This window comes from Rhinopithecus roxellana, chromosome 2 (assembly GCF_007565055.1).
Source record: "Rhinopithecus roxellana isolate Shanxi Qingling chromosome 2, ASM756505v1, whole genome shotgun sequence".
NCBI lineage: Eukaryota > Metazoa > Chordata > Mammalia > Primates > Cercopithecidae > Rhinopithecus > Rhinopithecus roxellana.
The window spans coordinates 15,724,121-15,868,299 of record NC_044550.1 but is presented as its reverse complement, the minus strand read 5'-3'; the positions used below and the strand labels follow the sequence as shown (position 1 = coordinate 15,868,299).

The 144,179-nt window shown below is 36.0% G+C and overlaps 1 protein-coding gene across 1 annotated transcript; it reads left to right on the top strand.

Moving 5' to 3' along the window:
* Nucleotides 1–22,935: 22,935 nt before the first annotated feature.
* On the top strand, nucleotides 22,936–143,229 carry TACR3 (tachykinin receptor 3). Its single transcript, XM_030924269.1, has 5 exons — nucleotides 22,936–23,559; nucleotides 76,687–76,875; nucleotides 78,723–78,873; nucleotides 141,032–141,228; nucleotides 142,740–143,229. Exons 1-5 carry the CDS (start codon nucleotides 23,012–23,014, stop codon nucleotides 143,044–143,046), a joined length of 1,392 nt encoding a protein of 463 aa, XP_030780129.1. The 5' UTR covers nucleotides 22,936–23,011; the 3' UTR covers nucleotides 143,047–143,229.
* Nucleotides 143,230–144,179: the final 950 nt, after the last annotated feature.

Genomic DNA, 144,179 nt, shown 5'->3' with positions numbered 1-144,179 from the left:
CAAGCTTGATTGCATTCTGGCATTTTGAAGCACAAAGGAAGCCTGTTCTGCTCAAAGCTCCATTCAAAATTATTGCTTTTCCTGGTAACTTTATAAATACAGGCTGGTAACATTCCCAGATGTGATGTGTTTTCTCCAGAAACTAAAAAACAAAATCACTCTCTCTGCCTTTTGTTTTATTTTGGCATCTGTCAGAGACAATAACTTATTTTTTGTTGTCTGAAGAACATCTCCAGTTGTTCCTGTGCAAGTGGGGCCTAGGATATCTTCTATTTGCTATAAGCATTGTACTTTAGTCAGGTTGATCATCCTCTGGCGGTCATATGATTATCAAACATTTGTAATTCCTTCCTAGCATGGTCTCAAATTGAGATAGCAACATGGCATCAATATAATGGATAACAGGATAACAGGGTTTTTTTATTTCAACTGAATCAATTCTAAGTCTCTTCTTTACAGATTTTGGTATAAGTAGAAGAATTTGTATATTCTTGTGGAGCATAATAAATGTGCACTAGAGGCCATTCCACATGAATAAAAATTGAATTTGCCTTCTTTTTAAAATGTAGATGGAAAGGAAAGCATTACCTGAATCAATAATCAAATACCAATTTTCTGTACCTTGCTGCACAAACATGAATTGTTGATATCCTATTGTGCACAGCTAATGCTATGTGAAACATCACTACAGTTTTCTATAAACTATAAACTCCAGAATCCATCAACTTTTCTTACCATTCATATTGAACAAGGAATTAGTGAGTACTGATATCTGCATCAAATAGACAGACCTTCAATTAAAATGAAATTGCTGTATGCCCTCCATGTATTCTATATTGTTTTAAATGAACCACTGAGTGGGCTTAGGTAATTGTAAAGATTTCAATCTAGCATGCCCAATTAAAACAGGATGAAAAAAAGATGTGCACATTCTTTTTCCAAAACTTTGGGCAAGGGAAGCTTTTTTCCATTTGGATATCACATTTATTTCAATAATATATTCTAGTAAGCATGAGGCAATGACCATAACTTTCATTCACAAATTTCTACCTTGAGCCATACATTTACCTGAAAGCTGTAATACAATCAAATTGCCACAGCCTGCCGATTCTATTACATAACTTTTTAACTTTTTCTTAGCGATTTTAGGTATGACAGTACATTGAGCACCTGTGTCCAGCAGTGCTATTTAAGTGTCTTCACTAATCCCAGGCCATTTTACCTATACAAATGCAAATGACTCCATGTCAGTTCTTAATGACTCTATTGCTCTGTTTCTGAGAAATATGGATTAAGTGATCTTTACAGTTTCTCCAAAAAGGAGACTTCTGCATACTTTGAGCTAACTTTTTCTCTCCATTAATTTTATTTCTTCAGCCATCCAAAGAAATGATTTATGCAGATGAAGCAATTAGTTTCTTCTAAGCTCAGGGAGACCAATAGAGTCTATAAACCATTGTCTGAAGCATTAGCTCTATAAATAAACTGCATCTTTTTATCAGTTTTCTCTCTAAGATTTCAGAAAGACAGTCTTGTTTACAGGACAGCAGATGATATTTTTTAATGGTCAGGTAACAAAATGTAGCAACCAAGAAAGAGCCAGTGGTAAACATTGGAAAGACTAGGATCAGAAATTTTTATTTTAATAATGATTTATTCAAGATTTTTTTCTCCAAAATAGTTTTACTTGCCCTCCCCTAACATAGCAATAAAAAATCAATAAGTCTATTAGTCTAGTACTTCCAGCGGAATAATTTTAAACCTCTGAATAAAGGATTAATACCTGCTAGATGGAGTAAAAGACACTGAACTTGGATGAAGAGTCTACCATGTAAAGTGGAAATTGTAGGCATGATTGTCCAAGGTAATATATAGTTAGTATATACAAAATGAAACCTCACTTGTGTCACCACCACTGGAACTCAGAAAGATGGTACAAACAAGAGTAGATGCAGTTTTGTGTCACCCCAGCATCCTTGTAGTCCTGGTAATTGATGCCAACAGGGGAAAATCTGCTAGGGACAGAAAGCAACATGCCCACCTTCTCTGTGGTTGGGGAACGGTGGTAGCAGTAGCAGAAAGGAAACGGGACAGTGAAGCACAGCGTAAAGATCTTTTATAACAGTTCGCCAGTGCAAATATCAATGTGTGTACACACATACATGCATATATGGTTATTACGGTATAAATTATACATTTGTTCTACTTTACTAATATATCATGTAAATTTTTAAGATATGCGCCAGTAATATAGAACATGTAGAAGATAATAAAAATAATGAAAGAGTTCCAATATGTTCTTCCACATCCTAGTGACTCCTCTCCAGCACTACATGGAGTAAATGTACGTCACTGGAGACCAGCGTTATAAAGAGGAGAGGCTAAGGTTAGACTCACTTATATTCAATTAGATGAAATAATTCCCAGCTTTTAAAAGCTTTATAAATGTAACTATCCATGTAGACTTTTAACATTTTATTTTTTCAGCATTTTCAAATTTTCATATGGTTTTATTTTACATAAACCATTTTTGAAGCCCTACAATAATTTTAAATCTAGAGGTTCAACTAACCTGGGAATTTAGTTTTTCCACAGAAAACCTCAAAAATAATGAGGTCATGAGGGCTGTTTCAAAATTAATACAATTCTCTCATACCTCATTACTAAATGAAAACCAATTTACTCTATAGATTGGAAAACAGATTTTTCTTAAAATAAACCTATTAAATTAAGACTGCAATTTCTGTTGAGAGGGAGATGGAGGAGAAGGGAGAAAGAAGAGAAAGAGATTTCTTGCCCTTGATCACATAATTATGTAAACCCTAGACTATATTACCGTTAGGTATTTGGCTATAGTTTACCAGAAATCTTTCATCTTTTTCTGTTAAGCAATTTGATTCCTATTAGAAATCTGATTTTCGGGTTACTAAGGAAGCCATCAAAGGAAATACCCTCATAGGTGTTTTGTTTATAATGTGGAACATAAGAACCCATTTCCTCACAATCAGTGATGATATTCAAAATACCTAATTAGTATGGAATATAAATTAAATATACATTGAAATAGAAATAATTTTTTAAAGTATTATCTTTTATTTTCCATTTTGTTGACATTTTAGAAACTGTTGGTGTTTTGTTTGTTTCATCCTGTTTTACCCTGTGTGATGATTCAACATAGAAAAACCACATTGGCCTCTTCCAGTGAATTCTCAATTAAACTGAGGCCAGTGAGCATGGTGTTTAAGACTATGGCCCCTGCTGTTGAAATACCTAAATTTTAATCCTGGCTCTGCCAATTAAGGTTCAAATTACTTCTGTGTTATTCAGTTTTCTCATTCACAAAAAAGAAATATTAGTAATAATTATGCACAGGCATTTCTAATATGTCATTATAAATTTTTCTGAAAGACTTCCATCCCAGAAAAGAAATTACATTTTAAAAAACGGGGCATATAGGGAAAATAGGATTAAGGACACCTCTCAAAATGTATGCAACTTAGTGATAAAAGCACTGACAATAATTATGATTAGTACTTGGGGAGATGTTTAGCATGATTGGAGACAGCCTCAGCAGATAATAAAAATGCACCACCTTCCCAGTAAAAAGGTCATCATTCCCTAATTTCCAATCACAGGCGCACTAGCACCTATAGGTGCTTCAGTATCAGATGTTATCTTTTTAGTTGTTGTGACACTGAGAAGCTCCAAAGTTTCCCAGGGAAGAGGATGGGACTTCAAAAGAAAGAAACAGAAACATTTCAATCAGTTGAGAAATGTATCAATACCATAAGTATTAGTGCAGCCATTTCCACACACCTTATGACTCTCAGCTGTAGAGGCAGCCATGGAAATACAGAAGTTGCTAATAACTTGCTTATAGAGATTGTGTGACAGAAATGTTTATGCAATATCATTAATATAATTTTAAATTAAATTTTGAATAATGGAAGTAAGAAGAACTTTCATATTCATTTTCAAAGCTATTTTATGTAAATGAAGATTACATGCTAAAATCTTACATGTGCTTTAAAAATATTTTCTATGGTCTCATCGTTACCTTCTATGTTTGAATATTGTAAACATACATAATATATTACTGCAATCATACATGTATATAACTTCTATATAAAGGTACATATTGACAGTGTATGCTATTTTAGTTCTCAATCAATAACTTTGTAGAATACTACACTAGCCAGTGTAAAATAGTACAAAGATTAAAATGCAATTAATACTTTGGAGAGTTAGCTATATTTGAATTTCTAATCCAAACCATGTTGGCAATCTATAATCAAAATGGAGGTTGATTATAGATTATGGTCTTAGAAATGCTCTTCGATACTAAGAACATTTTGGAATAAATGTATACCCAGAAAATTTTGTGTATCATTATTAGCAAATTTTACCCATTTTCTTTCCTTCTTTCTTTCTTTCTTTCTTTCTTTCTTTCTTTCTTTCTTTCTTTCTTTCTTTCTTTCTTTCTTTCTTTCTTTCTTTCTTTCTTTCTTTCCTTTTCTTTTCTTTCTTTTTTTGAGACGGAGTCTTGCGCTGTCGTCCAGGCTAGAGTGCAGTGGTGCAATCTTGGCTCACCGCAACCTCCAACTCCTGGGCTCAAGCAATTCTCCCACCTCAGCCTCTTGAGTAACTGAGATTACAGGCGCAAGCCACCAAGCCCAGCTAACATATATATACACACCTTTTTATTTTATTTTTAGTAGAGATGGAGTTTCACCATGTTGGCCACGTTGGTCTTGAACTCACCCACCTCAGCCTCCCAAAGTGTTGGGATTACAGGCGTGAGCTATTGCACCCAGCTTAAATTTTATCTATTTTCTATTTAACATAATGTTACTCTTCTAGAACTTATGCAATGATCATAATATTTAAATGAAAAAATATACCAACCACAAATGAGTCATATGTAAGTAAAGATATCAGCACCTTCAGTGCACACTAATTTCTAATTATTGTTTCAAATGGTAGCAAATTAATACGTAGCACAGAAAGTATATACCAATCATAGAATCCTACAATTTTAGGGATTAACTTGATTTAATTAGCATCTGAGGAGCTCTTATTTCAAGGAATGAAAACAAACTGAATAATTCCACCATTCCCCAACCTCCCCCTACATAAACCAGCAGTTCTTACATTTGGTATTATATACTCTAATGAGTTTTGAAAAATTAATTTTTCTTTCAATTACATCATCTGTACCTATTGAATCAATAAGGAAAATCCTATTGTTTGCATATAATCAACAGATACCTTTCCTACCACTCTATAGTTACTTGAACCGAATTGTGTCTTATGAAAAAAGAAAAAAAAAATCCTAGTTACTGGAATTATCTTCTTTTTTGGCTACTTCATATAAATATGTTTTTATTTCTTTGCAAAACTATCTCCGAATTATTTTGAAGGTAAAAATGCAGATGGCAAAATAATCATCAACCTCACTCTACGATTCTGCATAACACACATACTTAATTTTCTTAAATTTCAGTGAATATACTTGAGAAACAAGGAAAGAAAAGAGTTGAGAGATCGAAAGAAAAGGAAGACAGGAGGGAGATAAATAAATTACATTGTACAGATAATATCCTTCTCATTTCCCTTCTCATTACCTTGATTTGTCCTAGAGAGGAGGAAATTGGAGACAAAACTCTCAATTGGTCATTCATAGTGTAAAGATTATTATAAAGTAAGCTTTGCATCTATTTACTATTTATCCCTCAATTACATGGTAAAATTGGATAGTTAAAAATAGAAGAACACATAAATATAGAAATCGTTGGCTTTATGTCTGGAAACCTTTATCCTAAGATGTTTAGAAATACACTTAAAAACAAAAAACAAAAAAAAAAACCCAAAACTGTATTTGTGATAAGTTGTCTTAATTTTGGTAATGGGGTGTTTAATTTTTAAAACCTGAGGTCAATAAATTAAATTCTGTCATTTCATGTTTTGGTGTTGCAGTTCCATTCTCAGTATAAGGGATATTGATCTAATAATCATACTCTACTCCTCCAAATATCTAGTCATTTTATGTCGCCACAAACTCATTCATTATAAAACCCATAAAATTATTCCCTGTGGTGCCTATAAAAAAGGAACAAACTGAACAATAAAAAGGAACAATGTACATTTTTATTACGTTTTAATGATATCCCCATTGCCAGTGCATGCACAACCAAGTGGAAACATTTTAGCCACTGGCATTTCCAGAGATCCACTCTCTGCCACTCTGCAATACAAATTAACGGGTGAAAACGTCCATTAACAGAAAAGTTAAAAGGCAATATCTATCTATTATAAATAAACAGTATGTTTATGAGTTAATTCTTCTGAGGTCACTACATGAAAGCCAGGCACAGTCATTGTTACAGGTATTTCTCTTCCTGCTGCATAAAATTCTGATTGAAATTTTATAGGGTTTCAAAAATCATAAGTAGACTAAGTGTATAGGCAGAAAATTGTGTCTCTAAATTAGCTAGAATCAGAAAATATGATTAATATAAATGTAATAAAACTCATTTATTGGTTACTCTTATAAGTATAAGCTTACCTGACCCCATATATTGTTAAGTATATTTTTTTTATTCAACAAATATACGTTCTAGTCCTTTCTAGCCATGGTTTCAAAACACTTGATCATATATCCCTATAGTAAAATTTTAACTGTGGCACACACTTTGAATAAATATATACTTAAGAATTTATAAATTATATACAAGTATTAATAAAGGAATAATTATGTTCATTATAAAATGTATATGGGAAACATAAATTTTAAAATAATAAGATATGTTTACAATAAACATTTTTAAAGTATGCTCCCAAAAAAAAAAAGATATTTACATTCTTGTAGTGTAAAGATTTTTCATAAATAAGCATGATTCTAGTGTTTTAAATGTGCATTTTTATACAAGCTGAACTCAAAATACAATATAATCTTTATCTTGAGTTGAGTTGCAGAAGCAGCAATATATTCCAAAGTTTTAAGACCAGCTATTTCATTCTTTAGGAAATATGCCATGTGCACAAACTATATTTTGTGGTGGATATAAAGGACTTTCAAGGGAAACTTTTGTGATATGATATGCTCTTGCACAGAGGCTATACGAAATACTCCCCATGTAATCTGTGACTATGTTGTGTGTTGGTGTTTAGAACAATGTGGTCAGGATGTCAATCAATCACCTTGGAGTCAGCACAGTGGCTCATACCTAGCTCTGGCTCATGGGCTCCATCTTTAAATTACAGCTTCTCCAGTCCTCCCTTTGTTGGCTGGGTTTTAATTCCAAAGAAATTATCTGACGTTTGTTTGTTTGTTTGCTTGTTGGAGTATTTTTTTATTGTCTTCTAGGAAACATTCATCACTGCTGTAAGACCTGATTCCTTGCATATTTGAAGATGTCGTTCTGTTATCTTTATATTTGAACACAAGATTAATCAATGGATAAAAAGTCCTTGCAACACGTTATTTCCCTAAGAAGTTTGAAGAATTTCTCAACTGTCTTCCAACGGATATTGTTGTTTTACAAAACCAAGGCCATATTGATTTATTAAACTTATGAATAATTTGATATTTTTAATCTGTTACTTATAAAATTATTTCCTTCTCCAAATACCTACTAATCTTGTTTGAATATATATTGACTTTATTCTTCTGAGTAAATTTTTATTGTGATTATTAATCTTCAGAAAGATTAGTAATCTTTCTGAATCTAGATTTAGTTTTTCTTTTATAGGAACAGTTTCTTTTCATTCATATATCGCCATTGAGCTGGGGAGTAGGGGATAGGGCCATGGTATTTTAATATATTGAAAGTCAGCTGTGTTTTTAATTAAGTATTGTTCTGGTTGCTGTAAGCTTTTTCTTAGTTTCCAGAATTCTAAAAGCTGATTCTGATAATTTTTGTCAGTTTATTGCTTTTGTGAAGGTATAGAATTTTGGAATTCCCTACTCCATTTTTGATGACATGACTCTCTTATATTGTATTTTTGTGTAATTTTTCTCATCCCATTTATTTGATTGTTTTTAGAAACTCTATGAATGTGTTGGATCACTTATTCTATGGCTATAATTTCCTTTATAATCTTGTTAAGTTATTTCATTTTTTGTTTGATTCCTTTCAGACTTATCCTTCATGTTCTGTTTCATGTAATAGAAATTTTTTATTTCTGCATCTAATATGGTTTTATTTTTATAATATTTTTTATTCTTTGGGTTTCATGTAATTGACTATTTCTTTAAATTTCTTTAGTTTTCATTCACTAATTTTATTGGCATTTTAAAGTACTTATTATTTTTCTGACATTTCTTTATCATGTCTCTTTTCATTTTTCTTTTGTATAAAATCTTCACATAGGTTTTAGTGATTTTTTAAATTGATTTTTGTTTATCTTTGAATGTGTGTGGATGCAAGTTGTTCTTTCTGGCCAGCTATTTCCCAAAACAAAAGCCTAAGTTTTGGTCTTGGTGATAGGAGTCTGGGTATAGTTCTGTTGTTCTGTTACCACTGAACACTTTCTGATGAATGTCTCCTCTGGCGTGTGAACTTCTCATGCCTTATAATGAAGCTCCCACCTTTTAATTTTTATGTAATAAGTTGTCTCTCAAATTTCTTTGGCTCTCTAGATCAGCAACTGCAAAACTGACAACTAAATTTTACCTTTACTCTAAATCATCACAGAATCTATTCTGGTGAAATGGCTTCAATTCCAATGTCTTCATTTAATTTTACTTCTCTTGCCACCTTTTGCTGTTACGTAGGACTCACGAATGTTCACACAGTCCTTTGGAGCAATCATATAATTAGAGTCTAAGTGCTATGGTTTGAGTTTGTCTTTACCAAAACTCAGATTGAAATTTGATCCCAAATGCAGTGATATTGGGAGATAGTACCTAGAGGGAGGTGTTTGGGTGAGGGGGATGGGTATCTTATGAATGGTTTGGTAGTGAGTTGGTTCTTGCTGTCCAAAACTGGATTAGTTCTCATAGGAGTGTTCCTGCAAAGAGTGGTTATTCTACAGCTAGGGCTTTAGCCCCTAGGATTTTCTTTCTCTGCATGTTTCCACTTCCCCTTTTACCTTCTCTGCCAAGTTATGACACAGCACAAACTTGCCAGAAACCAGGGCTATGCCCTTGAAGTTTTAGCCTGGAGAATTGTGAGCTAAATAAATCTCTTTTCTTTATAAATTAGTCTAGGGCATTCTGTTAGGGCAACATAAAATAGACTAAGACACTTAGCAGAAAATGATTGATTCAACTCCTTTGAGTATCCCATTTATTAGGAAAACTATGAACTCTACCAATTTATTCCCACTTGGCAGCTATCCCCCTTGGCATTAATTCAATTTGATTGGACGAGCCAATGCTGCTCTGTTTATTGTAATCTGGAGTTGAAATTACCCACAGGTTCCACTGAAGTTTTCTTTTGTATTTGTACATATTTTTATTGTTTTGTGTTTATTTGTTTGTTTCAGACAGAAAAGCAGAATGATGACATCTTTGAACCATCAATTTTAACTAGACAATGTTCATGCTTTATTATTTGACAGTTTTTTGGTTTGCTCCATTTGTTTTGTTTTGTTTTGTTTTTCTCTTGAAGATGAGCTGATTAGGGGTAGAGCTATTTGTGAAAAGAATGTATTAAATTGTATTTAGTTGTAGTTCTAACTTTTTATGTGATTTGTTTGCCAACCTTTACATGGTTTGTTTGCTTGTTTTCTTAGAAAGATTGTTTGATAGTGTGACTAAGATCCTAGACTCTGGTACCAGATTCTGGGTACAACTGTGCCTTCCACTATTTCCTAGATATTACGTATGACTTCAGATAACTTCTTTAATCTCTTTTGCCTCATTTCCTAATCCAAAAATGAGAATAATAATATCATTTGTTTAGGACACTTAGGACATATAAATAGGTTAATTAATGTAAAGAACATGCTTGGAAGTCTAGAACATACAAGTTGCTTTATGAATGTTAACTATTATTTTTATAAAATCATTTTCTATACTTAGGGACTAAAACTAATATAGAAATTATAAATTCCGTTCCCATTTAGTAAACATTTTATACAAAAGATATGTGGTTAAATATAAATATCACAATTTTACTGAGGATGAAATGGAGCCTAAGAGAAGATAGGATCAGTAAATTAAAAAGAGTGAGAGTTTCCAGTAAACCTTAATCAATCAGTTTCCAAAGCTTGTGCTCTTCACTGTTTCCCAGGAACAGTCAAAAATAAATAATAAAAGATGAGATGTTTATTGGTTGATTCACTTCCTCAAAGCCACAACTTACTAAACTGTAGAACACTAATTTGATAATTAGTATGTAATATCTGATTTTGTTAAAATGTCTTTTGATATTTTTGGAGCTATTACAGTAATATCATTTATATGTCATCAGATTCAATTAGCTAGTCAGTTTACTAGCTGACTAATAATCAGTTAGTAAACAATACCAAAGCATTATAAATCTTCATGTGTGATTTTTGTTTAGTAGATCACATCTTCTCAACCATAGTAAAAAGGATATTTCTTTCAACTAGCCGTTCAGATTCAAAAAACATTTTCCATTTGTCCCCTTTTTTCTCACCACCAAGGAGTTTCTAAGCCAGGTCATTTTTCTTTTTACAATTTTTTTTTTTTTTGTATTTCACTTTAAAAGATTTATAAACAATATAAATGTAGAAACACAGAAATATGTACAGATAAAAAATCAAAGTCATGAACACAGTGGTAACACTGATATATATCAATGGAGTTAAATATCTTTAAATTATGTTTTCTGTCTGTAAACATAAGAGTAATTTATTTGTTATGCAATTGAGGCCAGGGTGAAACCTCCACAGACCCAGAGGACAAAGCATCAAGCCACCAATGATAATTCTCAGGCCCTGCTATTAATAATTTTTTCCTCATGGGTTGCAAACTTGCTTTAGACCAGTGATTCCTTAATTCCTTTCATTATCTCCCTTTTGGAATAGGAATGTCTATCTTGTGCCTGTTCCATCACTTATTTTGGCAAAAGATAACTTGTTTCCTAGTTTCAGAGGCCTGTGCATAAAGAGCAATTTTGCCCAAGGATGGACAATACCCAGAGTCTCATGCATATCTCATTTAGATGATGAGACTGGGGAATTTTTCAGTGGATATTTAAATAAAATTTTGGACCTAGGTTTGTAGTGGAGAATGGGTTAAGATTTTGGGGGATGTTGGATGGTGTGAATATACTTTGCACATGGGAAAGACATGAATTTTGAGGAGCCAGAGGGTGGACAGTTGTGGGAAGAATTGTGTTCCCCCTACCCCCAAAATTATGTTCTAATACTAACACCCAGTACCTGTGAATGTGACCATATTTGGAAATAGGATTTTGAACAAGAAATCAAGTTGAAATTAGATTTGGAGTTGTCCCTAATCACATGTCTGCTGTCCTTAAAAGAAGAAGAAATGTACACACAGAGAAATATACAGGAATGATAATGTGAAGGACACAGGGAAAACACCATGTAATAACAGAGGTAGAGATTGGAGTGATGCATCTATAAACTAAGGAACCCCAAAGATTGCCAGTAACCAACAGAAGCTAGGAGAAGGGAATAGAACATTTCCTCCCTCAGAGACTCCACAAGGACTAACCTTGCCCATGACTTGATTTCAGACTTCTAGCCTCACAAACGGTGACAAATAAATTCCTGTTGTTTTAAAATACTTGGTTTGTAGTATTTTGTTATGATACATCTGGGAAAGTAAGGCAAATGTCAAACTATACTGCTACAGAAAGATCAAGAAAGTTAAGGAGGGGAAGTGACTATCTGGTTTAGCATGCAGGTAATTGATAGGAGAGTACATTAACTGAAGAGTATAACATTTAATACCTAAAAATTTCATTTTGAGTAAAGGAAAGACAATATTGAATTTACATATGTCATTAAAGTAGCTCATCTAGGAAAGTAATAGGAGGTAAAAGTGGTAATTATAAGGGAATGTTGTCAAGAAAGGCTCTTTTAATGTAGATTCTTAGATATGTTTCATTTCTAAAGAAAAAGAGAAAAAAGAATGAGATGTTGAAGAGAGGGAAAAAGAGGAATGACTGAAAGAAAAAGTAACACAGATCAAAGAACAGGTTTTAGGATGAGAAAACCCACTGTAATTGAGACAATAACAAACAATGAAAAGACAGCTAAAATTCACAGAAACGTCAAAATTCTTGGCTGATGATTTCTAATTTTGCAGATACATTGGAGACAACATCATTTGCTGAGTATGAGAAGGAAGGTGTAGAAGAAAGAGATTTGAAGACATGATGGGAATATTGAAAATAGGAAGTGATTTCAACTCCACATGCAAAGAGTGTCTGGTGAAGTACAAGAATTTTTAAGGAGGACCTGTCAGCATAATTAAGTGGAGATACATTGTGTGATTGGTTGCCAGCAATGCTCAGTAACTTGATTGTAGGACCTCAAAACTCAAAGAGTGAACTGACTGAATAAAATTGCAAAACTAAACTGATGAAATAACAAAGGAAAGAAGTATAATACAAGGGTAAAAGGGCTAGACTATGATGATCTGAAATCGGCAAGGAAGAAAAAAGTATCACAACATGGTAGGAAACAATGAACATACTAACACTAAAAATGTGAGAGAACTGTCAAGTAGAAGATTGCTGTCAGAGACAGAAATCTGGAATTTTGACAAGCTCTTCTTCCCCAAAATAACTCCTCCACTGGCCAGCAACACAACTGAAATTTTACCCTATTATGCTTATCTTTGGGAGGCCTGTTATAATAAAAATTCAAGTATGAAATATACCACACTAAGTGCCCTGGAGAGAGAAAAAAATAATCAACACATGACAGGTATCCATTCTCTTTATAATAGTTAACAAATAACTAAGGCATATTGCCAGTAGGTATTCTAAGCAAAATATGGGGAAGAAATAAGGTTTAGAAGAAATATATATTTTCTAAATATAATACTTCATAATGAAATAGACAAACTTATTGATCATTAGGAATAAATAGTAAGCAATAGTCAGCATTAGGAATAAATAGTAATAGTAAGCATACAAATGATCATAATTTATATTATACTTATGTAGTTATCTAAAACCTGTTAACATCTTCTATCAAGTTATATATCATGCTTGACTCATACATCCTCATACATTTGCATAAGTGCATGCTCATACCCACTACCAAGTTTTAAATGCCAGAATGTAGGGTACTACTCTAACAGTCATTTTCTGATGTTCTACCATTTCTTTTGCCCTCTCTGCTCCTTCCCTCAGTACTCTAAGGCTAAGATTTTGGATATCTTATAGTAAGAGAAAAAGCATGAGGAATAATTAGGAAATCAACTGAATAGGTTCAGATAAAAGCAGGATTCAGAACCTAGGCTACAACAAGCAGATATTCCACCAAATTGTCTTAGTCAGAAAATCTCATCTTCAGGTATGATCTCCTCAACCTTCTCATTCTCCAAGGTGTACACTTTTGCTAAGTCTTTCTTTTTGAAATTTCATTCCATTTTCACACACAATTTTTTTAAATTGGATACTGGGGATGACTGTACTTTTACTTTTTATTTATTTAAAATATTTTCAAAATTTTATTTTTTATTAACAAATAACAATTTTATATATTCATAGGGCACATATTTTGCTATGTACATAGTTTGATACATACAATGTATAGTGATCAGATAAGGGTAATTAGCATGTCCATCTCAAACATTTACAAGAGAAGTTGGCACAATCCAGAATCCAGTGGGCACCACATTCTCTTACACAGTTAAACACTCCCATTTTTCTTTGTACCTTCCTATTTCTGTTTCTGTACCTACCTTAATGTGAAAAAATAACTGCTAGACTCTAGGCTTCATGAGAATAGAATTCATATATAACTGCTTCATTGCTATACTCCCAGTACCTGGCATAGCACCTGGAAAGAAGTACACTAATACATAGCTAAGAAATGATAGACAATGAATAATCACTGATCCCTCTTGGGGTCAAGGAAGATTCTCCGTAGATAAGGCAGACTGAGAAGGAAAGACATGCCCTGAATCCCCCCCTTCCTCTGAAAGTAATAAATTTTTAAACTTCTTTCATTATATCTATTTCTAATTCCATCATTATCCTTTTTTTTCTTGTAATATCCCGTTTACTTTGTACAAACCCAATGAAGGCAAAACTGAAAAATTAAAATGTTAGTTGTAAGTATTATAAGGAAAGCAATAGTAAAATGAGTGTATTTCTACACAACTAAGTAATTTTTCAACTTTAAAAATCTGATCAAAACATGCTTAATTACCAAATCACCACATAACCTATTTTGTAATCTTGAGTAAGCAGGTGTGTCATACAGAGATATATTTTTTAATGTCTTTTTAATTGCATTGGGAAAGGAAGAGGCTTTCATTTGTAATTCAAGTAATTTCCAGATGATAAATTAGAACGAAGAAATAATCTTTCAAAATAAAATGGTTAAACAACTGGAATGAGTAAGCAGAAACTGCTAATCTTATTGACTTTGCCTATGATTTATCACATATTTTCACAGGCCTCTCAGAAGAAAAGGGAAATAACATTTGATAATCATCACAGTCAGCATGCATTTATTTTGAAGCAGGATTGTGTCGAGGCTGTGATAATAATTATCAGGTTGCTTAAAATTATTTTTATACGCTAGACACTTAGTCATAATAACTGTAAGAAGGAAAACCTTATTCATCACTAGGTACCTTAAGTCCATTTGTCCAATCGTCACAGCAGGTTCTTTGAAGAGTATATTTTAAACTAGAAAACTAAAGAATGCAGAAGGGCCAGGTGCAGTGGCTCATGCCTGTAATCCCAGCCTTTTTGGAGGTCCAGCCCTTTGGGAGGCTGAGCTGGGAAGATTGCTTAAGGCCAGGAGTTGGAGACCAGGCTAAGCAATATGGAGAGACCATGTCGCAACAACAACAACAAAAAATTTAAATTAGCTGGGTGTGGTGGCACTGGTGGCACATGCTTGTAGTCCTAGATACCTAGTTACTCAGGAAGCTGAGGAGGGGAAGGATCGCTTGACCCAGGAGTTGAAGGCTGCAGTGAGCCTTGAATGCACCACTGCATTCCAGCCTGGGTGACAGAACTGGGGGAAGAAAAAGAAAAGAAAGGAAAAGAAAAAAGCAGAAAATGTACAAACCACAAGTTACCCTCTCTTGTTAAACTTGTTGATTAAATCCCTTTCACCTAAACATGTTTAGATGTAATACACAATGATAACTAGAGCAAGGGGTTTTCCTCTGGCCTGCTGTTGTTGAGGGAAGTCTGTAGAAACTATCCTGTAATTATACTGTAAGTGAGATTTCTTTAAAAACTCATTTTCAGGTGGGGCGGAGCAAGATGGCCGAATAGGAACAGCTCCAGTCTCCAACTCCCAGCACGTGCGACACAGAAGACCGGTGATTTCTGCATTTTCAACTGAGGTACTGGGGTCATCTCACTAGGGAGTGCCGGACAATCCGTGCTGGTCAGCTGCTGCAGACCGACCAGCCTGAGCTGAAGCAGGGCGAGGCATCGCCTCACCTGGGAAGCACAAGGGGGAAGAGAATCCCTTTTCCTAGCCAGGGGAACTGAGACACACAACACCTGGAAAATCGGGTAACTGCCACCCCAATACTGTGCTTTCAGCAAACGGGCACACCAGGAGATTATATCCCACACCTGGCGAGGAGGGTCCCAAGCCCACGGAGCCTCCCTCATTGCTAGCACAGCAGTCTGCGATCTAACCGCAAGGCAGCAGCGAGGCTGGCGGAGGGGCGCCCGCCATTGCTGAGGCTTAAGTGGGTAAACAAAGCCGCTGGGAAGCTCAAACTCAGTGGAGCTCACAGCAGCTCAAGGAAACCTGCCTGTCTCTGTAGACTCCACCTCTGGGGACAGGGCACAGCTAAACAACAACAACAAAAAAAGCAGGAGAAACCTCTGCAGATGCAAACGACTCTGTCTGACAGCTTTGAAGAGAGCAGTGGATCTCCCAACATGGAGGTTGAGATCTGAGAAGAGACAGACTGCCTGCTCAAGTGGGTCCCTGACCCCTGAGTAGCCTAACTGGGAGACATCCCCCACTAGGGGCAGACTGACACCCCACACCTCACAGGGTGGAGTACACCCCTGAGAGGGAGCTTCCAAAGTAAGAATCAGACAGGTACACTCGCTGTTCAGCAATATTCCATCTTCTGCAACCTCTGCTGCTGATACCCAGGCAAACAGGGTCTGGAGTGGACCTCAAGCAATCTCCAACAGACCTGCAGCTGAGGGTCCTGACTGTTGGAAGGAAAACTATCAAACAGGAAGGACACCTATACCAAAACCCCATCAGTACGTCACCATCATCAAAGACCAGAGACAGATAAAACCACAAAGATGGGGAAAAAGCAGGGCAGAAAAGCTGGAAATTCAAAAAATAAGAGCGCATCTCTCCCTGCAACGGAACGCAGCTCATCGCCGGCAACGGATCAAAGCTGGTCAGAGAATGACTTTGACGAGATGAGAGAAGAAGGCTTCACTCCATCGAACTTCTCAGAGCTAAAGGAGGAATTATGTACCCAGCGCAAAGAAACTAAAAATCTTGAAAAAAGAGTGGAAGAATTGATAGCTAGAATAATTAATGCAGAGAAAGTCATAAACGAAATGACAGAGATGAAAACCATGACATGAGAAATACGTGACAAATGCACAAGCTTCAGTAACCGACTCGATCAACTGGAAGAAAGACTATCAGCGATTGAGGATCAAATGAATGAAATGAAGCGAGAAGAGAAACCAAAAGAAAAAAGAAGAAAAAGAAATGAACAAAGTCTGCAAGAAGTATAGGATTATGTAAAAAGACCAAATCTATGTCTGATTGGGGTGCCTGAAAGTGAGGGGGAAAATGGAACCAAGTTGGAAAACACTCTTCAGGATATCATCCAGGAGAACTTCCCCAACCTAGTAGGGCAGGCCAACATTCAAATTCAGGAAATACAGAGAACGCCACAAAGATACTCCTCCAGAAGAGCAACTCCAAGACACATCATTGTCAGATTCACCAAAGTTGAAATGAAGGAAAAAATCTTAAGGGCAGCCAGAGAGAAAGGTCGGGTAACCCACAAAGGGAAGCCCATCAGACTAACAGCAGATCTCTCGGCAGAAACTCTCCAAGCCAGAAGAGAGTGGGGGCCAATATTCAACATTCTTAAAGAAAAGAATTTTAAACCCAGAATTTCATATCCAGCCAAACTAAGTTTCATAAGTGAAGGAGAAATAAAATCCTTTACAGATAAGCAAATGCTTAGAGATTTTGTCACCACCAGGCCTGCCTTACAAGAGACCCTGAAGGAAGCACTAAACATGGAAAGGAACAACTGGTACCAGCCATTGCAAAAACATGCCAAAATGTAAAGACCATCGAGGCTAGGAAGAAACTGCATCAACTAACGAGCAAAATAACCAGTTAACATCATAATGGCAGGACCAAGTTCACACATAACAATATTAACCTTAAATGTAAATGGACTAAATGCTCCAATTAAAAGACACAGACTGGCAAACTGGATAAAGAGTCAAGACCCATCAGTCTGCTGTATTCAGGAGACCCATCTCACATGCAGAGACATACATAGGCTCAAAATAAAGGGATGGAGGAAGATCTACCAAGCAAATGGAGAACAAAAAAAGCAAGGTTTGCAATACTAGTCTCTGATAAAACAGACTTTAAACCATCAAAGATCAAAAGAGATAAAGAAGGCCATCACATAATGGTAAAGGGATCAATTCAACAGGAAGAGCTAACTATCCTCAATATATATGCACCCAATACAGGAGCACCCAGATTCATAAAGCAAGTCCTTACAGATTTACAAAGAGACTTAGACTCCCATACAATAATAATGGGAGATTTCAACACTCCACTGTCAACATTAGACAGATCAACGAGACAGAAAGTTAACAAGGATATCCAGGAATTGAACTCATCTCTGCACCAAGCGGACCTAATAGACATCTAGAGAACTCTCTACCCCAAATCAACAGAATATACATTATTCTCAGCACCACATCGCACTTATTCCAAAATTGACCACATAATTGGAAGTAAAGCACTCCTCAGCAAATGTAAAAGAACAGAAATTATAACAAACTGTCTCTCAGACCACAGTGTAATCAAACTAGAAAACAGGACTAAGAAACTCAATCAAAACCGCTCAACTACATGGAAACTGAACAACCTGCTCCTGAATGACTACTGGGTACATAAAAAAATGAAGGCAGAAAGAAAGATGTTCTTTGAAAGCAATGAGAACAAAGATACAACATACCAGAATCTCTGGGACACATTTAAAGCAGTGTGTAGAGGGAAATTTATAGCACTAAATGCCTACAAGAGAAATCTGGAAAGATCTAAAATTGACACTCTAACATCACAATTAAAGAACTAGAGAGGCAAGAGCAAACACATTCAAAAGCTAGCAGAAGGCAAGAAATAACTAAGATCAGAGCAGAACTGAAGGAGATAGAGACACAAAAAACCCTCCAAAACATCAATGAATCCAGGAGTTGGTTTTTTGAAAAGATCAACAAAATTGACAGACCGCTAGCAAGACTAATAAAGAAGAAAAGAGAGAAGAATCAAATAGACACAATAAAAAATGATAAAGGGGATATCACCACCGACCCCACAGAAATACAAACTGCCATCAGAGAATACTATAAACACCTCTACGCAAATCAACTAGAAAATCTAGAAGAAATGGATAATTTCCTGGACACTTATACTCTTCCAAGACTAAACCAGGAAGAAGTTGAATCCCTGAATAGACCAATAGCAGGCTCTGAAATTGAGGCAATAATTAGTAGCCTACCAACCAAAAAAAGTCCAGGACCAGATGGATTCACAGCTGAATTCTACCAGAGGTACAAGGAGGAGCTGGTACCATTCCTTCTGAAACTATTCCAATCAATAGAAAAAGAGGGAATCCTCCCTAACTCATTTTATGAGGCCAACATCATCCTGATACCAAAGCCTGGCAGAGACACAACAAAAAAAGAAAATTTTAGACCAATATCCCTGATGAACATCGATGCAAAAATCCTCAATAAAATACTGGCAAACCGGATTCAGCAGCACATCAAAAAGTTTATCCACCATGATCAAGTGGGCTTCCTCCCTGGGATGCAAGGCTGGTTCAACATTCGCAAATCAATAAACGTAATCCAGCATATAAACAGAACCAAAGTCAAGAACCACATGATTATCTCAATAGATGCAGAAAAGGCTTTTGACAAAATTCAACAGCCCTTCATGCTAAAAACGCTCAATGAATTCGGTATTGATGGAACGTACCTAAAAAAAATAATAAGAACTATTTATGACAAACCCACAGCCAATATCATACTGAATGGGCAAAAACTGGAAAAATTCCCTTTGAAAACTGGCACAAGACAGAGATGCCCTCTCTCACCATGCCTATTCAACATAGTGTTGGAAGTTCTGGCTAGGGCAATCAGGCAAGAGAAAGAAATCAAGGGTATTCAGTTAAGAAAAGAAGTCAAATTGTCCCTGTTTGCAGATGACATGATTGTATATTTAGAAAACCCCATTGCCTCAGCCCAAAATCTCCTTAAGCTGGTAAGAAACTTCAGCAAAATCTCAGGATACAAAATTAATGTGCAAAAATCACAAGCATTCTTATACACCAGTAACAGACAAACAGAGAGCCAAATCAGGAATGAACTTCCATTCACAATTGCTTCAAAGAGAATAAAATACCTAGGAATCCAACTTACAAGGGATGTCAAGGACCTCTTCAAGGAGAACTACAAACCACTGCTCAGTGAAATCAAAGAGGACACAAACAAATGGAAGAACATACCATGCTCATGGATAGGAAGAATCAATATCGTGAAAATGGCCACACTGCCCAAGGTTATTTATAGATTCAATGCCATCCCCATCAAGCTACCAATGAGTTTCTTCACAGAATTGGAAAAAACTGCTTTAAAGTTCATATGGAACCAAAAAAGAGCCCACATTGCCAAGACAATCCTAAGTCAAAAGAACAAAGCTGGAGGCATCACGCTACCTGACTTCAAACTATACTACAAGGCTACAGTAACCAAAACAGCATGGTACTGGTACCAAAACAGAGATATAGACCAATGGAACAGAATAGAGTCCTCAGAAATAATACCACACATCTACAGCCATCTGATCTTTGACAAACCTGAGAGAAACAGGAAATGGGGAAAGGATTCCCTATATAATAAATGGTGCTGGGAAAATTGGCTAGCCATAAGTAGAAAGCTGAAACTGGATCCTTTCCTTACTCCTTATATGAAAATTAATTCAAGATGGATTAGAGACTTAAATGTTAGACCTAATACCATAAAAACCCTAGAAGAAAACCGAGGTAGTACCATTCAGGACATAGGCATGGGCGAGGGCTTCATGTCTAAAACACCAAAAGCAATGGCAGCAAAAGCCAAAATTGACAAATGGGATCTCATTAAACTAAAGAGCTTCTGCACAGCAAAAGAAACTACCATCAGAGTGAACAGGCAACCTACAGAATGGGAGAAAATTTTTGCAATCTACTCATCTGAGAAAGGGCTAATATCCAGAATCTACAAAGAACTCAAACAAATATACAAGAAAAAAACAAACAACCCCATCAAAAAGTGGGCAAAGGATATGAACAGATATTTCTCAAAAGAAGACATTCATATAGCCAACAGACACATGAAAAAATGCTCATCATCACTCGCCATCAGAGAAATGCAAATCAAAACCACAATGAGATACCATCTCACACCAGTTAGAATGGCAATCATTAAAAAGTCAGGAAACAACAGGTGCTGGAGAGGATGTGGAGAAATAACAACACTTTTACACTGTTGGTGGGATTGTAAACTAGTTCAACCATTATGGAAAACAGTATGGCAATTCCTCAAGGATCTAGAACTATATGTACCATATGACCCAGCCATCCCACTACTGGGTATATACCCAAAGGATTATAAATCATGCTGCTATAAAGACACATGCACACGTATGTTTATTGCAGCACTATTCACAATAGCAAAGACTTGGAATCAACCCAAATGTCCATCAGTGACAGACTGGATTAAGAAAATGTGGCACATATACACCATGGAATACTATGCAGCCATAAAAATGGATGAGTTTGCATCCTTTGTAGGGACATGGATGCAGCTGGAAACCATCATTCTCAGCAAACTATCACAAGAAGAGAAAACCAAACACCGCATATTCTCACTCATAGGTGGGAATTTAACAATGAGATCACTTGGACTTGGGAAGGGGAACATCACACACCGGGGCCTATCATGGGGAGGGGAGAGGGGGGAGGGATTGCATTGGGAGTTATACCTGATATAAATGACGAATTGATGGGTGCTGACGAGTTGACGGGTGCAGCACACCAACATGGCACAAGTATACATATGTAACAAACCTGCACGTTATGTACATGTACCCTAGAACTTAAAGTATAATAATAAAATGAAAAAAAGAAAAAAAACTCATTTTTAAACGACAAGAGAGAAGTTCAAACAGTTTAAGTATATTCAGTAGGTTGCTAAATGTATGTTTAACCCTAAATTTATACACAAGCCCCCAGGATGCTAAAAAAGGAGTTTCGACTCTGCAACCTCTTGATAAATTTCCTGAGATTGGTCAAAGCACAAACTATGTCCTTCCAGCTTGCACTCCACAGAGCACTTTAGCTCACTTATTCTCAAGCAAAGCTCAGAAATCAGGTCCTGCCCGTCTTTCCGGAAAACCCAGATATTTATTCAGTTACGGTATTCTCATCAGTGTGTTCTCATGGTCAAGCCCTGAAAACTAAGCTTAGCACCATATGTCCAGAACCCTGTAACCAAGAGCGTGTATTCACAGTGCTTATTGGATACCTTCAACCCAGGGAAATGTAGAGATCTGTCTCTTTGTCGTGTTTCAAGAAAATGTACTCTTTGGGATTTGTGATTTACCCTCAGTGTGCTATGACATTCCAACCTGAGCAGAATCCTCCAGGAGAATCCGGAGTCTCCAACTGCCTGCTGGGAACGGGGTCAAAGGGACAGATTTCTAGTGACAGAGATACAGGAAGAGGGAAAATGGGTGGATATGGAAAGTGGGAGCGAGATGAAAAGGGATCTGAGACGAGAGAATATAAACACCAGAGCAGAAAGTTGAATGAAATTCAAAACTCAGGGACACCTAAAAACGTCTGCGGCTGACTGTGCCCACAGCTTGTAGCAGTCTACACTCATGCACACTCTCCGAAAAATCAGCAGGATCTTATCTTTGCCTCATGGGTGAATGGTTAATTTGTGCAGGAAGGAACAGCCCCCAATACGTGTTTGAGAACAGGGACCTCAGCAAAATATCCTGAAGTTAAAAGAAGGCAAAACAATCTTGGAAAGATTTTGATTGCAGCTGAGGGAGTGCAGCCCTCCCTTGCGCGGGTCAGCTTGCCAAGCTCCAGCTGCTTGTAGCGAATGAATGAAATGCAAAGGGCGGGATAGAGGGAGGGAGTGCAATCACAGCCAGCGAAGGGGATAGTCAGCTTCGCGGACCCCACAACGTCACCGCAGCGTGGGACTCCATGAGAGCATAAAGCGCGCCTGCAGCGCAGGATGCTCAGTTCTCCAGTCTGTGCCGGGCAGCTGGCGCCCTCGCTAGTTGTGGTGTGTCGCGATAACCCTTAATCTCGGGAGGATCTCATTCTTTCTGCCTGCCAGAGCCGCAAGTTCCTCTGAGAAAGTGAGACTCTTGCCCCCTAGCACCTACTGACTGCATCCTCTAACCAGCAGAAATTGCAGTATCTTTCAGCTTCCAGTCTTATCTGAACACCCCGGCACCAAAGTGACCAGGAGGCAGAGAAGAACTTCAGAGGAGTCTTGTCTTGGGCTGCTCGTGGGTGAGTGGGAAGGTCCGGGACTGCAGATCGGTGGCGATGGCCACTCTCCCAGCAGCAGAAACCTGGATAGACGGGGGTGGAGGCGTGGGTGCAGACGCCGTGAACCTGACTGCCTCGCTAGCTGCCGGGGCTGCTACGGGGGCAGTTGAGACTGGGTGGCTGCAACTGCTGGATCAAGCTAGCAACCTCTCCTCCTCCCCCTTCGCGCTGGGACTGCCTGTGGCTTCCCCCGCGCCCTCCCAGCCCCGGGCCAACCTCACCAACCAGTTCGTGCAGCCGTCCTGGCGCATCGCGCTCTGGTCCCTGGCGTATGGTGTGGTGGTGGCAGTGGCAGTTTTTGGAAATCTCATTGTCATCTGGATCATCCTGGCCCACAAGCGCATGAGGACTGTCACCAACTACTTCCTTGTGAACCTGGCTTTCTCCGATGCCTCCATGGCCGCCTTCAACACGTTGGTCAATTTCATCTACGCGCTTCATAGCGAGTGGTACTTTGGCGCCAACTACTGCCGCTTCCAGAACTTCTTTCCTATCACAGCTGTCTTCGCCAGCATCTACTCCATGACGGCCATTGCGGTGGACAGGTGAGGAGAGGACAGACAGAGAGGAAAGAGGGAGAAGGGAAAGAAAAGAGTTGGGTGGTGGGATAAGATTACAAAGGAAATGGTAACGTAACGGGGTCTACAAAAGTAAAGAGACCAAGAATTTTTGCTGAAAGGAGGACACTAACCCATTTGTAGCCCTCGAGTGACTGAACAAGTTTCTGCTTCCGTGGCCTCCAACACTCAAGCCCTAAATCGTTGAGCCTTACTAAGGATATCTAGAGGGACTGAAGAAGGTGAATGAGGGAGAGGTTAAAATGCCATTCCAAGTAGGGCAAACTTAGCCAGAAAACTTTAAGTACCAGCAAATTTTTTCAAATGACTTTTGAACAAAATTTATGTCATCTGTAAAGTGCACTTTTTGGCCTTCCTTCTCTCTGTGGGTCACTATTCTGGGCAGAGAAATGGTAAATGAGTCGCCCCTCCACCCTTCCTTCTTCTGTCTGTTCCTCATCCTCATCCTTTCCTGTTCCCTAGTCTTGCCCCAAGGCCAGCACTGGTTTGGTCTCCCAATCACCGAGAACTAGCAAAGGCCACACACACTCTCCAAAAACTACTGGAAACTAGCAGTTTCCACCACATCTCAGATTAGATTTGATTTCCAGTAATCTGCAGAGGCTATGAACTGAGTAAACCCTGTGTCTGCAAGTGTGTAACCAAATTTTTAGAAACTGTGTGCGCTTGCCTTATCATATTGAACATTATGAAGTATAGGTATTTGTGGAAATACAATGGTGAATCCCTACCTGTTACTGAAGGCTGGCTGCACATTAATTCAACTATGTGGTGAAAATGAACCACAGCAGTTCATTTCAGTCTCAGCTTTGTGAAAGGCAGTTGCATGGAGGATACATGAGGGTGATCTCACTTTAACTTGAAGTCTCAATGCTCTTATTCATGCAAAGATTATTTTCAAACATTAACAAACCTATATCAAAATAAAATGGAGATAGATATTAATTCTTATGACATTTCAGCTGCCATTGTAATTTAAAAAATAAGAAAAAAAAACAGGTTATCTCCATAAGTTCATCTAAGTTCATCCTCTGTGTTTACTATTTTGAAATACTGAGCACTGAGGTATTAGTAACATATGTATCTAGAAAATATTTTCTTGTGCCAGGCCCAAAGGATTAAATTGAAGGAGTAGAGGTTAGTAGCCACTAACTAGAATAAACACAAAATCACACTTTTAAAAAAGCCTCTAAAATTGTCAATCTTCCCTTTCTCCTTTATCTCTGATTATCCACACATATGCACCCCTTCATTTCTACTATGTATAGGAGTGCAAAGAATGAAAAAAAAATCAGACTCCAGTTGGGAAATAAGTGAAATTGCCTCTAATCTTATTACACCAAGATAGAAATAAGTATTCCTTTTGTTTGAGCAGCTTCCTTGCTTGTTTTGCTTTGTTTTATTTGTTTGTTTGTTTTCTTTTTATTTCTTATAGTATATGTTTTTTGATGTTTTGATTGGGGGAGAGGTATTAGCATATAATGTTATAAAATTCTTACAATCTTCTTGAAAGGTTAATGATGCAATATAAACTTTGAAGAAAATGTAAGTGCATGTGAAATCTGTATTTCAATTGTGAAGGGGAAAAAAAGGTTATATTTTTCTCTTTCCAATTTCTTCCTGCCAACATTTATGGGATGGTCTTGGAGTTATTTTAAATAATCACTTAGTGCTATCTTATTACAGTCATTGGTTTGAATTAATGAATACTTTACTGTTAATCTTTACTATTTCTTTATGTAAAACAATCATTAAAACTATTAACAAATTTAGAGTATACAATATGCTATAAAATCTGAAGCATACTCAGTTCTTGTACTGAAAATCTCTTTTAAAACTATTATTTAAAAGAACGTTCTTATTTGAGTAGTTGATAAGAAATACAGAAATAGAGAAAAGCTGGTTTAAAATAGTTTCTAAAATCAAAAAGTATACAAAATATAACAATTATTAAAACTCTCAATAGTTTGCCAGTCCAATAGTTTACCAATCTTTCTGCATGGGTGTCTTATCAAATATGAACTGTAAAAATTGACCCTGTGCTGTTCCCAGTCATTTTATAGGTTAAAGGAAACCCTTCTGAGGTTGACACCTGAATGACGTGGTATTTTCAATCATTTTATAGGATATATTTTATAAATTAAAGAAAACCTTTCTGAGGTTGACACTGAATCATGCTGCCTTCTTCATGGATTTACTGCCTCATTTAGCTTAGAATATACTAAACAGTATATATTTCCCAATTTAGACTACAATTGAAGTGTGAAAACTTCAATAAATTAATTTTGAGTGTTTTCTATCCCCACTTAATATAAACTGAATTATATCAACCTAGCCTAAATGGAAAATATATTCAGTTCACTTTGTTCCTCTGCCTAAAATCAAAAGACCCATGATCTTGAAAATAATTGCAACTTTGACTTGGGCACATATGGCTTTTGTTCAGCTGTAGCAAAATGGTTGCAGCCTCTTATTACTCTGAGAAATATTAGACCTGAAAAGAATGACAGATATTCCCTCAGTGAACGCCCGTACCTTACAAATGGAGAACCTTAAGCTAATGATCACACAATTGTTGGATTGCATTGGGGAGTTATACATGATATAAATGATGAATTGATGGGTGCTGACGAGTTGATGGGTGCAGCACACCAACATGGCATAAGTATACATATGTAACAAACCTGCACGTTATGCACATGTACCCTAGAACTTAAAGTATAATAAATAAAAAAAAAAAAAAAAAAAAAAAAGGCATTGAGTTTTCCTTGAAGCATTCAGCACTCATTTTGTACTGGAAAAATAACTTACTTTCTGTTTTCATAATTTAAATAATATTAGTAAGTTTACTAGATTTGAGTGTGAGATCACCAGTTCTGGTCTTATTCTGAAGCACATTAACTTCTGATTTGCTACAAAGTCCTGCAAAACTGTTTTCTAATTAGCCAGCAATCCATCTTCCAGTTCTACACATTTCCTTCTTCCCCGGAAGTCTACTTTACCACTACCAGTACCTGTCTCCTCACCCCTATACCTCCAAAACACACACACACACACACACACACACACACACTCTCTCTCACAAGATGAAATTATTTGTCAGTGAAGAGTTGATTTTCTGTCCACCATCATTCCCCAATTTGCCATTTTGAAAAATAACATTTAAATATAACATTTGCCTCAAAGATGATAAGCTTTTCCAAGATTATGCAGTAGAGCCAAGATTCAAATCAATGCAGTTTGCTCCAGGGCCAGTGATTCTCTTCACCTCTACACTATTATGACACCTAACAAGTTGTGATGACTGCAGGGTTTGATTAGACAAAGTCATTATCTTTAATCAAATTAGAATTTAGTACTTGTTTAAACTGTATATCTTACATGTATATATAACATAACTTACAAATATATATATATATATATATAATCCTATGTTTTACTTGAGAAAGTATAAGCTAGAAAATCATTAATAGAATAGTTATTACAATACAAATATTGTGATTTCTATTCATTTACAGCATATAGTACTTGATGTATGGTCATATTAGAAAATAGTTACATATTTTCTTTCATTTTCTAAGCACATGCTTTGAAATTAGGTTAGAAATTATAGGAAGTTTTATTATAACATATAGAAATGAAAATTTCAGCACATATGATCCAGTATTTTTCTGAGTATTTAATTAAGTATTTTTTTTTAAATCACAAACACTGTTTCTTGTAAACCTTAAGGGAATGTGTTAGTCTGTTCTCACATTGCTATAAAGATATACCTGAGACTGGGTAATTTATAAAGAAAAGAGGTTTAATTGGCCCACAGCTATACAGGAAGCATTGTGGCTTCTGCTTCTGGGGAGGCCTCAGGAAACTTACAATCATGGCAGAAGACAAAGCAGGAGCAGTAGTCGTACATCCAGGCAGGAATAGGACCAAGAGTGAGAGAGGGAATGTGCCACACACATTTGTACAACCAGATCCCACAAGAACTCTATCAGCAGACAGTGCCAAGAGGATGGTGCTTCACCATTCATGAAGGATCCAACCCGTGATCCAATCACCTCCCTCCAGGCCCCACTTCCAACATTGGGGATTACAATTGGACATGAGATTTGGGTGGGGACACAGATCCAAACCATATCAAGGAGTAATTACTGTTTTATCTAATTGTTCAAAAGCTTTAAGAAAGATAGCAAAAAAGATGTTATTGAAATCCAGTGGCATACCTTACATGAATAATTATTAAAAGGAGTGTTCACCAGCAGGCAGAGCTTGCAGCGAGCTGAGATGGCGCCACTGCACTCCAGCCTGGGCGACAGAGCGAGACTCCGTCTAAAAAACAAACACACCAAAAAAGGAGTGTTCAAGAAAACTGCTTAAGAATAGTAATGGCCAAGTAGATACAAATGGCCTTCTCTGCTATCCTTTGTTGTTTTTAATTTATTTGGTAATCTTCTATCTCACTTTTTCATAAACCTAATTTATACAAAGTACTCAAAGATCCCCTGGGAAGAGCTTTTGAAATTTATTCTGAACACATACAAATATACAGTCATGAGAAATACTGCGGCCTTAATCTAATAACAGGTTATCTAAATGTATTGTGGTAAATTTTGCATCATTATCAACATTATTGATATAAACTCTTTGCTAAATCTTTAAAAAATAATTTTTCAGTCTTTAATTTGACTTCCCAGTGCAATATCCTTCCTCTGCACCCTAGGAAAAATCACTGTCCGTGCAGTTAATACTCTTTATTAGTGTTATAGTTATACTTGACTCACTATCACTAGTTACCTCAAATGATGAACTTTTTAACCTAAGATCAATTGTTACATATTTTTGAATTGTTTACAAAATAGTAACTATAACTATGATAAAAGTAACTTTCAGGAAACTTATCATAACTGTTTGACTTTTTCTAAAATTTGTAATTCTCATTCAATAATTTAAAAATATCCCATTTGCATCCACTAAAATTACTGCTCTAGTGAGTTGTCAAAGTTCAGTTAAAATTATAATGCCAAATCTTGTAAAATTGTGAGCAAATAGTGAAAGCAATAAATATATATTAATTGAATGGGTAATAAGATTATCACAGAATCATATGTAATCAGAGGTCGTTCTTTTATAACTAGCTGAACTCCGGCTGATATCAAGGTTACATTAACCACAACAGAAAAGTGTATGTCAAACAAAAATTTATAGCATATTTAACAGGCATAAACATCCTTAATATATAACATATTCTTATTTACTAAGGAAAAAGTACATCCCCAGTGTAAAAATAACAAAAGACATAAACAAAATCCCCATAAAAAAAATCTAACAAGCATGAAACTATCATTTGCTTATATCCCATATTTTCATTTCCTTATGTGCTATTTGCTCTTCAAGCCACTCAAATCTCATTACTTTTCCCAACCCTATCCAAAGAGCCACTCTGAGAAATCCAGTGGACATTTCAGTCCTTGACTTCTTTGACCCGTGAGTAATATTCCTCACAGGTGGCTACTGCCTGGAAATCTCACCTCTTGGCTTCCAACTTTTCTGATATCCTTCCTCCTCAGCCTCTCTTCTATGACTGTATTTCTGAATCTCTGCCTGTACATAATGATTAAATGCAGAAGTTCCTTTATGTTAAATTCTGGGCCTGTTTTTCTTCTTCTTTACTTCCTGTTTCCCCAAGCAATCTCATTCAGAACCATTTTATTTTCCACTGTGATTGAAGAGCTCCCATTTTTTTTTTCTATCTAATTGATTTTCTTCTGGATTACAGACACATGAGAATCTATACAATGAACAGACAAATATAAATGAATAAAAAATTAAGATTGGAGAAAAAATACCTAAATATAAAATAAGACCAGGTTGTTATATATATGAAGTCATGCCAGAGTAAATTTGTAAAGTAGACATTCTGGTCAAACAATCTTAATTTCTTATGAAAGTTAAACTTCAAATATGTCTCTGAGTCTCTTGATAATTATACCAAAAAAAAGGAAATAAAATTTTTAATATGGTTTACACTGTCTGTAAGGACAGTACATATACATTCCTTAAGTGCTAAAGAATTTCTGATACTTGAATTTCAAAGAATTATTTGTATGAGTGAAAAGAAAACAATATCCTCAAGCACACTGTCGTAAATGCAAAAGCAGGTTTCCTGTGGATTTTTATTTAGCATTCCACCAAGTGGGCCAAAGGCATGGTACCGAAGCAGAACTCAGTGAATGACATTTTCAGGTACTAAACATGTATCTGAGCAAAGTTTCCAGATGGTCTGGTTTGATACAAGGATAAAACTGCAAGAAAGGATAAAACATATTTTCTACTGAAGTATCTTTTTTTCTCATTTGAAATTTGGATATAGCTTGGGAAACAGATAACTCAAAGTTGTAATATATGGCAAAAGTTCTTGGAATCAATTTTATCCCAGTTGCCAGTCACTGATCCTGATTCATCCTCCTTCCCAGTCTTATACTTAAACATATTTTTTCTTATTCATTGTAAGAGCCACACATTCACAGTGAAAAAACAAAAATATATAAGTATTAGAAAGTTAAATTTAACTCTTACTCATATTTATCCTACCCCCTAAATATCACCAACTTATGACCGTCACATTCACATTGCAATGCTTACCCCAGCTTTTTATTATATATACTTTCTTTCTCTCTCTATGCACTCATGTATAGTACATTATATATATGCATATATATACACACATACACATACAGATATATTTTCTTTAATTATTAAAACAATATAACATTATTATGTCATATAAATTAACATGCTGTTATTAAACATTTATTTGACAAATTATAGATCTTAGATATACTTTGGCATCATGATGTAGAGATTTGTTTTATTCTATAAAATTTAGTTCAATTTTTTAATAGATAAGTCATGTATTTGGCTTAAAACTCAAAGAAGCAAATAATTCACAAATATAAAATTCCATTGGTAACACTTCTTTGATGTGTGGTCATGTACACTCAATAACCTCCTTGACATTTCTACTTGGATGTCTGAAAGGCCCTTTAAATTCCACAAAACCCATCATCTTACCTCCAGATATTTTCCTCTTTCAGTGTTTCAATAAAAAGTGCAAGCATTCGTCCAGTTCAAATAACTCACAAATCTATTACATTTTTTCTGCCTTTACTCCCACTTCCCTACTCCAAGCCATCCTCATCTCTTTTCTGGTCTACTAAAATAGCCTAATTGGTCTCCCCACATCCAGGCTTAACCTACCCTAATGTGTTCATATGGCAACACAGAATTATGTTTTCAAAACATACATGAGAAAATATTTTCCACACGCCTATTTAGAATCCTACAATGTTTCCATTGCACTTACGAGAAGAATAATATTCTTAATCCAGTACAATTTCATTAGATAATTCAACTGGCCTAAATCTCTGTTTCAACCACTCAGATCCTCTTTCAAGTTCGTAAATGTATGATCTTATCTTTTTGCCATAAAATCTTTGAATACACAGTTTTGCTTCTCCCTCAAATTCTCTTCTTCCAATTCCTCATTAGCTAAACGTACTCCTCTTTTAGATAACTGTTCAAATGTCACTTTTACAGAGATACCTTCCATGATCCTCCAAATATAAATTAGCTGATTCCTTATAGATTCCCATTGCACATGACAATCATAACATTTTCATATTTATATTTATTTATGAAATATAAATTTTATGTTTCTTTTTAAAACTATTTGATTGATAATTTACTCCAAGAGACTTGTAAGTACCATAAAGGCAGGCTCGATGTTCTTAGTCCCCTTTGCATTCTTATGCCTGTCATGCACTCTGGATTGGTTAATAAATGAATTATAAAAGTAAATAAATGAATGAAAAGGCAATGAAATACCACTTTTTATGTAACCAAAATGATAAGAGATTGGTAAGCATGCAATGAAATGGGCATTTTTACACATATTTTTATGAAATTGCAATTTTAACAGTTTACAATTATCAATTACTATTTTATATAGTTTATCCTAACATTTGGGTATAAATCGGTAAAAATCTCTTAGGAGGGTAATTGTCAATTCATACATCCTTTGAGTCATTGGTTCTACTCAGGATTTCATTTTTAGGAAATAATAATAGATTTTTAATAAAAACTCATATTTAAAGACAGTTTTCAAACCAAAATGCAAAGAACTGAAAACAACTAAAATTCCCAAGAAAATGATCTAACAAATTATAGAGCATCCAAAAATGAAATTTTATGTAGAAATAAAAAATTACATATTTGAATATAACCACAATTCTCCCAAGTCTCTGTGCCCTTGTGTATAAATATGGTAACATTAACATGAATATTTAAATTTCTTTGAATCATAACTTTTACTTATAAACCATTTCTTGCTATAGTGTCCTAATTATTTCAGAGTACCTAGTGAGGATAGTCAGGCAGAGGATAATGATAAGAGTTTATCAGTAGTCTTCTTTAGCACTTGATATGGTTTGACTCTGTTTCCCCACCCAAATCTCATTTTGAATTGTAACCCCCACAATCCCCATGTGTCAAGAGAGGAACCAGGTATGAGGTGATTGGATTATGGGGCTGGTTTCTCCCATGCTGTTTTTATGATAGTGAGTGAGTTTTCATGGGATCTAATGATTTTATAAAACAGTTTTCCCTGCTCTTGCTTGCTCTGTCTCACCTGCAACCATGTAAGATGTGCCTGTTTCCTCTTCCATCCTAAGTTTCCTGAGGTCTCCCCGGCCATGCAGAACTGTGAGTCAATTAAACCTTCTTTGTTTATAAATTACCCAGTCTCAGGTAGTATCTTTGTAGCCTTGTGTAAACAAACTAGTACAGCACTTCTACAGCAATGTCAACACTTCCATAAAGAGTATGACCATTTCACTGGAGTAGGAAGCCATCTCCTTTTCCGTATTGCTATTTTTAGCACACTACTTCCAAATCTGCAAGATTCACAGGTTACAAACTTTGCCCTCAGCATGACATTTTTGTGAAGCCTGTTTTATTCCATATAGAATGTGGAAAAATATCTCATCCCTACATTTTGCTAAATGTATCACCAATCTCCTTTCTTTTTTTTTTTTTTTTTTTGAGACAGAGTCTCGCTCAGTCGCCCAGGCAGTGGCGTGATCTCGGCCCATTCTACACAGGGTTTCACCGTGTTAGCCGGCATGGTCTCGATCTCCTGACCTCGTGATCCTCCCACCTTGGCCTCCCAAAGTGCTGGGATTACAGGCATGAGCCACCACGCCTGGCCATGTATTAGCAATTTCTTAATACCCAAAGTTCCTTCATCTTCTACTTGCAATTCTGTCTTCATAGGGTTCAGTTCTAAATCGAATGTCCAACATGAGAAATTGTGCATACATTTTCTTCCCTATGCCTCATCACTCTGTGCATAAATCATTTTTATTAAGGTTTCCTCATTGATATATTAAATAAATGCTGTAGAATGGACAAGGGTTTGCAGCTCCACCACTTCATTAGACAGTCAGATTCTTAATCTAATTCTAGACTCAGCAGGATTTTTAACACGTGAGAAATTTTTAGACCATGGATTTAACAGTCCGATATAATTTTATATATGTCATAAGGTGGATATGGTTTGAATTTTCTCTGAGTGTTGAGACTTTGGGTAACTTTATTTTCTTGTATAGTTTTCTTTTCTTAATCATCTACAACAAAAATGTTCTTTTACACAAAACAAAATAACGTCAAATAATTATTTATTAAAGTTCTGAGATGAGTGGTGGTGTGGTTGTACAATAGTGTAAATGTACTTATTGCCATTGAACTGTATACTTAAAATGGTTAAAATGGCAAACTTTATGTTATATATATTTTACCACAATAAATTTTAAAAACAATATTAATTAATTAAAATGAACACTTTTAAAATATGATGACTCAGATACATGCAAAACAATTTGGACTCCAAAATAGGACAAATTGATTAAACTTTAAATACTTTTGAGGTATATGTTTTACAGCAACATTTTAAAAACACATTTGATGTCTGACATAAATTGTAAAGACAGTTCTGGCAAGAGAGTCCTGGTAACATCATAATATGTTGTAAGCAGTAAAATAATTTTCCCCAAAATTGTATAAGGAGACATCACCTGTTTGGAGTCATAGAAGCCTGCCTGGAGGCTACGGGGATAAATCAGCACAGTGTTTGTAGTGTTTAGTGTGCTATGTGATGCAGGATTTTAATATTTGCTTAAGTTCACTATTTTGAGCTTGTATTATCATCTATAAGATGTTTTTCCTTCACACCTGTCCAAGTATCAAGACTACTTAAAATTATCTGTTATGCACTCCTATAAGTAAGGGAAAATATGTCTATAATTATATCACTAAGCAACAGTGGGCCCAGTTGTGTTCTAGAGCCTGTTTAAATCAGCTAGAAGGAACCAGTTGTGCACATTTCTTCCCAACTGGAATACAAAGTAGTATTCAATGATACTACTATGATAGCTTGAAGTCATGGGAGAAGTATTTACACTACAGAAATCTGGAAACGCTACAAATCAGGAGTTGTGCTTTTTGTTGTTTATCCAGGAGTACCTGTGGTTAAAAACATTTATAGCACATGACTCACTGTTTGTGTACTCACTCATTCAACAGATATTTCTCAAGTACCTTGTAAGTACTAGATGTTGTATAGGTATGGGGCACACTGAAATAAACAAAGTAGACATGGCTCATAATTCCATGAAATTTTATATAATAGTTAATACCTCTAGTTTAAAACCCTTGTCTGTAATCCAGAATTTTTAATACAACAACCTACTCAGCATCTCCATCTGAGTGTCTGAGGGTCATCTCAGATTTACACATCCAAAACAGAGTTCCTGATGTTCCTCTAAAACTTACTCCTACTGCCATCTTCTGAGGTCAAAATATGAGCCTCAGGTCAAAACTCCAGGAAACTATCCTTGGCTCATCTCATCTTTCATACATATCCAATCCATCAGCAAATCTAGTCATGTCTCCTTTCAAATTATATGTTGAATCTAATCACTTAAGACTCCTACTGCTGCCATCTTAGTCAAAGCCAATATCATTTTTCACCTAAATTACTACAATACTCACCTAACTGGTTTTCTTACCCATACTCCTGTTCCCCTTTAGTTTGTTCTCAATGCAACAGCCAGAGTGAGCCTATTAGCAATGGACTCATAATATATCTCCTCTGCAAATCATTCAATAGCTCCTTAGCTCTCTCAGGGTAGAAACTGAAGTCCTTACACTGACTTACAAGAATTTAGACTAGCTGGTCCTTTGTTACTCTATAATCTTTTCTATTACTACCACTTCCCCACTGTGCTCCACCATCACCGTTCTCCATCATTTTATCAGCATACTAGGCAAGTTTCCACCTCAGGACCTTGCACTCTGTAGCAAATATTCTTCCTCCAAACAGCTATGTTGTTCATTCCCTATGTTGCTTCTGGACCCTGACTATCATATAAAATTGCTTTATTTTTATAACATGTATCACCTCCTAAAATGCTATGTAATTGGACTACTGTAATACTTACTTTTGCCTCTCTCCCCTATAGTGTTAGAAGTTCCATGAAAACAAGGCTTGACTTGTGTATCAACTAAATGAATGAATAATAAGTAGAGTGCATGGTAACTATGAGAACACATAACAAGGGAGAGTGTATTTATTGTGTTAGAAGAGAAAAACAGAAGTTGTAAAAGTGTTTTTGCTTATTTTTAATTTTTAATTTTATGGGTACATAATAATTATACATATTTATGGGGGTACATGTGATTTTTTATACAGTCATACAATGTGCAATGATCAAGTCAGGGTAATTGGGTATTCATTACCTCCATTTCTTTGTCATTTATTTGTATTAGGAACATCTCAATTCCACTCTTTTATTTTATTTTAAAATATGCAATAGATTGTTGCTAACTATAGTCACACTGTTACGTTTTTCAGCTTCTAGTAACCATCATTTGACCATATGAGTTCATTATTAAAAATTTTTAGTTCTCAGTTATGAGTAAGAACACATGAAATTTGTCTTTTCTGTGCCTGGCTTATTTCACTTAGCATAAAGTCCATCAGTTCCAGAAGTGTTTTTAATGTTCTTTATTTTACAAAAAAAAAAAAAGAAAGAAAGAAAGAAAAGAAAATATCCTCTGATACATTGTCAGTGTTGCTAATATTAAATTTTAAAAATCATATAAATACTCTACATAATCTCATGGATAATGATCACCTTCAAATTAAGGTGAACCATCAATGGAGAAAAAGATTTGAGACTTTTCAAATGAGCATAAATAACAATTTTGAAGAAATCAAACAAAAGATGCTAGGCACTTATGAAAGTGAATATTTATAATGTATAAGTACTATTAATCCAAATCCCAGGTGTATAAATGAATTAAATTTTTAAAAGTCATAGTACCATGTGTATTGACTTTTATACCTTCAAAATAAATGCATGTGTAAAAGTTTTTTTTCCGATAGCTAACTACATGATGTAAAATACATTCAAATTTCTTTAACTACTAATTATGATTTCATTAGCTTAAAATGTTTTATTTGTTAAAATTGTAAGTTAAATATATCTTCCACAAAGGTTTACACAATCTAGTTTCATACTGAAGACAGCAGTATTTCAGAATCAAACAATAGTAGTATAATTCAATATTATCTTTTAAAATAACAGAATGCAATATCTTTCCTACATAGGAAATTACTGGCAATCCCCGTTCACCATTCACAGAGTAATTGCTGATGAAACTTTGAAAGTGCAGGAGTGAAACAGGACTCCTTGGAAAAAAAAGATACTAGCTTTAAAATTTTAGTTCACAAAGAGAATACTTACACTAAAGATAGAATAAATACTTATTTGCATTAAAAGTTATCAAGTTTAAACATATACTTCTCACTGCACACAAATTTGAGTTACCAATGTTTAGTTAAATAACACAAGTGCCGACCGGGCACAGTGGCTCACACCTGTAATCCCAGCACTTTGGGAGGCCGAGGTGGGTGGATCACAAGGTCAGGAGATCAAGATCATCTTGGCTAACATGGTGAAACCTTGTCTCTACTAAAAATACAAAAATTAGCCGGGCATGGTGGCAGGCACCTATAGTCCCAGCTACTTGGGAGGCTGAGGCAGGAGAATGGCGTGAACCCGGGAGGCGAGCTTGCAGTGAGCTGAGATCGTGCCACTGCACTCCAGCCTGGGTGGCAGAGCAAGACTCCATCTCAAAATAAATAAATAACACAAGTGCCCCCAACAACATAGCTCACATTTCAGTTACCATGTCATATTAACTCACACAGTAACTGTGAGTGTTTGCATAAAAGACAAACTTAACTGCTAGTTTTTCAGTCTATGAACCACTCTACAAATAACAGATTAACATCATAATCAGTGAGCAATCACATTCCTTCTTTCAAAATCTGTCACCGATTGGTTACTGATCTGTTCATTCAGTTCATGCACAAACAGAAAAGCACATAGTTGTATTGCCCAAGTGCTTTCTAGTGATAAACTCACATGACATTTTTAAAAATGACTCATCAAGGCCCAGAGCAGTGGCTCACTGCTGTAATACCAGTGCTTTGGGAGGCAGAAATGGGAGGATCACTTGAGACCAGGAGTATAAGGTTACAGTGAACTATGACTGCACCACTGCATGCCAGTCTGGGTGACAGAGCAAGAACCTGTCTCAATAATAATCATCATCATAGCTAAAGAAAGAGGGACTGGTCAGCAAGATGAAAGTAGAGTGAAGAAATTAAAAGAATTGAGAAGTGAGAATGCTGAAAGTAAAATTTGAATCCAATGTAAATGCAGTTATGGAAGAATAACCGATGGAGGGAATATTGACACTTTCACTCTTCAGATTCTAGATTTGCAGCCTGAGGGAATTATGCAAGGTGAACTTATCAACCTAAAGGAAGAAACTGGAAGTAACAAATGGGTGAAGCTGTCATAGAGGAAGTGGCATCAGCAAAAATCTTCACATAAAAAAAAAATTCTTTAAGATAGTTCACCACTTTGAAAGTGCAAAGGATAAAATGTTGGAAGATAATTCAAATTTAGAAAAAAAGAGAATGCTTTGCCAAAGCATAGAAATGATGCTTGCTCTGCATAATTTTATATGACAAGAAGAAGGCAAATTCTGTTCATACTATTTGTGATACATTTTTTTACAGAGAAATGAAACATTTTATTTCTCATTTTTTCTAATGTTTTAAAATTATATTCTACAAAAATGTTTTTCTGTTTTTCATTTCTCTGTGTATTTATAACTAAGAGTAAGGGAGTTTTTGATATTTTAACAAAAATTTTAAAGATTACAGGAAAATTATATTTTTTCCCAGTGATTATTCAGATCACTTTGCACGCTCTCAGTTTATATGATCATTTTGATTTCCAAGTACCATTTTGCAAAGCAAAGACTACCTGTATGTAAAAAAAATCACAGTCTAATTGCCTAAGTTTGGTAATCAATAGATACTCTTTTCTCAGACTTCCACACTATTTAGCTCATTGATATAGATCATTCTATTTACCAAACATTGTAACTTACTGAAAATACCTCTGTCAGAGATATAATTATATAGGTTTCTAAATAGAATAAAAAAGAAAACAAGGGAGAAGGAAAACAGCTACTAGAAAAGGTAACCTACAGAGTGTGGATGGCTAAATATTAAAAACTATTAACACATAATTTCAAAAAATAAGCATGGGATCATCTAAGTGGATTCTGAAATAATTTGTGATAACTCAATACCCATTCCTGACAGAATTCTTGGCGAACTATAATATACGGTATTTCTTAAGATAATAAACAATATTTATCTCCAGATATAATATGTGAGAACTATACGAAGTAAATTTTACAGAGAGAGAGAGAGAGAGACATATCTATATCCTGTGGACCTTTGAGCAATGCAGGATTTAGGGGCACTGAGCCCTGCACAGTAAAATAAATTGTGTATAATTTTGAGCCCCATGACACTTTACCATTTACTTCACTGGAAACCTTACCAATAATATAAACAGTCAACACCTATTGTATTCTTATGATAAAGTAAGCTAGAGAAAAGAATACATTATTAAGAAAATCATAAGGAAGAGAAAATATACTATTCATTAAGTGAAAGTGGATCATCATACAAGTCTTTATTCTCATCATCTTGTTGAAAAGGCTAAGAAGGAGGAGGAAGAAAGGGGATTGATCTTGCTGTCTGAGAGGTAGCAAAGGGAGAAGTGGAGGAGATGGAAGGAGAGGCAGGAGAGACAGACATACTCGGTGTAATTTTACTGAAAACAATCCGTGTATAAGTGGACCTGTGCAGTTCAAACTCATGTTGTTCAAAGGTCAAACATACTAGAAAATAGAAAACACTTTCTATTTTCTAGTATGTTTGAAAAGAAACATACTGAAAAGATTAAAACATACTGAAACATTAAAACATAGAAAACACATACTGAAAAGATTAAATGGTAAAAGTATACCAGTTATTTTTAGTTTCACTGTAATTCCAGTAAAACCATGGTAGAAGTTTCATAGAACTTAAATTATTGTCAAAAGTTTTCTGATTATAAGCTACCGAGATTAACCAAGAAATGTTTACTACTAATAAAAAATAATAATGAAGAAAATTGTCCAATGAGATGGGAAAATACTATAAAATTATAATGAATGGAAACGTTTGGAATTTGAAAAAGAATCCACAGTCAGATTGATTGTTGATATCAATAATTAAATGTAAATATGTAAGAAGTTCAAATCTAGGATTATGTCTTCCTGTGAATTGATCCCTTTCATCATTATCAAATGTCCCTCTCTATGTTTAATAATACATGCCTTAAAGTCTAATTTTTATCATATTTATATAGCAAATCTTTTCTTCTGGTTAGTGTTTACATGTTAAACACCTCTTTACATAAACATCTTAATACCAAGTTCATTACACATGAACTTCTTTGATATATTATAATCAAAAGCAAGGTTGGCTGCTTGCTATGTATAAAGCTGGTAAACAAGGGTGAAGTGCAGCAGAAGGAAAGTGACCTTAATCTAGAGTCATCCATAGGGAAATGTCCAAGGCTAGTGCCTTAAAGAAATCATTTCAAACTTTAGGCTGGGGAGACGGGCTGAAAAAGGGAACTTGGAATGGGAAGCATGTGGGAGTTGTGCTGGGTACAAAGTCTGTGTGTCTTATTCCGGTGGCTATCTTGAGTTGCAGTCCACCTGGAACACAGGCTGGCATTATCTCAACAATGGCTGGGTTGTTGACTAACTATCATGAAGTAATCTTCAGAATTTTGCAACTGGGTCTCCATGCTTGGTGTGTCTCAAGATTAGCCCCTGGAATTCCCAAGTAAGCACACAGATAAGTGTGCATCATGTAAGCTTCACAAACATACAGTTAGATAAATGTGCATGGTGTAAGCTTCCCAAGCATACAGTTAGATAAGTGTGCATGGTGTAAGGAAGTGTATGGTGGGAAAGGGAAGGACGTAGAGTTTTAAAAAGTACACTTCAAGCCTATATTTTAAGACTAAGGAGGGAAAAATAGGTTTCTGAAATTTGCTTCAAGTCTTGAGACTAGGAAGAAAGGAAAAAAAAAAAAGAAAAAAATTTAATGTGTTTTGAACCTAAACTGCTTGGTTACAATATGAGATAATTACAAAGAAAGTACCACAAACAAATAAGAAAAGTAGAATTTCCCAAAATATGAAATTTGGAATTCAGCTAATTATCAGAAGTAAGGTTAGAATCCTACTTTTAACTGAGCACTAATATAAATATCTCATAGAATAAACTGTAGTGATAAAAATCATAAAAATCAAAAATATTATCATTAAACTCTTCATTTTACCTAGGAAAAAAAATCTCTAAACATAAGAGCATCAGAATACAGGGAAAAACATTGATTAATCTGACTATATAAAACTATATAACCAAAGCATTATATTAAGCATAATTAGATGATAAAGCAAATCTTTAAGTATCTATGATTAAATGAAATACAAAATTAATGTTTTAACTTATAATTAATTCTTATGAATCAATATGAAAATATCAGTAGGAATATGCAAAAGATAACAATTGTAGAAAAATAAAATGGTTACATAGACAAAACATTTTTACAATAATTAAAGAAATGCACATTTAACTAAAAAGAGGCAACCACATTTTATGGTAATGCAACGATGATAAAAGTCAGAGAAGTGAGTATTCTAATTCTCTGCTGGAGGAAATAGAAATCAGAACAATCATTTGAGAAATTATTTGGCAATTAGCTCACTGAAATTACTAATTCTTTTTGACACAGCAGCTTCACCTGTGTGTCAAATAAAATTAAAATAAAGATGTTTGCCCATAAAAAATAAAGATACAAAGAAATATTTTATTGTTTGTGAATTTTTAACAATACAGTTTCAAAATAGACTTCTATGTACATGTTTTAGAATATACATTAATCAGTGATATAATGTTTTCAGGATGTTGATATGCAAAAAGACATACAATAAAATGTTAACTTAAAAAGTTGTAGAGATAACAGATAAAAAAATAGTGATATAATGATATGCATATATATTTGCATATGCAAAAGAAAATAGTGAAAGGAAATGAAAAATGAACCAGGATGTTTAGCAACGCTTTCCTTTAGTGGTAGTATTATGGAGAACTTGTGTTTTCTTATGTATATTTTTCTGTATTTCAAAAGTATACATTTAATAATGAGAAGGAAAATGTAACTTGTTTGTAAAGCAGGATGAGAATAATCCACTGTTGCATTTTGTACAATGTCCTGAATGTTCATTGCCTTCTTATTAATATGTTATTCTATTGGTGATTTACTCATAGAAGCCTGGTCAATAGCTCTCCCTTAGCAGTAAACTGGCCCCTCAGAACTCACACTGAGGCTCACTACATCTATTCATTTCTGTTAGTCACTGGAGTTATGTAATATACCATATCTAATGACACAGTATTTTCTATTTATTTGCTATCTGGACATGGTTCTACTAATTGGATTTGTTAATGTTTAAGGAAAAACACTTTAGCAACACATGTACACATAACATTTCAAAATAAATAGAATTGTTGCCATTATCTGACGTGATGGTGATGAAACTCTCCTCTTAATTACAGCAAGTTGGTTAATCATGTTGTTCAAATCTTCTTTATCTTTACTAAGTTTCATTATTATTGTTATTTTGCCTTCCTATTTTACTGGCTACTGAGAGTGGTATCTTATAGTGCAACTATGATTGTGGATTATTTCTCATCTTAATTCTGTCAAGTTTGCACTGTACATCTTGAAGCAACATTAATTAAAATCTAGGATTGTTATGTCTTCCTGTGAATTGATCCCTTTTATCATTATCAAATGTCCTTCTTTATATTTAATAATATATGCCTTGAAGTCTAATCTTTATGATATTTATATAGCAAATCTTCTCTTCTGATTAGCGTTTATGTGGTAAACCTTTTTACATAAACATTTTAATATCAAGAACGTCTAATATAAGAAATCACAAATTTGATTTCATGGTAATGAATCATGTAAATTCCAATCACGTAATTTTATTTTTACATTCATAGTAAATTCCAATCATGTAATTTTATTTTTACATTCACACACAGTAAAATTTATTTTGATTGGTGTACAGATTTAAGATTTATTATTATTATTATATACTTTAAGCTCCAGGGTGCATGTGCACAAAATACAGGTTTGTTACATATGTATACATGTGCCATGTTGGTGTGCTGCACCCATTAACTCGTCATTTACATCAGGTATATCTCCTAATGCTATCCCTCCCTCCTTCCCCTTCCCCACAATAGGCCCCAGTGTGTGATGTTCCCCTTCCTGTGTCCAAGTGATCTTATTGTTCAATTCCCACCTATGAGTGAGAACATGCGGTGTTTGGTTTTCTGTTCTTGTGATAGTTTGCTGAGAATGATGGTTTCCAGCTGCATCCATGTCCCTACGAAGGACACAAACTCATCCTTTTCTATGGCTGCATAGTATTCCATGGTGTATATGTGCCACATTTTCTTAATCCAGTCTGTCATTGATGGACATTTAGGTTGGTTCCAAGTCTTTGTTATTGGGAATAGTGCTGCAATAAACATACATGTGCATGTGTCTTTATAGCAGCATGATTTATAATCCTTTGGGTATATACCCAGTAATGGGATGGCTGGGTCAAATGGTATTTCTAGTTCCAGATCCTTGAGGAATCGCCACACTGTTTTCCACAATGGTTGAACTAGTTTACAGTCCCACCAACAGTGCAAAAGTGTTGCTATTTCTCCACATCCTCTCCAGCACCTGTTGTTTCCTGATTTTTTAATGATTGCCATTCTAACTGGTGTGAGATGGTATCTTATTCTGGTTTTGATTTGCATTTCTCTGATGGCGAGTGATGATGAACATTTTTTCATGTGTCTGTTGGCTGTATGAATGTCTTCTTTTGAGAAATGTCTGTTCATATCCTTTGCCCACTTTTTGATGGGGTTGTTTGTTTTTTCTTGTAAATTTGTTTGAGTTCTTTGTAGGTTCTGGATATTAGCCCTTTGTCAGATGAGTAGATCACAAAAATTTTCTCCCATTCTGTAGGTTGCCTGTTCACTCTGATAGTAGTTTCTTTTGCTGTGCAGAAGCTCTTTAGTTTAATTAGATCCCATTGGTCAATTTTGGCTTTTGTTACCATTGCTTTTGGTGTTTTAGACATGAAGTCCTTGCCCATGCCTATGTCCTGAATGGTATTGCCTAGGTTTTCTTCTAGGGTTTTTATGGTTTTAGGTCTAACATTTAAGACTCTAATGCATCTTGAATTAATTTTTGTATAAGGTGTAAGGAAGGGATCCAGTTTCAGCTTTCTACATATGGCTAGCCAGTTTTCCCAGCACCATTTGTTAAATAGGGAATCCTTTCCCCATTTCTTGTTTTTGTCAGGTTTGTCAAAGATCAGATGGCTGTAGATGTGTGGTATTATTTCTGAGGACTCTATTCTGTTCCATTGGTCTATATCTCTGTTTTGGTACCAGTACCATGCTGTTTTGGTTACTGTAGCCTTGTAGTATAGTTTGAAGTCAGGTAGCACGATGCCTCCAGCTTTGTTCTTTTGGCTTAGGATTGTCTTGGCAATGCAGGGTCTTTTTTGGTTCCATATGAATTTTAAAGTAGTTTTTTCCAATTCTGTGAAGAAAGTCATTGGTAGCTTAATGGAGATGGCGTTGAATCTATAAATTACCTTTGGGCAGTATGGCCATTTTCACAATATTGATTCTTCCTATCCATGAGCATGGTATGTTCTTCCATTTGTTTGTGCCCTCTTTTTTTCACTGAGCAGTGGTTTGTAGTTCTCCTTGAAGAGGTCCTTTACATCCCTTGTAAGTTGGATTCCTAGGTATTTTATTCACTTTGAAGCTATTGTGAATGGGAGTTACTCATGACTTGGCTCTCTGTTTGTCTGTTACTGGTGTATAAGAATGCTTGTGATTTTTGCACATTGATTTTGTATCCTGAGACTTTGCTGAAGTTGCTTGTCAGCTTATGGAGATTTTGGGCTGAGATGATGAGGTTTTCTAAATATAAAATCATGTCATCTGCAAACAGGGACAATTTGACTTCTTCTTTTCCTAACTGAATACCCTTGATTTCTTTCTCCTGCCTGATTGCCCTAGCCAGAACTTCCAACACTATGTTGAATAGGAGTGGTGAGAGAGGGCATCCCTGTCTTGTGCCAGTTTTCAAAGGGAATTTTTCCAGTTTTTGCCCATTTAGTATGACATTGGCTGTGGGTTTGTCATAAATAGCTCTTATTATTTTGAGATACATTCCATCAATACCAGATTTATTGAGAGTTTTTAGCATGAAGGGCTGTTGAATTTTGTCAAAGGCCTTTTCTGCATCTATTGAGATAATCATATGGTTTTTGTCTTTGCTTCTGTTTATATGCTGGATTACATTTATTGATTTGCATATGTTGAACCAGCCTTGCATCCCAGGGATGAAGCCCACTTGATCATGGTGGATAAGCTTTTTGATGTGCTGCTGAATCCGGTTTGCCAGTATTTTATTGAGAATTTTTGCATCGATGTTCATCAGGGATATTGTTCCAAAATTCTCTTTTTTTGTTGTATCTCTGCCAGGCTTTGGTATCAGGATGATGATAGCCTCATAAAATGAGTTAGGGAGGATTCCCTATTTTTCTATTGATTGGAATAGTTTCAGAAGGAATGGTACCAGCAACTCCTTGTACCTCTGGTAGAATTCTGCTGTGAATCCATCTGGTCCTCGACTTTTTTTGGTTGGTAGGCTATTAATTATTGCCTCAATTTCAGAGCCTGCTATTGGTCTATTCAGGGATTCAACTTCTTCCTGGTTGAGTCTTGGGAGATTGTAAGTGTCCAGGAAGATTTAAGATTATTAATGCATGGGTAGTTCATATAACAACCACCACAGCCAGGACACAGAACAGTTTCATCACAACAAAGGAAAGTCTTTATGCTCTTCTTTGTATTCACAGCCTCATTCTGACCTAAAACCTGGGAATTACTGATCTATCTGCTACCACTGCAGGCTGATCTTTTTGGGAAAGTGTTATTTTAATATAATTATTCAACATGTAACCTTTGAGACTGGCTACTTTCACTGACCACAACATCTCTGAGATTATCCAAGTTAATCTGTGTATCAAGAGTTTGTTTCTTTCTATCCCTGAGGGTATTCCATTGTATGGCTGTCCCACAGTTTGTTTACAAATGACATTTGGATTGTTTCTAGTTTTGTGCAATGAATAGAGTTGCTGTAAGTGTTCATGTATGAGTTTTTTGTGTGAACAGAAGTTTTCATTTCTCTAGGGTAAGAATATAGGAGTGAGATTGCTGGATTGTATAGAAAACATATATTTAACTTTATAAGAAACTGCACTACCATTTTGTATTCATACCAGCAGTGTGTGAGAGTTGCGCTTGTTCCAAATTCTAACCGGCAATTGATACTGTCAAAATTTCAAATTTATTTACTTTTTAGTTGACGTTATAAAATTGTATCTACCTATCGTCTGCGACATAATATTTTAGTTGACATTATAAAATTGTATGTACCTATTGTGTGCGACATAATTCTATATACCCTGTGGAATGATTAAATATAGCTGTAGAATGGTTAAATATAGCTAATAGACAAATGCATTACCTCACATAGTGTTATTTTTGTAGTTTCTCTTCAGAATAAATACATCTTTGATTGTTAAAAACGTTGAGATGTATTTTATAGCCTAGAGAGGCCTATCCTGGAGAATGTTGTATATTCCCTTGATTAGAGTATGTGTTTTGGTGCTATTAGGTTGAGTGTTCTATAAATTACAGGGCTAATAGGTGAATAATGTTCACATCTCCTACACTCTTGCTGATTTTCTAATTGTTCTATTAGTAAAAGTGGTTTATTGACATGTATAACTATTCTTATTGAATTGTCTATTTCCCTTTTGTTCTGGTTTTGCTTCATGCATATTGATGTATGTTGAAGGTCTCTTGTTAGATGCATATATGTTTGTGTCTGTATATCTTTCTAATGAGTTCCTAGTTTGTCTCTAGTAACTTTTTGTCTTAAAGTCTATTTTCTCTGATATTAACATAGCCACTTCATTTCTTGTATTTTTACTCATTTACTCTCATTTAATGTTTGCATGGTGTGCTTTACATTCAACATACTTGTGTATTTGGAGTTTAATTTATATCTTCATATGGATTTGAGAAACCATTTGATGTTGCTTTCTTTCTGCCTGAAGAACATCCTTTTTAGTGTGTAGTACAAGGCAGGTTTAATCAAAACAAATTTTCTCATTTATTTGTCTTGGAATTCTTTATTTCAACTTGTTATCGAAAGACATTTTGACAATTTTCTCTTTTATACTTTTAATATTCCATCCCATTGCCTTTTTCTTTTGGCTTTCATTGTTTTCAATGAAAAGCCATCTGTTAATTTCATTATGGCTCCCTTGCAAGCAATTAATTACTTTTCTCTTGTCAACTGCAAGGATGTTTTGTTTTGTGCTGTTTACTTTTTCTTTTACTTTCAACACTGCAATTGTGATGTGTCTAGGAGTGAATCTTTGCATTTATAATAATTTGAATTTGTTGAGCTTTTGAAATTTGTGGATTATTGTTCATCAAATTTAGGGAGTTTTCAGTAATTATTTTCTAAAAATATTTTTGTTCCTTTCTTTTTCCCTTTCTTCTGGGACTCCAATCGTGCATATTCTTGTGTATTTAATAGAGTCTCACAAGTCTCTTAGGCTTTGTTCATTTTTCTTTAATTTTTCCTTGGTAAATTTTTTTTCCTGTTTTCAGATTGAAAAATCTCTATTGATCTACCTTTAAATTCCTTGATATTTTCTTCTACTAACTCAAAAATATTTAGAGGTTTTGTTGTGGTTGTTGTCATACTTTTCAACTGTAGTATTTCCTTGTAATTCTTTTTGTAATTTCTGTATCTTTAATAGTCTCTATTTGGTGAATCATTGCATTATTGGTCTATTATTAATTTTTAAAAAGCTTTTCTTTAGTTCTCTAAACATATTAATGATAACTGCATTGGAGTATCTGTCTGCTAAGTCCAACTTCTAGGCCCTCTCAAAAATAATTTCTAATGACTGCATTTATCTCTGCATATGGGTCATATTTTTTGTCTCTTTCATGTGTTATAATTTTCTATCAAAAACTATACATTTTATATAATATAATGTAACAACTATGAATTCTATTTTTCCCACTCCACCTTGGGGTTTACTGTTGTTATCATTTTTTGTTTGTTGTTTATTTATTTAGTGACTTGTGTGTACTAATTTTATGGAGTGTTTCTTTGACAGTTTGTAGTCCATGGTACCACTGCTCAGATTTTTTCTTGTGTTTATATTTAAGTCTGGTTTCTTAAAGTTTACCTCTGAGTCAGCTTAGTTAGTGGTTGTTCAACCAGTGGATGACTAGTCAGAGATTGTGATTAAATATCTTGAACTAGTAAGACTCTACTATTTGCCATTGGATCTATGTCATGGGAACACTTATAAAATTCAGAAAGTTTACAAGTCTGCCTCACATTCATCCAGGGTCTAGTACCTCTGAAGACTTTTTCTGTCTTTCTTAAGTGGCACAGCCCTGTGCATGCATCAGCCTTCCAGATCAGCAGGGAGTGTAACAAAGCCTTACTTGACTGTCTCTTCCCCTGAATCATCCTGTTAAATTTATAACTAGACTGCAAATTTGTTGCTTTCTCCAACTAACAGTGTTATGTTTTAACCACTGATTGTTTTAACAACTGAGATGAGATCTCTATTATTTTCAACAAAAACCCTAAGTAAGAGTTTTTCCATTCTTTTCACTAAACAAAGTCAGCCCCCTCCAGCAGGGCAGCAGAACCAGTATTGCTCACAGATGCCTCCACCCACACAGGGCAGAACTTTCACACTGTGGACCTGGGGAAGGGAGAGGTAGACATGGAATCTACTTGCTCTTACAGAGATTCACTAGCTTTAATGAATACTTGTTAACTTATATGGCCTTTGTTTAATTTTCAGAGACTTTAAATAGTTAATTCTGATCATTTTGTCTTTTTTGGTTTTGGGGGAGAAGATATTTGGAGTTCCTCACACCATCATTCTGAGAGTATACTTTATTGTGAAGTGTTTAGAGTTATTTATATGTTCTTCATATGAGTACGTGATTTGTCAGGTATGTGATTTGCAAATATATCCCAGACTGTGGCTTATTTTTCCGCTCTTTTCACAAGGTATTGTGCAGAGCAAAAGTTTTTTAATTTTGATAAAGATTAATTTATCAATATTTTTGCTCATATGAACTGTGTTTTTGTTGTCATGTCCAAGAACTATTTGCCTATGTCCAGGTTACAAAGATTTCCTCCTAGGTTTTCTTCTAAATATTTTGTTGTGTTAATGTTTTACTTTTAGATGTATGATACATTTTGAGTTAATTTTTGTAAGTCTTAGCTTGAGCTCAATGTAAAATATTTTTAGCATACACATATCCAATTGTTTTAAAAGATTTGTTGAAAAGACTATCAATTATTCATTTAACTGCCTTTATACCTTTGACAAATGTCAGTGGGCTATATTTACATACATCTGTTTCTAGACTCTAGATCCTGTTTCATTGTTCTATGTCTTTACCAAATCCATACTGTATTGTTACTGCTGCACAGAAGTTCTCAAATGTGATAGAGTGATTCCCCCAACTTCAATCTTCTTTTTTAAAGTTATTTTTTCTCTTCCACTTTTAACCTATTTAATATACGTTTTATTTTATTTATTTTTTTATTTTTTTTATTTTTTATTTTTTGAGATGAAGCCTTGCTCTGTCACCCAGGCTGGAGTACAGTGGCCCAATCTCAGCTCACTGCAGCCTCTGCCCCCCAGGTTCAAGCAATTCTCCTGGGACTACAGGTGTTCACCACCACACTAGGCTACTTTTTAATATTTTCATAGAAACGGGTTTTTTGCTGTGTTGGTCAGGCTGGTCTTGAGCTCCTGGCCTCAAGTGACCCTCCCACCTCGGGCTCCCAAAGTGCTGGGATTACAGAGGCATGAGCCACCACATCCAGCCTTAATATATATTTTAGAATGAGCTTTTAGTACCTATAAAAATATCTTGCTGGAGTTTTTAATGTAATTGCATTAAATATGTAGATCAGTTTTGAGATTATCAACATCTTTACTAGGCTGAATCCTTCAAACTGTGAACATAGGATGCCTTTTTATCACCTATTTAGGTCTTTATTTTTTATCAGCATTCTGCAGTGTTCATTATGTAGATTCTGCATGTTTTGAGAGCTACATGCCTATTTTATTTTTGACCTAGTATTAGTGGTAGCTTTTTAAAATTTAGTTTCAAATTGTTCATTGCTGATAAATAAAACTGCCATTGATTTTGTCAGTTAAACTTGTATTCTGCATCCTTGTCAAACTCATTTACCAGTTCCATGTGAGGATTTTTGGAGATTTATTGGGATCATCTACATAGGCAATCTTCTATTTTATGAATAGAGACATTATTAAATTTCTTTTGAATCTGTATGCCTATCCATTCTTTTTGATGACTTCCTGTACTTTTAGCACAATGCTAAATAGAAGTGGTAAGAGTGGACATCCTTGGTTATTCTGATCACAGGAAAAAAGTAAACAGTTTTTCACCTTTCAACAGAATGTTAGTTTTAGGTTATTTGTAGATTCTCTGTATCAGATTTAGGACATTCTCTTCTATTTGAATGTGCTGAGAGTTTATAATAAATTGATGTTGAACTTTACCAAATGTTTTTTCTGTTATCAATTGATATGTTTAAATTGGTTTTTGGGTTAAATTGATTGAATTTTTAATATTAAAACCCATCTCAGATTATGTAAACAAATACCATTTTTCGATGATGTATTTCTCTCTGTCTCTCCTCTCTCTCTCTCTCTCTCTCTCCTCATTTCTCTGTCTCTCCTTTTCTCCCTCTCTCTCTTTCCCATCTCTCTCCTCCCCCACTTCCTGTCATGAATTATAAAGTGATCTCTACTTTTCAATTATGTAGCAGTTTGTAGCACTGGTGTTATTTTTCTTTAAATATGTGACATAATTCACCTGTGAAACCATCAGGTAATAGAGATTCATATTTTGGAAATTTAGTAGATATATAACACTTTGGGGTAGAGTTTTGCAGTTTGCACATATTAAGAAACTGGTTCATTTTATCTATTTATATATGTGTGTAGTATTATCTTATACTTTTTTTTTTATTATACTTTAAGTTCTAGGGTACATGTGCATAACGTGCAGGTTTGTTACATATGTATACTTATGCCATGTTGGTGTGCTGCACCCATCAACTCGTCAGCACCCATCAATTCATCATTTATATCATGTATAACTCCCCAATGCAATCCCTCCCTCCTCCCCCCTCCCCCCTCCCCAAGATAGGCCCCAGTGCGTAATGTTACCCTTCCCGAGTCCAAGTGATCTCATTGTTCAGTTCCCACCTATGAGTGAGAACATGCGGTGTTTGGTTTTCTGTTCTTGTGATAGTTTGCTAAGAATGATGGTTTCCAGCTGCATCCATGTCCCTACAAAGGACGCAAACTCATCCTTTTTTATGGCTGCATAGTATTCCATGGTGTATATGTGCCACATTTTCTTAATCCAGTCTGTCACAGATGGACATTTGGGTTGATTCCAAGTCTTTGCTATTGTGAATAGTGCCGCAATAAACATACGTGTACATGTGTCTTTGTAGTAGAATAATTTATAATCCTTTGGGTATATACCCAGTAGTGGGATGGCTGGGTCATATGGTACATTTAGTTCTAGATCCTTGAGGAATTGCCATACTGTTTTCCATAATGGTTGAACTAGTTTACAATCCCACCAACAGTGTAAAAGTGTTCCTATTTCTCCACATCCTCTCCAACACCTGTTGTTTCCTGACTTCTTAATGATTGCCATTCTAACTGGTGTGAGATGGTATCTCATTGTGGTTTTGATTTGCATTTCTCTGATGGCGAGTGATGATGAGCATATTTTCATGTGTCTGTTGGCTGTATGAATATCTTCTTTTGAGAAATGTCTGTTCATATCCTTTCCCCACTTTTTCATGGGGTTGTTTGTTTTTTTCTTGTATATTTGTTTGAGTTCTTTGTAGATTCTGGATATTAGCCCTTTGTCAGATGAGTAGGTTGCAAAAATTTTCTCCCATTCTGTAGGTTGCCTGTTCACTCTGATGGTAGTTTCTTTTGCTGTGCAAAAGCTGTTTAGTTTAATTAGATCCCATTTGTCAATTTTTGCTTTTGCTGCCGTTGCTTTTGGTGTTTTAGACATGAAGTCCTTGCCCATGCCTATGTCCTGAATGGTACTACCTAGATTTTCTTCTAGGGTTTTTAAGGTATTAGGTCTAACATTTAAGTCTCTAATCCATCTTGAATTAATCTTCGTATAAGGGGTAAGGAAAGGATCCAGTTTCAGCTTTCTACTTATGGCTAGCCAATTTTCTCAGCACCATTTATTAAATAGGGAATCCTTTCCCCATTTCTTGTTTCTCTCAGGTTTGTCAAAGATCAGATGGCTGTAGATGTGCGGTATTATTTCTGAGGACTCTGTTCTGTTCCATTGGTCTATATCTCTGTTTTGGTACCAGTACCATGCTGTTTTGGTTACTGTAGCCTTGTAGTATAGTTTGAAGTCAGGTAGCATGACGCCTCCAGCTTTGTCCTTTTGACTTAGGATTGTCTTGGCAATGCGGGCTCTTTTTTGGTTCCATATGAACTTTAAAGCAGTTTTTTCCAATTCTGTGAAGAAACTCATTGGTAGCTTGATGGGGATGGCATTGAATCTATAAATAACCTTGGGGAGTATGGCCATTTTCACGATATTGATTCTTCCTATCCATGAGCATGGTATGTTCTTCCATTTGTTTGTGTCCTCTTTGATTTCACTGAGCAGTGGTTTGTAGTTCTCCTTGAAGAGGTCCTTTACATCCCTTGTAAGCTGGATTCCTAGGTATTTTATTCTCTTTGAAGCAATTGTGAATGGAAGTTCATTCCTCATTGGGCTCTCTGCTTGTCTGTTACTGGTGTATAAGAATGCTTGTGATTTTTGCACATTAATTTTGTATCCTGAGACTTTGCTGAAGTTGCTTATCAGCTTAAGGAGATTTTGGGCTGAGACGATGGGGTTTTCTAAATATACAATCATGTCATCTGCAAACAGGGACAATTTGACTTCTTCTTTTCCTAACTGGATACCCTTGATTTCTTTCTCTTGCCTGATTGCCCTAGCCAGAACTTCCAACACTATGTTGAATAGGAGTGGTGAGAGAGGGCATCCCTGTCTTGTGCCAGTTTTCAAAGGGAATTTTTCCAGTTTTTGCCCATTCAGAATGATATTAGCTGTGGTTTGTCATAAATAGCTCTTATTATTTTGAGGTACGTTCCATCAATACCAAATTTATTGAGTGTTTTTAGCATGAAGGGCTGTTGAATTTTGTCAAAAGCCTTTTCTGCATCTATTGAGACAATCATGTGGTTCTTGTCTTTGGTTCTGTTTATATGCTGGATTACGTTTATTGATTTGCGAATGTTGAACCAGCCTTGCATCCCAGGGATGAAGCCCACTTGATCATGGTGGATAAGCTTTTTGATGTGCTGCTGAATCCGGTTTGCCAGTATTTTATTGAGAATTTTTGCATCAATGTTCATCAGGGATATTGGTCTAAAATTCTCTTTTTTTGTTGTGTCTCTGCCAGCCTTTGGTATCAGGATGATGTTGGCCTCATAAAATGAGTTAGGGAGGATTCCCTCTTTTTCTATTGATTGGAATAGTTTCAGAAGGAATGGTACCAGCTCCTCCTTGTACCTCTGGTAGAATTCAGCTGTGAATCCATCTGGTCCTGGACTTTTTTTGGTGGGTAGGCTATTAATTGTTGCCTCAATTTCAGAGCCTGCTATTGGCCTATTCAGGGATTCAACTTCTTCCTGGTTTAGCCTTGGGAGAGTGTAAGTGTCCAGGAAATTATCCATTTCTTCTAGATTTTCTAGTTGATTTGCGTAGAGGCGTTTATAGTATTCTCTGATGGTAGTTTGTATTTCTGTGGGGTCAGTGGTGATATCCCCTTTATCATTTTTTATTGCATCTATTTGATTCCTCTCTCTTTTCTTCTTTATTAGCCTTGCTAGTGGTCTGTCAATTTTGTTGATCTTTTCAAAAAACCAACTCCTGGATTCATTGATTTTTTGGAGGGTTTTTTGTGTCTCTATCTCCTTCAGTTCGGCTCTGATCTTAGTTATTTCTTGCCTTCTGCTAGCTTTTGAATGTGTTTGCTCTTGCCTCTCTAGTTCTTTTAATTGTGATGTTAGAGTGTCAATTTTAGATCTTTCCTGCTTTCTCTTGTGGGCATTTAGTGCTATAAATTTCCCTCTACACACTGCTTTAAATGTGTCCCAGAGATTCTGGTATGTTGTATCTTTGTTCTCATTGGTTTCAAAGAACATCTTTATTTCCGCTTTCATTTCGTTATGTACCCAGTAGTCATTCAGGAGCAGGTTGTTCAGTTTCCATGTAGTTGAGCGGTTTTGACTGAGTTTCTTAGTCCTGAGTTCTAGTTTGATTGCACTGTGGTCTGAGAGACAGTTTGTTATAATTTCTGTTCTTTTACATTTGCTGAGGAGTGCTTTACTTCCAATTATGTGGTCAATTTTGGAATAAGTGCGATGTGGTGCTGAGAAGAATGTATATTCTGTTGATTTGGGGTGGAGAGTTCTATAGATGTCTATTAGGTCTGCTTGGTGCAGAGATGAGTTCAATTCCTGGATATCCTTGTTAACTTTCTGTCTCGTTGACCTGTCTAATGTTGACAGTGGAGTGTTGAAGTCTCCCATTATTATTGTATGGGAGTCTAAGTCTCTTTGTATGTCTCTAAGGACTTGCTTTATGAATCTGGGTGCTCCTGTATTGGGTGCATATATATTTAGGAGAGTTAGCTCTTCCTGTTGAATTGATCCCTTTACCATTATGTAATGGCCTTCTTTGTCTCTTTTGATCTTTGACGGTTTAACGTCTGTTTTATCAGAGACAAGGATTGCAACCCCTGCTTTTTTTTGTTCTCCATTTGCTTGGTAGATCTTCCTCCATCCCTTTATTTTGAGCCTATGTATGTCTCTGCATGTGAGATGGGTCTCCTGAATACAGCAGACTGATGGGTCTTGACTCTTTATCCAGTTTGCCAGTCTGTGTCTTTTAATTGGAGCATTTAGTCCATTAACATTTAAGGTTAATATTGTTATGTGTGAACTTGATCCTGCCATTATGATATTAACTGGTTATTTTGCTCGTTAGTTGATGCAGTTTCTTCCTAGCCTCGATGGTCTTTACATTTTGGCATGTTTTTGCGATGGCTGGTACCGGTTGTTCCTTTCCATGTTTAGGGCTTCCTTCAGGGTCTCTTGTAAGGCAGGCCTGGTGGTGACAAAATCTCTAAGCATTTGCTTATCTGTAAAGGATTTTATTTCTCCTTCACTTATGAAACTTAGTTTGGCTGCATATGAAATTCTGGGTTTAAAATTCTTTTCTTTAAGAACGTTGAATATTGGCCCCCACTCTCTTCTGGCTTGTAGAGTTTCTGCCGAGAGATTTGCTGTTAGTCTGATGGGCTTCCCTTTGTGGGTAACCCGACCTTTCTCTCTGGCTGCCCTTAAGATTTTTTCCTTCATTTCAACTTTGGTGAATCTGGCAATTATGTGTCTTGGAGTTGCTCTTCTGGAGGAGTATCTTTGTGGTGTTCTCTGTATTTCCTGAATTTGAATGTTGGCCTGCCCTACTAGGTTGGGGAAGTTCTCCTGGATGATATCCTGAAGAGTGTTTTCCAACTTGGTTCCATTTTCCCCCTCACTTTCAGGCACCCCAATCAGACGTAGATTTGGTCTTTTTACGTAATCCCATACTTCTTGCAGGCTTTGCTCATTTCTTTTTCTTCTTTTTTCTTTTGGTTTCTCTTCTCGCTTCATTTCATTCATTTGATCTTCAATTGCTGATACTCTTTCTTCCAGTTGACCGAGTCGGTTACTGAAGCTTGTGCATTTGTCACGTATTTCTCGTGTCATGGTTTTCATCTCTGTCATTTCGTTTATGATCTTCTCTGCATTAATTAGTCTAGCTGTCAATTCTTCCACTCTTTTTTCAAGATTTTTAGTTTCTTTGCGCTGGGTACGTAATTCCTCCTTTAGCTCTGATAAGTTTGATGGACTGAAGCCTTCTTCTCTCCTCTCGTCCAAGTCATTCTCTGACCAGCTTTGATCCGTTGCTGGCGATGGGCTGCGCTCCTTTGCAGGGGGAGATGCGCTCTTATTTTTTGAATTTCCAGCTTTTCTGCCCTGCTTCTTCCCCATCTTTGTGGTTTTATCTGTCTCTGGTCTTTGATGGTGGTGACGTACTGATGGGGTTTTGGTATAGGTGTCCTTCCTGTTTGATTGTTTTCCTTCTGACAGTCAGAAGGACTGTCTGTTGGTCTGTTGGAGATTGCTTGAGGTCCACTCCAGACCCTGTTTGTCTGGGTATCAGCAGTAGAGGTTGCCGAAGATAGAATATTGCTGAACAGCGAGTGTACCTGTCTGATTCTTCCTTTGGAAGTTTCCTCTCAGGGGTGTACTCCACCCTGTGAGGTGTGGGGTGTCAGACTGCCCCTAGTGGGGGATTTCTCCCAGCTAGGCTACTCAGGGGTCAGGGACACACCTGAGCAGGCAGTCTGTCCGTTCTCAGATCTCAACCTCCGCGTTTGGAGATCCACGGCTCTCCCCAAAGCTGTCAGACAGAGTCGTTCGCGTCTGCACCGGCTCCCGCTACTTCCCCTGTTGGTCTTCAGCTGTGCGCTGTCCCCAGAGGTGGAGACTACAGAGACAGGCAGGCTTCCTTGAGCTGCTGTGAGCTCCACCCAGTTCGAGCTTCCCAGCGGCTTTGTTTACCTACTTAAGCCTCAGCAATGGCGGACGCCCCTCCCCCAGCCTCGCTGCTGCCTTGCGGATAGATCGCGGCAGACTGCTGTGTTAGCAGTGAGGGAGGCTTCGTGGGCGTGGGACCCTCCCGGCCAGGTGTGGGATATATTCTCCTGGTGTGCCTGTATGCTTACAGCGCAGTATTGGGGTGGGAGTTACCTGATTTTCCAGGTGTTGTGTGTCTCAGTTCCCCTGGCTCGGAAAACGGATCCCCTTCCCCCTTGCGCTTCCAGGTGAGGCGATGCCTCGCCCTGCTTCAGCTCTCGCTGGTCAGGCTGCAGCAGCTGACCAGCACCGATTGTCCGGCACTCCCTAGTGAGATGACCCCAGTACCTCAGTTGAAAATGCAGAAATCACCGGTCTTCTGTGTTGCTCGCGCTGGGAGTTGGAGACTGGAGCTGTTCCTATTCGGCCATCTTGCTCCGCCTCCCGTGACTCTCTTATACTTTTTTTGAATGCCTGTTTCTCTGTAGCAATATCACTTATTTTTTAAAGATATTGTTGATTTTTGTCTTCTCTCTCTCTCTCTTTTTTTTTTTTTTTTTTTTTTTTTGGTCAGTCTTCCTAGTGCATTATCAATTTTAGCAAGCTTTCCAAAAAGTCATCTTTTGGATTCACTGATTTTCTTTCTAGTGTCACTCCACTATGACTTGTATTGATTTCCTCTCTTATTTAATTTCCTTTCTTTTTCTTGCTTTGGTTGCATTTTGTTCTTATTTTTTCTAGTTTTCACAGATGGAAACTTAGATTACTTATTTGAGGACTTTTAAATATTTTATTTAAGCATTTAATTCTGTAAATTTACATCTAAATACTGTTTTAGTTGAATCTCACAGGTTTTTTAATTTTGTATTTACATTTTCATTCTGTCTAAAATATTTTCTAGATTTTCATAGACTTTTTATTTGATCCATTGTGTGGTGGACAAATTTTATGATGATCCTTGCGATCTCTGCCTTCTCATCTTCATTACCTTTATATTAGCCTTCCATTGAGCCTTCCAAAGACTGGACCTATGATTTGCATCTAACCAATAAAATGTGGTATATGTGATCAGATGTCACCTTGGTGATTGAATTATGTTATCTAAAGTTCTGTCTCACTATTATATAGCTCTAGATTTTCTCTTTCTTCATTGCTGGCTTTGAAAAATCAAGTTAACATGAAATCTACAGCCACACACACAACAGACTCCCATAACCTTAGAGAGATGGAAGTGGATCCTTCTCCAGTCCAGCCTCCAGATGAGAAAACAGCCCAGCCAACATCTTGGCAGCACCTTATGAGATCCTAAGTAGAGGACCCAGTTAAGTTGTCCTCATTTCTGACTCAAAAACTGTCAGATAATAACTGTTGTTGCAGGATGTGATGGCTCACACCTGTAGTCCCAGTGATACAGTTTGGCTCTGTGTCCCCACCCAAATCTCATCTCAAATTATAATCCCCATAATCCCTATGTGTTGAGGGAGGAACCAGGTGGGAGGTGATTGAATCATGGGGGTGGTTTCCCCCATTCTGTTCTCATAATAGTGAGTTCTCACAAGATCTGATGGTTTTATAAGGCAGTTTTCCCCACTCTTGCTCAGTCTCTCTTGCCTGCTGCCATGTAAGATGTGCCTGCTTCTCTTCCACCATGACTGTAAGTTTCCTGAGTCCTCCCCAGCCATGTGGAACTGTGAGTCAATTAAACCTCCTTTGTTTTTGAATTACCCAGTCTTGGGTAGTTTCTTTATAGCAGTGTGAGAACAGACTAATACACCCAGCTACATGGGAAGCTAAGGTGGAAGGATCACTTGATCCTAGGAGTTTGAGGTGGCAATGAGCCATGATTGCACCATGCACTACAGCCTGGCCAACAGAGAAAGATTCCATCTCCAAAAATAATAATGACAAGAATTTAAAAGGTGTTGTTTTACAGATGATAATCAGAGTGGGTGTAGTCTTAGCTTTTACTCATAGTGTTCTAACACTGTTTTTGATATCTGTTCCTCACTACAGCCTTTCATATATTTAACTAAAGCTACCAAGTGTTCTGCCTCATTTCAAGGCTAAAATGTTTCACTTCCTTTACTATTAACTACTATGTGATAAGCCTATTGCTCCTACCTGGGAGTTTCTTTCACTCTTATTCCTTCTAACTCCTCCACGTTTAAGCCACTGTTTGCCACTCCCTTTTCATCTAAAACTCCATTCTCTTATAAAAAATGAAATTGAATGGTGTTGTACACATTTGGAAAAGCATATCTAGCTTACAGTCTAAATAGAATATCATGTATAGCTAATTATGCATAGTATTTTGTGTTATCTCTATAAAGCATTGACTACTAGAAATATTATTTATAGATGAATTTCAGCCTAACACATACAGGCATACATTTTATCTCACTATGCTTTATTACACCTTGCAGATATTGTGCTTTTTACAAATTAAAGGTTTGTGACAATCCTGCATCAAGAAAAACTATTGATGCCATTTTTCTGACAGCATGTGTCACTTCATGTTTTCGTGTCACGTTTTGGCAATATTCATCATATTTTTAACTTTTCATTTATTATTATATCTGTCCTGGTGACCTATGATCAGAGATCATTGATGTTACTCTGGTAATTGTTTTGAAGCTTCACGAACCATGCCCATGTAGGAAAATGAAGTTCATCAGCAAATGTATATGTTCACTGCTCCACCTGCTCCTGACTCTCTTCCTCTCCTTGAGCCTCCCTATTTCCTAACACATAACAATGTCAAAATTAAGCCAGTTAATAACCATACAATGTCCTCTAAGTGTTGAAATTAAAGAGTCACAATGTCACTCGCTATTTGAGTGAGTTAAGCTAGAAATGATTAAGCTTAGTGAGGAAGACATATCAAAACCCAACACAGGCTGAAAGCTAGGCCTCTTGCACCAAACAGCGAAGTTCTGAATGGAAAGTAAGAGTTATTGATGGAAATTAAAAGTGCTACTCCAGTGAACACTGAATGGTAAGAAAAAAAAAAAAACAGCCTTATTACTGATATAAAGAGAGTATAAGTGGTCTGGATACAAGATCAAACAAGCCACAACATTTCCTTAAGCCAAAGCCTAATACGTATCAAGGATCTAACTCTTTTCAATGCTATAAAAGCTAAGAGTTGAAGAAGCTGCAGAAGAAAACTTGTAAGACAGCAGAGTTTGGTTCCTGAGGCTTAATTAAGGAAAGAAGCCATCTCCATAACATGAAAGTGCAAGGCAAAGCAGCAAGTATTGATGAAGAAGCTGCAGCAAGTTATGTAAAGTTAAGATCATTGATGAGGTGGCTATATTAAAGAACTGATTTTCAATGTAGACAAAACAGCCTTACATTGTAAAAAGATGCCACCTAGGACTTTCATGGCTAGAGAGGAGAAGTCAGTGCCTGACTTCAAATCTTCAAATGACAGGCAGACTCTGTTACTAAGGGTTAGTGCAGCTAGTGACTTGAAGTTAAGCCAGTGCTCATTTGTTATTCCAAAAATCCTAGGACCCTTAAAAATTATGCTGTCGATTCTTCCAGTGCTGTATAAAACGAACAACAAAGCATGGATGATAACACATTTGTGAGTGGCATGGTTTAATGAATATTTTAAATCCAGTGTTGTGACTCACTGTTCAGAAAAGAAGATTCCTTTCAAAATATCACTGCTCATTGGCAATGCACCTAGTAACCCAAGAGTTTTGATAGACATATATGAGATTAATGTTGTTTCCATGTCTGCCGACACAACATTCATTCTGCAGCCCAGGGATCGAAGAGTAATTTAGACTTTCAAGTCTTAATGCCTTACAAAATAAATTTCTGAATTTATTTAGCTGCCATAGTGATTCCTCTGATAGATCTGGGAAAAGTAAATTGAAAATCTTCTGGAAAAGATTCACTAATTTAGATAGCATTAAGAACATCATAGATGACTTTGAGGGGTTCAAAACTTCAGTGAAGGAAGTAACTGAAGTTGTGGTGGAAATAGCAAAAGAACAAGAATGTGGAGCCTGAAGATGTGACTGAATTGCTGCAATCTCATAATCAAACTGTAATGTTGAGGAGCTGCTTCTTATGCATGAACAAATAAAGTGGCTTATTTAAATTGAATCTATTCCTGGGCAAGATACTGTGAACATTGTTGGAATAATAATAAACAATATAGAATATTATATAAACTTAGCTGATAAGGCAGCAGCAGGGTTTGAGAGTATTGACTTCAACTTTGAAAGACATTCTACAGTGGGTAAAACGCTACCAAACAGCATTCCATGCTATAGTGAAATCTTTTGTGAAAAGAAGAGTTAATTGATGTGGTAAACTTCATTGTTGTCTTATTTTTAAAAACTTTTGGCCAGGCACGGTGGCTCACGCCTGTAATCCCAGCACTTTGGGAGGCCAAGGAGGGCGGATCACGAGGTCAGGAGAGCGAGACCATCCTGGCTAACATGGTGAAACCCTGTCTTTACTAAAAATACAAAAAATTAGCCAGGCCTGGTGATGGGCACCTGTAGTCCCAGCTACTTGGGAGACTGAAGCAGGATAATGGCGTGAACCCGGGAGGCGGAGCTTGCAGTGAGCGGAGATCGAGCCACTGCACTCCTCCAGCCTGGGCAACAGAGTGAGACTCCATCTCAAAAAAAAAAAAAAAAAAAAAAGAACAAAGAAACTTTTGTGGCATACAGCAAAAGCAGGACCAAGAGGGAAGTTTATAGCAATAAAACCTACATCAAAAGATCAACACAACAAAAAGTTGCTTTTTGGAAAAGACAGTCAAAACTGACAAACCTTTAGCCAGACTAAGAAGAAAGGAGAGATAATATAAATAAATAAAATCAGAGTTGAAAAATGAGATATTACAATTGATAGCTCAAAAATGTAAAGAATCATCAGAGACTACTATTGTGCAACTACAAGCCAATAAATTGGAAAACCTAGAAGAAAAGGATAAATTTTTGAATACATACAATCTTCTAATATTGAACCATAAAGGAATAGAAAACCTAAATAGGCCAATATTATGTAATGTATAGAGCCAGTAATAAAAAGTATCCCATCAAAGCAGAGTCCAGGACTTGATGGTTTCAATGCTTAATTCTACCAAACATTTAAAGAAAAGATAACACCAATCCTACTCATACTATTCTGAAAATATTGGGAAGAGGGAATGCTTTCAAACTCATTCTCTAGGACCAGCATTACCCTGATACCAAAACCATACAGAGACACAACAACAACAAAAAATTAAAAACTGCAGACCTAAATTGTTTAATGTAGATGAAAATAATCCTCAACAAATACTAGCAAACAAAATTCAACAGCACATTAAAAAGATCATTCATCATGATCAGGTGGGATTCATATCAAATCAATAAACATGACACATTACATCAACAGAATGAAGGACAAAAAATAGATGACTATTTCAACAGATGCTAAAAAAGCATTTGGTAAAATTCAATGTCATTTCATGATTAAAAACTGTCATCAAACTCAATATAAAAGAAATATACCTCAGTACAATAAAGGCCATATATAAGAAACCTACAGTATCATACTGAATGGGAAAAACTGACAGCCTTTTCTGTAAGATCTGAAAGAAGACAAGGATGACCATTTTCACCACTTTTATTCAATATAGTACTGGAAGTCATAGCCAGAGTAGTCAGACCATAGAAAGAAATAAAGCATATCCAAATTAGAAAGAAAGAAGTCAAATTACTCGTTTGCAAATGATATGATCTTATATTTAAAAACCCTAAAGACTCCATCAAAAACAAAAAACTGTTAAAACTGATAAATGAGTTCAATAAAGTTGGACAATACAAAATCAATATACAAAAATCAGTAGCATTCCTATATGCCAACAATAAGCATCTGAAAAGGAAATCAAGACAGTAATCCCATTTATAATAGCAACAAATAAAATAAAATACTCAGGAATAAACTTAACCAAAGAAGCAAAAGAGCTCTATATTGATGAAAGAAATTGAAGAGGACACCAAAAATAGGAAGATATTTCATGTTCATGGCCTAGAAGAATTAACATTGTTAAAATGTCTATTCCACTCCAAGCAATCTACAGATTTAATGCAATTCACATCAAAATACCACTGATATTCTTCATAGAAAATTTGTTTAAGTCCTAAAAGTTATATGGAATCATAGAAGATCCCAAATAGCCAAAATAATTCTGAGCAAAAAGAACAAAACTTGAGGAATTACATTATCTGACTTCAAGTTATACTGCAAATTTATAGTTACCAAAAAGTATTGTGCTGGCATGAAAACAGACACATAGACCAATGGAACGGAATAGAGAACCAATAAATAAATCCACACTTTGCAACCAATTCATTTTCAACCAAGGTGCCAGGAACATACATTGGGGAAATGACAAGTTTGACAAGAAATGACCATTTAACAAATGGTTCTAGGGAAACTGGATATCCATTATGCAGAAGAATGAAACTAGACCTCTATCTCTCACCATATACAAAAATCAAATACAAATTCATTAAAGACTTATTTGTAAGACCTAAATTATTAAACTACCACTAGAAAACATTGTGGAAAAACTTAAGGACTTTCGTCTTATCAAAGATTTCTGGAATAAGGCCACAAAAGCACAGGCAATCAAAGAAAAAAATCTGTAAATGGGATCACACCCTGTACAGTGAAAAAAACCTCCTGCACAGCAAAGGCAAAAATAGGAGGAAATGTTTTCAAAGTATTCAACTGAGAAGAAATTAGGAACCAAAATATATAAGAAACTCAAACACCTCAATAGAAAAACAAATAATCCCATTTTTTTAATGGTCAGAAGACCTGAACAGACATTTCTCAATGGTAAACATACAAATCATCAACAAGTATACTTTAAAAAATGCTTAGCATCACTAATCATCAAAGAAATGTAAATTAAAGCCACAATCAGATATCATGTCACCTCAGTTAAAATAGCTTTTATCAAAAAGACAAAAAGTAACAGATGCTAATGAGGATGCAGACAAAGGGGAACGCTCAAGAACTGCTGGAATGTAAATTAGTACAGCTGCTATAGAAAACAGTGTGGAGGTTCCTCAAAAAGCTAAAATAGAAATATCGAATCATCCAGCAAGCCCAATGCTAGATATATATTTTTAAAAAAGGAAACTGTATATTGAAGGAATATCTACAATCCCATGTTTATTGTAGCACTATTCACAACAGCCATGATATGGAATCAACTTTACTGTTTATTAATGGATGAATGGGTAGAGAAAATGTGGTATATTAGATTGGTACCAAAGTAATTGCGGTTTTTGCCATTACTTTTAATAATAGATACACAATGGAAGACTATTCGGCCATGAAAAAATGAAATCCTGTCATTTGCAACAATATGAATACAACTGAAGTACATTATGTTAAGTGAAATAAGCCAAGCACAGAAAGACAGATATTGTATATTCTCACTCATACTTGGAGCTAAAAAACTATATTGTGTATTCCAAAATAACTAGAGGAGTGGATTTGGAATGTTCCCAACACAAAGAAATGATAAATCCTTGAGCTGATGGATATCCTAATTATTTTGATCAGATCATTACACATAGTATGATTGCATCAAAATATCACATATACTTCATAAATACATATGCTTTTTTTTTTTTTTTGAGACAGAGTCTCACTCTGTCACCTAAGTTGGAGCGCAGTGGTACGATCTCAGCTCACTACACCCTCCACTTCCCAAGTTCAACCAATTCTCCTGCCTCAGCCTCCCAAGTAGCTGGGACTACAGGTGCAAGCCACCATGACTGGCTAATTTTTTGTATTTTTAGTAGAAACGAGGTTTCACCATGTTGGCCAGGTAGGTCTTGAACTCGTGACCTTAGGTGATCTGCCTGCCTCCGCCTCCCAAAGTGCTGGGATTACAGGTGTGAGCCACCACACCTGGCTGAGACAACTGTTAAATACTCAAAAAAATTAAAGATTAAAAAAAAATTAAAAATGCATTCTTACATACTAACCAAAAATTGCAAAAGCCACCTCAACTTTCAGCAACCACCACCCTGATCAGTCAGCAGCTACCGACATTGAAGGAAGAATCTCCACCAGCAAATGATTATAACTTGCTGAAGGATCAGATGATCATTAGCATTTTTTATCAGTAATTTTAAATTAAGTTATGCACATTTTTTAGATATAATGCTATTGCACACCTGATAGAATACAGTACAGTGGAAACATAAGCTTTAAATGTGCTGGGAAACCTAGAATTTCTGTGACTTGCTTTATTGCAATGTTCACTTTATTGTAGTGATCTGGAACCAGACCTACAACATATCCAAGGTATTCCTGTATGTCAGTGAAGGAATTGCTTTCAAAAAAATAATCTTCTGGCCAGGTGTGTTGGTTCACCAATTTGGGAAACTGAGGCGGGCTCGTCGTTTGAGCTCAGGAGTTCAAGGCCAGCCCGGACAACATGGTGAAATCCCACTATCTCTACTAAAAATATAAAAAAATAGCCCGGAGTGTTGGTGCACACCTGTGGTCCCAGCTCCTCAGGAGACTGAGGTGGGAGATCACTTGAGCCCAGGAGGCAGAGGTTGCAGTGAGCCAAGATCACACCACTGCACTCCAGTCTGGGTGACAGAGACCCCATCTCAAAAGAAATAATGATAATCTGCTAAGAGTTCAAAAGTGTTTTCATAAGGAATTAAACCCTCAATAAAATTGCTTTAATAAAATTTGTTTTAATCTTTGTTATTTCTTTCAAATATCGTACAACTTTGAGGGGGTTTAAGTGCAGATTTCTTATGTTCATGTAAGATAAGTGGTAAAGTGTGGTCTTTTAGTGTACCAGTATTTTTATCTTATTATAAATACATAATAGGTGTACATATTTATGGGACACATATAATATTTTGATAAAAGCATATAATGTGTAATGATCAAATCAGAGTTATTAGAGTATCCATCACCTCAAGCAGTTAGCATTCTTTTGTGTTAGAAACATTCTAATTCTAGTCTTTTAGTTACTCAGTTATTTAGAAATATACAATAAATTACTATTAGCTGTAAGCTGCCCTATTTTGATACTGAACACTAGATCTTATTTCTTCTATCTAATTGTATTTTTGTACTTATTAACTGTACTTTCTTTACCCTATCTTCTTTAGTACCTGTATGTGGGAGCTAAAAATATTTGAGCTCAAAGTTTTTTGGTTTTTGTTTTGTTTGTTTGAGACAAAGTCTCACTCTGTGTCCAAGCTGGAGTGTAATGGTGCAATCTTGACTCACTGCAACCTCCGCCTCCTAGGTTCAAGTGATTCTCCTGCCTCAGCCTCCCGAGTAGCTGGGATTACAGGCATGTGCCATCACGCCTGACTAATTTTTGTATTTTTAGTAGAGAAGGGGTTTCAACATGTTGACCAGGCTGGTCTCGAACTTCTGACCTCAGGTGATCCACCTCAACCTCCCGAAGTACTGGGATTACAGGCATGAGCCACTATGCCCGGGCCTGAACTCAAAGTTTTTAATATGTAATTGATAACACTGAAGTGACTTTATGAAGCAGCTCTTTTGAAGTTACTTATGGAAGTGGTTTTTGAGACAATATAGAGGTGACACAAAATGTCAGTAAACTGGACTTCAAAAGAGTGATTTAGAATTTTATATCTCATAGGTGAAATAATCAAATATGTTCTGATTTTAAAACTACTTATTACAGAGATAGTATAAGTAGCAAAAAATTTAGCAAGTTTTATATTGCCACTATAGAGTACTACTTCTAAATCTGTATCTGAAATTTTGAGTAGACATTGTTTCATGTAATATTCTTTGCTGATGCAGCATTTTGATACAAATCATTTTGTAATTACTATTTATATAAAAAATTAAAATTTTAGTATTAAATGAGTTATATATAAAGTTCTTAGAAGAGTGCATGGTACCTAAGCATTCACGCATTGGCAATTATTACTTTTAATGTTAAAATAGAAAATTTATATTTATAATCAATATATTAATGAGGTCATGTTTAATACCTACATCTCTAGCTTCATTCAGCACCACCTGTTTTTTCCCTGTCCTGTATGCTGTAGAGCTGGCCTTCCATAGTTCCCCAAATGCACTCTGCTTTCTCCTACCTCAGGACTTTGCTGTTCAACTTTCTTCTCTCATCCCCACCTTCATCCTAAATAAGCCCCCACTTATTTTTCTAATCTTAATGTTGCTTTCTTGTGGAAGTTATACCTAATGTCTTTGCCACTGTGTCGTCTTTAACCAAGACGAGGTCAAATTCCCTATTTTATGCTTCATAATTACTTGTACGTAACTTTATAATATCACACTGTAAACAATGAGGAAATTTTTATTCACTAGCATTTCCAAAAGGTTGAGCTAGGCCTACTAGTTTAATGAGGGAGTGAGGGACTGGGTTAAACTTCACAAGAGGTTGTAAATGAAGAGTCACCCATGATGTGGGCAGGGTTTTAGAAAATTAGGTGAACATTACAAAGAGAACAAACTCAATGACAAACATCAGGACAAAGAATGGCAGTGTATTCTCCTCTCTCATAAACCTCTAAGTTCAATATAATTTTGAAATCTGAAATGTTTTATATAATTAAATATTTTTGGAAATCATGTGTATATTTTATATGGATTAAGAATAATGACAGAGGGAACTTTAAAAGTCAGATTGGTAACTTTAAAACTCATGGGGTATGATACTGAGCACACAGGCCATTACATTAAAGCCCCAAGGAACATTTAACCAAATATCCAGGAGGCAACGTTACTTCAAGGGACATTTGTGTGATAATTTCTAACCTATTTTGTGACTACTTGAGTAATATATTTCTTCTGCATTAGACTGTGAACTCCACAAGGGCAGGAGCTACTTCTATTTTGTTCACCAATATTGCCAAAGAAGAAAACAAAATCCCAGAAGATAGTTGGTATTCAAGAAGTTGTTTAAAATAAATACATAAATGAGTAGATAAACCTAATTCTAAATTTAAATTGAAAACCTATAACATGGAAACAAATTCTTTCACTATTCTGAAGCTGTTTTAAATATAAATTTTCTTCAAATATCGGTATATACATTTTACTTATAAAAATCAAAGAATTTGAGTAGATGAACAAGTGATTTTTTTCTTGACAGATAATATCCTATTATATGTATATACTCATATATACCTATATGAATAGTCATATTCATATATGAGTCATATATGAGTCAGCAAATATGGATTATTTTAATAAAAGCTCATTGACTTTGAAATTTATTTTTTTTTTATTTAAATTTTATTTTATTTTTTATTTTTTTTTTTATTATTATTATACTTTAAGTTCTAGGGTACATGTGCATAACGTGCAGGTTTGTTACATATGTATACTTATGCCATGTTGGTGTGCTGCACCCATCAACTCGTCAGCACCCATCAATTCATCATTTATATCTTGTATAACTCCCCAATGCAAGCCCTCCCTCCTCCCCCCTCCCCCCTCCCCATGATAGGCCCCAGTGCATGATGTTCCCCTTCCCGAGTCCAAGTGATCTCATTGTTCAGTTCCCACCTATGAGTGAGAACATGCGGTGTTTGGTTTTCTGTTCTTGTGATAGTTTGCTAAGAATGATGGTTTCCAGCTGCATCCATGTCCCTACAAAGGACGCAAACTCATCCTTTTTTATGGCTGCATAGTATTCCATGGTGTATATGTGCCACATTTTCGACTTTGAAATTTATTAAGATAACATTTATAATCACCTGATTGATTCATTTACTCTTAAGTTTGTCTAAGATAGTTATGGGCTGGGTTTGGTGGTTCATGCCTGTAATCCCAGCACTTTGGGAGGCCAAGGTGGACAGAACGCTTGAACCCAAGGATTCAAGACCAGCCTGGGCAACATGGCGAATCCTCATCTCTACAAGAAATACAGAAAAAAAAAAAAAAGAAAAGAAAAACAAAAAAACTAGCCAGGCAATCACCTGTAGTCTCAGCTACTGAGAGGGCTGAGGCAGAAAGATCGCTTGAGCCAAGAGTTGGAAGTTGCAGTGAGCTGTGATCACACCTCTACACTCCAGCCTTGGCAACAGAGCAAGAGGCCCATCAAACAAACAAACAAACAAAAGAATAGAAAAGACAGTTATGAAAAAAATCACAAAATAAAATGTATCTTAAAAATGCAATTTTGACAAAGGTCATGTATCTCTCAAATGATTTGTCAAAGCGGAAAATACTCTAGCACTGAAGGCCAGAAGTTGAAACTTTATGGGTCATGAGCAGCTGTTGCAACTAATCTTTATTTTACACAGAGAGTAGCCAAACCGCATTTTGTGTTTGGGACTTAACAGACTAGAACATATTCTACTATGACCAGGTGCAAATTGATTGGAAGACAGTAAAATCCATATCATTTTAGGCAAATTATTTTTTGCATAGTTTCTACAATCAAGTAAATATCTGAAGGCTGCACTCTGTCTTTACTGCAAAACTTGAAAATATGTAAAAGCACATGGAAATCCAGAAACAATTTAATAAAAATGCCAACAAAAGGAAGAATTATAATAGATACAAATAACAATTACAAAATTGAAAAGGCTTTCTTATTGACAGCAGGCAAACAAAAGTTACATCCAAAATAATCTGCTTTTCAAAGGACAACAAGTAAACATAAAAGATCAGCTCAATTATACTAGAAAAATAGTAAGTGGTATCGTCTCAGCCCAAAATCTCCTTAAGCTGATAAGCAACTTCAGCAAAGTCTCAGGATACAAAATTAATGTGCAAAAATCACAAGCATTCTTATACACCAGTAACAGACAAACAGAGAGCCCAATCAGGAATGAACTTCCATTCACAATTGCTTCAAAGAGAATAAAATACCTAGGAATCCAACTTACAAGGGATGTCAAGGACCTCTTCAAGGAGAACTACAAACCACTGCTCAGTGAAATAAAAGAGGACACAAACAAATGGAAGAACATACCATGCTCATGGATAGGAAGAATCAATATCGTGAAAATGGCCATACTGCCCAAGGTAATTTATAGATTCAATGCCATCCCCATCAAGCTACCAATGAGTTTCTTCACAGAATTGGAAAAAACTGCTTTAAAGTTCATATGGAACCAAAAAAGAGCCCACATTGCCAAGACAATCCTAAGTCAAAAGAACAAAGCTGGAGGCATCACGCTACCTGACTTCAAACTATACTACAAGGCTACAGTAACCAAAACAGCATGGTACTGGTACCAAAACAGAGCTATAGACCAATGGAACAGAACAGAGTCCTCAGAAATAATACCACACATCTACAGCCATCTGATCTTTGACAAACCTGAGAGAAACAAGAAATGGGGAAAGGATTCCCTATTTAATAAATGGTGCTGGGAAAATTGGCTAGCCATAAGTAGAAAGCTGAAACTGGATCCTTTCCTTACTCCTTATACGAAGATTAATTCAAGATGGATTAGAGACTTAAATGTTAGACCTAATACCATAAAAACCCTAGAAGAAAATCTAGGTAGTACCATTCAGGACACAGGCATGGGCAAGGACTTCATGTCTAAAACACCAAAAGCAACGGCAGCAAAAGCAAAAATTGACAAATGGGATCTAATTAAACTAAAGAGCTTCTGCACAGCAAAAGAAACTACCATCAGAGTGAACAGGCAACCTACAGAATGGGAGAAAATTTTTGCAATCTACTCATCTGAGAAAGGGCTAATATCCAGAATCTACAAAGAACTCAAACAAATATACAAGAAAAAAACAAACAACTCCATCAAAAAGTGGGCAAAGGATATGAACAGACATTTCTCAAAAGAAGACATTCATACAGCCAACAGACACATGAAAAAATGCTCATCATCACTCACCATCAGAGAAATGCAAATCAAAACCACAATGAGATACCATCTCACACCAGTTAGAATGGCAATCATTAAAAAATCAGGAAACAACAGTTGTTGGAGAGGATGTGGAGAAATAGGAACACTTTTACACTGTTGGTGGGATTGTAAACTAGTTCAACCATTATGGAAAACAGTATGGCAATTCCTCAAGGATCTAGAACTAGATGTACCATATGACCCAGCCATCCCACTACTGGGTATATACCCAAAGGATTATAAATTATTCTACTACAAAGACACATGCACACGTATGTTTATTGCGGCACTATTCACAATAGCAAAGACTTGGAATCAACCCAAATGTCCATCTGTGACAGACTGGATTAAGAAAATGTGGCACATATACACCATGGAATACTATGCAGCCATAAAAAAGGATGAGTTTGCATCCTTTGTAGGGACATGGATGCAGCTGGAAACCATCATTCTTAGCAAACTATCACAAGAAGAGAAAACCAAACACCGCATGTTCTCACTCATAGGTGGGAACTGAACAATGAGATCACTTGGACTCGGGAAGGGGAACATCACACACTGGGGCCTATCATGGGGGGGGAGGGATTGCATTGGGGAGTTATACATGAAATAAATGATGAATTGATGGGTGCTGACGAGTTGATGGGTGCAGCACACCAACATGGCACAAATATACATATGTAACAAACCTGCACGTTATGCACATGTACCCTAGAACTTAAAGTATAATAAAAAAAAAAAAGAAAAAAAAAAAAAAAAGAAATGAAATAAAAACAAACAAACAAAAAAAAAGAAAAATAGTAAGTGGTAATGCAAAGTGGTCTGGTATTAGAGTGAAAAGGAAAACTGTTAAGAGGTGGCTTTAAAACTATTAGCTTTCAATAGATGCTTCTGAGAATTTCAGCTTCTATAAAAGGTAATAAAAAGTGACTTTAAAACATGTTTAGGTGATATGCTAATATGAAGAGTAAAGAATCAGCTCTTAGCTGTTACTTATGAAATAATCCTACTAAGGTGATTCTAATGTCTTTAAGAATCTGGTGAAGGAAGAATGGTGATGAGCAACTCAGCAAAAAACCTTGGAAAAGCTGATGTGATCACATAAAATATTTTTTAAAGGAATAAAGTACTGACAATTATTTGGGTGAAATTATATCTCAGATCTGACTATTTCTTCTCAAGGTCCAGAAAATGTTTGTTCAGGTGAGCCTAAGTATCCATTCTCTCCATGCAAATTATTTTTGCTGAAGAAAGTTATGGCATAGAAAATATTGGTGCCCAAACGAATTCCAAATCAAAAATTTCACATAAGTTTTTACCAGAGCCTGGCAATTCTCCCTATTTCTTTGGCCAACTAAGTGTCACTTTCTACAACAGTGTTTTGGTATTTCTTTACTTTCCTCAAACCATTCATTTAATTCAGCCTCCAGTGTAACACCCTATTCTAAGCAGCAATTATCTCTGACCCAAATCAGAACATACGTTAGATAACTTACTTCCCTGCTTCCATTGTGTGTGTGTGTGTGTGTGTGTGTGTGTGTGTGTGTGTGTGTGTATATATTTTATTTTTTATGAGACAGAGTCTTGATCTGTCACTCAGGCTGAAGGTCAATGATGTGATCTCTGCTCACTACAGCCTCCACCTCCCAGGTTCAAGTGATGCTCATACCTCAACGTCTTGAGTAGCTGGGATTACAGGCATGTGCCACCACACCAGGTTAATTTTTGTATTTCTAGTAGAGATGAGGTTTCTCCATGTTGGCCAGGCTGGTCTCAAACTCCTGGCCTCAAGTTATGCGCCCGCCTTGGGCTCCCAAAGTGCTGGGGTTACAGGTGTGAACCACCGTGCCCAATCTTTGCTTCCATTCTTTTCCTCTTTCAGTCTCCAGATTGAAGCTCGAAGCTCTTTTCTGGAGGAAATCTGATTATTCTACTTCTCTGATAAAATTGCCTCAATTACATCCCACAGGAAAGAAAAAAAAAATCTACCACCTGTACTATAACTTCATCTTAAACCACCTTCCCTCTTTACTTTCTGTGTATCAATTGCAGTATCCTGTAATTACTAAAGAATATAAATATTCATATTCTTTAGTAAAATAGAGGCAATAGTATTATTCTAGTGGTTGGATTATTATGGCTATTAAGTATATATGATGTATGTAACCCTATTACATACATTACGTACCCTAGTTATGGTTAACAATCAATAATCAATGCTTCTCCCACCTGTACCCACTATCTTAGTTTGTTATGGCTGCTATAACAATGCATCACACATTTGGGTGCCTTTAAATAACAGTAATTTGTAGTCTTATTGTTCTGGAAGCTGGAAGTTTGAAATCAGTGCTCCATGATATATGCTCCCTCAAGAACCTGTATGGGACTCTTTCCTTTTCTTAACCTAGCTTCTGGTGATTTGCTGGCCATCTTTGCTGTTTTTTTGGCTTGTTGGTGCCTCATTTCAATATTCTGTCTTCACATAACATTCTCCCTATATATCTGTTTCCAAATTTTCCCTTTAAACAAGGACACTAGTCATATTGGGTTAGAGACCACCCTAATGACCTGATTTAAGCCCAATTACCTATGTAAAGACTCTGTTTCCAAATAAGGTCTGTGATACTGGGTGTTGGTTCCTCAATATATCTTTTTTGGAGGGTCACAATTCAAACCATAAAAACCCACCATCAGGCTGGGGCGGTGGCTCACGCCTGTAATCCCAGAACTTTGGGAGGCCGAGGCAGGCGGATCACTTGAGGTCAGGAATTTGAGACCAGCCTGACCAATATGGTGAAACCCCATCTCTACTAAAAATACAAAAACAAGCCGGGCATGGTGGTGGGCACCTGTAGTCCCAGCTACTCAGGAGGCTGAGACAATAGAATTGCTTGAACCTGGGAGGCGGAGGTTGCCGTGAGCCAAGATTGTGCCACTGCAATTACAGCCTGTGTGACCGAGCGAGACTCAGTCTCAAAAAAATAAAATAACATAACATAACATAAAATAAAATAATTTAAAAAACCATCATCAACACAGGAGTTTTTCACTTGCTGTTCATTCTCCCAGAAGTCTTTGCAACCTTCACTCTTCTGCCACCTTGCCTGGTTATCCTTCCAAGTTTCAACCTAGAATGACTTTTCTTAGGGAAAATTGAAGTACAATCTAAATGTATTTTTCTCAGTTCATGTATACAGTTGGCCTTACCTTCGTAACAGTTGTCACATCTGTAATTTACATTTACTGGTGAGATTATTTGACTAATATTTGTCTGCTTCACAAATGGTACGGATTTCACAATTTGGGAAGTATTTTTCTACCTCACAGAAAACCGTTTTTGCCCAGTGTTGGATCACTAGCATTTGGAATACGATAGTAGGCATTCAATAAATGTTTTATTGAATAAATGAATCATGGATCAGATCAGCTATGACAAAAAGGTATGCTAGAAGTTTCAGTATTTCTACTATCACTAACATGTTTATGAGAACATAAATTGATTATTTCCATATAATTCAAATAACACAATATTCTACCTGTTAGAAATTAATTTCTAACAGGTACAAATTATTTCAGAAAATAATTTCTCTAGCATTAGACTAATTAAACTAGCCAGAAGAATCAATGTGCTTTGCAGTTTACTTTGAATTATCTGTGCTACAGGAGTTGGACAGGGCTTTAAGCCTGCTTGTGTTATTCCACTTCTCCTTTTAGTCTCAAAAACTCAACTATCTAAATATCTAAATCGCAATCATTAGATGCCAGAGCAAGCAACAAAGCAAAAGATTATAATGAGGTTTGAGGGATATCCAGTTCAGTACAACAAATTTATTGACAAGTGCTTGGCTTTGAAACACCAATACAGAAATAATTCCTATATTGAGATAAATGCTATGTGAGTTATAATCAACATGAGGAGGAACATAAATGCCCACATACAATTTCTTTATATATTTTACTTTTGTTTTAATGTTACACATAAAGACTTTGAGATTCAAAAATGCAAAATGGCAAAATTCTACTTCTGATTCTTTGATAGGTATCTCTAACACACACACATATGTAATATATAAGTATCTAACACATATATATTGTGGAGGAGAAATATATATATTTCTCTTCTAAAATAAATGGTCATATTTATTTCTCTACTAAAATAAATGGTTATATTCAAAAGCTATAATCTGTATCTATATTGTCTCTGAAGACTGGCATAATTGGCTTAAAATTCTAGCTCTTTCTCTTATTATCTGGATCCTTATGAGCAATTCCCATAATCTTTTAAGTCAGTTTTCTTTTCTGTAAAATAGAGGTAATAGTATTATTCTAGTGGTTGGATTATTATGACTATTAAGTATATATGATGTATGTAACCTTATTACATACATTATGTACCCTAGTTATGGTTAACAATCAATGATTTTTTTATTATTATCTTCACCAACATAAGCATGAGAGATGAATTTTAAAGTCTCCTATTTGAAACATATGCATTTTTTTCTTTGTAGAGTTCACATTGTTTTCCTAAACTTAGATACATTTTTATCACTATTTTTTCTTTTCTCTTTCTGTAAGCTTCTCTTTCTGTAAGCTTTATTGAGGTATATTTGATATACAAAAAATGCACATATTTAATGTATACATTTTGATGAGTTTGGACAAACGTGATATCACCACAATCAAGGCACTAAACATATCAATCACCTCGAAAAATGTCCTTGTATTCTTATGTGTGTGTATTTGTTGTGTGTGTGTGTGTTAAGAACACTTAACATGAGATCTATCCTTTTAACATAATCAAGTTCATTATATTTTATTGTTAACTATAGATACTATGTTATACAGCAGACATCTAGAACTTCTTTATCTTGCATTATTAAAATTTTATACCCACTGAGCCCCCAGCAATCATCATCTGTTCTACACTTTCATAAGTTTCACTCTTTTAGGTACTACATATATTTGGAATTATGCAGTGAATTAAGCCAGTCACAAAAGGACAAATATGATTATTTTTTAAATCTAAGTTTCATGTTTACCTAATAGTTGTTATACATAATGAATTAAGACTATTTTCTTTACGTAAATAATGACTATAGTTAGTATTATTTTTAATACAGTAACTGTTTTATTAAAATACAGAAATCTAATTTGTTTGGTACATATTATTTTTGCCTCTGAACATTAGCTAGAATTTGGCAATTAGCCATGCTATCTCCAGTTCAAAATTGGAAGTTGCTTCTTTCAGCTATATTGTTACTACCTGTACTAAGTTAATAAAACATGACTTTACTTACCATATTTACAGAATTCCTAACTTCCCCAAGAAGTTGCCCTCCAAAAGTCATGTTTAAGTGTGCTTTAAGTATACTTTTTAGAGACTCAAATATATTTTTCCGTTACAACAGTATTATATGTAGTTACACAGATAGGCACCATGAAGACGTTCATGATGCAGTATGAATTCATTATGAGGTATAACAGGAAGGCATAACCTCAATCAAACTTGATTTATTAATCCCAGAAATTCTGAACTTGTCTCTTGCTGCTCTTAAATGGGTTTGTGGATCATATCTCTTATAGGAGTTTCTCATCTTTGTCAAGTATGTGGTATAATCCATATTATTTCTCCAGAATTATATTTTTTAAAGTTAAACATACAGAGGAGACATGAAGGTTTTGAGCTGTGAAACCAGTATTTGTAAGCACTTGTTAAGTGCCTTTCCAAATGCCATTCAACAGACATTTATGAATTCTAATGTGTTAGGCACAACACCAAATCATTAATATCTTTCACTTACATCAGAGGTCCCCAGTTCCCTGGGTCAGGGACCAGTACCAGTTCCTGGCCCGTTAGGAACCAGGCTGCACAGCAGGAGGTGAGTGGTGGCTGGTGAGCTAGGGAGCTTCATCTATATTTACTGCCATTCCCCAGTGTTCACCTTACTGCCTGAGCTCTGCCTCCTGTCAGGTCAGCGGCACTAGATTCTCATAGAAAGCGAACCCTATTATGAACTGTACGTGCAAAGGATCTAAATTGAGTGTTCCTTATGAGAACTTAATGTCTGATGACCTGTCACTGTCTTCCATCAACCCCAGATGGGACCGTCTAGTTGCAGGAAAACAAGCTTAGGGCTCCCACTGATTCTACATTATGGTGAGTTGTATAATTATTTTATTATGTATTATAATGGAATCACAACAGAAACAAAGTGTGCAATAAATGTAATGCCCTTGAATCATCCCCAAACCATCGCTCCTTCACCCACTGCCAGTTCATGGAAAAAACTATGTTCCATAAAACCAATCCTTGGTACCAAAAAGGCTGGGCACCACTGACTTGTATCTGTTGATCCTCACTTTACCTCAAGAGATGGGTGTTCTTATTTCGATTTTAAAAATAATAAAGCTGAGGTTCAAAAAGTTTAAACAAGTGTCAGAATAGAATTTGAACCTAGATCTGCCTGATTCCTAGACTATGCCATGATTACCATTCTATGCTGCCTCTACTTAAGCAGTCCTTACCAACTGGTTTCCCAAAAGAGCAATGACTGTAACTATTGAAACACCTTTGAAATACCTTTGAAACTCCGTTTCAGACTGTTACAAAGAAAACCAACAAAATGGTTTTGTTTGTTTTTATATAGGTATATGGCTATTATTGATCCCCTGAAACCCAGACTGTCTGCCACAGCAACCAAGATTGTTATTGGAAGTATTTGGATTCTAGCATTTCTGCTTGCCTTCCCTCAATGTCTTTATTCCAAAACCAAAGTCATGCCCGGCCGTACTCTCTGCTTTGTGCAATGGCCAGAAGGTCCCAAACAACATTTCACGTAAGTTAATTCTCTATTATGATTTTCAATTCAGTTTATCAATCACTTAGGAAACTACAGATTAGAAGCAACAATTAAACAAATAAGACAGACATTTCCCCCAGGGTTCATACATTATTTGGAAAAGGAAATATATAAAAATACTGTAATATAGTATTATTTGTATGTGGTCAATAAGTTTGTGTAAGTTACTAAGGTTTTTCATTAGAAATAGGATGTCTATGTGGGATGGTACTGGAGAGTTTCCTGATGGAAGTGATAAAAGATAAAAGCAATGTGCAAAGAAAAGCATTGTGTTATTGATTGAGAAATGAGTGAGAAGAAAGAAATCAAAGCCCAAATGTGTTGATTGCTCTTTTAGGGAGCTTAGTTGAATGGAAGGAGCACTCTAGTAAGTTATCTAATTTTATTTTGGTTTGATTTGGTTTATGTTCTTTTGCTTACAAGCAAAAAGCATTAAAAACCCTCAACACTAGATTGAAAAGGAAATATTAATATTATAATATATGCTAAAGTTTGGTTCATATTTTATACCCACCTCAAATCAAGCAAAAAGGAATAGTAATGTAATTGTGTAATTGTTTGCATTTTATTTTTAAATTACAGTCATTTAAATTTTATTTCAATAAAATGCTTATTTTTCTATTTTACTCATCAATTTGTCCCTTTAAAAATAGCAAATGGTGCAAATAATGGTTGTCTTTTAAAGCAGTCATTTTATCTACCTTTGCTCTACCCAAAGTTCAGATTTTTGAACAAAAATATTAAGAAGCACTTATTTAAGGAAAATCAGGCAGTGCATATTAAACTGAGTACTATATGCTACTCATTATTATTAATACATCTTAATTGTATGATAATGTTATCATCTGCAAATTATTTGTTGACTGAATTACTTCCTCATTGACTTTAAATCAATACTTAGTAATCTACTGAGAAACGGAAAGACAAGGATATTTAAGATTCACTTTACAAAGAAAAACCACTGGTATGGAGAAGACTGTTATAACAAACTTCTAAATTACTTTAAAGCTTTCCAAGACAGTGAAATCCACACAAAAGATTGTAAAATTCTATTTGGGCTATTGTAATATGGCTTACTCTCCTTTTCGTCTCTAATTGAATTGAATTTTATAATTTTGATTGAAAGCTACTAAATACCAGAATTTAATTTGATAATTTATAGCAGCATACTTCTGGTTTGACTACTATGTCAACATGTTTTGTTTTGTTTTGTTTTGTTTTTACCAAGTTAATAATGCAATCAAATGGACTGTGGCTCTGGAAAATTGCATGTAAATGTCTTTACCTGATTTTTAAAAATTGTAGTAACTTGTGGATTCATTATGGCTCAGAGTATCACTTAATTTTTTCCTCCCATTTGAATGAAAAACAATTTACGTATGTCTGATGTTGCAGCAATATAGAAGATAGTCCTATATAGGAGAAAATATATGCCAGTTGATTTGTTTATTCTATCCCTTCCCTTTTCCTCCAATGACACATTTAATTAGTTTAGCTAAACAATTACCAAGCAGAATACAAAGCAGTGAAAGTCGTTCATCCTCAACCTCTAGGCAAGGAGAACATGTGTTTAACTGAGCCCTTCAACCCAGCTATAGTTTTCATATACCAAGTAAAGATTGACAAACATCAACTGGCAGCATTTGAAACATAAATATAAGTGACAATAGCATGATATTTTGATGGAATTTTGAGATGAATGTATAGAAATAATGTAGAAATAACTCTTGGTAGTTTTAATTATGATTTAAAACTAAGCAAACACAGTCCCCACTATTTCATTCCAATAAGTTTTCAGCGTGTGTGTTTCTTATTTTTTGTAGTTACCACATTATCGTCATTATACTGGTGTACTGTTTCCCATTGCTCATCATGGGTATCACATACACCATTGTTGGAATTACTCTCTGGGGAGGAGAAATCCCAGGAGATACCTGTGACAAGTATCATGAGCAGCTAAAGGCCAAAAGAAAGGTACTGGTCCATGTTGTTTACCTAGCATTTGCATAGGCTATGGTACATCAGAAAGAAAAACAATCTAGTCATGGCATGTTAATACAATATGATCTGATGCTCTACTCCTATTTTTAATGTCTTTGTTTTAATTTTTTTCTTTTCTTTTTTTCTTTTGGTTTTGTATAAGTCACTGTCTACATACTACATCAGTTTGCCATATAATAGTTACTTCATTACAGAAATACTTCTTAAAAAGTATCTTTTGTGAAGTATTCTTACTCTGCTGAAATTGCTAAAATTTTACCAAATTTCACTATTCCAGTTGATTGTATTTTTGCAACTCTGTCTTTCTTTGTCATTTATTGTAAAGAATGCCTCTGATGTATTCTATAATCTACTCAAACCTTCTTTTATTCCAGGAATGACATCTCTTCTAGAAAGTCCAATAATTTTCTAGCAGATATCTAACTTTCCTCCATCCCCTCTTGTCTCTCTTTATTTCTCTCGCTTTCTCTGTGTGTTCTTTCTCCTGATAAGACATTTTATATATATGTATGATTAAAGGATAAGGATTGTATTAATACTATTCTACAATTTATTGAGTGACATGAAAAAGGTTGTTTCTAATTTACATGAAACAAAAACATCTCTAAAAATATTATGTCTATATTTTACTATGATTATTTTTATTAATATTTTTTCTACTACCATTATGCAACTAAATAAGTTAGATTTTTCATAAATTTGTGGAGTTAAAAGGAAACACATTCCATCCTTTTCTCCACAGTTGGTGTGTACCTAATGCATCTTGGAGAGATTTTTATCAAAGATAAATGAGTCCTACTGATTATGCCAATCATTATTATTTGTTCCATTTATGACTAATTTATTTACATAGTACTACTAGCAACACATGAACATTTCCTTTAAAAAACACTCAACAATCTTAAAAACACTTAGCTACAAAAACTCACTTAACAATGATCAATCAGGTTTTAAAAATGCAATGTACAAAATGGATTGCATTTTAATAGTGCGTTTTCTCTGATATTGACAAATAATACTAGACCATATTTATGTTTGGTTAACATTTACAATGATTTCTAGTATTTGAAAACAAAAAGTACGAATGAGCTTTTCCAGATCAATTTACTCATTTCAGGTTGTACAAAAGTGTATCTACTATGTATGCAATTCAATTTTATTTTTCTTTCAAAAAGCTTTTCTTAAAAATAATGTGCATGAACAACCAAATGGCCTCTGGCACCTACAAAGGAATCCTAAAGTGAGGAGAGTTTCAAAAACATGGCCCTCTTACATGAACAGTATCTCTTTCCCCTTTGTAATTTCAACCTGCCTTATATAACATCTTGCTCACATTGAAAGATACTCTCTTCTTGGGATAATTTCTTAGAGCTATATCTTAGGTATCATCACAGTAAATAACTGGTGTTATGTTCTGGGTATTTCAGAATAATTTCTCTATAGTGCCTGCTTAGTTTCTGCCTTTTATTTCTTTCATATTAGTTCAGATTTTTTTAAACATTTCACTATGCACTCCTAAACAAATTAAAATAAACCCAGTAATTGTAGATTATAGTTTTTTTCATATGCATGTAATGTTTTTCTAGAAAGAGATAAAAATTTAATCTGAGTGTTTCTTTCATTTTTGAATTCAGTGTCCCAGAGGGAACACAAAGGAAGATGGATTTTTTTTTTAATTTTGTCTCTATATAAATGGTGAGAGTAAGGCAAAACATTTCCTTTTGATTTCATTACTCCACAATTTCAAAGTAGAAATACTAATTCAGACTGGGAGTGTAACTCTTCTAGAATATTTCAAAAAAGTAAGACATTTTAAAGTTCCAGTATATATGTCTTCCTCTTGGTTTGTATTCTAGGCTAAAATAATATGAAATGGCCCTTTATGTCATGGACTTCTCAAATAAATCTCTTTGTCCTTGGATTTCTTTTACAGTCAGTTATTGGTATGACCATTGATATCTAGGCACTAATACATATATTGCTGAAAATAATAAAATTTTAAAATATAGCTGGCTCTTCTCTTAATTTTTTTCTTTTTATCTAAAATCAAAATATTGGTCTGGAATTGTTTAGAATACAGCTATTACTTATTTTGGATTCATATGATTACTTAAAACACAGACGTTTTACCCTGGATGGGCCGTTTATTCATATGTAGTCTCCTAGAGAATATACCTTTGATATTACAGATTGGACATGAGACATTAAAAAAAAGGCTCATGGCTACATGAGTGCAAACTAATCATGACTATTGGGAAAAACCATTCTATACACTACTCTGAGCCAGACTCTTAATTATAAAAGACTACACAGGATGGAGCAGGATGGTCACATAGAAGCCTCCACTGATCATCACTCCAGAAGGACACCAATGTAACAACTATCTACACACACACAAAATAATCATTTCATAAGAACCAAAAATCATGAGAGCTCTCACAGTGTCTGATTTTAACATCATATAGCTGAAAGAGACACTGAAGAGTGTAGTAAAGACAGTCTTGAATTGCCAGTGACACCCCCATCCCATCCCCAGCAGCAGCCATGTGGCATGGAGAGAGAATCTGTGCCCTTGGGAGAGAGAGCACACAACAATTGTTAGACATTGCTTGGAATTCAGTGCTGCCGTGTCACAGGAGAAAGCAAAACTGATCTGAATCTAGCTGATGCCTGTGCATAGAGGGAATATTTAATCCAGCCCTAGCCAGACAGGAGTCACCCATCCCATGGGTCAGAAGTTGAGATCCTCCACGCCTCACCACTGTGGGCTAAAGTCCTCTGGGGCTCCAAATAAACTTTAAATGCAGTATAGGCCACCAAGACTGCAACTCCTACGTGAGTCATAGTGCTGTGCTGGACTCACAACCAGTGGACTTGGGTGGTGCACAACCTACTGAGACATCAGTGGGGCTGACTAAGAGAGTGCACGTACCACCTCCCCACAATCCCAGGCAGCAGGGCTCATGGGTTCAAAAGGGACTGGCTCCTTCCACTTGGGAAAGGAGATGAAAGAGTAAAGAAGACTTCGTTTTGCATCTTGGATACTAGCTCAGCCACAATAAGATAGGGCACCAGTCAGAGTTATGAGGATCCCTTTCCAGATTCTAGGTCCAGCATGACATTTCTAGACACAACCTGGACTAGAAGGGAACTCACTGCCATCAAGGGAAGGACCCAGTCACAGCAAGACCCATCACTGACTGACTAAAAAGCCTTTGGGAGCTTGAATAACCAGTGGCAATACCCAGGTAGTACACCATGGGGCTTGGGTGAACCTGAGAATTGCTAGCTTCAAGTGAGACTCAGCACATTCCTAGCTGTGGTGGCTACAGTGAAAAACACCCTCTGCTTGAGAAAAGCTAAGGGAAAAGTAAAGGGGACTTTGTTAAGTCCATGTTAAGTAACAGCTTTGTTAAGTCCATGTTAAGTAACAGCTCAGCCACAAGGAGGTAGAGTACAAAGTGGGCTCTTAGGGTCTCCGATTACAGACCTTGACACTTGGACAACATTTTTGGACCTACCTGGACCAGACAGAAGCCCACTGCCCTGAAGGGTGAATCCCAGGCCAGACAGCATTCACCACAAGCTGACTTAAAACACCCTGGGCCTTAAGTGAACATAGGTGGTAGTCTGGCAGTACTCCCTTGGGCCTGTGGCAGTCGTGGCCACAGGAAGGGTCCTCTGCCTTTGAAATGAAGAGGGAACAAGGGAAACAACTGATTCTTGTGGTTTGAATGTCAGCTCACCCACAGTACAATAGAACACAATATAAACTTCTCAGATTTTTTACTCTAGTCCCTGACTCCCAGATAGCACCTCTAGACCCACCTAGGAGGAACTCTGGACCCACCAGAACACCTCTGGATCTACCTGGGAGAACTTACCACCCTGAAGGGAAAGACACAAGCCTGGCTGGCTTCGACACCTGCTCATTGTAGTATGCCAGCCTACAAGCATAGATGGTAGCCAGGTGGTGATTAAAACAGGCTTTGGGTGAACCCCAGTGCTGTGTTTGCTTAATGTGTGACCCAGTGCAGTTCCAGTGGTGGTGACCACAGGCTGCTCGTGTCACCCCAACCAGCTCCAGGTGGCTCAGAACCGGAAAGGGGACTGTATTTGGAAGAAAGTGAAGGAAGAGAACAAGAGTCTCTGTCTAGAAATCCAGAGAATTCCTCTGGATCTTATCCAAGACCAACAAGGCAGTATCTCCGTGAGTCTGCAAGAACCACAGCCCTACTAGGTATGTGGTACACCCTAATGCAGATATGACCTAGATCACAACCCCCAAGTCTTTTTGAATATCTAGAAATCCTTCCCAAGAAAGATGGGTCCAAATGGGGCTAGACTGCAAAGACTACAATAAATTACAAACTCTTCAATGCCCAGACACAGACAAACATATGTGACCATCAGGACCATCCAGGAAACATGACCTCATGCAATGAACTAAACAAGGCACCAACAACCAATTCTGGAGAAACAAAGATATATGACCTTTCAGACAGAGAATTCCAAACTGCAGTTTTAAGGAAACTCAAAGAAATTCAAGAGAGCACAAAGAAGGAATTCAGAATTCTATCAAATAAATTTAACAAAGAGATTGAAATAATTAAAAAGAATCAAGAAAAGTTGCTGGAGTTGAAAAATATAATTTATATACTAAGGAATGCATTAGTCTTTTAATAGCAGAATTGATCAAACAGAAGAAAGAATTAGTGACCTTGAAGGCAGGCTATTTGAAAATGTACAGTAAGAGAAAACAAAAGAAAAACAAGGCCTGGCACAGTGGCTCAAGCCTGTAATCCGAGAACTTTGGGAGGCCAAGGTGGGCAGATCATGAGGTCAGGAGATTGAGACCATCCTGGCTAACATGGTGAAACCCCATCTCTACTAAAAATACAAAAAATTAGCTGGGAGTGGGTGGCGGGTGCCTGTAGTCCCAGCTACTCAGGATGCTGAGGCAGGAGAATGGCATGAACCCAGGAGGCGGAGCTAGCAGTGAGCAGAGATGGCCCCACTGCACTCTAGCCTGGGTGACAGAGCAAGACTCTGTCTCAAAAGAAAAAAAGAAAAAGAAAAAGAAAGAAAGAAAGAAAGAAAGAAAGAAAGAAAGAAAGAAAGAAAGAAAGAAAGAAAGAAAGAAAGAAAGAAAGAAAGAAAGAAAGAAAGAAAGAAAGAAAGAAAGAGAAAGGAAGGAAGGAAGGAAGGAAGGAAGGAAGGAAGGAAGGAAGGAAGGAAGGAAGGAAGGAAGGAAGGAAGGAAGGAAGGAAAGAAAGAAAGAAAGAAAGAAAGAAAGAAAGAAAGAAAGAAAGAAAGAAAGAAAGAAAGAAAGAAAGAAAGAAAGAAAAAATAATGAAGCATACCCACAGCTTCTAGAAAATAGCCTCAAAAGGGCTATGTAATTTATACAAAAATCAAATCTAAACTATGAAACTACTACACAAAAACATTGGGTAAATGATCCAGGACATTGAGCAAGGCAAAAAGTTCTTGAGTAATACCCCACAAGCACAGGCAACCAAAACCAAAATAGACAAAAGGAGATCACATCAAGTTAAAAAGCTTCTGTGCAGCAAAGGAAGCAATCAGCAAAGTGAAGAGATAACCCACAGAATGGGAGAAAATATTTGCAATCTCTCCATCTGACAGAGTTAATAACCAGAATACATCAGTAACTCAAACAACTCTGTAGGAAAAAAAAATCTAATATTCCAATTAAAATTGGGCAAAGGATCTGAATAGACATTTCTCAAAAGAAGACATATGAATGGCAAACAAGCATAGAAAAGATGCTCCACATCACTGATCATCAAAGAAATGCAGTTCCAAACTACAATGAGATATCATTTTACCCCAACTAAAATGGCTTTATTCAAAAGTCAGGCAATCACAAATCCTGGCAAGGATGTGGAGAAAAGGGAACTCTTATACTGTTGATGAGAATGTAAATTAACACAAACACTATGGAGAACAGTTTGGAGGTTTCTCAAATAAAAATAGAAATAGCACTATCATATGATCCAGCAATCCCACTCCTAGGTACATAACCAAAAGGAAGGAAATCAGCATGTCAAAGAGACATATCCATTGCCATGTTTATTGCAACATTATTCACAATAGCCAAGACTTAGAAGCAACCTAAATGTCCATCAACAGACGAATGGATAAACAAAATGTGGTACATATACACAATGGAGTACTTTTCAGCCATAAAAGAATGAGATTCTTTCACTTGTAACAACGTGGATGGAACTGGAGATCATTATGTTAAGTGAAATAAACCAGGCACAGAAAGATGAAGTTTGTATGGTCTCACTTATGTGTGGGAGCTAGAAATGAAAATAATTGAGCTTATGGAGCTAGAGAGTAGAAGGAAGGTTCCAGAGGTTGGAAGCATAGTGGGAAAGTAGGAGTGAAGTGAGGAGTGTTATTGGGTACAAAAATATAGTTCAAAGAATGAATAAGTTCCCATATTATATAGCACAACAGAATGACTACAGTCATCAATAATTTAATCGTATATTTAAAATTACTAAAAAAGTATCATTCAATTGTAATATAAAGGATAAATGCTTGAAGTGATGGATACCCCATCCTGATGTGATTATTATACGTTGCATGCCTGTATCAAAATATCTCATGTAACTCATAAATGCATACATCTACTATGTACCCACACAAATAAATAAAAAATAATGAAAGACTAGCAGATGCTGATTGAACTCCCAATTACTCACGTACAAGAATACATAAGAGCTGAAAAAATTTTAGGCTAGTCACGAGCAGACCTTTATAAATATTGAAGAGCATTGCTTCCATTTTTCTTTCTCCCACTATTTTTAGGAATTGTGGTCAATTTCAAACCTTGTGAATTATATTCTTTGAAGTATAGCCAGTTGAAATATTTCACTTTTTTATGTTATATAGAACCTAGCATATTTAAACTTTGAAGTAATATGAAATTTTTAGATAATTTTGGATTAACTGCTCCCACTCAATTTTTATTATGCCCTGCCTAACTAGCAACAGTTTAAAAATAACGACACTGGTTTTAACTAGCACTAGGTAAAAAGATTAAATATTACCCTTGAGAAATAAGTTAATACTTTTAAAAATATTTCCTCACCATTAAAATTAGAGTGTTGAACCTCTTAAATGTAGCTGAGTATTTAACTTAAGAATCCCTATACTTTAAAGAAAAGTAGATTCAACAAATTTCAAAATATAGCATATTTTGAAAGCCTAGGCTGTTTAGTTCAATTTTTTCAATGATAATTGGTTACTAATCTTGTCAAAGCTCTCCTTCAAGAAATGTGTACTAGTCAAAACATTACTATGATATTCAAGTTGGAAATTGAAATTACAATACTTCTATAAATTGTAAGAGAGAATGCTTTCTTAACATTATCCTGTTTGCTGAGAAAGTTATATTAATGCTTACATTTCAATTTGAGAATAATTTAGTATCTAGAAAAGGAAACTGATCCTTGTCAACTTTATTCTACTTATTAGTAGGTAGTCAAAGATTTTGACTACCTTTTAAAACATTGGCTAAAATGCCATGTATGAAAATCATTATTGAAACTACCTGTTTAAAATTATAACAATTATACAGCAAAATTTGAAACTTTATGTCTTTACTTAATACACCATACATTGGTATGTGAAAAGTTGAATTTTAAATATCTAGTGTTCAACTCACAAACTGACTTAAAATACACTTATAGCTTTAAAAAACTTGTAGATTGATAGATCTGATAAGAATCTAAAATTTAATGAATCCCTTGCCTTGCTCTTATTCTGTACTAAAATCAAAGACTGTGTAAGGAGGAAATGAGTAGAGGAGCTAACAGATTCATATTTAGGATATTCGGTAAAAGAAATTAAATATACTATTTAATTGTCTTAGTCTTGCCAATATCATACTGTTTCCTAAATAAGAAAACTATAGATATCTTCTCAAAGTCATTTGTAATGCTTCTTAGAGTTAGCATCTTATTTATAGCTCACTGAATCCATATGACTACAATTTGAACTCATTCACTTTGGAAACAGAAAATATTTGCTATCCATCTCTTCTACATAGTATTTTCATAAATAAAGACTACTTATGTCTTTCCATCTCAGGTTGGAAGAAAATGTAGTCACATTCTCCTATAAATAATTTTAAAATCCTTGGCAATGACAAAATACATCCCAAAATATATGTGTGAGGGAAACAAATGAATCCCTACTGGCATCTTTGAGTAACTATCTATAACATTGGCCTTATACAACATAAATGCTACAAGACCAATGATTAATTAGCAAGATGGAAAGAGAATAAATTATACTAATCAACAGTTATATGAATTGGACATAAAACATAATATTTAAATGATTACAATTATAAAATGCATCAATAAGAAAAAAGAAGTGGTGTCTATATAGGGAATGGAAACAATGTGAATAGTTATACTATGTCAGATCCACCTTCATTCATCAAAGATAATTTATTACAAATTCCTACTGTGGAAATGGAATAGACAAAGTTCATCTGAATTCAGGAAAGATGTTTTCTAGTCTTCTGTTAGCATTGTGAATCAGGTAAAGAAAAATGAACTGGTTTCAAGTTGCATTAGTATTGGTTCAATGCCAAACCTCTGCATGGGTTGATAAAGAGAATTGTCTCCACCTGAAGGAAAGTTTCTAAGAACATGCTGCAAAGCTTTGCCCTCAGTACTAGTATGTTCAAATTTGATCAATAACAAAAATATCAATTCTTGGTCATGAAAGTAATTCTGTAGATACAGACAGACTATTAAATGACTGAATTAGGAACTAGCAAAGCCAAGAGCTCCGTGCCATGTGCATGACAGGTTGTGCATGCAGTGCCTTGGCCCCACAGCTAACTAGAAAGAACAGGGTCTTGGATGTGAAAGATCCTTGTATTCCTGTTCTTGCCCTGTCTAGGAGTAATCTTGATCACACGTATTTAACTTTATTATGCCCTGTTTGCTGAAAATTGTGGAGGTTTAAATAAGGTTGTGTGTAGGGAACTTTTGGAATTAAAATTGTGGTTCTAGTGCCTAGCACTGTATCTTTCACACAAGAGGCATTTAGTTCATGTGGATATTTGCCTTTTTTCCTATCATTTTGTATCTTTTCCAATATAAAGAATCTCAAATCGGATGCAGAACTCATTTCCAGACATTAATGTCTGATTCTCCTTTTTTTCTTTTAATTAAGAATTTGTTCAGATGGCTATAGATTTTGTCAAGATTTATAGTCAAGATAATTACATTAAAGATAAAATCAGTTTCTAAGTGTCCTAAGGTTTTCTCTGGTTTTCTGTGCATTAATTGTAACAAGAAATATAAATGTCAAATTTCCTGTGGCTATATTCACCACAGTGACAACAACAGCAACAGCCACAGAGGAAATGGAGTCATTCTCCATTTTTCCTTCTCAGATTAAGCCTGTAAACTAAATCTCTTACTCTTGGAGAATATCCATTATAGCAAATTGAACCAAGAATTTGATAGCACATTTCCTTCTCTGTGTTTTAGTATTTACATCATATTTTATGCTATTAATCTGAACTTCTGCTTAACAGTTGTCTTCCTTAACTACCCTGCTTAGTGATCAATATAACACAATGTGTATACATTTTCACATTTTTCTAAGAGACAGCTGGCTGTGCAGTATCAGCAGTAAATGTTCAGGGTAATTGAAAAACTGCTAAAATGCTGGCTTTGTGAAGACTGGAACTTTTGTCTGACTCTTTTTCCATACCAATTTATTTATCTTTATGTACTTTATTGTAATTAAAAAACTTGAAATTACCCATATGACTTAGACTTCCAATGTTAATACATCATGGAGGTGTTCAAGCTCATATATAATATACTTGTGATTTACCTATTTTTATGTCCCTCTCTCATTTCTACATTTTCAGGACACATTTCCACTTATTTCCATGCATCTTCCCTTAATAATTTGTCATAATAATGATTGTTATTCATATTATTATTAATCATAAAAACATAATATCTCCTTTTAAAAACTAATGTATTCTTTCTTTTAAAAAGACATGTTATCATCTTGGTATAAAACTAACATTTTAATAGTAAGTTTTCTAGGGAAATGAAAGTCAAGAACTAGAAAAAAATTTTAAATTTCTGTTATGTATTATGAAATATCTTCCCAAAAGAGAAAAATATTGTAAGAATTGTATATAGAAATCCATGATTATTTACCAATTATTTTTCATTCAGATATTTTGAGAAAAGTTTTTATTTTGACTAATGAATCAATGAATATCATTAGAATATATCTATCTCATATCATTCTGAAATTATATAAATATTTTAACCCAGCAGTGCATGATGAAAATGTATGCAACTGGTTCTTTAAAAGCTTTTGTTTAAAAGAAAAATAGCCAAAAACAAAACAAAGTCAGAAAACATCTGAAACTTCTGATGGGCTTGTATAATATTACCATATATACAATTCAACTAGTGTTTCTAACTGAAACAATGAAGCTTAAAGAAAACTAATAGCTCTTTGCTAATTATAGTAACTTTACCCCATCTCACGGTACAACTTGCAATCAGGAGAGCCTTCTACATCTGAGTTGTACATTGATTGCCAATACCACAAGCTTTAAACCCTTTGATTAAATATTCCTCCTGCTCTCTATGTGTGGCAGTAAATGTGAAACATTTTGAAAAGCCTAGAAAAGTTTTTTTTTTAACTTTTTTTTTTATTATTATACTTTCAGTTCTAGGGTACACGTGCATAACATGTAGGTTTGTTACATATGTATACTTGTGCCATGTTGGTGTGCTGCACCCGTTTTCTAAATTTTTTTTTGTAGTTTTCTAGTAGTACTGAAGAAGTGGAAATGGTTATTCCTTTTTAAAAAGATAAGAAAATATACACATTTAGGATGAAATATCTAAAGCGTTTCAGTGCTTGGCAATCATTTGAAAAAGTTTCTCTATGGATTATCTGTTAATACTACTCATTCTGCAAGTACAAGTTCGGGAGAGATGGAATCAGGTTCAAGCATCATGAATTTCTAGCAGGAAAATGAAACTCAGCATATGAAATCTATAACAATTGTCATCATTATCAATACTTCATGAAACATACACAGAGGCACACACACAATTGAGAATTATGTCAATTACAGATTTTATACAACCATTATATAGAGCTTTGACACATATTGTTGTACTCATCCTCACAAAACTCCTGGGAGTGAGGCCTGGTAGAAATTGTTATCCCTCATTTAACAAATCAAGAAACTGAAGCTCTGGGAAGTGAATGTTGCCCAAACTGACAGTGCAAGTAGAGTTCATTCCTGCAGAATGCAAAACAACTGTTATCTCTACTACTTTGAACTGCAAAGAATTGGTAGCTACCCTTAGGCAATCTCCTCTCTCTCTCTCTCCCTGACGATGTCTCACTCTGTCGCCAGACTGGCAATCTCTCCCCTACTGAAATTTCCTGTTTATCATTCCATTCTACATCCTGATTTACTCTAGAAAAGTGCTGTCCAATAAAAAGTTTGTCAGTGATAGAAACGTTCCGTATCTGAACTATCCAACACAGTAGCCGCTAGCTGCATATAGCTATTTAACACTTGAAGTATGGCTACCACAAAGGACTAAGTTTATTTTATTTTACTTTATTTTATTCCAGTTATGTAAGGTTAAATTTAAATAGCCACATGTAGAAGTGGCTATCATATTGGTCAGCACTGCTCTAAAAAGGCATAAAAACAATAAAACAAATCCAGTAGTTATTACAAAGCCAGTGTTTACTCTCATTTATTGTGATAATGTAGTACGACATGAATACAATCAGAAAGTGCCATTAATTTTAACAAACATAGAAACTCACTTGCCTTTTTGAAATTTTGTGTTGATACATAATTATTGTATATATTTTTGGGGTACATGTGATATTTTGATACATGAACAAAATGCATGGTAATCTAATCAGTTAGTACATTCATCAGCTCAAAAATTATTATACCTTTGTGTTGGGAGCATTCCAAATCTTTCTTACAGCTATTCTAAAATTTGCAATAAATTACTGTTGCATATTTTACCCTAGTCACCCTACTGTTATTAAACACTGGAATGTATTCCTTATATCTACCTGTATGTATGTATCCATTAATCAACCTCTCCTTAACCCCCCTCCATCCTACCCTTCCCAGCCTCTGGTAATCACCATTCTACTCTGTACTTCCATGAGATCAATTTTCACATAGCTCCCACATATGGGTGAGTACATGCAATATTTGTCTTTCTGTGCCTGGCTTATTTCTCTTAGCATAATGTCCTCCAGTTCCATCCATGTTGCTGCAAATGGCAGGATTTCATTCTTTTTTTATGGCTGAACAATATTCTCTTGTAGATATACCACATTTTATTTAGTATTTGATATTTCCTTTTTATAATTGACAATAATATTTTGTTAAAAAAGCAACATTTTTTCTATTTTTATTCATTTTTAATTGACAAATAATTGTATTCTCTATTCCTTTTTAAAATAGACAAATAATAATTTTATACACTTATGAGGTACAATGTGATTATATATGTATTTACGTATATAAATATGTATATCCAGATTTTAGGATGATTGAATCAAGCTAATTAACATGTCCATCACCTCACATATTTATCATTTTTTGTTGTGAGAACATTTGAAATTTATTCTTTTAGCAATTTCAAAATACATAATATAGTCATCATGCTGTTCAGTAGACCTTGAAAACTTACTGTATCACCTATCTAACTGAAATTTTGTACCCTTCAGTCATCATCTCCCATTCCCTCCCAGCATCACCTCTGGTAACCACCATTCTACTCTCTGCTTCTACTAGTTTGACATTTTTAGATTACACATGTAAGTGAGATTATGAAGTATTTGTCCTTCTGTGCCTGGCTTATGTAACTTAGCATAATGTCCTTCAGTTTCATCCATGTTATTGCAATGGCAGAATTTCCTTCTTTTTAAAGGCTGAATAGTATTTCATTATGTACATATGCCACGTTTTTTATCCATTCATCCACTGATGTATACAATGGTTGATTACATACCTTGACTATTGTGAACAATGTTGCAATAAACTGGGAATTACAGATATCTTTTGATATACTGATCTCAGTTCCTTCGGGTATGTATACAGAGGTGAGATTGATGAATCATATAACACTTGTTTAATTTTTAGCTTTCTGAGTAAACTTCATACTGCTTTACACAATGGCTGTACTAATTTATATTCCCAACAACAGTGTACAAAGAAGGGTTCCCTTTTCTCCACATTCTCCCCAGTACTTATCTTCCATTTTTTAAATAGCCATTCTAACAGGTGTGAGGTAATATATCATTGAGGTTTTAATTTGAATTTCCCTCATGATTAGTAATGTTGAACATTTTTTCATATATCAAAAGAATAATCTAAAGGCATCACACTATCTTATTTTAAAATATATTACAAAACTATAGTAATCAAAATGGTATGGTACTGGAATTTTAATAAAAATACACATAGACCAATGAAACAGAACAGTGAGCCCAGAAATGAACTCACACATTTACAATCAATGGATTTTAACAAAGTTACCAAGAACATGTAATTGAAAAAAAACAGTTTCTTCAATAAATGGTGTTGGGGGACACATGCAGAAGAATAAAATTGGACCCTTATCTCATAGTATATAAAAATCAACTTAAAATGGATTAAAGACTTAAATGTAAGCCTTGAAACTATAAAACTACTAGAAGAAAAAATAGGGGAAAAGCTTTATGACATTTGTCTGAGTAATGATTTTTTGGGGGTTTAGCCTCAAAGCACTGGCAACAAAAGCAAAAACAAACAAGATTTCATCAGACTAAAAAGCTTCTGCACAGCAACGAAAACAATCAATAGAGCAGGGGTGTCCAATCTTTTGGATTCCCTGTGCCACATTAGAAAAAAAAGAATTGTCTTGGGCCACACATAAAATATACCAACACTAATGATAGCTGATAAGCTAAAATTTTAAAAAAAATTGCAAAAAAAAAAATCTCATAACGTTTTACAAAAATTTATGAATTTGTGTTGGGCCACATTCAAAGCCATCCTGGGCAACATGGTGGCTGTGGGCCACGGGTTGGACAAGCTTGCAATAGAGTAAAGATACAACCAATGGATTAGGAGAAAAAATTTGTAAACCATACATCTTATAAGAGGTTAGTATCCAAAATACATGAGGAATTCAAACAACTAAAGAGCAAGAAAACAAGTAACTTGATTTTAAAATGGGCAAAAGAACAGACATTTCTCAAAGTATGCAAATGGCCAACAAATATGTGAAAAAAAGCCACTCTACATCACTAATCATTAGGGAAGTGCATATTGTTCTCTGTTCTTATTACAAGGTTAGGAGTATTTCAACTGAATTTTGCCACAAGTAAGATTTCCTTTGCCAAAAAAAGCCTTTTTAAATTTCTTGCATTTCTGACATTGTACATAACACAGCATATATACATACATATCTTTGTAATATTTTATAACGGGGAAAAACATAAACCACAGGGTCAGACAGCATAGTTTGATTCTTGCATTGTCAGTTACTGGTTTACTACATCTTAATATCTCACCCTCCATTTTCTTATTTATAAAATACTAAAATAATATTTGTATTGCAATGTTTGATGAGGGTTAATCTAGATAATATATATGTCAAAGTGTCTGGTTCCTAATGTCCATAAATATGCAAATCCAATCTGCACTTACTTCGCCCTATTCATGAAACAAATATAAACCTAATTATGATTATTAATAAAAAATAATGCTTATGATAGGTCTAGAAACACAGCTAGCATTGATTGGTACTTATTATGTGCCATACACCTTATTTAGGTTTAGATAGATTAGACATTGAATCCTTATAACTGCATAAGGAAGACATCACTGTTATTTTCATTTTACAGATAAAGAAATAATTAGAACGGTTGAGTAACTTGCCTGTTTTATTTAACAATAGAGTCAGGATTTGAACCCAGAAAGTCTGATTCTAGAGAATGTGTTCTTTATCTCCATATTACACTGATTATTTCTGTACTTTACTCATGAAGGAAACAAAAAATAAGATAAAGTATTTCTTTATGTATTTAATTACTGGTACCATTGAATTATATTATTGTATTATTTACATATTCTGAGAAAAAAGGTTTTTGTATGGTAAACTAACCAAAATGTATAACATCATTTCTAAAGAGAAAATATTTTCCAATATCAGCAATGAAAATTCGTCTAAGTACCAGCATCAACTTAAAACTTAATTCTCAGAAATAAGCTCATGAGTAAGCTGGGTCTGCACATACCTACCAAAGTGAGATGCACTAAGGTAAAATCTGTGTTTTGATTGATTACAAATTGTAAATCAGCTCAATACATAGTAGTTTGTGTTTTTTAGTTCAGATGGGTTTGTTTTCTAACGTTCAACAGGTCTTTTGCTACATACTAAATTAAAACAATACATAAACCCCCTTAGCAAATTCTCCTTAGTTAATTAACCTAAATCATACTGAGAGTAATTAATGGTTGTATTGCAATGAAAACAACTCTACAGTAAATACATTGTTGTTGTTAAATCTTAGTAAACACACATAAATTTAACTGTTTATTTTTTGAGAAAATCTGGATTCTTAAGCCAAATGAGCACAAAGTTTTATGTGTGCATATGAGAGAGGAAGAAGGATGAGGGAGGGGGAGAAAGAGAGAGACTGTGTTAGGAAGGAGAGTGATGATACAAAGCAAGAGAAAGGAAAAGTTTATAGTATAATAGAAAGAGAATTGAAATTCAGGACTGCTGGGTGCTAGACTGGTACTGATTCAGTAATATGTTGGTAAGATCATCATTTTTCTCTAGGCTCATTAACTTATTCATAAAATAATAAGACAGAACTACTTCTAAGTTCTCTTCCAATTATAGACATCAATGATTGAGATTCATCAAATATTTACTCAACATCTAATGTGTACCAGGCACTGTGCACAAGTGATTTTATTTAAATCTTACAAAAGGGTTTATATTTCAAGCCATAAATATTAGTTGGCTAAGCTCACAAAAAATTCTTAGTGGGTTCCGTGCACTTGATTTTGGTTAGAGCCAAAGTTTTCTGTCACACCGTTTATGTTAAGCAAGTCACCAAAGCCACCCACTTTATATTAAGCATGGGAAGGCTTAGAAGAATCCTTCATGATCAGGCTCTGAGTTGTCTGCAAGTTATGTTTTACGCAGGGGTAGGAGTGGGAAGATGCACACCTAAGTTCAGTTTAGCATGGAGAACTCTCCCCTCAAAAATGGAAGTTCTTCTTTCAGTTGATAAGACTCCAGTCCCTATACTTCTTTCTCTTCAATCTCAGTCATTGCTCCACCTCATTCCTTCCTCTTCCACCCTTAGCCCTATCTAGTTGTCAGAAAGAAAATATATATGTGCTTTGATCTACAATTAGGCAAATCTTTTAGTGGGAGATAAATCATTGATACTGAGAGTATTAAATCATACTTATAGTACAATGTCATGTTTATATGTAGTAGTTTTGTCTCCATTACTCATACAAATATGCATATATATGTGCACATATAATGTATGTAATACATTTGTATGCGCAGACCCAGCACATCAAACGGTGAAGCAAGCAAGTCACAATGGAGAATGAAACTAGCTCAGAATCTTCGATTTAAAAAATTCCCAACTCTAAAACCTTTTGTAGCACAGCCTACACATTATTTTATTTTACACTCCCAACAATGCTCTGGATTAGATAGAAAAGGTGTTATCTTACTTGAGAGATGCATAAGCAAATAAGGAAGATGAAGCTGGAGAAACTAAAGGTGAAATGGAAAGGGATAAATGTGAAAACCTTTTAAAATAATCACCAGAGTTGGGTTACTATTAGCTATGGATATTGAGAGACTGGAAGTGAAAAAGTTCTGTTTTAAAATGAATTGCTAAGAAAATGAGGACACTATTGACAGAAAATAGAAAGCAATTTCTGTGCAAAAATCCAGCAATTGTTGAAGAAGGTGAATTCACCTTAGGAAAATCCAACAAGGTGAAATAGCTTAATTGCAGCAAGAGGTACTTTACAGTTTATGCTGATGAAGATGAAAACTGATGGCCATTTATGAACAGAGATTCATATCAATGCATTCTGTACTCTGATTATAAATGTTCATGAAGAGAACAGCATTCTATTACACCCTTTAAATGGCAAAATAATAGCTAGTATAGCTGCACCACCTACTGGGTATTGTGAGCACACATTTTTCTTCTCACTGTTTATGTTTCTTCCTCCCAATCTCATTCCCCCAACCTCCTGGAGGCCAAGTCAGAGGAGCAGAGAAAAATCATTTTGCCAGAACTATTGGCTTCTATTTACATTTATCTCATTTGAAGTTTTTATTTCTAATTCAGTAAAAGAAAGATTTTTGAGCAATGCAGAAAATTCCATTGATGTCATTGTTCCTCTTCATTAGAGGTTACTAGTTAATAACAGATTAATAAAATATCCTTTGGGAAAAAAACAAATTAATGACTAATAGCTTACGCAGTAGCTTTTGTGCTCTCAAAAGTAAAAGGGTAAATGCCACCTGCCTTCTAGTCCTATTTAGTCTTGCATTATATGTATAAGCAGCTTGTATTTGTAACTATGTGTAATCTCTAAGCTTCTGATCTTTTGTGAGCAGAAGATGAATTTGTAGGTGCTTATTTCACATGGTGATAGATCGATTGGTTCTGACTTATATTTATGTACTTTCTTCAGCTTCTATTTTGAAAGACTTGCTTTTTTTTTAAAAAAAGAACTAACTAAAGTTGGGAATATTTGTGGTCATAAAACAGAACAAATGCAACAAACCTATGGAGGAATTAAACCCCAAGACAACAGGCTCAGGAAAACACCTGGCTATTTTTTAAACGATTCAACTGAAAATAGAAATCAGCTCATTTAAATTGCAATGACCTGGATAAGGTTAGAGACAATCATTCTAAGTGAAATAATTCATGAATGGAAAACCAAACATTGTATGTTCTCACTGATATGTGGGAGCTAAGCTATAAGGACACAAAGGCCTAAGAATGATACAGTGGAGTTTGGGGACTTGTGGGGAAGAGAGGGAGGGTTGAGGGATAAGAGACAATAAATAGGGTGCAGTGTATACTGCTTGGGTGATGGGTGCACCAGGGTCTCACAAATCTCCACTAAAGAACTTACTCATGCAACCGAACACCAACTGTACCCCAATAACTTATAGAAAAATAAAATTTAAAATAATAAAATAAAAAAATTAATTTGCAGTAAATAAGCTACCCCACGGGACTCTGTTACTTTATTCATTTAGCCCTTGAGATTATAAAATCTACATGCATTTCTGTCAGATGCTCAACGTTTCTTTATTTAGTAAATTACTTTTAATTATAATAAGACCACATATTTAAGCATTGTTAGCCAAATACATTATCTAATTTAGTAGTGTCATCAACACTAAAAGATATTATTATACTCAGCTATCTGAAGATATAACTAAGGCTTAGAGGGTGTGTCCAGAAAGCAGAGGAATCTAGTTTGGAATCCAGTCTAACACTAAGGTCTAGGAACTGCATTGTAGTTAGTGTCAGTAAAAGAGGGATAAAAAGATGTCAGGAAAATAATTAATAATATAATAATATCATCACACTAGCACTTTCTAATCTTTTTTACAATGTGTACTCAATACGTAAGTTTTAAGAGAACAAATTTATTCTTCCTTCTATAAATTATATCCCTCTAGTTCTGTTGTCCATGTCACTTAGAGTTATCTTGCCCCCTTTGATTATGAATATTGTGGTTACATTTACAGGGCACTGTTAGATTTTATATTTAATGCTAAAATGATCTTCTGCCTTTCTGTACAGATTCTCTTTTCTGGAAATACATTGATCCTTGCTCTTCAATGTATTGATTTATTCTTTCTTCATAAGCTTTCATCCAACTTTCAGTGCACTTTTTAAAATGACAAGATTTCTCTTTTTTTTTCTTTACTTCATCTAAAAAAAAAAAAAAAAAAAAAAACAGAATACATGTGCAGGTTTGTTACCTAGGTATATGTGTGCCATGGTGGTTTGCTGCACCTATTGACCCATCCTCTAAGTTCCCTCCCCTCACCTCCTACCCACCAACAGACCCTGCTGTGTGTTGTTCTCCTTCCTGTGTCCATATGTTCTCAATGTCCAGCTGTCCCTTATAAGTGAGAGAGAACATATGGTGTTTGGTTTTCTGTTCCTGTGATAGTTTGCTGAGGATAATGGCTTCCGGCTTCATCCATGTCCCTGCAGAGGACATGATCTCATTTCTTTTTGTGGCTGCATAGTATTCCAGCGTGTATATGTACCACATTTTCTTTATCCAGCCTGTCATTGATGGGCATTTGGCCTGGTTCCATGTAAAATGACAAGATTTCTATCAGAATTTGTTTCAATGTTTTCTGTTTCATCTGATAAGCTAAATTCATACAAACATTATTGTCTTTTCCCTCTCCTAAGACTAATTCACATTTCTAAATGTAGTCCATGTTTCCCTATTTTATCTTGATTATTTTTAATATATAGTTAAATAGTTTTAACTAGGCTATTTGTGAATATTTGCAGTATTCACTTTAGCAAATGATACCATATTATCTAATAACCATTTATGATTCTTTAGTTTACAATTAGACCCCATGTAAGAATAAGTTCGCATAGCTATTATAATAGACTTAAAAAATAGAGGAAAGAATAAAATATGCCAAAAATAGGTTGAATTGAAATGATACTTGGTTTAAAAAAAAGGAAAGTATTTTATCACAAGCAAATTCTAGGATCTACTGTAGAACACTGAACAAGAGCTGTGCTTTACTCACCATTGTCTTCTCAGTGCCTAGCATAATGCCGGATGGATGGAGTTTTGTGAATCAACCAGCTTCTCATTTTACAGATGACATAATGTACAGCCATGTGATGTGATTTGCTTAAGATCAGAATTGTTATAAACAGGAAGAGCCAATTCTGGATTCTAGACTTCCTAAGTTCCAACATGGTACTCAGCTCTTCGTCCCAGCACACACAGGAAAGATTATAATCTGAATCTTCCAGACAAAGTTAATGTCTTCAAGACTCCATTAATTCCCTCAAGACTGAAAGTAAAGTCTATTTATCTTACTGCTAAATGAATTAAACTTTTCTGGAAAGTTTCCATAGTTCACTAAATATTTTATTAAATATTTATTTGCTCTGCCACAAGTAAAATAATACATAGTAAGATTTTTATTATATAGATTATTGATATCATATGCAGTAAACTAAAAATTCTAATGAGTATAAAGGAATTATACCATGCATTTATTATTCTTTTTTGTTGTTGTTGTTATACTTTAAGTTCTCGGGCACATGTGCACAACGTGCAGGTTTGATACATAGGTATACATGTATCATGTTGGTTTGCTGCACACATCAACTCATCATTTACATTAGGTATTTCTCCTAATGCTATCCTTCCCCCAGCCTCCCAAGCCCCCGACAGGGCCGGGTGTGTGATGTTCCCCACCCTGTGTCCCAGTGTTCTCATTGTTCAATTCCCACCTATGAGTGAGAACATGCTGTTTTTGGTTTTCTGCCTTGTGATAGTTTGCTGAGAATAACAGTTTACAGCTTCATCCATGTCCATGCAAAGGACATGAACTCATCCTTTTTATGGCTGCATAGTATTCCATGTGTATATGTGCCACATTTTCTTAATCCAGTCTATCATTGATGGACATTTGGGTTGGCTCCAAGTCTTTGCTATTGTGAATAGTGCCATAATAAACATACATGTGCATGTGTCTTTATAGTAGCATGATTTATAATCCTTTGGGTATATACCCAGTAATGGGATTGCTGGGTCAAATGGTATTTCTGGTTCTAGATTCTTGAGGAAGTGCCATACTGTCTTCTACAGTGGTTGAACTAATTTACACTCCCACCAACAGTGTAAAAACGTTCCTATTTCTCCACATCTTCTCTAGCATCTGTTGTTTCCTGACTTTTTAATGATCACCATTCTAACTGGCATGAGATGGTATCTCATTGTCATTGTGATTTGCGTTTCTCTGATGACCAGTGATGATGAGCATTTTTTCTTGTGTCTGTTGGCTGCGTAAATGTCTTCTTTTGAGAAGTGTCTGTTCATATCCTTTGCCCCCTTTTTGATGGAGTTTTTTTTTTTTTTTTTTTTTTCTTGTAAATTTGAGTTCTTTGTAGATTCTGGATAATAGCCCTTTGTTAGATGGGTAGATTGCAAAAGATTTTTCCCACTCTGTAGGTTGCCTGTTAACTCTGATGGTAGTTTCTTCTGCTGTGCAGAAGCTCTTTCATTTAAGTAGATCCCATTTGTCTATTTTGGCTTTTGTTGCCATTGCTTTTGGTGTTTTAGTCATGAAGTCCTTTCCCATGCCTATGACCTCAATGGTGTTGCCTAGGTTTTCTTCTAGGGATTTTATGGTTTTAGGTCTAACATTTAAGTCCTTAATCCATCTTGAATTAATTTTTCTATAAGGTGTAAAGAAGGGATCCAGTTTCAGTTTTCTACATATGGCTAGCCAGTTTTCCCAGCATCATTTACTAAATAGGGAATCCTTTCTTCATTTCTTGTTTTTGCCAGGTTTGTCAAAGACCAAATGGTTGTAGATTCGTGGTATTATTTCTGAGGCCTCCGTTCTGTTCCATTGGTCTATATACCTGTTTTGGTACCAGTACCATGCTGTTTTGGTTACTGTAGCCATGTAGTATAGTTTGAAGTCAGGTAGCATGATGCCTTCAGCTTCGTTCTTTTTGTTTAGGGTTGTCTTGGCAATGCAGGCTCTTTTTTGGTTCCATATGAACTTTAAAGTACTTTTTTCCAATTATGTGAAGAAAGTCATTGGTAGCTTGATGGGGATGGCATTGATTCTATAAATTACCTTGGGCAGTATGGCCATTTTCATGATATTGATTCTTCCTATCCATGAGCATGGAATGTTCTTCCATTTGTTTGTGTCCTGTTTTATTTCATTGAGCAGTGGTTTGTAGTTCTCCTTAAAGAGGTCCTTCACATCCCTTGTAAGTTGGATTCCTAGGTATTTTATTCTCTTTGTAGCAATAGTGAATGGGAGTTCACTTATGATTTGTCTCTCTGTCTGTTATTGGTGTATAAGAATGTTTGTGATTTTTGCACATTGATTTTGTATCCTGAGACTTTGCTGAAGTTGTTTATTAGCTTAAGGAGATTTGGGGCTGAGACAATGGAGTTTTCTGAATATACAATCATGTCATCTGCAAACAGGGAAAATCTGACTTCCTCTTTTCCTAATTGAATACCCTTTGTTTCTTTCTCCTGCCTGATTGCCCTGGCCAGAACTTCTAATACTATTTTGAAAAGGAGTGGTGAGAGAGGGCATCCTTGTCTTGTGCTGGTTTTAAAAGGGAATGCTTCCAGTTTTTGTCCATTCAGTATGATATTGGCTGTGGGTTTGTCATAAATAGCTCTTATTATTTTGAGATACATTCCATTAATACCTAGTTTATTGAGAGTTTTTAGCCTGAAGGGCTGTTGAATTTTGTCAAAGGTCTTTTCTGCATCTATTAAGATAATCATGTGGTTTTTGTCGTTGGTTCTGTGTATGTGATGGATTACATTTATTGATTTGTGTATGTTGAACCAGCCTTGCACCCCAGGGATGAAGCTGACTTGATTGTGCTGGATAAGCTTTTTGATGTGCTGCTGGATTCGGTTTGCCAGTATTTTATTGAGGATTTTCACATCGATGTTCATCAAGGATATTGGCCTAAAATTCTCTTTTTTTGTTGTGTCTCTGCCAGGCTTTGGTATCAAGATGATGCTGGTGGCCGGGCGCGGTGGCTCAAGCCTGTAATCCCAGCACTTTGGGAGGCCAAGACGGGCAGATCACGAGGTCAGGAGATTGAGACCATCCTGGCTAACATGGTGAAACCCCGTCTCTACTAAAAAATACAAAAAACTAGCCGGGCACGGTGGCGGGCGCCTGTAGTCCCAGCTACTCGGGAGGCTGAGGCAGGAGAATGGCGTAAACCCGGGAGGCGGAGCTTGCTGTGAGCTGAGATCTGGCCACTGCACTCCAGCCTGGGTGACACAGCAAGACTCCGTCTCAAAAAAAAAGAAAAAAAAAAAAAAAAAAAAAAAAAAAGATGACGCTGGCTTCATGAAATGAGTTAAGGGAGGATTCCCTCTTTTTCTATTCATTGGAATAGTTTCGGAAGGAATGGTACCAGTTCCTCTTTGTACCTCTGGTAGAATTTGGCTATGAATCCATCTGGTCCCTGGACTTCTTTTGGTTGGTAGACTATTAATTACTTCCTCAATTTCAGAGCCTGTTATTGGTCTATTCAGAGATTCAGCTTCTTCCTGGTTTAGTCTTGGGAGGGTGTATGTGTCCAGGAATTTATCCATTTCTTCTAGATTTTCTAGTTTATTTGCATAGAGGTGTTTATAGTATATCTAATGGTAGTTTTATTTCTGTGAGATTGGTAGTGATATCCCTTTTATCATTTTTTATTGCGTCTATTTGATTCTTCTCTCTTTTCTTCTTTAGCAGTCTTGCTAGCAGTCTGTCAATTTTGTTGATCTTTTCAAAAAATCAGTTCCTGGATTCATTGATTTTCTGAAGGGTTTTTTGTGTCTCTATCTCCTTCAGTTCTGCTCTGATCTTAGTTATTTCTTGCCTTCTGCTAGCTTTTGAATGTGTTTGCTCGTGCTTCTCTAGTTCTTTTAATTGTGATGTTACGGTGTCGATTTTAGATATTTCCTGCTTTCTCTTGTGGGCATTTAGTGCTATAAATTTCCCTTTGCACACTGCTTCAAATGTGTCCCAGAGATTCTGGTACCTTGTGTCTTTGTTCTCATTGGTTTCAAAGACATCTTTCTTTCTGCCTTCATTTCGTTATTTACCCAGTAGTCATTCAGGAACAAGTTCAGTTTCCGTGTAGTTGTGTGGTTTTGAGTAATTTTCTTAATCTTGAGCTCTAGTTTGATTGCACTGTCGTCTGAGAAACAGTTAATGTGATTTCTGTTCTTTTACATTTGCTGAGGAGTGCTTTACATCCAATTATGTGGTTCAATTTTAGAATAAGTGCTATGTGGTGCTGAGAAGAATGTATATTCTGTTGATTTGGGGTGGAGAGTTCTGTAGATGTCTATTAGGCTGCTTGGTACAGAGCTGAGTTCAAGTCCTGGATATCTTTGTTAATCTTCTGTCTCATTGATCCATCTAATATTGACAGTGTGGTGTTAAAGTCTCCCATTATTATTGTGTGGGAGTCTAAGTCTCTTTATAGGTCTCTAAAGACTTGCTTTATGAATCTGGCTGCTCCTGTATTGGGTGCATATGTATTTAGCATAGTTAGCTCTTCTTGGTGAATTTATCCCTTTACCAAAACATTTTTTTAAAAATTATTTATTTATTTATTTATTTATTTATTTATTTATTAGACCGAGTCTCTCTCTATCGCTCAGACTGGAGTGCTGTGGCATGATCTCAGCTCACTACAACCTCCACCGCCCAGGTTCAAGTGATTCTCATGCCTCAGCCTGCTGCGTAGCTGGAATTACAGGCGTGCACCACCACACCCAGCTAATGTTGTTGTTGTTGGGTTTTTTGTTGTTTTTTGTTTTGTTTTTGTTTTGTGTTTTTAGTGGAGACAGGGTTTTGCCATGTTGCCCAGACTGGTCTCGAACTCCTGACTTCAGTTGATCAACAACCTTGGCCTCTCAAAGTGCTGGGAGTACAGGTGTGAAGCACCAAGGAAGGATTAGCACAACTGAAATACCTAGACAGTGTGTTGTTGTTGTTGTTGTTGTTGTTGCTTTTGTTCTGTTTTTTGCTTTTTTGAGATGGCGTCTCGCACTGTCACTTGAGCTGGAGTGCAATGGCCTGATCTCAGCTGATTGCAACCTCCGCCTCCCGGGTTCAAGTGATTCTCCTGCCTCAGCCTCCCAAGGAGCTGGGACTACAGTCGCCCGCCACCACGCCCAGCTAATTTTATTTTATTTTATTTTTTATTTTTGTGGATGTTTAGTAGAGATGGGGTTCTGCTATGTTGGCCAGGCTGGTCTCGAACTCCTGACCTCGTGATCCGCCCACCTCAGTCTTCCAAAGTGCTGGGATAACAGGCGTGAGCTACCGCGCCCAGCCCCGCCACAAGTAAAATAATACATAGAAACCTTTGGAAACTTTTTATTATATAGATTATTGATGTAGTATGCAGTAAACTAAAAATTCTACTCAGTAAAAAGAAATTATACCATGCATTTATTACTCATTATAAAGTTACAAATTCCCTTAACCTTAGACTATACTGAAAACAACAACAAACACAATGCCTGCTTTCTTTCATACTGGAGAAAACTACTCCAATGTTTCGTAGTACTATATTTATCAACATCAAATATAAATTACCTGGCCATGTAAAATAATTACTAAAGAGGTACAGTTAACAGAACAATGAATAGCAAGGGGTATACGCAGGTTTAAGTGTTTCATATCTCCATGGCTTATTTGCTAGCCTACACATATTCCCACAAGCCTCCCATTCCGCTCCAGGCCCTTAGCTGGTTACACCAGCTATGTGTCTTTTTCCTAAACACAAAAATTCTTTTTAAAAAAATAATAAAAGTCCACATAAAGAACAGGCTTTTTTGTCTTAGTGTCCTTTTGATTGATAGCTAAGATCCAGGAGTAACATATGACAAGGCTGTCTCTGATGGAGGTAATTGGTAAAAGATACCAGATTAAATTAGTTCTTTCAACCACAGAAGCACCTACGTAAATTACACATGTATATGACTCAACATGGATCTACCTAGGTTGAATAACAACACAAACGTCAGTTCATATCTGTCCCATATGATTTCGAGGGTGATGAGGTGATAGGGAGGGAAAGGCAAAAAAGAGTTTGTTAGAGCTGCCATAACAAAGTATCACAGACTGGGTGGCTTAAACTATAGAAATTTATTTGTCCACTGTCTTGGAGGCTAGAAGTCCAAGATCAAAGTGTAGACTGGGTTGATTTTTCCCAAGGCCTCTCTCCTTGGCTTGTAAAAGGCTCTATCCCTCTGGGATCTTCATGTGGCCTTCCCTTCGGGTCTGTGTCCTAATCTCTTCTAATAAAGCACAGTTATTTTTGGATTAGAGCTCAGGTATGTGATCTCATTTTACCTGAATTGCGTCTTTAAAGACCGTATCTTCAAATTCAGTCATAGTGTAAGGTACTGGGAGTGAGGACTTCAACAAAAAAATTTTAGGAGGATGCAGTTCAGCAGGTAAGACAGAGGTTATTTAAAGTCTTTAGATATTGATCTCTTTGATCTAAGTCAACTCATAGATTCTGGTAGCTTCCTGGCACTAAGGAGGAATTCTGCTCTAATATGAAGATACAGGTTTCATGGCAAGTGAGAGTGCTTCTAAATGCAGGTAGAATTACAACCCCTGCCCCCAACTCCCACATCATTCTAACAGGTTTATTCTTTAGCTGAAAGAAAATTGAGGAAAGTATTTTTCTGCTGGCCTGACTTTAATATTTTACTCCTTTTGTTCATCCCTACTTGGCAGTTTGTTTTCCACTTTCCCTTGCATTTCTATTTCTCTTTGTCTATCCTTGCCTTAGAGGAAACAGTTCATTACCAAATTATTTCACTTCTTCATTTGTACATAATCTTTGTAACAAGGGACCAAGTTTTTAATGTGCTTAGCACGACACCTACCTCCCACAAAGGGAGCACTCTGTAAATGTCTTATAGTCCTTACACGCTTTATACCGTTCAATTCCCAGTAATATTCTGTTTTCATTTATCATTATCTATGTAAACCAGATTTTAGCAGCCTCCATGTATATAACTTTTTAAATTTTCTCATATGTCCTTAATGAAAAGTGTAAATTTACTGAGGATTTTGTAGATTAGTCCAAAAGGAGAATTTGTCTCTTGCAGCATAAAATTCCTTTCAACATTTCTTCTGAAGTCAGTTCTGAGGCAATTGCGTGTTTCTCTCTTTTTTAATAACCTTCTCTCTTTGCTTCTCCCTCTCTACCTTTCCCTGTCTTGCTGCTCCCCCTTGATCCATTTCTCTGATCCAGAAAGACCATTCACCCACAATTTTTAGAGACAAATTTAGAATTTTTCTGACAATTCAAACTGTAGCCTTGTTCCTATAACTCAAACAACTCCAAACTTCCAAATACCTACCCACATCCGTTACCCTACTCAGAAAACAAAATATCCTCCATGTACCCACATTTCACTCTCCTTCAAGTCGAAAGGGAATTACAAATAGAAAAACAATGTTTTGTCTTACAAACCGTGTTATACAAATGCTTTACTTCTGTAATTCCAATTACATGCTGTAAATCTTTTCAGATTTCTTTCTAATACTATTTTCATTTTTATTTCATTTCAAGAAAGATTTCGGGGAGACTTTCTTCTACTACTTTGCTTAAGTTGCAACTTCCAAAGTGCTATGATTCTCTATATACCTATATACTTTACTTGGCATATTTCCAAATTCATGGCTTTGTTGAAATCATTTGTATGCCTCTAAGACCTGTGTTTAATCTTTTCTTTTATTTGAAAACACTTAGAACTAGTGGAATCATGCATTGTGATTACTTTATCCCTTTTGATTCTCAGGTATTATCTGCAGATTATTTCTGCCTCATTATTTCATCATTCTCCAGAAAGATGTGGGAGCCTTATATAAATCTCTAAAATAGGAATTTCTAAAGCCTCTTGCTGTACTGTCTAAGCCCAGACGAGGAAAATCATCTTTGCTAACACCCTAAAGGAACATACATGCTTTATATACTAAATCTGCCAAGAAAAACAGCATCATAAATGAGAACAACATAGAAAACAGTAATTGCATACCTAAAGGGAATAGGAACTCAAATATTAATTAGAATAAGCAACGGGTCCTTCAAATGTTACCCATGTGGATTAAAAGGCAGAAGATCAAGTATGAAATAATTCTCTTCATATAAAGTTTCTCGTTAGAAATTAAAAACTGATGAGTGATGGTCACAAGTTGATATGTCACAGTTAACCTAGCTTGAAGAACGTAGTGTGTTTTATTTTAAAACAAGAAATCCTGGAAAACTAGAAGTCACTGTTTTATTTACATTATTCAGAATATAAGCCAGGTCTCCATCATCCCAACACGAGTCTACCTTCTAGCTGTGAGATTTCATGGAGCATCTCCTAGGAAATTTCATTGCCAAGCAAGAAATTTTTGCAAGAAGGACTATGCATAGAGACCTCTGAATCCAGTAGTATGAGGCAATAAATAAATCAACTTATGTTTATTTAGGCATCACCTGTAATACATTAAATGGGAAATGCTATGCCTTAAAATTCAGTTTCTATTGCTCTCTGGTCTTCCTATAAGACTGCCTAGGATTTAGGCAGTCTTGGGCAAGTGATGCAAAAATAAAGGATTTAACCCACACCCTCCTTAAGTCCCATAACCTAAAATGGGTCACATAGTTCAGATGCATTTTGCTATAGTCATCTTATCAAATTTTTATAAGGCACAAACGTGACTGTTGTAGTCTATGATTACAAGCCAAAATAAATGTTGCCATAAAATAAGAAGAAAACTATTTTCCAGCACATTAATTTGTTAATTAAAAAAAAACAATTAGAGGAAAATCCCAGGGTGTCTGTCTTTGCATAATCTAACAGCATAAATCAGATTCTCATCTCTCTGAAATGTATAGCTTTGCAAATATATTTGATCCAACTGAAGTACCAGATTACAATAGTTGAGTGGAAAAAAAGTTTATAGTTTTATTTGTATAAATTTTAAACATAAGTATAAAGGATTTATGTATTTATTTTAAATCTTCACAGGAGGATAAGATAAATACATTATTTTAAAAATTGTATTATTTAAGTCCTCCTGGGAGGAGGAGGACTTAAAATAAATACATATTTTAAATATTTTATTATTTAAATTGATACTTTATTTTAAATACATTAGGTAGGTGTACTCCAGTTGGAGGACAGGTAGATCCAGGAAATGACCTTGTGGCATTTTCATCTTTTAAATTTTGCCCTCTGATTCATTTTGAGTAGAACTTTAACATGCATTTCATTTTATTTTTGGAAGTGTAGTTTCTTAAAATTGAGTGAATGCCCTTCTCCAACCACCTTGACATTGGTCTCCTCTGGGTCTGATAGCTGCTTGTTACTGAGCTCCATAACTCCACAGCAATGCAGTTCTTCTCTGGTACCTGAATAATTCCTAGTATTGAATTTTGGATTATTTTTTATGTGGGGGTTGGAGGTTCAACTGGCCACATATTTTTGACTAGACTCACTTTGAACCCCTCATCAAGCCTCTGCCATCTTTCGCTGGTTTCTATCTTTTCGCGTTCTTCATCCATCCATTACCAATATTCTGTATCCTTGGCACTTCCTTCTCAAGAGTAGTCCTCCATCAATGAAACCATCTACCTTCTGAACCATGACCTGTTTCACTTCACTATGTTCTCTCTCAAAATGTAAATATACTCACATCCCTTTGCTGCTTCTCTTATCAATCTTTTACTCCTCTGATTAATTCTCTGTGACTTCCAACACACCATTCCACTGAAACTACCCTTGCCAAAGTTACCTTTGACGTCTTTGTTCCTAAATTCATTGGATGTATTCAGTCCTTGGCTAGATTGAAGGAACAGACACCCTTTGATCAGTTCCCATTTGAGAAGTCTCCCCGTCCATGGCATTGGTGTCTTCTCTCTCTGCAGACCATTCCTCTTCAGTCAACGTTTTTGGCTTTTCTTCTTCTAACAACCACTTAACTGCTACTCTTTACCCAAAGTCCCATTCTTTATATTTTTATACTTTCATTTAAGATCTCATTTGGATAATCTCATCTCCCAGGATATCAACACCCTTAAAAATTACTTTCAAATCTACATTTGTATTATGCCCATATCTAGATTTCTCTAGGTTTAGGCCCTGAGCTTGAGATTAAAATTTTATTAACCACCTCTCACTCCAAATCTATGTGTAGTAGACACTTCAAAATAAGCTGGTAAAAACTGAATAATAATTTTTGCTCTGAAATGCTTGTTTCCATTTTATGGAATATTCTTAATATCCATACAGTGGTCCAGACAAATAATCTGGAAATAATCTATTACTTCTCCCTTTCCTTAATCAATGTTCAATCAATGACAAGGACCTTCAAATTAACTCTAAATGTACTCAAATAGTTACTTTCTTCTTTCCTAAGCCTTTTCTCCATTCTTGTTTAGAACTACATAATTCTTTGTCTGGATTTATAAAAAGTCTTCTGCCTCTCTTATATTCTACTCAAATGACATCCATTCTAAACTGTCTTCAAAGTATCTCTCTAAAATCTGGATTTATTAACACCCTTATTAAAATTCTTTAATGGTTTCTCTGACCTGTAAACACATATTGGCCCTCTCTATTCTCACCTCCATCTGTATCTTCCAGCTTCTTCATCATGGTACATCCCACTCAGTGAAACTGTTCATAGTACTAGAAGGAGGCATGAGTTTTGGTTACCTTATTTTCTGTGATCAGGAGACTTGTCCCTGTTTTCCCCCATCGCTTTTCAATTGCTCTCCTCACAGACAGCTATTCCTCTAGAAGGACTCTTCAATACCTCCAATTCCTCAGTGTTTCACATTGAGCTTCCACAATACCACATGGAAAACTCTAGCATGTGGCGTGCAACATTTTATAAGTAATGTTCATTTGCTTAGCTATCTGTTCCAAGAAACTTTACCAAACTGAAGAGCAGGGTCTATGCCTTAGCATTAGATATTCAACAGCTCACAAGGTATCTAACATAATTCAGGAATGGTATAAATGCTTATAAGATTAATGAATGAATCTGTTTCCTTGGAATCTTTTTTTTTTTTTAAGCTTAACTTTTATTTTAGAGACAGGAGTACATGTGTAGATTTGTTGTATGGGAATATTGTGTGATGTTGAGGTTTGGAGTATGAGTCCCCAACCCCCAGGTATGAGCATAGTACTCAATGGGTAGCTTTTAAAAATCCATCCCCCACCCTCCAGTAGACCATAGTGTGTCTTGTTCCCATATTTACATCCATGTGTGCTCAATGTTTAGCTCCTACTTATACTCAAGAACACATGGTATTTGGTTTTCTGTTCCTGTATTAGTTTGTTTAGGATAACGACCTCCAGGATCATCCACGTCCCTGCAAAGGACATGATTTCCCTCTTTTTTATGGCTGCATGGTATTTTGAGGTGTATATGGGCATTTTTTAAATTACTCTATCATTGATGGGTACCTGGGTTGATTACATGTGTTTGCTATTGTGAATAGTGCAGTGATGAACATATGTGTCTTTTAGGTAGAATGATTTATTTTCTTTGGTGTATATACCCAGTAATGGGAATGCTGGGTTGAATGGCAGCTCTATTTTAAGTTCTTTGAGAAATCTCCGGACTGATTCCCACAGTGGCCACACAAATTTATGTTCCCACCAATAGTGTTTAAGCCCACCAACAGTGTGCCCTTTCCTCCACCACCTCACCAGCATCTGCTGTTTTTTGACTGTTTAATAAAAGTCATTCTGACTGGTTTAAGAGGATATCTCATTGTGACTTTGATTTGCATTTCCCTGACAAATACTCAGTATTTTTTATATGTTTTTTGGCCACTTGTATGTCTTTTTTTGAAAAATGTCTGTTCATGTCCTTTGCCCATTTTTTAAATAAGGTTTTTTTTTTTTTTTTTTTTTTTTGCTTGTTGATTTAAGTTCCCTATAGATTCTAGATATCAGACATTTGTGAATATCCTCCATTCTGTAGGTTGTCTGTTTGCTCTGTTGATAGGTTTTATTTTTGTTTGCTGTGAAGAAACTCTTTATTTTAATTAGGTCCCACTTGTCAACTTTTGTTTTTGTTACTTTTGGAAACATTCCTGGAATATAAGGCTGTTTCAATATCTGCAAGTTGATAAATGTGATTTACCACACAATCAGAATCAATAGCACAAATCATATGGTCATGTCAATAAATGCAGAAAAAGCTTTTCATAAAAATCCAAAATTTCTCCATGATAAAAACCCTCAACATACTAGGCACCAAACGAATACACCTCAAAATAATAAAAGCCATTTATAAGAGACCCACAACCAACATCACACTGAATGGGAAAAAGCTCAAACCATTCCCCTTGAGAACCGAAACAAGACAAGGATGCCCACTCTCATCACTCGTATTCAATATAGTACCGGAAGTCTCAGCCAGAGCAGTCAGGCAAAAGAAGGAAATAAAAGGCATTTAAATAGTGGCCAGGTGCAGTGGCTCATACCTGTAATCCCAGCAATTTGGGAGGCCGAGGTGGGCAGATCATTTGAGGTCAGGAGTTCAAGACCAGCCTGGCCAACATGGTGAAACGCTGTCTCTACTAAAAATACAAAAATTAGCCAGGCATGGTGGCAGGTGCCTGCAATCCCAGCTACTCGGGAGGCTGGGGCAGGAGAATTGCTTGAACTCTGGAGGTGGAGCTTGCAGTGAGTCAAGATCGCGCCACTGAACTCCAGCCTGGGTGACAGAGTGAGACTCTGGGGAAAAAAAGGGGGGGGGGGGGGGCACCTAAATAGGAAGAGAGGAAGTCATGCTATCTCTCTTCACAGATGATATGATTGTATACCTGGAAAACCCTAGAGTCTCTGCTCAAAGTCTCCTAAAATTGATAAACACTTTCAGCAACTTTCAGAGAAAGAAATGAAAAGCATCCAAATAGGAAAAGAAGTCAAACTATCTCTCTCTGCAGATGATATTATTCTATACGTGAAATATCCTAAAGACTCTGCCAAAAGACTCCTAGAATTGATAAACAACTTTAGTTAAAATCTCAGGATACAAAATCAATGTACAAAAATCAATAGTATTTCTATATGCCAGCAACACCCAGGCTGAGAGAGAAATCAAAAGCACCATCTCACTTACAATAGCCACAAAAAAATAAAATGCTTACAAATACAACTGACCAAGAAGGTGAAAGATCTCTACAAGGAGAACTATAAAACACTGCTGAAAGAAATCAGAGAGGACACAAATAAAAAGCATCTCATGCTCATGGATTGGAGGAATCAATATCATAAAAATGGCCAGATTTCCCAAAGTAATTTACAGACTCAGTGGTATTCCTATCAAACTACCCATGTCATTCTTCACAGAACTAGAAAAACTACTCTAAAATTCATATGGAACCAAAAAAAAAAAAAAAAAAAAAGCCCAAGTCACCAAAGCAATCTTAAGCAAAAAGAAAATATCCAGACTACCCTACTTCAAACTATTCTATAAAGCCACAGTAACCAAAACAGCTTGGTACTGGTACAAAAGCAGACACCTAGACCAATGGAACAGAATAGAAAACTAAGAAATAAAGCCACACACCTACAACCAACCATCTGAACTTTGTCAAGACTGACAAAAACAAGCCATGGAGAAAGGATTCCCTATTCAACAAATTGTCCTGGAATAACTAGCCAGCCATATGCGGAAGACTGAACCCCTACCTTTCACCATATACAAAAATTAACTCAAAATGGATTAAAGCTTTCAATGTAGGACCTCAAATTATAAACATCGTGGAAGACAATCTAGGAAATACTCTTCTCAACATCGACCTTGACAAAGAATTTATAGCTAAGTTCCCAAAAGCAATTGCAGCAAAAACAAAAATAGAATTTTTTTTTTCTGATGGCAAATGCCCTCAAAGGATGACTAAAAGACAGTGAAAAATTATTTTTCCTAAACTCATAGACACTGACTTTTTAGGATATTTTATGATTTTTCTCCCATCAATTTTATTTTCTCTGTCTACAAGCATCATGACATCTGGGGATATTTTTCTCTCTCCTAATTACCTTCCCCTGGGTGCCTGATAAACACATATTCTTTCAAAAGGATATTAGTTAAGTTCATTCCTCTATTTGAGTCATTATTTTAAAAATAATTATTATATATGAAAGTTTACATTTAATATGGAGGGTAGAATATTTCAAAATAAATCAGTTTGCTATACATGTTCTTGCTTGTTTTTCTCAAACCATGACCCAAATGAATTATGATCTTCTAATATTTATGACTCAAATAAACAATAAATGATAATGAATCATTTTGATATACCAAGTCTGGTTTTCACTTCTGATAAGGCAGCATATACCAATTCTCATGTTTATGAGTTGCTAAAAAGAATAGGCTGTGACCAGAAACAGCAGCAATTAATGGGAACTTAACACTTGAATGATTTTGCTTAGAAGTCCCCCAAAATTAATTTTTCTTCTAGTAATGATGAAAACAAAAGAAACGTTTTATTCTAGAGCTATAGTCTTGGAAAAAGATTTGAGATAGTAACAAAATGAATCAAGTATTATCAAGTACTTTTTATCATGTATTTACATAATCAGTATTAAAATGAAATATTTTGTATTGATTTAAGATATTATTCGAAGATTTCCATTTGCTTCTCTTTCTTTAAATACTTTTTATATCTCTCCTAAAAGTCTCTGTTTTTTAACTCGTTTTAACTAACTTTTTCTATAGATACCTTAATATGTTTGTCATACTTATTTAAAGGTCTTCCCTGCTAATTGTGAAATATATTTGCTCATTTCGTTTCTTGACTATGGATTACATTTTTCTATTTATTCACATGTCTCATAATTTTTTGTTGCTTAGTGGACATTGTGAAGTAGCACGTTAAGAGTCTGGATAATATTATCTTCATCTGAAAAATTCTATGCTTTCTCCTGTAAGTCAGTTAAAAGTACTGGTGGGTCATCTCAGATTTGTGGAGGTTTGGGTTTTTAATTCTTTTTAATTTAATATTATTTTGAAATAAAGTCTTGCTCTGTTTACCAGGCAGGAGTAAAGTGGTCCGATCATGGCTCACTGCAACCTGGACCTCCTGGGCTTAATCAACACGCCCAACTCAGCCTCCCGAGTAGCTGGAACTACAAGCATATGCCACAATGCTCGACTAATTTTTGTATTTTTTGATAGAGACAGGGTTGTACCATGTTGCCAGGCTGGTCTCAAACTCCTAGGCTCAAGCGATCTATCTGCCTTGACCTCCAGAAGGTCTGGGATTACAGCCGTGAGCCACTGAGCCCGGCTGAGATTTGGTTTTATATTTTGTTAGGGAAATCTATCTTAGTTTTGCCTTTGGTTTTAGGATTAATCTTTTAATCTTAGGCATAGCATTTAAGCATACACCTGGGGAAATCAGGGTTTTTACTGAAAACTGAGTTTTTACTGAGGATTTTTCTCTAGTTTGGTGGGACTCAAATGTATACATACAAGTACATACATATATACACAAGAATAATGTATATGTGTGTGTCTACAGAGAGATAAATATACAAGCTACTCTTTACATATGTACAATACCATATATACTATATACTCCATATAGTATATATGTATATACTCTATATATACATACGTAGATAAACACACACATGCACACACACACACATGCGCGCGCGCACACACACACACACACGTACTCTGCCATTATTGGAAGCCAGAATCCCTGAAAGTCTTATATTGGAAACATCTTTATAATATGTCCTGTCTTTTTTTTTTTCCTTTGGTTGTCTCTTTTGTGCTGTGTAGTAACCCACAAACTTGTATTAATGTTTCACTTATAACTTTGCATTCTTCACTCTACTGTCTAGGATATCCTGTCTCTCTCTCTCTCTCTCTCTATCTGTCCTCTAGCACAGGTCATCAATTTCTGACATTACTGAGCTGTATGAATCCATAACATTTAATTTTCCACAACACCTGCAGTTTTTCTGACATATTATGGGGAACACTTGAATGCAGTTTTAAAATGTATTTCTGGAATTGTCAAAGCAGAAGATATTACTCTTTCTCAGAAAATATTTATGATCTAAAGGAGTACATATAGAGACAAGTTGTTTTCCTTTATCTCAGATGAAATTTATGAGCCAGTACAAATTGAAATCTTAAATAAAAACAGAAAAATATACTGAGATTTCATGCCTTGGTTAATTTTGTGCTCTACATATTACAGTTAAGAATTAAATTGCCATTAGAGTCTGTGTACTTTTTTACTGTTTAAGAACATGTATTGTCTTTTCATTGTGAAACATATTTTATTGTTTTATTTTTCTAATTTTCCAGTACAACTGAGACAAATATCAAGAACAAGACATTTAGTTTTTTTCTTTCTCTAGTAATCATCATAATAGTTTGTTAATAGGAAAGCTATTCAAGGAATATCTATCATCTTGTTATTTTGTGGAAGTGTGCTATGTTAGAGAAGTAATAAAGCCATTATAACTATCCCACAACTAGGCTTGCTATTTCTTAAGTTGCAATGAGAAACATGAATTTGATGCCACTTCCCAAAACCAACCCAACCTTTCCCTCTCTCTCTACCTTTTTTCCCTTTCTCTTTTCCTTTCTCTCTCTCTCTCTCTCTCTCTCACACACACACACACACACACACACACACAATAGCAGGAAGTATGGTAAAAGGAAGAGTTGTTTTAACTGCTTTAACTCCTACTAACTGCATACTTGCTATTATGAAATTTGACAGAAGTATTTGGCTCTCCAGTTCTCAGTCTTCATGTTACCCATGGTCCCTCAGCTCACCGTCATGGTCTTCTCTTGCCTTTATAAATACATTCATAATCAACTTATGTTACAGTGCTAATAATTTAAAATATGCTTATAAATTAGCAAGATCATGAAAATGAAGTAAAAATGAATATCTTACTGAATATTGAATATTGAATGAATATCTGATTATATCATGAGTTTGGCATTCACATTTTCATTTAATCTTCATAATCCCCTGAGTGATGGGTGTTCTCATCTCTTCTTCGCTAATAAGACTGTTGTGTCCTTGGGCAAATTGCTTAATCTTTCTGAACATCAATATTCTTACTATATCCAATATACTAACAGAGTCTAGATTTAAATCAAATTTTGTAACTTTAATGCTCTTAGCACTGCAGTACACTACTGTGCAATGAAGATGGCAAGGTTTGTCAAGTAACCATTCCATGAAGAGCAGGAGCTTAAACATATACCACTGCTCAACCATTTAATGATTCGTTTAAAGCCTTTGTCTCAACACTAAATGGAACCAAGTTAATAAAACTCAGACCTTAGAATATCAAGGAAAAAAATTCTGTCAGCACCACCTTAAATAAGTTGTATATTTTGTCTTTCTCCCAATATCCCAGGCCAAAGATTGGATTGTGGTGTTTTAACATATATATTAAAACTAATATTGAGGGGGGGGGCGGAGCAAGATGGCCGAATAGGAACAGCTCCAGTCTCCAACTCCCAGCGCGAGCGACACAGAAGACCGGTGATTTCTGCATTTTCAACTGAGGTACTGGGGTCATCTCACTAGGGAGTGCCGGACAATCGGTGCTGGTCAGCTGCTGCAGCCTGACCAGCGAGAGCTGAAGCAGGGCGAGGCATCGCCTCACCTGGAAGCGCAAGGGGGAAGGGGATCCATTTTCCGAGCCAGGGGAACTGAGACACACAACACCTGGAAAATCGGGTAACTCCCACCCCAATACTGCGCTGTAAGCATACAGGCACACCAGGAGAATATATCCCAATCCTGGCCGGGAGGGTCCCACGCCCACGAAGCCTCCCTCACTGCTAACACAGCAGTCTGCCGCGATCTATCCCCAAGGCAGCAGCGAGGCTGGGGGAGGGGCGCCCGCCATTGCTGAGGCTTAAGTAGGTAAACAAAGCCGCTGGGAAGCTCGAACTGGGTGGAGCTCACAGCAGCTCAAGGAAGCCTGCCTGTCTCTGTAGTCTCCACCTCTGGGGACAGCGGACAGCTGAAGACCAACAGGGGAAGTAGCGGGAGCCTGTGCAGACGCGAACGACTCTGTCTGACAGCTTTGGGGAGAGCCGTGGATCTCCCAACGCGGAGGTTGAGATCTGAGAACAGACAGACTGCCTGCTCAGGTGTGTCTCTGACCCCTGAGTAGCCTAGCTGGGAGAAATCCCCCACTAGGGGCAGTCTGACACCCCACATCTCACAGGGTGGAGTACACCCCTGAGAGGAAACTTCCAAAGGAAGAATCAGACAGGTACACTCGCTGTTCAGCAATATTCTATCTTCGGCAACCTCTGCTGCTGATACCCAGGCAAACAGGGTCTGAAGTGGACCTCAAGCAATCTCCAACAGACCAACAGACAGTCCTTCTGACTGTCAGAAGGAAAACTATCAAACAGGAAGGACACCTATACCAAAACCCCATCAGTACGTCACCACCATCAAAGACCAGAGACAGATAAAACCACAAAGATGGGGAAGAAGCAGGGCAGAAAAGCTGGAAATTCAAAAAACAAGAGCGCATCTCCCCCTGCAAAGGAGCGCAGCCCATCGCCAGCAACGGATCAAAGCTGGTCAGAGAATGACTTGGACGAGAGGAGAGAAGAAGGCTTCAGTCCATCAAACTTCTCAGAGCTAAAGGAGGAATTACGTACCCAGCGCAAAGAAACTAAAAATCTTGAAAAAAGAGTGGAAGAATTGACAGCTAGACTAATTAATGCAGAGAAGATCATAAACGAAATGACAGAGATGAAAACCATGACACGAGAAATACGTGACAAATGCACAAGCTTCAGTAACCGACTCGATCAACTGGAAGAAAGAGTATCAGCAATTGAAGATCAAATGAATGAAATGAAGCGAGAAGAGAAACCAAAAGAAAAAAGAAGAAAAAGAAATGAGCAAAGCCTGCAAGAAGTATGGGATTACGTAAAAAGACCAAATCTACGTCTGATTGGGGTGCCTGAAAGTGAGGGGGAAAATGGAACCAAGTTGGAAAACACTCTTCAGGATATCATCCAGGAGAACTTCCCCAACCTAGTAGGGCAGGCCAACATTCAAATTCAGGAAATACAGAGAACGCCACAAAGATACTCCTCCAGAAGAGCAACTCCAAGACACATCATTGTCAGATTCACCAAAGTTGAAATGAAGGAAAAAATCTTAAGGGCAGCCAGAGAGAAAGGTCGGGTTACCCACAAAGGGAAGCCCATCAGACTAACAGCAGATCTCTCGGCAGAAACTCTACAAGCCAGAAGAGAGTGGGGGCCAATATTCAACGTTCTTAAAGAAAAGAATTTTAAACCCAGAATTTCATATCCAGCCAAACTAAGTTTCATAAGTGAAGGAGAAATAAAATCCTTTACAGATAAGCAAATGCTTAGAGATTTTGTCACCACCAGGCCTGCCTTACAAGAGACCCTGAAGGAAGCCCTAAACATGGAAAGGAACGACCGGTACCAGCCATCGCAAAAACATGCCAAAATGTAAAGACCATCGAGGCTAGGAAGAAACTGCATCAAATAACGAGCAAAATAACCAGTTAATATCATAATGGCAGGATCAAGTTCACACATAACAATATTAACCTTAAATGTTAATGGACTAAATGCTCCAATTAAAAGACAGAGACTGGCAAACTGGATAAAGAGTCAAGACCCATCAGTCTGCTGTATTCAGGAGACCCATCTCACATGCAGAGACATACATAGGCTCAAAATAAAGGGATGGAGGAAGATCTACCAAGCAAATGGAGAACAAAAAAAAGCAGGGGTTGCAATCCTTGTCTCTGATAAAACAGACTTTAAACCATCAAAGATCAAAAGAGACAAAGAAGGCCATTACATAATGGTAAAGGGATCAATTCAACAGGAAGAGCTAACTCTCCTAAATATATATGCACCCAATACAGGAGCACCCAGATTCATAAAGCAAGTCCTTAGAGACTTACAAAGAGACTTAGACTCCCATACAATAATAATGGGAGACTTCAACACTCCACTGTCAACATTAGACAGATCAACGAGACAGAAAGTTAACAAGGATATCCAGGAATTGAACTCATCTCTGTACCAAGCGGACCTAATAGACATCTATAGAACTCTCCACCCCAAATCAACAGAATATACATTCTTCTCAGCACCACATCGCACTTATTCCAAAATTGACCACATAATTGGAAGTAAAGCACTCCTCAGCAAATGTAAAAGAACAGAAATTATAACAAACTGTCTCTCAGACCACAGTGCAATCAAACTAGAACTCAGGACTAAGAAACTCAATCAAAACCGCTCAACTACATGGAAACTGAACAACCTGCTCCTGAATGACTACTGGGTACATAACGAAATGAAAGCAGAAATAAAGATGTTCTTTGAAACCAATGAGAACAAAGATACAACATACCAGAATCTCTGGGACACATTTAAAGCAGTGTGTAGAGGGAAATTTATAGCACTAATGCCCACAAGAGAAAGCAGGAAAGATCTAAAATTGACACTCTAACATCACAATTAAAAGAACTAGAGAGGCAAGAGCAAACACATTCAAAAGCTAGCAGAAGGCAAGAAATAACTAAGATCAGAGCAGAACTGAAGGAGATAGAGACACAAAAAACCCTCCAAAAAATCAATGAATCCAGGAGTTGGTTTTTTGAAAAGATCAACAAAATTGACAGACCGCTAGCAAGGCTAATAAAGAAGAAAAGAGAGAGGAATCAAATAGATGCAATAAAAAATGATAAAGGGGATATCACCACTGACCCCACAGAAATACAAACTACCATCAGAGAATACTATAAACGCCTCTACGCAAATCAACTAGAAAATCTAGAAGAAATGGATAATTTCCTGGACGCTTACACTCTCCCAAGGCTAAACCAGGAAGAAGTTGAATCCCTGAATAGACCAATAGCAGGCTCTGAAATTGAGGCAACAATTAATAGCCTACCCACCAAAAAAAGTCCAGGACCAGATGGATTCACAGCTGAATTCTACCAGAGGTACAAGGAGGAGCTGGTACCATTCCTTCTGAAACTATTCCAATCAATAGAAAAAGAGGGAATCCTCCCTAACTCATTTTATGAGGCCAACATCATCCTGATGCCAAAGCCTGGCAGAGACACATCAAAAAAAGAGAATTTTAGACCAATATCCCTGATGAACATTGATGCAAAAATTCTCCATAAAATACTGGCAAACCGGATTCAGCAGCACATCAAAAAGCTTATCCACCATGATCAAGTGGGCTTCATCCCTGGGATGCAAGGCTGGTTCAACATTCGCAAATCAATAAACGTAATCCAGCATATAAACAGAACCAAAGACAAGAACCACATGATTGTCTCAATAGATGCAGAAAAGGCTTTTGACAAAATTCAACAGCCCTTCATGCTAAAAACGCTCAATAAATTCAGTATTGATGGAACGTACCTCAAAATAATAAGAGCTATTTATGACAAACCCACAGCTAATATCATACTGAATGGGCAAAAACTGGAAAAATTCCCTTTGAAAACTGGCACAAGACAGGGATGCCCTCTCTCACCACGCCTATTCAACATAGTGTTGGAAGTTCTGGCTAGGGCAATCAGGCAAGAGAAAGAAATCAAGGGTATCCAGTTAGGAAAAGAAGAAGTCAAATTGTCCCTGTTTGCAGATGACATGATTGTATATTTAGAAAACCCCATCGTCTCAGCCCAAAATCTCCTTAAGCTGATAAGCAACTTCAGCAAAGTCTCAGGATACAAAATTAATGTGCAAAAATCACAAGCATTCTTATACACCAGTAACAGACAAGCAGAGAGCCAAATCAGGAATGAACTTCCATTCACAATTGCTTCAAAGAGAATAAAATACCTAGGAATCCAGCTTACAAGGGATGTAAAGGACCTCTTCAAGGGGAACTACAAACCACTGCTCAGTGAAATCAAAGAGGACACAAACAAATGGAAGAACATACCATGCTCATGGATAGGAAGAATCAATATCGTGAAAATGGCCATACTCCCCAAGGTTATTTATAGATTCAATGCCATCCCCATCAAGCTACCAATGAGTTTCTTCACAGAATTGGAAAAAACTGCTTTAAAGTTCATATGGAACCAAAAAAGGGCCCGCATTGCCAAGACAATCCTAAGTCAAAAGGACAAAGCTGGAGGCGTCATGCTACCTGACTTCAAACTATACTACAAGGCTACAGTCACCAAAACAGCATGGTACTGGTACCAAAACAGAGATATAGATCAATGGAACAGAACAGAGTCCTCAGAAATAATACCACACATCTACAGCCATCTGATCTTTGACAAACCTGAGAGAAACAAGAAATGGGGAAAGGATTCCCTATTTAATAAATGGTGCTGGGAAAATTGGCTAGCCATAAGTAGAAAGCTGAAACTGGATCCTTTCCTTACCCCTTATACGAAGATTAATTCAAGATGGATTAGAGACTTAAATGTTAGACCTAATACCATAAAAACCCTAGAAGAAAATCTAGGTAGTACCATTCAGGACATAGGCATGGGCAAGGACTTCATGTCTAAAACACCAAAAGCAACGGCAGCAAAAGCCAAAATTGACAAATGGGATCTAATTAAACTAAAGAGCTTTTGCACAGCAAAAGAAACTACCATCAGAGTGAACAGGCAACCTACAGAATGGGAGAAAATTTTTGCAACCTACTCATCTGACAAAGGGCTAATATCCAGAATCTACAAAGAACTCAAACAAATATACGAGAAAAAAACAAACAACCCCATCAAAAAGTGGGGAAAGGATATGAACAGACATTTCTCAAAAGAAGATATTCATACAGCCAACAGACACATGAAAAAATGCTCATCATCACTCGCCATCAGAGAAATGCAAATCAAAACCACAATGAGATACCATCTCACACCAGTTAGAATGGCAATCATTAAGAAGTCAGGAAACAACAGGTGTTGGAGAGGAAGTGGAGAAATAGGAACACTTTTACACTGTTGGTGGGATTGTAAACTAGTTCAACCATTATGGAAAACAGTATGGCAATTCCTCAAGGATCTAGAACTAGATGTACCATATGACCCAGCCATCCCACTACTGGGTATATACCCAAAGGATTATAAATTATTCTACTACAAAGACACATGTACACGTATGTTTATTGCGGCACTATTCACAATAGCAAAGACTTGGAATCAACCCAAATGTCCATCTGTGACAGACTGCATTAAGAAAATGTGGCACATATACACCATGGAATACTATGCAGCCATAAAAAAGGATGAGTTTGCGTCCTTTGTAGGGACATGGATGCAGCTGGAAACCATCATTCTTAGCAAACTATCACAAGAAGAGAAAACCAAACACCACATGTTCTCACTCATAGGTGGGAACTGAACAATGAGATCACTTGGACTCGGGAAGGGGAACATCACGCACTGGGGCCTATCATGGGGAGGGGGGAGGGGGAGGAGGGAGGGCTTGCATTGGGGAGTTATACAAGATATAAATGATGAATTGATGGGTGCTGACGAGTTGATGGGTGCAGCACACCAACATGGCATAAGTATACATATGTAACAAACCTGCACGTTATGCACATGTACCCTAGAACTTAAAGTATAATAAAAAAAAAAAAAAGAAAGAAAGAAAAAAAAAAGAAAACTAATATTGAAAGAAAAATTTTGCTTTCTGATAAACATCAATAGATAATTATTAACTCAAAGGGCAAGTCTAGAAAGTAATAGAACTAAACACATTCATAAATGAACATTTGAGAATATATCTTAAATTTATTTTTGCTAAAGACTAAATTGTACATCACCAAAATTCATATGTTAAAGCCATAATACCCAATATAACTGTGTGTGTGTAAATGAGGTCTATAAGGAGGTAATTAAAGTTAAATAAGGACATAAAAATGGGATCCTTATACAATAGAATGAGTATCCTTGTAAGAGGAGATGCCAGAGTGCTCACTCATTCATTCTCTCTGTCTCTCTCTCTCTCTCTCTGTCTCACTCTCTTTCTCTCTTTCTCTCTTTCTCTCTTTCTCCTTCCCTTTCTCCCCTCCCTCTCCTCCTGTACCAAAAAAATAAAAAAGGAGGTAATGTGAGCACATAGTGAGGTGGTTGCCACCTACCAGCCAAGAAGAAAACCTTCACCAGAACATGACCATGCTGGCACCCTGATCTTAGACTCGCAGCCTAAAGAACTGTGAGAAAATAAATGTCTGTTGTTTAAGCCACCCAATCTATATTTTGTTAGACAGTCTAAGCTAAGACAATTTTCATTTTATTACCGGTTATTAAAATACAATATTAGTCTTGCACAGTGGCTCACACCTATAATCTCAGCACTTTGGGAGGCCAAGGCAGGTGGATCACAAGGTCAGGAGTTCAAAACCAACCTGGCCAATAGAGCAAAACCCCGACTCCACCAATAATACAAAAAAAAAAAAAAAATTAGCCAGGCATGGTAACGCTCGCCTGTAATCCCAGCTACTTGGGAGGTTGAGGCAGGAGAATCACTTGAACCTGGGAGGCAGAGGTTGCAGTGAGCTGAGATGGCAGGTTTTCCTAAGTGATACTTAAAAGCATTGTTTTAAATAATTTTCACACAACCTTATGAGGCTAGCCTCATTTTATATGTATGTGAGAGAGCTGAGGCTTTATCACACAGATATTTACTAGCAAGGTTGGGACTAGAATTCTTGTCACCTGGCTCTTAGTCCTTCTTTTTAATCACAACGCCTATGTTATTATACAAAAACGTAAGCATTTTGCCTATATGAAGACTCATTTTCACCAGCACCATCTATCACTGCTAAAATATAACTAGTATATTGACCATTTTTGCACAATGCAAAACTATCCATGTATTATTAATTAGATTTGCAATATAGAAGGAGACTCTAAAGGGAAACTTCATAACACTTCCTCAGAAGCCCCTGTGATGTTAAAGCTGTTTTTTATCTAGGGCATCACAACTCCAAACCATATATGAGAAAACCAGTCTTTCACTTTGGACCATTCGTGTATTTATATATTCATTTATTCAAAAGAGGGTTATCATGTGCTCTGAATATTCTTCTAAGCATTAGAGAGAGAGAGAGATGCAAAACACAACTTCCCAGGCCGGGCTCTGTGGCTCATGCCTGTAATCCTAGCACTTTGGGAGGCCAAGGTGGGCGGATCACCTGAGGTCAGGAGTTTGAGACCAACCTGGCCAACATGGTGAGATCCCAATCTCTACTAAAAACACAAAAATTAGCTGGTGTTGTGGGGCACACCTGTAGTCCTAGATACTCAGAAGGCTGAGGCGCAGGAATCACTTGAACCAGGAGGAGGTTGCAGTGAGCCAAGAGCGAGCCACTGCACTCTAGCCTGGGTGACAGAGTGAGACTGTCTCAAAAAACAGCAGCAAGAAAAAAAAAAAAAAAAGAACTTCATGGGATTTGCATTTAAGCAGGGCAAAGATACTCCCTAAATAAACAAGAGAACAACAAAGTATACTGGAAAAGCTGAAGGAAATAAGCCATGAAAGAGAATAATTGCAATCGGAGTTGTCTTCAACTAGGGTGGTAGGAAATGGCTGTTGGAGTGATATTCTAGCTGAGTTCTTATCAATGAGAACAAATAAAGCACACAAAGAATTAGGAGAAAACCACTCCAGGCAAGAAAAACAACATAAGCAATGCCTGAAGCAGGAAAAGGATTGATGTTTTAAAGGATCAGAAGAAAGTCAGGATGCTGGGACATAAAGAACCAATGGGAGAATATAATGGGTAAGACTGGAGAACACGGCAGCAAAATATAACAGAAGCTTTGAATGTTGAGTTTTTTTTTCAGATACAATAAGAAAATTACTTTAAGTAGAGGGCAATCTATTTTATGTTTTTTAAAAAGTTACTTTATCTGCTATTTGGAGGCAAAGACCAATTAGATGGTTATCGCATTTGTTTAGGAGAGGGACAACAATGCTTTCTCAGAGGCTATAGTAGGAGAGATGACAAGCTACTAAAAGACATAAGACTTATTTTGACGTCTTGGTCAATAGGATTTGCCAAGTGATTGAATGGGGCAGTGAAAATGAGGAAAAGCAAAGAAACAACCATGACTTGTAAGTGTCTGTCTCTGGCAGTCAGATAGATGATGATGCCACTTACTGAGGTGTGGATGTTCACAAGAAGAATATAGCTTTTAGAGGGGTGAAAAAATAAACATTTTTATTAGCCTTTTGCTCCAGTATCATTCTCTACTTCTTGATGACACATTCGTGTAAAAAAAGGAAATGCTTGTCTACTAGACAGTTTAACTGTAATTGGAACATAATCAGCTGGCACCTCCAATATGTACAGATTGCATTAGTTCAAAAGAGGTAATGCATGTGGCACAGAGCCTTGCACATAAAAGGTCTCCGACAAATTTTACTCCCCCTCTGCCTTAGGAGGCAACTGTGTGTAACTTACTTTTGCTCTTTAAGGTGTTATTTAGTTATCAATTATCACCAACAGCAAACTCTCTAAAAAGGAAATTAAGAAATCAATCCCACTTACAATAGCTACAAAAAAATTAAAGTAACTAGGACTAAACTTAAATAAGGAGATGGAAGATCTCTACAATAAAAACTATGAAACATTAATAAAAGCAATTAAAGAGGACACTAATAAGTGGAAAAATATCCCATGTTCTTGGATTGAAAGAATTAATATTTAAAATATCCATACTACCCAAAACAATTTACAAATTCAATTCAATACCTATCAAAATACCAATGAAAATTTTCACAGAAATAGGAAAAACAATCCTAAAATTTTCATGAAACTATAAAAGACCCTGAATAGCTAAAGCAAGCTTGAACAAAAAGAACAAAGCTGGAGGCATTACACTACCCGACCTTAAAATATACTAAAGACAAAGGTAGTGAAATCAGCATGATGCTAGCATAAAAACAGACACAGATACCGATGGAACAGATTAGAGAACCCAGAAGTAAATCCACACTTTACACCCGACTGATTTTTAACAAATGCACCAAGAACGCACACTGGGGAAAGGACAATCTCATTAATAAATGGGGCTAGGAAAACAGGTTATGCATATGAAAACAAATGAAACTAGACCTCTGTCTTACAACACTTACAAAAATCAACTCAAATGGACTAAAGATATGAATGTAAGACCCAAAACTATGAAACTACTAGAAAAATATATGGGAAAATGCTTTATGACATTGATCTGGGCGAGGGTATTTTGAATAAGACCTCAAAAGCAAGAGAAATAAAAGCAAAAACAAGCAAATAAGATGATGTCAAACCAAAAAGCTTTTGTACAGCAAAGGAAATAATCAACGGAGTGAAGGGACAATCTACAGAATCGGTGAAAATATTTGCAAACTATGCCTCTGACAAGTAGTTAATATCCAGAGTATATAAGGAACTCCAACAACTCAATAGCAAAAATAATACTAATAATAAAATTTTAAAATGGGTAAAGGATCTGAATAGACATTTCTCAAAAGAAGACATACAAAGGGCCAACAGGTATATGAAAAAAATGCTCAACATCACTAATTATTCTAGAAACACAAATTAGAATTACAATGAGATATAATCTCATCCCAGTTAGAATGGACATTTTAGAAAATTATCTTTTGATCCTCCACCCAGCTTCCAATCTATGTCCCTCCATTACAATCAACAAAAACATTCTTATTTATTTTTTTATTTCAACTTTTGTTTTAGATTCACGGGATACCTGTGCAAATTTGTTCCATGGGTATCTTGGGTGATGCTGAGATTTGGGGTCTGGATTCTGTCACCCAGGTAGTGAGCACAGGACCCAACAGGTAGTTTTCCCACCTATGCTCCCCTTTCTCCTGCCTGTAGTAGTCTGCAGTATCTATTGTTCCTATTTTTACATCCATGTGTATTTAATGTTTAGCTTCCACTTATAAGTGAGAATGAGTGGTATCTGGTTTTCTATTTCGGTTTTAATTCATTTAGGATTGTGGCCTACAGCTGCATCCATGCTGCTGCAAAGGACATGATTTTATTCTTTCATGGCTATGTAGTTTCCCATGGTGTACATGAACCACATTTTCTTGATTCAGTCTATCATTAATGGGCACCTAGGTTAATCCCATGCCTTTGCTATTGTGAATAGCATGGTGGTAATGAAGATATGAGTGCATGTGTCATTTTGATAGAATGATTTATTTTCTTTTAGGTATGCATCCAATAATATTCCATTCACACTTTAAACCTTTCCATTTAGATTTTGACTCCACAATTCCACCAGAGGTGCTCTGGTTCAGTTCAACACCAGTCTCCATGGAAACCGTCATTTCTTATCTTACTAAAACTTTGAGCAACATTCTACAGGACTGGCAATCCTCCCTCCTAAAGGAGAGGAAAACCCTTTAGTGATGTTTTTGACCACGTTGTAGTAGTTTTCTTGCCAAATCTTTAACTGCTTGTTCCTCATATCCTTTCCAGCTCTTTGTCTCTATCTGACTTCAAAATGTCTGAGTTATTTGGGGCTTAATCTAGACTACTTCTCACTCTTTATTCTCTGAGTAGTTTCATTCATTCCCGTGGCATTAAATATCATCCAAAATGTATGTTTCAAGCCAATATTCTCTATTGTACAATCTAAGTATACAAAAACAATTGTATTTCTTTCTTAAGCCTTTATTATCACATGGCTCAAATAGCTATTGTTTCCAAACATCCATCCTGCTAGAGACAAAAACTAAGAGCAATAAAGATTATTTTAATTTAAATGTAAAATATTTAAAAGTATTTTTGTTTTATTTGTTTTAAATAGTATTTTTGAATTTTTATTATGAACATAATAACACTAAACACTGGTAAGATAAAAATAAATACATAGTGCTCCCTGCAATTAAAATGTTCATAAACTGGGTCTGAAAATCAGATACCTTCAAAAGTCAAAAGATACCTTCAAAATTCAAATATCAAGACCTATGCTAATTTCTGGGGGCACAAAGATAAATAATGCATAGGCCATGATATGGACTAAAGGAAACAGAAACATGTTTAACAATACCACATATCTGTGTTACAAAAGATAGATATGACTTGCTAAGTCTAATTAAGAATTATTATCTCTCTAATGACCAGTGATGATGACCTTTTTTTCATACGTTTTTTGGCCACATAAATGTCTCTTTTGAGAAGTGTCTGTGCACATCATTTGCCCACTTACTGATGGGGTTGTCTTTTTCTTGTAAATTTGTTTAAATTCTTTGTAGATTCTGGATATTAGCCCTTGTCAGATGGATAAATTGCAAAAAAATTCTCCCATTCTGTAAGTTGCCTGTTCACTCTGATAATAGTTTCTTTTGCTGTGCAGAAGCTCTTTAGTTTAATTAGATCCCATTTGCCATTTTGGCTTTTGTTGCCGTTGCTTTTGGTGTTTTAATCATGAAGTCTTTGCCCATGTCTACATCCTGAATGGTGTTGCCTAGGTTTTCTTCTGGGGTTTTTATGGTTTTAGGTCTTATGTTTCATTATTTAATCCATCTTGAATTAATTTTTGTATAAGGTGTAAAGAAGGGATCCAGTTTCAGTTTTCTGCATATGGCTACCCAGTTTTCCCAACACCAATTATTAAATAGGGAATCCTTTCCCCATTGCTTGTTTTGTCAGGTTTTTCAAAGACCAAACAGTTGTAGATGTGTGGTGTTATTTCTGAGGCCTCTGTTCTGTTGCATTGGTTTATATATCTGTTTTGGTACCAGTACCATGGTGTTTTGGTTAATATAGCCTTGTAATATAGTTTGAAGTCAGGTAGCCTGATGCCTCCAGCTTTGTTCTTTTTCCTTAGGATTATCTTGGAGATATGGGCTCCTTTTTGGTTCCATATGAAATTTAAAGTAGCTTTTCCAATTCTGTGAAGAAAGTCAATGGTAGTTTGATGGGGATAGCACTGAATCTATAAATTACTTTGGGCAGTATGGCCATTTTCAAGATATTGATTCTTCCTATCCATGAGCATGGAATGTTCTTCTGTTTGTGTCCTCTCTTATTTCCTTAAGCAGTGGTTTGTAATTTGATGATCATTAAAAAGTCAGGAAACAACAGATGCTGGAGAAAACGTGGAGCAATAGGAATGCTTTTACACTGTTGGTGGGAGTATAAATTAGTCCAACCATTGTGGAAGACAATGTGGCAATTCCTCAAAGATCTAGAACCAGAAATTCCATTTGACCCAGCAATCCCATTACTGGGTATATACCCAAAGGATTATAAATCATTCTACTATAAAGACATGCACACACATGTTTATTGCACCACTGTTCACAATAGCAAACTCTTGGAACCAACCCAAATGCCCAAAAACGATAGACTGGATAAAGAAAATGTGGCACATATACACCATGGAATGCTATGCAGCCATATAAAGGGATGAGTTCACGATGTTTGCAGGGAGACTGATGAAGCTGGAAACCATCATTCTCAGCAAACTAACATAGGAGCAGAAAACCAAACACCGCGTGTTCTCACTCATAAGTGGGAGTTGAACAATGAGAACTTATGGACAAAGGGAGGGGAACATCACACACCAGGGCCTGTCAGTGGGTGGGGGGCTAGGGGAGGACTAGATAACAGGTTGATGTGTGCAGCAAACCACCATGGCATGTGTATAACTATGTAACACCTGCACATTCTGCACATGTATCCCAGAACTTAGAGTATATACAATTAAAAGAATTATTATCTAACACTTCCTGTCTGAAGAAATGAAGGGAAGTGCCAGTTGTGATGTCAGAGCCCTGGCAACAGAAACTGGTTGGCTCCCAGGTAATAAGAAGAATTTACCAACTGTATAGGTTAGAAAAGGAAAGTTTTATTAAATGGAATATAATGCTGCAGCACAGTGCAGAGGAGCACTTCAGCAAGAAAGGACTGAGCACACAGCGGTGGATTTTCCTTAGGGGTATTAATGAACCTTAAAGAGAGAACTTACGGGTCATTTGGACCACAATAGTCACATAATTCATGGTAAATAATTACATTTGCAGATATTTTGGTGCCTTGATGTCAGTAAGGGTTGCATAGTGAGTTTCAACATGCATGCATTCTGGAGATGTATGGAAATTCTAAGTACTTAAAAATTGTGGGGAATGAACCGTTGCACCAGATGCCAGCTTTAGATAATAAGGAATTCCTCAGATGGAGTTTTGCCTCCACATAGTCTGCTTGATGGCCGGTCACCAGGTGATCTTTGCTCTCCTCAGGAATTTATTTAGAGAGGTGAACCTGAGTTGACGTCCCAAAGAAGGGATAGAGTATTTTGTAAGCAAAAAAAAAAAAAAAAAAAAAAAAGGGTATCAGGACATTCCAGGTACAGGGATAAGTATATTCAAATCATATAGATTTACTTCATTGTAACTACAAATGAGGACATTACTTATACATCATGCTGTCTTAGTTTTCTAGATATTGTAGAGAATATATCTATGCTTAGTGATTTATCTAATTTGCTACTAGGTAAGTACAGAAAAGTATAATTTCAGATATTCTAGATTTATGCTATCTCAAAGAGCAAATAAAGTATTTACGCATTTAAGGTTTCTTTAAAAAAAAAAATGCAAAGGAATCTTAAGACACCGGTAGATTCAACATTTCATACTACAGTACATAAATACCACCGAATTTTTAAAAGGATGAGTTGGCTGGTGCGGTGGCTCATGCCTGTAATCCTAGCACTTTGGGAGGCCAAGGTGGGCAGATCACCTGAGGTCAGGAGTTCAAGACCAGCCTGACCAACGTGGTGAAACCCCATCTCTACTAAAAATACAAAATTAGCTAGGTGTGGTGGTGCATGCCTGTAATCCCAGCTACTCAGCAGGCTGAGGCAGGAGAATCGCTTGAACCCGAGAGGCGAATGTTGCAGTGAGCCGGATTGCTCCATTGCACTCCAGCCTAAGCAACAAGAACGAAACTCCATCTCAAAAAGTAAATAAACAGTTATGATATGAGTTATAAAAATATGAGTTATGTCAACATATATTAAACATATCTGTTGGTCTGACAAAGGGTGTCAGCCTGGCCTTTTCTACCAGGCCAGTCATACTTTCAAAATACAAGATCTCTCCCTGCAACTCCTGGGCAGAAAGGAATAAGAGGGATGAGGTGACCCTATGCCATGTGGCCAGCAGGCTGGCAGTAGTTTGCAACTGTTTTCTCATTTGTACCCTCTTCTCCAGAAAAGGTAATTGAGGCAGAAGTCCTCTTGACTTTCTCCCTTTCCATGGATGTCAAAGCATCTTAAATTAATTAGCTACTGAGCTGGGACTAACATAGTCCTTTCAGCAGACCTGCTTCATTCCGGGGTGGCTTTGTTTGACTGTTCTTTATTACTGCATGCAGGGAGATCAGTTTTATTAAGATTGTAAGGGTTGGAGGAGTGACACCGTTACCTACTTACTGGAAAAAAAGTTGTTTTCTTCTTGCAGGGGGTGTTTGTGGTTAATTTTCTCCCTCCTGCCACCTTCCCTTCCTCCCCTCTTTTCATGTCCTCTGGTGTAGTCTAGTATAATCTAATGAATATGTGAGGTTGTCAATGATTTATACTAATTATCCATTTGTCTTTAAATGTATTTCACGTAAGTGAAGAATGTGGAAGTTGATTGTACCATATGGCCACATAAAATATTAAAAGTGTCATGTCCCTATTTCACAGTTTTCAGTTCAGATAAATCTCTCGGTATTCATGTAGAGTTAGATAAGTGACTCTTCAACCTTAAGCTGCCATGCTCACTCCACCATTTCAACTTCTTTTCTTATTCTTTCACCTTCCTGCTGTAGGAAAACATCTCTTCTCACATAAACCTTCAAAGCTGTTCCTTAGAGAAATAAGATTCTGTGACTGCCCTTTCACTTAAACATCCCATAAGTATAAAATGAAGAAAGAAGAAGGGACTATTTCTAAGAGTCTTTAGAAGCACAGTGGACACAAATGAGTTTTAGCTAATCAGAAATTAAGAAACCTGCTCATCCTAGCACTGAACTTGCCTTCGGGATCTTGAGAAATCACTGCACCTCCTTAGTGTTAAGTTCCTCATCCGTAAAATGGAGAAAGTATTAATATATTAATATAGTCTAAAGTTTGTTTTAAAGATTAAATAAGCTCATGTATTTTAAAGTTTTTAAATGAATATAAAAATATCACAAGACTTTTACTGAAACCAATGATAGACATGACTCCACTGACTCATCTATCAGTGCTTACCCTCAAATATGCCTTTGACTTTACCTCTCTCAAAGAATAATGTAACTATCCACGTGATTTTCTTTTGATGATTCTCAAAATGGATATTAGAACCACCTGGCCAAAGCATAGAGTGAAGAACTCCAAAGTGCTGAACATTGTATTCTGTAATATAGAATCAGTATCAACAGAAATTGGTGACAGGAAGGTAGTAAAGAAAAAGATATAGAGATTGATGTTTGAAAAGTTGGGTGAGAAAAAATTTTAAATAATGTACAGGAGGGAAAATTTGAAAACATTGTTATACCTTGTAGAATTTATAAGACAGAAACTTAAAATACAGAGGCTAGAGCATTGACAACAATGTCTCTATTGTTGCCAAGTTACAATGTAACAATCCAGCCCACTCCATGTGTAAGAGCAGAAGACATTGAATAAAAAATTTCAGACTCACCCCTTCTCAACCTTTTGGCTAAGATCAAGGGTACAAAATTCCAAATTCCATTCCTATTAAAAGACTACGTTACTACTTTCTTGTAGTTCATTATGAATTAGTACTCCTACATATTTGTCTATATGTTATGAATAGTATACTTTTATTACATTTTTGTGTTAATTTGCTAGATGTATACCTTTAAAGTAAACCACTTTTAATTTCTTTAAAAAATTTCATTTTGAAATTGGTCTTGATTATTTGGATGCCTGAAATACTGGTAAATAAATCTTTTTTTTAACCGATATTTTGGGTATCCAAATAATCTATTATTTTTCCACAGCATAGAAGTTATTTTCTGGCTATTTTCTGTTTTAGTTCTCTTCTATAAACAAGTGTAATCAGCTCTGTTCCTTTAGAGGTGAATACCTAAGTGTGATAACTGAGAAGGCTTTGGCTTTAATCAAAGGGACTACTCTTCAATGTAAGTCCAAGTGACAGATTCAATTGGATTATTGAGCTGTATAAAACCAAGACAAATCTATTACTTCACTCAGCAAGCACACTTTCTGTGAGCTTGTCATTCTTTTCTGCTGCAAAGGAATTAGCATGAAAAACAGTGCTTGTGAGGAAGACCATATATAATGTAAGAAAGGCTCAAATAAAGGAAATACTCATCTTGATATATCCCTTACATCACTGAAAGCAATTCCAGGCAATCCAAACCGTTCTGTAAATCTTCATTTTTACTGGGACTCTGTACAGTATTATGCTTCCTACTGTGCTGGAATGAAGTCCTGTTGTGTACTGACCTCGGCATCTCAAACATTGTATTTGAGATGTCTGTTCAGGTTGCCATAACAAAATATCATAGACTAAGTGGCTTAAACAACAAAAACATATTCACAATTCCAAAGGCTAGAAGTGTAAGCTCAAGGTGTCAACAGAATTGGCTTGTTCTGAGACCTCTTTCCTTGTTTTGCAGATATCTGCAACCCCATGTCTTCCCTTGCTCTTCCTTCTGTGTGCCTGTACTAATCACTTCTTTTAAACATACCTGTCATATTGGTTTAGTGCCCACCATAATAACCTCATCTTAAGTACCTCTTCAAAGATCCTGTGTCAAAATATAGTCACATTCTCAGTTACTGGGAACTGGGACATCAACATAGGAATTTGGGGAGGCTGCAATGCAGCCTACAACATTCTGTCCACTCACCCCCTAACATTTCTGTCCTTCTTATGTGCAAAATATATTCACCTCATCCCAAAAACCCCAAAAGTCTTCACCCATTCCAATATCAAAGCTAAATTCAAGTCTTATTTATATTATCATCTAATTGAGATATGGGTGAGACTCAAGGGATGATTCATCCTGAAGCAAAATTTATCTCCAGCTGTGAACCTGTGAAACCAGAAAAGTTACTTGCTTCCAAAATGGAAAGATGGGAAAGTCATAGAATAGACTTTTCTATTACAAAAGAGAAAAACCAGAAAGAGGAAAGGGGTGATGGATTCCAAGCAAATCTGAAATCTGGCAGGACAGATTCCATTACATTTTAATGCTAAAGAATAATCTTTGCTGGCTCAATGTTATGTCCTCCAGGACCTTGAGAACAATAGCCTACTCTCTTGGTCCTGGGCAGCACTCCAACCACTCTGGACCTGAAAGAGGAGACAGCCCTACCTCACAGCCTGTGTGCTCTGGGCCCGTGGTGGCAGCAGCAGCCCTGCCAACCTCTGATTCACCTTTAGGGTCATTGTCCTTTTTTCTTAAAGGATAATACATGTTTATAGCTGGGTAGCTCTACTGACCTGTCCTATAGAATCACAGAAGTCTGGCTGCCTTCCTTAATTTCACCCTGTATCTGTCCCCTTCAGTCAAAATCTGGCAGCATTTCTACTAGTATAACCCCGTAATTTTTCCTGTCTTCTGCAGAGATACCTGATTAGATCCATAGGTCATATTCCTATAATCTCTTTATCAAATGCATATCCACCCATACCTTTAGTGTTTGCTCCAGAACATGCTTTCTCATTTTTTACAATGTGGATTGGCTGAAAATTTTCCAGATCTTTAAGTTCTGGTTCCTTTTTGCTTACAAATGTCTTTTCAACTTCTTTCTTTCCTCTAACAATTTGCTACAAGTAGAAACCAGGACATACCTCCAACACTTTGCTTAGAAAAGTTCTCAGCTAAATATCCAAGTTCATCACTTAAAAATTCTACTTTCTGCAAAACATTAAAGCATAATTTGGCCAAGTTCTTTGTTGCTTTATAACAATAACTGCCTTTTTTTCAGGGTCCAATAACATGTTTCTCATTTCCATCTGAGACTTCACAAAAAGCATCTTTAATGTTCATATTTCTGTCAACATTCTATTCATGATGATATCTGTATATCTCCGAGACTATAAAAATCTTTCTCTATTGCTCTCGTCTTTTTCTTCTGAAACCTCATTAGAATTGCCTTTAGTGTTCATCTTTCTACCAGCATTCTCTTCAAAGCAATCTAGGCTTTTTCTTACATCTCAGAATTTTTCCAGCCTGTACCAGTTACTCAGTCTTAGAGCCTCTTTCCCACGTTTAGGCATTTGTTACAGCAGCACCTCGCCTCTCATTACCAAATTCTGTATTAGTTTTCCATGACTTCCATAAGAAAATACCACAAACTGGATGGCTTTAAGAACAGAAGTTTACTTTCTCACAATTCTGGAAGGTACAAGTCCAAGATCAAAGTGACAGTGGGGTTTGTTTCTTCAAAGACATCTCTCCTTAGCATACAGATGCCTGTCTTTCTCCCTGTCTTTACCTTTCTGTGTCTATTTCCTGATGTCTTCTTCTTAGAAGGACACCAGTCATATCAAATTAGGGTTCACCCTAATGGCCTAATTTTAACTGAATTTCCTTTTTAAAGACACTATCTCTAAGTATAGACACACTCTGAGGTACCGAGAATTAGAACATTGACTTATGAATTTTGTGGGGGCCACAATTCAGGCCATTAAAAGCCTCTGTAAGTTTTTATCCCTAACCATGATGCCATAAAATCCATCTTTATTTTTTCTGATTTAATGTACTTACTTTTCTAATGCCATCAATCTTGTCTTCCTTTTTGTGGTTGCATCTTTTCCTTTGGTTTCACACCACTACAGGCCTGAAATCTTATAGCGCTCTCAAAGATCAAGTTTACAATGAAAACGTAAAATTACTTTAAAAAGGAAACATGACCGATGAAATGCAAAGAAATAGAGTGCAAGTACAACACAACACAATACAACATACACACACACACACACATTTTCCATAATTGCATATACATGCACACAGGTTTTTTCATTTGCTTGGGCTTGACATAATTTCTTATAGGCATTGCTCTAGGCTAATGTTAACTGAATGTGCATGTTAGTTGGATTTGGCAACAGTGCCCAATTTCTTAGATGACACTCACATAAAATGCCTATATTTTCACCCAGTCCTGAAATTACTGGCCAAGTTTATCTTCCGAGTCATCCTGCACTCTGCAAAATATCATGTGATACTGAAATTCTTTGTCTTTGAAAGTGAAGCACCAAAAGCCAAACCTAAATAGCCTATGAAGTAATACTTTCAATTTTGATGCTTTTTATTGATTTTTAAAACATCTTACCCTTTAGCATATTATTTTAGTCTGCTAATTTGTGATTAGAAAAAAATGGCCTGAAATTTTTACTTAAAGGAAAATAATGATCCATTTGAGAACACTTGTGCAGAGGACAGATATGAGCAAGTGGTAGGGTGTGGTCCATGGGATGATTCTTCAAAACATATGCTCTAAGGAGATTCTAATCAAAACAAGAAGTTTTGTTTTGTTTTGTTTTTTGTCACACCAAGCTGATTATTTTTATTCTAAGCATTTAGAAAGAATCAATCCTGTACCAAAGAATATGACCACTAGAGTTTTCTAAATAGTTGTCAGCATTTTAGTTAATTTCCTAAACTAATTTTTGCTTTTACAACCCAAACCTCAAAAACATCCTTCCTACACTAATTTAATGTGATAGATAAGAACAGCTGTAGGCATTTCAGTCTAATCTGTATGGTATACAAAAATCTAAGATCTTTCCCCTTCGATACGTGAAGGAGAGGTATCCAAAGTTTATTCTCACTAATATATGAGGACATGCAATTCCATCCTGCCTATGTAGTTCGATTCTTAACTGCTAAAAATAGGCACTATAACTTTGTAAGGGCTACATTACATGTCCCCACTTTCCTCCTTCATCCTGCTTGCAAGTTTCCAAGGATAATGGGTGGCTACCCACTTAATAACATTATTAAGACATGATGAGAGATTTGAACCTTCTCTGTCCCAGATTGTCATCTTGATCTTGCCTAAAAATCTCAAGATTCTGAAAGTTCACCACCTGATTCTTTTTTCTCTTTAACAGTTCATAGCCTGTCTGCCCTGTTACCATTGTTCAGCCATGCAATACAGTGGTAACTGCTTATAGTACCTGCACATCTATCATTGCTCAAGCTTCATGCTTCAAAGAGTTCTTTTCTTTGGCATTTTATCAGGGGGGTGATTTCAATTTTGTGATTTCATCATTTCACAAAGCAGATAATTTCTCCCACCCAAGAGCCTATGTTTGCATTCACATCAAAACTAGGGTCCAGAGAGTTCATCATCTGAAATAACACTACAAGATTTTGTAAGCAGAGAGCCAAGGTAACAGTATTATATGGAAATAAGTACAGAAAATATATTATAGCCACTGTTTCACTTTTAAAAAATGTTGTAGGGTATTTTAAACTCTTCTTAAAATTTTTAAAATATGTTTATAAATCTTTCACAACAAGTCCTAAAGGCCCTCTGTATGTGAGTTAGAAGCTATCTGAAGTCTCTGTTCCATTTTCCACATGCATTTTAATTTTTGCATGTTTTTCTGAACTTTTTGCACTTTGAAAATGGAAATTTATCTAAAAGGACTCTGATAGCCTTAGCAGGTTTTCAGCAATTGTCGGAAAACAATTTTGTGCGTAGGGAGTTTGTAGTCAATCTGTATAAAATGATTCAAATACAATTTATGTTAACATTCTCAAAGATATTTTACTTGCTCTTAACACTTGCTTAGAATGAAATCTAATGCTTTCATGTGCCCCATAAAAATAATTATATTAGACCGGGTATGGTGGCCCACACCTGTAATCCCAGAACTTTGGGAGGCCGAGGTGGGTGGGTCACAAGGTCAGGAGTTTGAGATCAGCCTGCACTATGGTGACACCCCTTCTCTACTAAAAATACAAAAATTAGCCAGGCATGGTGATGCACTCCTGCAATCCCAGCTACTAGGGAGGCTGAGGCAGAATTATTTGACCCCGGAAGGCGGAGGTTGCAGTGAGCCAAGATCGCGCCACTGCACTCCATCCTGGGTGACAGAGTAACTCCATTTCAAAAAAAAAAAAAAAAGAAAGAAAAGAAAAAGTTATATTATTTTTGGACTCATTCTTTTTTTAAATTTGTTTGCCTTGAAAGCAGAAATAGCAGTAAATTCCATGTTCATTTTACATACACATGATCATCTTAAATGAAAAACAAATGATTCTAGTAATTGATGACTGAGTAAAATCTTAGACATTACTTAACTGTCTGTGTCTTTCAGTTTCTTTTGTTTTATAGTCACTTTCACTTGTTCATTTAAAAAATTTCTGAGTACCCTTTATGTATGAAGTCCAGTCTAGGTGCCTGAAATACAAATGAACAAAACAAACAGAAAATCCTTGCTCTTTTACAGTCCAGCATCAGGAGACACAAAATAAAGAAAAAACATAACAAACTGAAGAGAAAGAGCAAGCTAAGAGGTTCTGGGAGGGCTGAAAGGGCAGATTGTGATTTTAAATCAGTTGGTCAGAATAGCACTCAAAGAAAAAATGACAATTGTGCAATGACTTGAAGGAGGTGAGGTACTTAAACCCTGGGAATCATGGTTAGAAGAGTGTTCTAGGTAGAGAGAGGAGCCAGGGAAAATAATCTATGGCTGGAGCTTAACTACCCTGTTCAAGGAATACTAGAATGCTCACAAATTCAACAATGAAAACATCAATAGACCCATTTCATTTAGTCTAATATCCTCTGAACCTACAGTTAGTAGGCATGTATTGAGTCAGTCTTTGTTACAATAAGCTAGTAGATTCTCATAAATATTATTTTAAATTTTATCTGCATATGTTCATACTCAACATTTCAATGCATGCATTTTTATTAAAATTGTACATTTTATTTTTTTTTCATTATATTGTAAACTTCTGGATAAGGAATTGGTCCTCAACCACTATTTTTCTCAATGTTATTTTCTAGACTCAAGATATTCGACAGACGTTTTTATCTGTAAATAGAGGGTAAAAAGAAAAGAAAGATCTTTCTTAGTTACATGAATCACAGTGGTCAGAGCTTTGGGTTTTTGCCTCAATTTGCTAATGTGCAATTGAAAGACAATTAATTAATCATTAAATATGTAAAATATTGCATAAATGTAAATTAAAGTATATCACTTGTTTTTCACAAATATATGAATTATGAATAGGAAACCTGAGAAATAAAATACAGAAATACAAAAGCAGTTCCTCAGAAGAAAGCAATGTAATTTGAAGAACATTGGGAAAATCAAAAGATGTTATATGGTGTGACCAGTGATGACATTTCGTGAGTTGTTGACCTGGATTTTCATCTCTGATGGCCAATTTCCATCTGCTCAGTGCTGGTCACCTGGATGGTACAGTGGTTTGGCCCTTAGGGAAGAGTTACCTTCCACATTGATCCATTTCATGCTTTGTCTGTTTCTAAAATCATGTCTCTCCTGACTAAACCTTGCCAACCTTCATCTGAATCCCTAATTTGCAGTCAAATGACAAGTCCATTTCATAACTACTGTATCTTCCTAGTTCCGAGGTGCCTCATAGGCCCTTTACATCAGAGCTTTCTCTGATTTGTTTTAATCTGACCGCAGGTAAGCTTCAAAATTATTTAGCTTAAAGTATCTTATTTTAAACTTTTTACTATTTCCAAATTCCCAAGAGACATGAACATATTTAGCAGATAGATTGATTCTGAGAAATATCAAATGAGATACTCAGAGAATATTATTTTAAATGAAAAGTCAAGCTGCTCAGTGTTTAATACCTTTGATTCTACCTTTCTTATAAACACAGACAATGGAATAGATTTTATTTTATTTAGAGACACACAAAACATCCTTCATTTCAACCTCCTGCTACAAACTGTACATTGCTATTTATTACTCATTCATTCTATATCTATTTATCTCAGCTATATACCAAGGACTGTGGTAGATGCTGGGAGTAAAAAGATAGTTAAGACATTCTGTCTTGAGGAATTTTAGGCCTAGTGGAAGAGAAATAATAGCTGACATTCTACTTTCATTAGAGCTGTCCAGGATATTATCATTCACAAGTATACAATCAAAGGAAATGACCTATGCTTACCAAAGTCATAAAAGCTAATGTACAAAACAGTTGCATAAACCAATAACCTATTTGCAAATCTGAAGTTAGTATTTTCCTCACACTAATGTGAATATTTACATATAATCACTATTTGGGGAAATCTTCCCCAATATCAGATTATAAGAGAAACCAAATTAATATTCATAAGGTTGCATAGTGAGCAGTCTATTAAAGAAATCTGAATAGTCTTAAGCTATAGTCAGGCTATAAAAAAGTACTGACTTGAACAAGCCCAGCCCTAGCAGCCTAGTAAACCTCCATAGTGACTTACTTGATTTCCTGGAGATAATGTCTCCACTATTGTACAATGCAGGCTACACAGCCACATCCTAGTTCCTATCTTGTAGAGGACTAAGTGCTCGCAAACCAGATGTTCCCGATTAGTCCTGCTCTTGCAAACGAAGCAGGGCATTCCTTCCCTGCAAACAGGGAGGACAAAGGAGCCAGCTGCAAACAGCAGACCCTGGGGGCTTGTTTATGTGTAAACATCTTGAAAATCCAGAAAGTCAGGGAAAGGTCAGAAAAACAACAATGTGTCTTGTGACTTGGCAACATTCCACAAATGACTGTATAAAATAAAGCAGAGCGCGCCATTCGGGGTGGCTGCCATGTTTGTCTTGTCTTGTGTTGTCTTGTGTGTTCTTTCCTTTGTTTAGGAAACACGCGGACCCCAACACTCTCTCTCTCTGTTCTAGGCTCTCTGGGTTTTTGTAAACACTTATTTTCTTCAGGCCAATCAAAATATACTTGTCTGTGTTTGAGTTAGCACCACCCATTCACTTAGATAGGTAGAAATGAATAGTGACATAGCATACTTTCTTGAGACTTACCTTAGGCAACTGTCCCTATATTGCTTCACCATTTTTTAATATATTGACTATTCCCTAGGCATGATGTGTATTATCAGAAAAGCATGATTTGCAATAAGCTGTTGGAACTATTATATTCAATGAGTATTATGTTCATCAAAAATGACTTTTTTTCTTTATAGGTTGTCAAAATGATGATTATTGTTGTCATGACATTTGCTATCTGCTGGCTGCCCTATCATATTTACTTCATTCTCACTGCAATCTATCAACAACTAAATAGATGGAAATACATCCAGCAGGTCTACCTGGCTAGCTTTTGGCTGGCAATGAGCTCAACCATGTACAATCCCATCATCTACTGCTGTCTGAATAAAAGGTAAAAACAAAACGAAATGCAAGTTGCTTGTCACACCCGCCTTCGCTGGAAACATACAATGTTGTTCCATTTTCTTGGTGCAAATTCAACGTGCAGAAGGAAGGGAAAATTTAAGAATTCACTGAGAGAGGCACAGGCTTTATCTTTTAAGACCCCCCATACACACTTTATAAAGCATCCCACATTAATAATTAGATGCCCCAAACAATGTTCTTGGGTTTCTAACTGGATGATTCTTCTATGGGCCAACTTCTTCCTCCAAAAGCTCAGAATTTTACATGCCAAAGAAAAAGAAGTACCCTCATGATTGAAGGAGAATTGAAAATATGCTCAAATCTTCAAAGAAATAAAGATACTTCCTAGAAATTCTTGAATAATTTCTATAAGATGGAGAGATGATGGCATATGTGAGCAGACTTTATTAAAAAGGATATGTTGTAAATAAATAAACTTTGAAGTAGAAGGTTTTGTAAAAACAAGGGGAGCTCCAATCCTCCTTCCTGCATGGTGAGGTGGGGTGAGTAAGAGAGTGTGCAGCCTCCATGGAGATGGCTTGTGAAGAAACCACGGTGGTCAAGGGAAAGATGTTTATAAAGTTAAAAAATGAAAAGTGAGAATATTTATAGTCAAATGTAAAACTAGAAAAAAAATGATAAAATCTGCTTTCCAGATAAAACCACCTTGGTTTTATTGGTCAGCATATGAAGGGGTAAGGTTAAATTTCACAGGGTTGGTAAGTCCTGCAATAAGTTAATGTGTTTTTTTTTTTTTTTTTTGCAAGTAGAATTGGGACTTTATGTAAGTAACTGCATGAATTAAATCCTAAGCTCTCTCTCCCCAGTTGGGGCTCTACCACACTGTGCCTTAAGTTTGTTAAATATTTAATTAATTCTTGCCTTTTTTTTTCACTAATTGCATAAGCCATATCTCAATTCCCGCCACCCCACAAGCATTACATCCACTTTTAATCAACTTCATTTAAAGGTTTACAAAGATAAGGATTTTGTACTTTCATACATGATTAGATAAAAACCATCAAGATTAGCAATTAATTCTAACATTAAATGAGACTTTATAAACGTGTAATCATTTCTGAAAGGAGCTATTTTGAAATATATCATTTTTAAGTGCCTTAATTAGCAAGCCTAATTCAATTATATTTATGTAAATGTATAAAATTATTTTAGAAAAATATGCTGCTTCTTTACTATATTGGTTACCTGACGCTATGCGTTTGCTATTGATGACTTCTCACTGGTGGGAATGAGATGCTTTTCATTGCTGGGAATCAATGCTTCTCATTAATGGGAAATTAATTTCCATTCAATTCAATTCAAACAAGAACTAAAAGACTAACAACAATACTGTGACACAAATTCTAAGTTTGGCTAAAAACCAAACTCAAAAACTGAGTTGTTATAACTACCTTAAGTAGAATTTTCTGTGGCAGCTGAAAGACATATCTGCTTGAAAAAAACAACTTTTTCTTTCCGTGGCCTGCTTTTCCTCAGATTTCGAGCTGGCTTCAAGAGAGCATTTCGCTGGTGTCCTTTCATCAAAGTTTCCAGCTATGATGAGCTAGAGCTCAAGACCACCAGGTTTTATCCAACCCGGCAAAGCAGTATGTACACGGTGACCAGGATGGAGTCCATGACAGTCGTATTTGACCCCAGCAATGCAGATATCGCCAGGTCCAGTTGGAAGAAAAGAGCAACGCCAAGAGACCCAAGTTTCAATGGCTGCTCCTGCAGGAATTCCAAATCTGCCTCCACCACTTCAAGTTTTATAAGCTCACCCTATACCTCTGTGGATGAATAGCCTTAATTTCATTTCCTGAGGTAAAAAATTAGTGTGGGTCCATCATGGTGCCAGTCTAGGCCCCCATTCTCCTATTTATCAGTCCTGTCCTATATACTCTCTAGAAACAGAAAGCAATTTTTAGGCAGATATGGTCAACTTGAGAAAGGTAGCATATAAATGTGACAAAGACACTAATAAAATGTTAGCCTCCACCCAAAATAAAATGGGCTTTAAATTTATTCTTTGAAAACTCTAAATTATTATATGCAACAAACAAAAATATGTCAGAAAAATACTATCTCATTTACAAATTGCAATATACATTTTTGACATTAAAATGACATATAGTTTTTCTAAGAGATTAAAGAATCTTTAAAACATAATATCGTAAGCTAAGGGAAACAAAATCTATATAAAATGGACTTTTTTTTTGCCTAAGAAATAAAATGGGAAAAAAAGTTAAATGATTCATTTTCCCACTAGAGTAACAGAAAATTAACGTCAAGAAATAGGAACTGAAAATCTTTGCTCAAGAAAATTCATTTTGTAGAATGTAAAGGTTTAAAGATTTAAAGATTTCTTCCATGGCATTTAAATGAAAAGGAAATCTAGTTAAATCATTAGGCAAATGTATATTTCATTCTCTTGATTTTTTTTTGTGTGAGAGAGTGAAATTTTTAAAAATTATATACTTTTTGACCATTACTTATTTTTGAATGCCAAGCTAAAAAGTAGTCAAAGTTAGGACCTTAAAAAATATAAAGAAAATTCCTATCATTCTCTTTATTTTTCACAGATTTTATAAATAGTTAGATTATAAAACAGTAAAGGTACATTCCAATAAATAGGGGAAGAATACTATTTGTGTTCTCTTCCTCTCCCCTCACTGGAAATAGAATAAGGACTAGGAGAAATTATCAGAAAATATCTTCAAAGGCAACTCCTTAGGGAAAAAAAGTCGTAAGTGTGACAAAAGAAAATATGGTTGAAAAATACCAATATATGGTACATATGAGCAAACCAGGCAAGGTGTGGAAAGGTGAGTTACCTCTTGGAAAACAAACCTGCACAATAGTTGGGATATGTATGAACTAATACCAGCTGAGTAAGAGGGTGAGTCTAACACACCTCCTTCCACAGGGAGACTTTTC

Bases quoted from the DNA above. Each gene is read 5' to 3' on its own strand.
- TACR3 (XM_030924269.1), top strand. From the start codon at position 23,012: ATGGCCACTCTCCCAGCAGCAGAAACCTGGATAGACGGGGGTGGAGGC. The intron at 23,560-76,686 runs GTGAGGAGAGGA...GTTTTTATATAG, and splicing joins ACGGCCATTGCGGTGGACAG to GTATATGGCTATTATTGATC. The intron at 76,876-78,722 runs GTAAGTTAATTC...TATTTTTTGTAG, and splicing joins GGTCCCAAACAACATTTCAC to TTACCACATTATCGTCATTA.